Genomic DNA, 121336 nt, shown 5'->3' with positions numbered 1-121336 from the left:
ACGATGGAATCAGCAATGTTACTGCACCCAGGCAACACATTCTTCCTTATACTAATCACTTTATTAATGAAATAATTATTAAACTAGCTTGCAATATCAAATGGTTTTGTGATATTACCGTCAATTTCCAGAAATCCACATTTTATTCATTCATACCAATAACCTTTTAAGTGTTTCCATAACCTTTTCCCAATGTTTTTGCAATATATAATTTTGTTTTGTCTGTTCATTTTGGCGATTTTGTTCCAATGATCTGTAAATTCCCTGCATTTTTTTGATACATTACCATACTTTTTCAGAAAAACTGTTTCATGCAGCATCGGATTCATTATCAATCCAGGGGGCATTAACTGATCGAACGGACAACATTTTAATTGGAACATGTTTATCACAGATATCAGTAAATTACTTCATAAAAATGAATAATGCAACATGTGTGTGAGGAGTCCAGAACATTTTGCCAGTTTACTTGACATTTATGAAATCTTTCACAGAGAATGTTTTATAAAAAATTTTAAATGTGATTTTAGGTCCAGATTTGGGAAGATGTACCTAATGTGGTGGCCAGTGCTACAACAATTGCACACGTTGTTGTCTACTTGGCCTTCTTGGATATTTGCGCTGAAATAAAACATGAAATGTTCATTTTGTTAGTATTCATATTAGCTTGTATACATACGAAAAAAAAAATTCTCCCAGACATGTTTTTCACGTTTTCTTAAAAAGCCACCGATTTTTTTTCTACACAAAGCAAAGAAATCTCTGTACATGAACAAGCAACAACATAATTCCTCACCATGAGCTGCAAAATCAACACTCGGCTGCTCAAATTTGTATTATCTCTGGAGCAGGAAAAAAAAAAATCAATTTAAAAAAATAAAATAAAACAAGACCAGCTGCCTGCTGTTTTACCTAGAGGACAACTACACTACACAAACAGCATTTGATATTCAAAACACAAGATATGTAAGAAATTTACTTTCCAAAAACTGTGAAAAAGTGCAATACAGGTTTCAACTGTTAACAACTCAACAGATAATTTCCCAAATGGAGTCCGGCCCTTATTTATTTATTTTAACTTCCCTCTTTGTTTTGTTTTTGATCAAACATCCCCCCATCTTTGTTTTGTTTTTGATCAAACATCCCCCCCCCACCCCCAAATAAAAAAAAGAAAAGGTTTGTATCCATTATTAAAATCTCCCACACTAATAATGACATTCATGATAATGGATATATGTGAGAAACATCCCGAAAGTTGAGTTTGCAAATGATGACCATAAATTTCTTTGGGTAACAGGATGATAGGAAAGTAGACTTGACATCAGGCTTGTGACTAGCCTTTTTTTCTTCTTACAAAAATGATGAGTCCCGTTCTAAAGGCCAACATGTCTTTCACGTATAATGGAACCATAATGTTGCACTCAAGGCCCACCAGGAATGAGTGTAAACGCCATGACACACTCACTTTGTATAAAAGACAACTGGTCTATTGTAGGTGATTGTTTGACTGCAGTATAAGTGTGAGTGTGCCAGGAAGGGGAGGGGCTTGTGGGGACAGCACCCTGAGTCCGAGTCAACTTAACCTTCCAACCTGCAGACACGGCAGTAAGGCTTTTAGAAAGGAGACCCTGCTGGAAAGAAAACTTGCAAAATGTTAGAACTCCTTTGTGACACTTTCCTTTCAAATCAAAGAATGACGCAATTTAAAAAATAAAAACAACATATGTACATGTTTATAAGGATACGTATGTAAAAAATAAAGAATACAATAAGGTAGAAAACAATACAATCGTGGTACAAGGGGATACAAACATACATGACTAAATGTCGGATAATGTTGGGTTGTAAAGAAGGCGGATGTCCAATGTTCACTTCACTGAAACTGCCCAATAGATATACAAAACGCACAAAAGAAACACAGAGACCGCATGGACCAACATCAATACTAGCATGTCGTTGGACTTTCGACAGACGTGCATCGTCATGTGGCACCGAACAAACAAACAAAACATGTTTGTATTTTTGCTGAGGAAGTAAGATCACAATCATTTGACCGAGTTCATTGTCTCCGAGAATGGTTCTTCATAAAAACATGAAGCGCCATGGCCATCCATCTCCTTCCTGAGATTGAGAAAGGTGAGCCAAAAAAGTTCCTAGGAGTTTTTTTTTTTTTTCTTTGCAGGACGAAAGGTGTTGGGGGGGGGTGGGGGTCTCACAGAAGTCATTTTGTGTGTCCATGGGCCACTTGCTCCCAAATGTTTTTTTTTTTTTTTTTTTTTTTTTAAAACTTTCCTGTGCCAATGGTTTATCTGTATGGAGTGTAGTGTGTGTGCGTGCGTGCATGTGTGTGTGTGCGCGTGTGTAAGCTCATGGTGCTGTGGTGATGGCATTGAGGTCCTTCATGAGGCCCTCCAAGTGGGCCATCTCCTCGGTCAGCTCATCTGGTTCGTAACTCTGAGGGAGAGGAACAGGGTTACTGCGAGGGGCGGGGGAGGGGCAGGGGGGTAGGGAGGCAAGCACCTGGAGGAGGGGAGGAGAGGAGGGAGGAGAAAAGGAGAGGAGGAGAGGGTCAGTCAGGGACCTTTCACAGAGGAAATGGAGGGGGGGAGTCAAATGGGTGGGGTGAGGCGAGCGAGGGGATAATGGATCAATAGGACTGAAGCGTGGGAAGTTACATGACCAGAAAGCGACAGCAGATGAAAGCAAAATAAACCAGCAGAAGCAAAGAAGCAAAACAATAAACCCAACATTCCAATTGTGGGTTTTGTATTAATCAGCCATAAAAAAAGTAAATGGATTCATAAATTACAGCCAACAGAGGGTGAGAATGAAGTTAAAGAAGAATGAAGAGAGAAAGAGGAAACAGAAACCGTGGTTAAAATCAAAGTACATCTGCAGCTAGCTATATAATCCAGTGCGCCAAGAAAACCTGATATGGATTTGGAAGGACAGTGTGGAATTTACATTTCCGGCACATTAAAACAATTCAGTATTGAACAGCATGAGACGTCTGCAGGCCGCAATACTCACGCTGTCTACATCCTCCAGCATCTTGCTAGTCTCTGGGACGTCGGGGGCGTTGGGCACGTTGACTATCATTGGCGTTCGAGTCCTTCCAAGAGTACCGATGCAGGCTGTTTTAACGACATGGGGGTGTGTGGGAGGCCCTGAATCAGGTGAACATACCAAGCGGAAATTTCATGAGCACCATGTTGTTCAGTAACTTGGTGTCAAACATTCAGTGGCGGTTCTATGTGGCAACCAAAAATCCGGGGGAAAATTTGCATACTTGTGATTTTGCAGCCATTTTCACATCAATGCATTATCCCTAGATTCCTTAATACACTCACACAATTTATAACTACCCATTTAAAGAATACATCTTCAATTGAACTAAAAACAAACAGGCACAAACTTAATTAAAAAGCACAATTTAGAATTGTGATGAGTCTGGAGATATTTATGTCATCGTGCTTTTTAGATATGACAAACTGCAGCATGCAAATCTATGCCAGCCGTCAGTGACGATCACTGATTTGTTGTTAGCTAGAAAATCCAAATTAGTGAATGAGATAGAAGAAGACCAACATTCTGGGATTCTGGGTTTGAATCTCATTCTGACCTACTAGCGTGGCGTTTACGTGACACAAGACACTATGAAATGCCAGAAGGTTCTGCTCACCAGTCTGAGCGAGCAGGGGAGTGCTGGGCAGCGCCGGGGACTCGAAGCTAGGGTGACCCGAAGCTGGGATGGCAGGCACAGCAAAGCTCTTCAGAGGGTGAGCGTGGGCGTGCGGGTGGGCCGAGCGCAGGGGCGGCAGGTTGCCGGTGTAGCAGCACTCTTCCTCCGTGGTGCTGGAGCCGTGGTAGCTGCCCTCGGGCTCTGCCAGTATCTCTGAGGGGCAGGAGGCCTGCGAGGATGAGGCAGCTGGAGGAAGAGGCTCCGAACAAGGTGTATTCCTCACCGACTCTGGAGGACAGAAGAGGAGGGGGAGGAGACCGATGAGGAAGCGATTTTTCTTAAGCTTAAAGTGTCATCAGCAAGTAACAACAGAGATACGAGGAGACTGCATGAGTCACACAAAGATATAGCGATATCCACCTCCTTGGAAATTTAGTGGTTGATTCATATGTAGCTCAAAAGCCATGTGAATTTTGCCGTTCATCTTAAGCATGTTGTGCAAAATGTGACATGTGCATCCAAATGCCAAGTGAAGCTTACCTGTAGGTTATATTGCATTTTAGGTTCATCCTGAAATTTGGCCTGGGAGTCAAACATGTCCCTAACACTTTTTGAGTAGTGCAGTAGTCACCACAAACAGGATACCAGACAATAACAATTTTCCCCTCAACCCATTAGAGCACTTTGTAGCCACCCAGTCTTGGACAATGCCTTTTACAAATCACATAATTTCATAGGATGCGGCCTTGCAGTTAGTAAATGAGATGTTACTTAATAAGCAAATCAGCATTTCAAGATGGCAGTTTCCGCTAAAAGAAGCAGCCCTGCACAGAACGACTGATGACACGAATTACACGTAGTCTGCATATTCAATTATTGTATTTTTTTAAACTTTTATAAAAGAATACTAAACCTAAGAAACAGCGGCAACAAAAACGCACATCTGGCTGCTCAAATTTGGCCATATGTTGTTCCTCACTACTGTCACTTCTCTCGGTCCAAATCCTCTCCACTCTAAAAACTGCCGTGTCGTGCAACAACAGCTGCTGCTACAACACTAAGCACATTTAATTGCAACTTTGATGGCAGACTTCACTGAATAACATCTGAGGTAGAAGACAGTAAAACGGGTGAGGCAGAGAACAATGGAATTGAAGAAATATATAAAAGGTGGAAACATGCTTTTTGGAATAAAATGACTCGAGTCAACGTGAGCGTCCTTTGTTGTAATTCCTCCAGCGACCAGCACGGGGCAGTGTCTCACCTGTGTCTAAATGGGAGACAGGGCTGCAGGAATGCACACGGGGGTGCCCGCTGCCCTGATGGTAGAGGTAGCTGCGCGTGGGCGACGCCAGGCTGCCCATGTGATAATGGTGCTGATGGTTATCGAGGGAATGGATGGGATGAGCGCTAATTACAGCTGTGGATTCAAATGGACATGGAGGTTTATCATGAGAGAAGGCTGAAGATGAAGGATGTGGATGCACTTCCGCTCACATACACATTCACACGCTTTCATCCTTTGTCAAGAACAAAACCATCAGCAATAAATTAATCCGGGTACAAGATGTCAGATATCCGTGGTGCTCCCATTTTTGCATTTTTCAAAGAAACAGCTTACTAAGTGTAAACAATGACACGCTCACTTATCAAACACATTCAGACACACCTCTGGTCACACAAACTTACGCTGAGGTGGCTGTGCATCAAAAGGCATCATCATTTTAGGCCTCATCCCCCGCCGGCCTGCAAGGGTCGACATGCTGTCCTCTGATTCATGGCCTAAAAAGTATGGTGGAAACCAGCCAATCAGAAAGAGCTGCTACTCTGCACTTTTTGGAGATTAATCCATTTTGAACCATGGTTCATTTCAGATGCTTTAAAAAGTCCTACATTTTGACCCAATTGTAAATAGATATTGTAAAATTTGATAAACACTTTTGATGCAAGAAGGTGGAGCAGTCATTCTGTGAACATGGCGTGTATGAAAAGCATGCATATGACTGGCAAGACAAGAAAATGGTCAAACTGATTTAAATTGGAACACTGAGTGCAGACCTCCAGAAACTTACTGAGAATCTGTGTAAAGCAGGCGCTAATTGAACACAAGTTGGATCGAGACACACAAACAACAATGGGGGAGGAGGGGCTGCTGCATTTGGCAACATTAATGAGACATATTTATGGAAGTGCGGAGCTGCCAATATAAACTAAAAATATTTTGACTGGCAAATCCGTTCGAACGTACTCGCAAATACATCCAAACTGGCTCGCAAATACGTTCAAATTTATTTGGAGCCAAATGCTAAAAACTTAGCATTTTTTCCACAACGCCACGAGGTATGCGCAAGTAAAAAAGTTTTAACCATTTGGCTTACATCATACTAATATGTTTGAAAAGTATTCTTAATCTTATGGTTTTATTGTGGCTACATTGCATGATTTTCGTTCTGCCTTTTTTCCCCCATAATGCCGCGAGGTATATTTATGCGAAAGTAAAGAACCCGTTATATTATGGGGGGTAAAATGCCAAATGTAAATGATGCAGTGCAGCCATAATAAAATCATAAAATTACAAATAAACAATTTGACTTTCTTAATTTCTCAACGTGATTGTATAATGTAGGCCAAATAATTAAAAACAAAATATTTCTTTTCTCATAGATGCACAACTCAATACCGTATGGGAAAATCTTTGGGAAAAAAAGCTCCATTGCAATGCTTAACAATAGTGGAGCACAATACCAAGCTAAAACCTAGCAACGACTGTCTGACTCAAAAGCCTGAGTCACATCATATGACCATAACATTCATTGAACTAGTTATTCTTCCCACAGACTGACCACGGTAGGAATTTCGCCTCTGCTGCAGATGGGGGTTGCTGTCCATGCCGCTGTCTGCTGGAGTTATGTCTTGGGAGGTGCGCGGGATGGGTGTTTCGGTCATGACTGGGTTTGGCTCCGGTGACTTGTCCATTGGTTTGAGCTCCAGCCGCTCATGGTGGATCCAAAGATCAGGCGGTTTCAAATCTTTGGAGTTGCTCTTGTATTTGTGCGAGCCATTGGATGACTTGGAGGCCGCCCGCTTCCTGTGTGACGTAAAGGCGAGGTTAATGGAGGAAACAACCTTACGTTAAAGGAGGCCATCTGACCATAAAGCTGTCTGTGGTTCGTGTAATCTGATCTCCTGGATGTTACAACAGGAGAGAACAGTCTGCGTGTGCTGATATGATCATAAACAAGCACAACATTCGACATCTTTTTTTTTACAATGATTGCTTGAAATTTATGACAGACTGGAAACCTTGATGGAAGAAGCAGACCTTCTGTAAATCCAATTCTTGTTGCCTCATGGGGACTACAATTGGTAAGAGCCAGACAGCCGAGAGAAGTAGTGAACTCAGTTCAAAGATTTAAGTGTTTATAGACCAAAAAAAATATAAAAAAAATTGATGTGTGATGGTTTTGGCTTACTTTTTCTGGTGTGACGTGGTGCGCCGTGTGCACAGGAAGGCCCCCACAACTACCAGGATGATGATGAACGCTCCCACTGAGATGATGATGACGATGACCAGGATGTGATTTTCATTGCTTCCCATACCGGATTTGCCTTGAAAAAGACCACTTATCACTTAGCATGGTATATGTGAATGCAGAACGATCAAATAAGCAAACAACCTGTTCTGCTGCACGAAAGTCAACAGAAGCGAAGACCTCCCCACTCCAAACTAATTTTAAGGTCTTTGAAGCATTAAAGTAGATTTCACTGTCAGTAATTTTAGAAAACTAGTTTTAAATGCCTTCAAATCTTTGCTTGTACATTCTTTTAATAATTCTTAGTAAGCTACATTAGTTCTCTTTGCTTGGCCTTTGAATGTCTTTAGCTGTTTTTAAATGCTTTTAGGGTGTTTTTGGTTTAGTAAAGCACATTGAGTTGTCTTGTGTATGAAATGTGGAAAATAAATAAAACTGCCTTGCTTTGCCCATACACGGCAATGGATGGGTATTTGACTAAATGTTCTGGATGGAAATTAATCGGTTATGGTAATCAAATGTTATTTTTTAAAAGTATTTGTGGTGAACTCCTGTTTCAATAATATTGCTCATAGGGGTTTATAATAGCATGCAAGCTAAGATGGCAAAACAAATTATAGTGACCCTAGAAAATGGTACAATTGGTGGCTTTGAAGTGGTATGACCGGCTCAAAGCGATATTTTCTTTTCTTTTTTTACAGACCCCCAAATCAATCAAGAGTCAGTTCTGCGTAATTAACCCAATTCTGAGTAATCAACAATACTGGCCATCCCTAAATATGTCCATTACAAAATTATAATCAATTTGACACTATAAGCATGTACTGTACTTATTTTGATTTGGCGCTTAAAAATGTTGAAAATTCTTACCAACTGCTGATCCAGGATCAAGGGGAAGTTGATTGCCTGGAGGCCCAGGCTTCGATGGAAGATTTGAGGCTGTCAGTGGACACAAAGAGTGGCTTCATGAGGGAAAAGATGCACTACAGAAAATCTTTAAATTGATGAATGGATTCTGGTCTTGGCATATCAGGTCAATGGGCTCGACTCCAATTTAAAACTTGCTATAAGCCAAAGCTGGAAAGTTGGAAATCTTAGCAAGAGGAGCAGACTCACAAGTGTGCACACAAAGATGAAGTGTGAGGGGTGTTTACCTTGGTCATTAGCCATTTTGTCAGAGGACTCAGCTTAAGAAGCACAGAAAAGAAGCAGAAGAAAAAAAAAATCATAAAAAAAAAAAAACACAGGTTAGCAGGGTGGCAAGTGAGAAGAAAACAGAACAAGAGATCAAGTCTGTGAGAAGGCAGTTGCAGAACAATTTGAAACTGATTTAAATGAAAACAAAACAAAAAAACAAAATACACTACTATTAAAGAAAGCTGACAAATACCGCAACTAAATAACTAAAATGTGAGATGTGCACCTTATCTGTCATTACTCTGGTGAAGAGTAACCAATAGAAGTAAAGGCTTGGGGGACAAAAATCAACAGAAATGATTATTCTCAAATGGGGGGGAGGCAATAAAAATTAAATAAGCCTTCAAAAATGGATGTAAATCCAAAATTAAACTTACTGGTTGGTAACAAGATATATTATACTGAGATCCATCTGGATTTTAATGGTCACTGTGAGAGTGGTATAAATTTAAGAATATGTTTATTTTTGTATATTTTGGAGAACATTCAAGTTTGATTAGGCAGGAATCCCAATTGTACTTACAGGGGAGTATTTATTCAATATTCAATATCAATGCTGCCAATTGTTATATTACAAATTATATAAAGTGAAAATGGAGTTACGAGACGAAATAAAAAGTGCAAAGTTGCAAGAACCGAGACGGACTTGGCAGTTAACGACATCATCCACGACGTAAGATCTTAAAAAGTGCAAAGTCGGAATGTAACACGAGGCGTTAAAACTCGACACTTTTTTTTGAGTCCCTCAACCACTGTTGGACCTCTAGGAACGGACTATATGGGGGAACATAGTATTTACTCAAACGTGACCCAAATGAAGTGGCCAATGAGTGTGATTATGCAAGAATATAGCAATTTGTGACCTCCATTTAAGTACAAAATAACACTCCTCAACAATTTATTCGGCAGCCTCACGCTTCTAATTGCATCTCATATTTAGTTGCCATGTCATTTTAGAGAAACTCACTCTTTGGGGTCCTAAAGTGTACAGCCTCAGACGTGGGGCCCATGCCCTTTGAGTTTCGAGCCTCAATCTTGAAATAGTATGTGGTGTCTAGAGTAAGGTCCTGGATCTGGTGAGTCAGGCGGTTGCCCAACACGGGTTCAACGACCCAGTCGTGGTCCTCCGCATTGACATCTGTGCTGTAGTAGATGATGTAACCTATAAAAAGGGGTGCAAAGAGGTAGATTATGTGCTTTGATGGCTTTAATGCCAGCTCTGGTTTTCACGTGGAAAAGTGGACTAATTCAGGCCAGATGTGTGGGGGAAAACCGAATGAGACCACCACGTGACGATTTTGAGACTTACCTGTGATCTTCCCATTGGCCTCAGAGGGAGGCTGCCAGTTGATGATGATGGTGCGAGGCTTGTTCTCTTTGCTCACCACTGTCACATCTTTGGGGGACGAGCTAGGAACTAAAGGTGGGGATTGACAAGAGGGTATTCACCACAGCAAAAAAAATAAACCTCATTCATGCTACATTGTTATCCTGAATGTTGGCAAATGTATACTAACTATTCATCCTGTCTAACTAATCTTAAAGTATTGCTTTGCTACCGTCTGTTTGTACCCTGCAGGCCTGTTCCAAATATAGCTCACCATGATGAATTTTGGAAAACAGTTGTAGAAGTTTTAAAATGTAATCAACGGAAGATCTTTCAAAGTGTTGCATATTGGTATTTATCAGTTTTCTAACTATTGTGCGAAATCATTAACATGATCAATTTTGTCACATAACGGATTCGCAGATTTCTTTATCATCAGGCCAAATAATAACATGACCAAATGTATTATTTCAGAAGTAAGCCTCTGTAAGGCAGACACCAATTATTGACAGATTTTTGCTACTCGCTGCAGGGCTCTGTCTGTATTTTCCCAAGCAAACAGTGGGAGATGTAAAGAAAAAAAAAATCAGTTTATCATTGTAGCATCTTAAACTCGCATGTGGCTGTGATCTAATTAATGATTAGCTGCTACAATCAGTGAGAGGTTTATGCATTTTGTCACATTTCGATGCATGTTTGTGGCGCTCCTACTGGTTTCAAAGGTGGTTCCCTGGGCTGTCATGCTCCATGTGCTCGTGCGTCGACCTTTGGTCACCATAACGGAGAACTCGTATAAGGTGTTGGGCTTCAGTCCTGACACCATGTGGTTTAGGCTGGTGGTGTTGGCAACCTGTGAACAGGAGAACAGGACATCATTCTTGGACCTCAATGTAAAATAGTAATAATAAAATAATAAAAATAATTATTTATAATGTTATACATGCAAAATGGTTCAGTGTCTGCCAATGTTATTTCATGTTATTACTTCTTTCAAAACTAAAGGCTTTCACTTGCATTTGCTAGTATCAGCAATAGTAATAGCAACATGAATATTCCATTTTTTAAGAAATCCAAGGTAGGGTTATATACTACATACCGTATTTTACGCACTATAAGGCGCACCTAAAAACCTCCAATTTTCTCAAAAGCCGACAGTGCGCCTTATAATCAGCTGCGCCTTATATATGGACCAATATTGAGCCACTACAGCAGGCGTGTCCAAAGTCCGGCCCGTGGGCCAAATGTATATATCTTCTATATGGACAAAGTTTTAAAATGGGCCATTCATTGAAGGTGCGCCTTATAATCCGGTGGGCCTTACATATGGACAAAGTTTTAAAATGGGCCATTCATTGAAGGTGCGTTTTATAATCCGGTGCGCCTTATAGTGCGGAAAATACGGTAGTCGTAATTTTCAATTGTGGAAAACATGGATCTTCAAAAGGACACAGGTGATGTCATTACTGCTTAAGTTAATATTGGAGTTTCTGATGTTATTGTCCACAAGATATAAATCAGTGTTGTGTTGTTGTTTTTTTTCTCCCCCTTGTCTCTAGTCAGGTCTCTGGCAATGACCTGAACTTGAAGAAAATGTTTCAGCCTGCTTCGCCGAACCGAGAAGTTGGCTGCCGCCCTCTGCATGTACTGTGTCAAACAAAGACAACTAAAGTCCCTGAGGAAGGACTGCGTGGACTTTCAGGAGATTCCAAACTCAAGAAACACTCTTGTGACTATGCAAGTATGTGCTTCAACACGAAGAGCACCTACTGACTGTGGTTTCTTTCATGGCCACAGTTTTACCGTACAACTGGTTTGAAACATTTAGCACACATCTATTACAAAGAGACAGCTGCTCCAGTTTGACCTTTATTGAATTTAAAGGTCATTTCTTTATTTATTTTTTTGTTTTACTATCAAATTTAATTCATATTACAAGGGATGTCTACTCAGTTTTTTAAGAGTATAATCTAGAATGGCATTTTTAAGATTAATGTTCTGTTCTCAAGTGGGGCAGTACAACAGCAGATGGTGAAACAGGGAAAGGCAGAAGGCAGAGAATCTATAAGCAGCATGAGAGTTCCTCACACGAAGTATTAGACCAATATAAAAAAGACCTTGTTAATAGACGTGTAAATATATTGGATTTAGTTAATTGAATAGAAACATAATGAGCCTGTAAAGCTCTTTAATCACTCTTGCAGTGTGCAAATCACTCAAATTCAACCAGCAATTCATGTCAGCGGGGTGTGCTGTACTAGAAAATAGAGCGGTTGAGGCTAACAATTTGTAGCGAGCTTAAAACGCACAATGTTTTCAGAGGAAAAAGAAAACAGAAGTTGTCAGTAACAGTGGCAATGTAAGATGGCTGAGAGAGGCCCATTGATAGCCCATTCATATACAGTTTAAGAAAGCAAATAAGCACGAGTTAATCCGCCAACCTTCCACACCAGGCATGGGAAAGCGCAATGTGCCAGGAAACTGTGAATGCAATTGTACCACGATGTGCTGTGTATATTACTACAAGTAGACATTTGGCAAATGCAGAAATCAGATGGCGTGGCTATGCCAAATATTTTCAAACCTCTTGCATAATTCTTGCTGAAATCTGGTCCAAGATTTCAAATGGTAGTGAATAAAACCATTTCAATACTGTAGGCATTTTTTTGTTTCCAAACCCATTTTCACAATAATGTGAACAACAGTTGAACAAGCTATTATCCTTGACTTTAGATTTCAGAAGTTATGTAGCCTTAAACATACCGTATTTTCCTCACTATAAGGTGCACTATATGGCGCACCGGACAGAAAAGCCAAATGGCTGGATTTTCTCGTGTTAAAACATGTTTAACAATATTCCTTGATAGTATATATTGTGTCGTACTCCACAAGAGTCTTACCTTCATTTTGGTGTTGGCAGGGATGTTGGTCTTCCAGCGCACTGTGTAGTAGCGGTTATCTGTGATCTTTTGGTTCTTCGGCAGCGAGTTGTCCGCCCAGGTGACTTTAATGGTGTCATGGCTCAAAACGGAGGCCTGAACACCCACAGGTGGCATCATGGGGGTGGGATCTGGAACTGGGGTGTATGGAGCATGGAAGAGTTCGTACAGGTCAACATCAGGGTCTATGGGGTCTGCCCAACAGGCAGTAAACCCGCAGCCAAGCGTCCAAATTAAAATGAGCAAATTAAAACACAAAGAAATGCATGACATGGTCATGACACAATCAGGCAGGAGTCCAGATGGGATGCAGGGTAAAAAAAGAGCCAGAAAAACAAGGTTATTGAGTTACAAAGAAGAATGGCGGGTGAAAGGTGAAACCAAACATAAGCACAACAAAGATGGGATTGGGAAGGGTGAAGAAAAAGAGAAAAGATTCTATTAGAAAAATATCCACTAACCTCTAAAATCAGACAAATCTACAGACTTTTAAAGGTTGCTGTGTGATATCACTACTAGTGCTACTGTGAGAAAAAGGAAGAGATGCTCGATTATAGACTACAGAGAATTGTTTTTCATACTTCCATTCAATTGTTTTGGGGGGAACATGGTAGGAAATGTTGAATATAAAGCAAAAATGCCCACAAATATGTACGTAAATTATGTTTGACTTAAGGGTGCGCCCCTCCCTTGCACATTTGCTTGACTTCTTCATGGTCTTCACTTCATTAAGTGATAAAAGAGTAAGCTTTGGTCAGTCATCCGCGATGACTCTCTTCAACCACTTGTTGGTCCTCACCCTGCATGACTCCATTCTCTGTTCCAAGCACTTTGATGAAAACCAAAGCGTTCATGCGGTTAAGGAGAGTATTGTGGTTTTTGAGTGAAATGCAGAAGCTGTTTTTCTCTCTTTTTTACCAAACTCAAAAGTGGGCCCCTGTTATTTGTAAAGGGGTTAATAAATTCATTTTCTTCAAACTTTGCTCGCTCCTCACTCAAGTTATGCCCGCCCCACACTTTTGCAACCCAAGTTCACCAAGTTTTTTTTTTAAGAGTTTTATGTTTCCTAAGTATAAATCCTATGTAGGTCAGCTTGTCTTTTTAATCCTGACTTGAACAAACTGGCAGGAAAAAAACGCGCCCCCGAGGAGGCAGCAACAGACGACGGTGGAAGGATTTTTGGTTCTGCTTTGAGAAGAAACGTTTGGATCTGACGAAGGGTTGCCAAAGTCACCACAGGGGGTCCGGGTGTGTGCAGCACTGTGTGTGTCTACGAGGATGTGAGGCGGAGCAATGAATCTTATAGAGAAGCTTGTGCATGTGTGCACTTAGACTGCCACCCGCCCTCAAAGCACGCTGACGTGATTCATGTCATTCAGAATCCCGCCCTCAGTATTGCAACAGAGCTGTGGAGGAGACAAAGTGGCGCCATCAAGGCTGAGCGGGGAGCTGCGAGTCTAGATTTGAACGTGTGAAGGGTGCAGACCCCCTCTTTTGGGACGCCCCAGGGATCCCATGCAACTTATCGTCATACGCTGACGCAGAGAGTGTATGAAGTCTGCTTTTATGGAACAACACTAGAAGTGCTTTACACTTGAAGATCATTTGTGGCTTGCGTTTTGGTCTGTAATTGAGATGTGCGTATGTTATAATTAGTTTGTCTTTGGTCATGGCTGAGGGCAGCAGAGCTCTTAAACACAAAGGGACAGGAATCATGCCTAAATAACCGTTAAATGAAGCAAGTGGAGCACTGTGTGGATTGGCTGTTATTTTTAATCAACACACCTACCTCCACATAGTTTAGCGTCTTTGTGCTGCGCTATGGTTTATTTCTTTACTTTGCTTTTAAATGTCTTAAACTCAAATCGATTATTCTATCGAGTAATCGGCTAAAATCTTATTTTGCATCAAAGTGGATTTCAAAACCACCAGCCCATTTAATGTTATTTATTATACACTGTTTAGTGAATAAAAACAACTAAATAACCATTAAATATATAATTCAAGAGTAATTATGTCGTTCTCTCCAAATTGATTCAGTTACTGGTGTAATTGTTTTTGAAGTAAAAGCAGACGTTTGCAAATGTCGAGTTTTGATTAAACTCAAAAGATATTCTGAATAATTACTGTTGAGAGGCTGACAGAAGATTTGGACAATTCTAAGGTTAAAATGGCTGTAACGGATTACGCAATTATTAAAATAGTTGTCGATTAATTTTATGATCAATTACTAGTCAATTAATCAATTAAAATTGATGACTCTAAAATAAAGCTGCCTTGTCTTGCCTTTTTAAGGCAAACAGTTGATTGAAGAGAGGTCCTCCTTGGGGATTTGGCGCGCTGACTTATCCTGTCTCATTATGATTTACAGTTACACAGGATACTCACTATCTACAACATTAGGTGCACTTTTACACTCTAATGAGATCCAATTCAAGCTATTATTTCATAAGTAGACCCAATGTTACTATAAAACAACAAAGCTGTGAAGATAAAGGTGTCAACCAGTCTTGCGGGTCCTTTGGTGATAGTTTTGCACTTCCTACCTGACTGTGGCCTTGTGATGGCGCTCTCATATACAGGAATCCCCTCACCCACGTTGTTGAAGGCCTTGAGTGTGATCACATAGTGGGAGCTGGGGTCTGAACAAGAGAGATGCAAACATGGAGTGTGGCAATATAAATTGATGCAGCCATCTAATTAAGCTGAAACTCTAGAGATACTCAACTCATAATGGCGATATTAGAGAAAGCATTTGAATAAAAAAAAAAAATCGTCTTGCTGTGACTGTAATGAAGGCTTCAAATATGGCAATATGCTACCATAAATATTTCAGAAACATGACAGACTAGCGATTGATACTAGCACTATCTAAAACAAGTCAAACATTGGTTTTAAGATCAAAATAATATCAGAATTGATCACATTTTAAGTCCTCAAAGAGCAGCAAAAAAAAAAAAGATATGGCATACTCGAGAAGAACATTTTAAATGGGAAGTCAACCCTCAAATTTTCTTTGCAACGATATGTTCTGTGCAGCCCAAATAATGAAAACACAGAGTTCTAATCAATGTTTTGTTTGTGGAATATTAATTCAACAAGCAAAATCCACCCATTTTTATCCATCTCAAGGGGCGGCTATTTTGCCACTTGCTGTGGACCGAAATTGACGTCACAGTTGCTCAGGGCTAGGTCACAACCAATCACGGGTGCATGGGAAAAACGTTGAGCCGTTTGCTTGTTTTCGGGATGTGGGAGGAAACCGGAGTGCCCGAAGAAAACCCACACGGGCACGGGGAGAACATGCAAGCTCCACACAGGGAGGATCGGCGGTGGAATTGAACCGGCACCTTCCTAACAATGAGGCAGACATGCTAACCAGCGTGCCACCGAGCCGCCTGTTGGTTAACTCGTTTTCCACAAATGCAATAGAATCTTTGGGGTGACTTCCCTTTAACAACTTTACAAGTACTAAAATGACCAAAAAGTCTTTAAATCCGTTTCTGTCGCCGGATGGTGTGATGAGCAACTTGCGGAATAAGTTCAGTGCTCATTAATCCTCTAAATTGCCACTATGAATAAAACCAGTGGTGCAATTTAATTATCTTTATGTAACAAAATCCAACCAATTTGCATCTTTTTAAAAAGAGCAGCAGGTTTGGCTTCTTCCCAAGGCCTTTTTAGTGTCTGACTAGTACTGTCAGACACAAACACGCATCAGTGTAATTAAGTGACAGGCGATGGACGAGTCAACAAGTCAGTACGTCTTTGAAAAACGCAACACATACCTTACCTCCAAAATGGCTTTTTCTTACCGAGATTTTCAATGGTGTAGTAGCGCTGCTTGTAATCTACTTTGATGGTCTGAGCATGAGGGCTGCCAATGCCGTAACCAATGCTGTAGCCACGTACAACAATGTCCTGGTTTTCTGGCGGCGTCCAGCTCACCACGATGCTGCTGACCAGTGGACGGACGTGAAGCGAACTGGGCTGGTCTGGGACCCGTGATTCTGGTAAGGGAAATTCCAAATAAAACATTTACCAAAAGACAACTATATGGATAAGCCGGTATTAAATAAGAATATTACCATCCAAATCACTCTCAAATGTCTCTGCAGTAGTCCAGTCGGTGGCTGGGCCCGTGCCATTCACTGTGATGGCAGACACTCGGAAGGAATACTCTGTCCCACGCTCAAGACCTGCACCAGGAATAAAAAGTTAACTTCTACTGACTTGCATTTGAGTGAAAATATTCTTCAACAGATGCACAAAACCACTCTGCATGATATGACGATAAATTTTTTAAGCCTCCCCCCCACCATGGTACTATTCCCTTCTCAAAAACATCAAGACATTGAAATTTGACATCTCCACATGGGTTTAGACTGTTTTGATAGATGCAAATATGCAGCACGTCTTAAAAGAAACAGCTTGATGGAAGTGAGAAAAAAAATTAAAAGGATTAGGAAAAATCTAGATCCAGTTTCACGACTGGGTGCCGGGAATGGCATTCATGAGGAGACTGAACTGCTGCTATATTCGTCTGGGGGAGAAAAGAAGACAAAAGAAGCATCATTGTAAAATAGTCCAATTTGTTTTCAGCATGCTCGTCTTGTAGTTGATACCTACGCCATGTACCGACTATTCTGGGCCACCCTTGGGGTAGCTTCTAAAGTCTGCCAAACCCAGTGCCTCCGAGGCTACATCTCCCTCTTAATGCATTTAAACCAACAAACAAGTCTCTGATTCTTGCCTCCGGAATGTTTGAGAAAAGATTCAACTTTTAAGTGCATATTCTCTTTGATGCAGCACACAGTGGGAGGTCATACCACTTGAAAGTTGCTGAGCCAACATCTAATTTTAATCACTGATTGATTTGGGTGATAGCCGTGGGGGACGCAACAGGCACGTGCAAACCCAATGAGACAACTTACGGTCATATGCATGCCCCAATAAATTAAATAGGCTCTGGGTCATTCAGTCCCCATTCGAAAGAAAAATAACCTCCAAGCAACATTTTGGGCATACAAGTACACATATACAAAAATAGCTAATTGAATGATAAGAGCTGACAGCAAGGGTAAAGTGCAGCCAACATAGAGCCTGCTATGTTTTTCTTTGCCCAAAAGTAATCGAGAATTGAACCTCATTGCGACTGGTTAGTAAATAATTGTATGTATTAGTTCTATACAGTATATAAGTGCATGACTTGATTGCTTTCCAAGAAAAGATCTTAATCTGAATAGTGTAAAACTTAAAAAAATAAATAAATAAATTAAAAAAACCACAAAATCCATAACTAGTAAAAGGTCAAAGCATCTCAGATTGGATTGTGTTCAACTGCAGACATTTTAATGTATATAGCATTTCCTAGATCTAAATATGTTAATACAGCAGGGTGAGTTCATTACTAAAATGATTCTAGCAGTGCCAGTCAGTCAGTATTTGTTACCATCAATGAGCTTGGACAGCTGGGTCCCTCCGGTGGTCTCCGCTGTCTCACTTCTCCGTGATCCTTTACGGTATCGGATCTTGTATCCGGTGATTTCGCCATTCTGGGAATTTGAGGGCGGCGGCTGCCACCGAAGCATGATGCTCTGTTAAGGGCAAATGAGAGTCAATGCTAGCAAAAACTTTATGAAAAAAGCTCCATGTGGAGTGAAATACTACAGGAAGTGAATGTTTATTTTTTTTGTTACGTCTAGCTGGGTATCTGCAAATGTTAAAATAACGCAGACATGACAAATCTGCTTGACCAATGAGTGACCATCAGCGGTCAATGCTATCTCAACTCATTCGACCCAATGGTCCCATGGGCCGTGGACACACCACACATAAAACCCAGATATCAACAACACCCAGAAAGGGCTGGCTTCTCTCAGCCGAGCTCAACTGAGATGGACTGACGCCAAGTAGAAAGGTTCTGATCTGACGAGTCCACGTTTCAAATTGTTTTCTGAAATTACATACACTCCAAGGCCGTACCCAGATTGATATAAGCGTCAAATTCAAAAGCATCTGTTATGGTGGGGGTGTGTGTTAGCCCACATGGCAGGGCAAATTTTTTAGATCTGTGAAGGCAACATTGATTATGAAAAGTACATACAGGATTCGGACCAAATAAAACTTTCCATCCAAGCAATGTGTTTGAAGGGGAAAAACATGCCACTGTCCCAGCTTTGTTGGGATGTCTCGCAGGCATCAAATTTAAAATAAGTGAATATTTGCAAAAAACAATCAGGTTTGAACAATAAATATAAACAATATGTTGCCTTTGTAGTGTATTCAATTGAATAGACCATGAAGATAATTTTCAAATGACTGTATTCTGTTTTTAATTGACATATGACACAATGTCCCAACTTCATTGGAATTGTGATCTGTAATAGAACACCTGTGAGTGTGATGCTGGAGCAAGTCAGTGCACGCCTCGCGAGCACTGATGCTTGTGTGGTAGGTTCCAAAAAAAAAACCTGTGACCAGCTAAGGTGCTGCCATAATGTGGAAATGAGACACACGGTGAGCTCATTTGTATTATCTTGACAGTGGTGTGAATGCCTGACAAAAAAATACACACAGGCATGAGAGCTCAATGTGGGAAATTCGTTTGCCGGCCGCACACGTCACGCTGAGATTCATGCAACCGGAATTCTGAATGTGTTTAAAGAGATACGTTGGGGGTAGCTCAGCAGGAGCTCGGAGTTAATTAATGCTTCCCCTACTGTCACACCAGTTTACAAAAGGCCCAATGCATGAACAAGTCACACTCACTTTCCGATACGGCCCCGTTGGGTAAAAGGTACAAATCCAATTGTGTGACGTGTGTTTTCCATTTGACATAATCAGCCGCTACTCTTGCATTTGTCTATTCTTCTTACTTGAAACAAAGTTGATGTGAGTCACATGGAAGAACGTGAAGAGGAAATGCGAGTGAACAGCAAATATGAAAGATATGACAGCAATTTTTTCAATATTACAGTTAGCAAATGAAATGAGGCATAATCTATATAATTTTTGACTGCTTCTGATGAAAATTAAACTATCGGAATGCAAAAAAAAAAAAAAGAATAGGAGGAAGGAAGAATTCAAAGGATTTGTGGGAAGCCTTATTTGTTTCACAGTTAAATTTTGTTTCTGCCTTGAGACCAAAACAAAACAAGTGCGTGTCAATTCTCATCCTATCAAACGAATTACTCCTTTTAACATTTGCAGCAGCACCCGTTGTTTTCTAGCACTCAAATCTCAGCTGACTCTCCCTCAACATGGGTGGCCAGTTCCCGCTCAAGCTGCTTGTGTGTGATAGGATTATTGAACAGCTTCTTCTTCCGCATTGCTTTGACAGTTCTCTCTCACTGTGGGCAACACTGACCAGCAAAGAGTCCTCCAACATTTGCAGTTAGTTCACGCACTTTTTTTTTTTTTTTTCTTCGCCTCTCCTTCCAGGTTCTTGGTCTACATGTTATGTTTCACTTATCATTAGTAAGAAACATCTTTACAAAACGTATGCACCAGTTGGTGGAAGCATACCATAAAAAAGCCTGCAGCCCTCCGATTGAAGATGGACCTTAATGGATAAAAAGAGGCCGTCTTCCTGTTTTCATCAGGAGCCTGTTGTGAAGCCTGCAGCCACTTCAGCTGCCTATCGAATCGGCAGTGTCACACAAGAGCTACAATGTGCTCGACTGTAATAAATTGGATTCAACAATTATAGTTAAAAAAAACCTCTGTCACCCAAAGACTTGCTATAAGGCTTGGGAGGTGGAGAATCAATGGTAGAAAAGACAAAACACTATGCTGCTCAAACAAAAGATGGAGTATGCAATCAGAGCAACTATTTATTGGATGATATTTGGGGAAAATGTTTCTACACTTTATGGTAAAATATCTGTTATGGTTAAACAGTAACATCACCAGATGTAGAATCCATCTCAAATCAATATTGTGACCATCCCATTGCAGATTTTGAGGGAATTTATGTTCCCGCTTTTTATAGTATATAATGTAGCCAAGTCTAAATTTAGACCCCCGTGGGGACAAGCGGAGAAGAAAATGGAAAATGAATTTCGGTCAAAATTTTCTTGCGACAACAACAATCACTAAAACTGATGGCAAACATTTTGCGAACATTTACGACTTTGAAACGAACCCCGACAAACTCCGTTGAGAACGTAACATTCACTGCCTACGAAAACTCTCACAATTTTTCGCGGCTCAGACTTTAGATACAAAATCACAACAAATTACAAGTGAAATAATACCAGTTAACAGTATTTCATTGCAGTACTTAATATGTAAGACTTGCACATCGATTTAGCAGTACGTCTTTAGCTGAAAGTATACTGATGGAGCATGGTACAGAGGAAAAGTACTTGTGACAGCCCAGTCTGCTACTGATGAGACGATCAATAAGGGTTCACACACCCTCGCACGCACACTACTGGTGCGTTTTTTGAGTGTTGGCAGAGAATCTATTTTTTCACAAAACAAGGAGCTCACACTCAGAGAACCCCCTCCACCCCCCCCCCCCCCCCCACCCGTCCCAAAACCTTTCATACTGTGGCTTACCTTTGAGTTTTGCACTTCAAGAGTAAAATTTTGAGGAGGCGCACTTGGCACTGCAAGGAAAAAAAAACATTAATCATAGAAGAAAAGTCACACTCACTCACAAAATCAATACAACTGGCTGCCTTTACAAAGATGATCATTCTTACTTTTGATTGACTGTGTCAATCAAGAAATTTCACACTATATTTATTATTGTGGATTACAATGGTGCAGCACACCTATGCATCATATTGAGAGCTGTCTCTAACAAGCTAGTTGTTTTATCAAATAGGTTCCCAGGACAAATTTATTATTACTGACCGTCAGACAATGTGCGGACTATAATATCGTCAGTGGAGACACCTGGACCGTGCTTATTGTTGGCAACAACACGGAAACTGTACTGCGTGTTCTTCTTCAGACCGGTCATGGTGAATGACAGACCATCGACATCAACATCCTACAAGATAGACAGAAACATGTGAGTAGTCTCTTAAAAAAAGATCTGTATTGCAAGGATGAGACATATATTCCTAATATCGATTCACATACACTGAACAAGCTTAGCAATTTTTTTGGGGCATTTCCGTTTTTCTTCACTGTGCCCTCTTTTATGTTATTATAACATTAAACTGTCACGGCTGTTACATGAAGGTCTCCCAAAAGTGAGAGTAATGAAGCATTATCTTAAACATCTTATCCAAATTCAGACCATAAAACATTGCTTCCTCGCAAATTTCGCTTCACTAACTAGGCCAATCAGCGTGTCCTAAATTTCTTAAAGCTCATTTGCATTCAGTTCTTAGTTTGTCAAACCTAACAATGTTTTCATACAAGTCTAATAATAACTTCTTGACGTGATTATTATCTACAGCAACTTTATACCGAAAGAGGCATTCGAGAGTCATCGTTCCCTTTTACAGATATAGTGTTAGAGGTCATCTCTTTGCGGCTTTTCCAGCTCATCTCGAGCACTCTCCTCCAGGGTACTGAGGGATCATTACTCAATGCATTGGATGACGTTTCATTCATTATCATATTAAAAGCTTTTTAATGCCTCACTGGCTTGCATGCGGCAGCTGCTGGGGCTGACTAAATTCTCTAACCCTCTAAATTGTACTCCTGTGAAACAGCCCTACCTGCAGAACAAAAAGATTTTTACTGTAACAGGTTTTGACAGTATGACAATAATGCTGGGCTTGAAAGTTATTATGAAAGTTAGTAATCCAATCAGTACAATTAGCATAAACATTATAGTCATAGTAATGAATATAAACAAGTGTCTGGACATTTCCCATAATATGGATTCATTTGCATGTTTTGTTGTACTTTTTCATGGAATGTCCTTTTCTTGTCACATTTTAATGAATTGAATGGTTTCTAAATGATTCTTCAGGAACTCAATTCAATGCTTTAAGGGGGTCCTCAGCGTATGAACATGAGATTTTGAGGTGACTAACAGCGGAAATTCGTTTTGTTTGCTTAGCAGCATAAGAATAAGTCAACATGTGGAATGGAACATGACACACTCCGTTACCAACATACATTTTCATTAGATTGTTTTATATCCACGGCCAAGGAGTGTTTTTCATACATTTGTTTTCGTTATTATGACTTTAATACGACGGGAGTTTACGTTAGTCATAAATTACAGTGCGTTCTGACATATTCAGGTTATGAGCCCCCCCCCAGTATTTTGTATTCAAATGACATTGTCATTTTTGACAGAAAAAAATCATCCCAGCCTGTGTAACTAACCTGTTCATTTCCTATGCTTTTGTCTGTGTAGTACAACTTGTAGGTGAGGATCTCTCCATTGCCGGTGACAGGTTTGTCCCAACTTAGAGTGACAGAGGTCGGTGAATTCGATGCCGCCTGAAGATTCGGAGCTGGGCCGGGAACTTGAACTGAGAAGCATGACAGATGACAGCAGGATTCTGAATACTTGAATTTCTTTTGCATGAGTTGGTGTCAATATTTTCAGTTTAACTGCCAACTGGCATGAGCTTTTGAGTCTGAGACTCCTACTGGACCAAAGGTTTAGCAAATGTTTATATTCCCATAACAACTTACTGTAGTTATCAGAGTGCTCTATTCAACTTTGACTGCAAAGGAAATTAACATAACCACCATCCATCCATTTTCTATAGCTTTAATCCTGTTCAGGGTCACAGTTTATCCCCTCTGCTTTAAGCCCCTATCCCAATGAGCGGCAAGCAATTGCGAGTGTTTTCGAAGGAAGCAAATGTTGCGTTTCGGCCACGGTTCGTCAGGGTTCTTTCAAGGTCACAAAGACATTTGGCAGATGTTCGCCTGTAGGTTTCTATGCCCCAAGACAAATCTCCAAAAATGTTGGGGATGCTATGGGAATGCCAGCCAGCGGGTGCCATTCAAGACGACTGACTGCATGCGGCAGGGCTGTGCAAATACAGTAAAGTAGCTATCGGATCATCTGAGTTCTGGCGACGGGTCTGGTAGATGGCATTTGTGCTGAGAAGTCCCTCGGCTAGGAACTGCAACTAGGCTTGTAAGCTTTGCATGTCAACACACGTCTCCATACTATATACCGTAAGCTCGACTGCAGATATTGTTGACAGGAAAGACAGGGTGCCATTTTGAAAGCCTGAATCATCTTAAGACAGGCTATGAAGAGCAAAAGTACAATGAAAGCAACCAGATCAAAAGTTTAAGCTCCAATTTGAACCTAAGAGCTCACAAGACACATAAAAAGGTGTCCAGGTAAAGCTGGTAAACCTGGACACTATGCTACCCCAAATGTTTGCGATCCCCAATGACAGCTTGGCTTTCACTGGTCTTAAAAGTCTGTTGATTCATCTGCCTGCCCTCCAAACAAGGACAAGGACAGTGACTAAATGTGAAAGTGACAGTCAATGAATGTTGCCAAAAGCTAAAGGACATCAGAAGCGGCAGTGTGTTGGAAAATTCCATTCACAGTTCTTTTTATACATGACGATAAGAGTGGGTGCAGTAGTGGGTGAAGGTGAGGGGCCGATATCTTGGCACACAGAGAGAAAAAAAAAAGCGCACCTCTCTCCCGTCTTTCTTCTATGATTTACAAGTCTCCTCCAGTCAAAATATTTTAATGAGGGACTTGAAAGCGGAAAATGTTTCCTTTGTCGTACTTCCGAACGTAAAATGTTATGGAGGTAAGCTTGGTTTAGAGCACTTGACGCGCACACACAAAAAGACTTAAGAAATGCTTCAGGGTAAATAAGGGGCAGCTCACAAGGAGATAATTCGGCAATTCTCTGGTGTGTTGTTGGGTGGTCGAGCTTAAAAAGACTTTGCTATGTGTAACTGTGTTCAGTGGTGGGAGCCTGTTTGAAGCGAGTATTTGTGTATGGCAGTGAATATTTGCATGGGTGAGGGTTTATTTGTACATTTGTGTGCGTCTTTTGAGGGCATCCTGTTTTCCTCTGTGAACTAATATGAGCAGCTTTCCAACAAACTAGCTGCAGCCCGTCTTTTTGTTTACGCATCCTGTTTACCGAGCACACAGAAAAACCACATTCACGTGTGGTGTGTGCACACGGTTGTTTGCCTCACCTTCAGCCTGGGTGGCCACCTTTAGAGCGGTAGAGCTTTCTCCTTGGCCGTTGATGTTGTGGGCCAAAACCCTAAAGCGATATTTGGTGTCTGGCATCAGATTCTGGATGGTGACCTGCAACTCCCCTGGTCGGCTTGTATTTACAACTCGCTCCCTGATGTGGAAACAAGTAAATACACATACACATCAGCCTTACACTGTATTTGTAAATGTGATGGTTTCTATTTGCAATTATTTAGTTTTTAATATTCCAAAGTTGCAGAAAGATCAGTGGACGTATTAAGATGAACGCAAATCATTCATTTACTCTGGCATTGTCATTGATTTTACCCAGTCGGGATTCTAATTAAAGAGCAACTTTATGGTCGTTTGGTAGTCATATAACAAACTCATAAAGTGCTTTGTTTTGGAAAACTGTTAAAACTTCAGAATTTTTGACCATTTGGACATTTTTTTTTCATTCTGGGTTTCTGACACAAGGTTTATCCAAGAGGTTTGGAAGCAACAGTTGCCAAAAATGTTTTAAGCTTTACATTAAGATTCAGGTTGTTTTACAGGCTTTAGCCCAAATCCTTATTCAGTAGCAAATGAATTATTTTGGTACAGACAGTGCATTTTATGTATGGGAAAATGAACAATTAGGGAAGGGCATGGTTGGGGTTTTTTCAGGATAATTCATTCAGAACAGATAGTATTAACAAAAATCCATGAGAATATACAAAACTGCTTTTAGCTACCTAAATTACCTTTTAATTTTTTCAAACTAATATGCACGAGAAAATATGTAGGTTTGGAAGGAAATGGGGTTTAAGGAGCAAGTGTTTGTTCATTTCAGTACAAAGCCTTGGGAGGAAATAATTATCTTTAATTAATAAACACATACTGCTTTAAATAGTGCTTTAACTACTTTAATGAGATCTTTGCAGAATGCCCGGAAGCTCAGGAATGCACTCAGAGTGTTCCCTCACAGAGGAGCAATGCCATGGTACAATTACAATGTAGACTGTGTATTACCTGCTTGTGCCCTCTTGGCTGTAGAAAACAGAGTAGGTTAGCTCGTCTCCGTGCGGTTCAGCCGGCGGGCGCCAGGTAAGCTTGATGAAGCGGGTGGAAACCAGCGAAGCCACAACATCGCGGGGGGCGGTGGGAGTGGGTCCTGCTGGACCAGCTACACCCCCAGAGCCTGGCGTTACATGGTCAGTAGTGTTAGGAGTCAGTGAGGGGGGAGGGAGAGGGGGAAGGGCTACATCTTGGGGTTGGGAAGAGGGGTGGGAGGGTGGAGGGAAAAGGGTGGGGTGGGGATACCAGGGAAACAGAGACAGCATTGGGGGTGGAAATGGGAGAAATATTTCCAGGAAAAAGAGAACAGTTTTGAGGAGAGTGGAAAAGGGGGTGAAATGGAAATGAGGGTGAAACGAAAGAAAGAAAGAACAAAAACAGAAGAAAAAACAAAATAACAACAACATAACAAAAAAGACGTCTGGTGTCACGACAAAACACAGAAATAAAACAGTTCTACTACACTTACAAAGCACAATACAGGGGGATACTATACGTGCAGATTTACACTGCTTGCTATGACACAACAGTACATGACATTTACACAACTCCTATGAGTCAGGTTTTTTGAAATGTTTGTCATTTATAACCGATCTTTATTGGCTTTTTTGGCCAAGGGCGAGGTAAACCTGCATTTGCATCCTGAGACAGAAGTCCATCCTGAACAGTAGGTGCTCTCGCTCAAGGAATGCTGGCTGAAGAAATGCTTGAGATTTATTTAATTTGATCAGCTTTTTGTTGGGAAAAGGGAGGGTGGAGAGAATAATTTGTGGCACAACGCAGTGAGATCTACTTTCCATTTGCTTGACGAGTGGGCAAGACGGAACCTTTTCAAAGGTAATGTCAGTGCACGGGACATTTCCATTTGCGTGCAGGTCAGGGAAAGTGATGGGGTGAAACACAAATACAAGCAAAGTAACATGGCAAGTGTATCTTGTGTTCTTGATGGACAGAATAAGTAGCAATTCAAGTGACTGCTGTAGTATTTATATCTGTCACTCCATCGGGACACTAATTTGTCTTTTGGAGGTTTGGTTACAATTCAAATGTGTCAAACGTGTGAAAAGATGGCCAGCTATCATTTCAAAAGATCAAATGCTAAGGTATACATGTGAGCACACAGTGACTAATCTTTATTATCAGTGCATATACAGCGGACGCCCAGATTTTATAGCAGCAGGTGCTTGAACTGTTCCTATTTGTAATGCCTGACCCATTGGACCCCGGCCGGCACTTATTTTTTGGGGTATTCTGAATTTCCAAACAGTATATTTGAACAATGCAGTTGTAGTATGGCAGCTCGTGCTCAGAACGTGTTTCCGAACAAACAGGGAATGGGGATTTTTGCGGAGTCTGAGCTCAAACGTCTCAAAAACATGCAACTTAAATTTGTGAACAATTTTTAGATATGATTTTCTATTTCTATTATGAAAGTAATTATATTTGGCAAAAGGTAAGATTTTTTTAAATACCTTGGGGCATTAAAGAGAAAAATGAAACACTTTAAGGACTTCCCAATAAAAAAAAAAAATCAATCACAAAATCAAAAATTAATCACAAAATCAAAAATTAATCACAAAATCAATCTGCTGATCACTTGTCACTTAGGCAGACACTGGACCACTTAACCCAAAGTCTAAGGACTTTGACAGTGAACTAATTTTCTCAGATATGGCGTGTACAGACAACCCTAACCCTATGTCATGATTGTAAATATGAACAAAACCATGGTTAAATGACTAAGCTCAAGAGGCTGAACAGTGCAGCGTAGAATAGACCAGGACACTAATTATGCTTCCATCTTAACATCATCTGCAAATAATTGACATGCAGGAGAGTAACCAGCGCTTGTCTGTCCAATCAGTCTTGAACATGCAGGCTCGAGGTTGTTACAGGAAGGAGATGTCAGACTCCTACCACCATTTGCCAAGCTCCATTCATAGCTCATTAAGTGTATCATTAGTCTTTGTGCTGAAGGTAATGAATAGCTGGCATTAAGGCTTTAATGAGGAAGGTTACTTCAGATCTGCATAATATATCTGGGCCACCAACACATAATACAACTGGGACAAAGACATGCACGGTGAAGCATTTGTCTTAATATTAATCTGAGGAAAAAATATGAATGTGGAACTGTAGACGCGTCAGTGGCGAAGTGGCAGTTCAAAAAGCACTATTCCAATTAGTTGGTGGCATTCTTAGCCACTCGTCCACAGCTGTCCCCGTAAGTTGTTTCTTAAAAGTTAGTGTTAAATATATTGTAACAAATTTGAGAGCTGCAAGGGACACCTGACTATAGACCATAGTAAAAATACTGGGCTAAAATAAAAAAAAAGTAAAAGACAACATCAATTCAAACACTTTACAACTTCAACTTTTCACTCTCTTTCTAACTCGTCAACTTCTGTTATTTTCCAGTGGTGCGCCAGGGGCGCCGTTGAAAGAGTGAAAAGTGATGAAGCTTCCAAGGGTCCGTGACTGATAGTGGCCATAGAAAATCGTTTTTTGAATTTGCGGCAATACAATGTTGGGGCCCAAAGTGATTTTTTTTTCTCAGGGCCCAAATAACTGGCAGCATCCTTGGTTGTGACTCAACATAAGCAGAGTACTTCATCAAATGGTCTGAGCGCACAGATAAGAGAGTCAGTCAGGCTCATACTAAAAGAAGGAATTCATATCTGCCAGAAGCACACAGGACCGGGACCACTGATAGACCAATGAAGGTAGAAATAGCAGACCTGACTGGGTTCTTGCAAAAGAAAAGAAATTTTTTCTCAGGGGAAGCTGCCATTTGTAATTGTTTTGATAATGGTTATTATGTCGGAACCAGCTCCAGCATGAAACTAATGGTCCAATCCACAGTCACGTACTTTCATCTGACATATGAAGAATGAATGAGTAAGTCAAAAACATTGCAGGTTTAACAGAAGCAGCACAAACGTCTACAGTGCCTTGCAAACGCATTCACCCCATTGGCTTTTTACCGTAATTTCTGGACTATAAGCCGCACCGGACTATAAGCCGCACCAGCTAAAATTCAGGGATATTTTAGTTTTTTTCTTACATAAGCCGCACCGGACTATAAGCCGCACGTGCACATGAGTTTTTTACAAAGAAAGACAGTACACAGAAAGCCGTAAAAATCCATAAATACGCCGCGCCGCCATTTAAGCCTCAGGGTTCAAAGTAACCTTCTGAATGAAATGCATTAAAAGTTCACATTCATTACAACTTGTTTTTGGCGAGCAAAATTTCAGAAGAATTGAATTTAAATGCTGATTGATTGGGTTTTAATACAATGCAGATGGTCCAAACAGCGCCACTCTGAGTCACATGGCAGAGTAAGAGAAAGGGTTTAGAGCCCTTTGACGCAGGTAACCTAGTGTGCATTCCTACTAAAGCTAATAATAGTCACAAACAACACAGCCAGAATAAGCAGCAGCCATAGTAGTGTTTTAAAATAGTATTTTTGTTTTTTTTTTCTTCAAGATACCGCACAACAGTGGTCCACAGCCTCTATAAAAGTGATCAAGTCATCACAAAAATCACGAAAAAAATCTTATATAAGCCGCACCTGACTATAAGCCGCAGGGTTCAAAATTTTGGAAAAAAGCCGCGGCTTATAGTCCGGAAATTACGGTACCCATTATGTTACACTGTAACCTTGAATTAAAACAATTTCTTCACCTGAACTTTATTTGATGGATCTACAAAATGTGAAAGGAGGAATATATATATATCTAAAATTCCTAAACATAAATCTCAAAATCAGCACGTCCATTAATTATTTACCCTTCAAGTGTGTATGTTGTAGACCCAATTGCAGCAATATTGGCTGCAAGTCATTTTTGATAAATCTCTATGAGCTCGTCAAATCTCATTCATTGATTTTTTGCCAACACTCATTTAACACTCTCGTACGGGTGTTGCACGGGAATGTCACCATTCGGTAATAACCATCTCTCCCCTGACGTCAACCAGTATCCCAGTGACTGCTGTTGAAAAATATTCCTCCATCCTGACCTGCTTATCCCACAGCATGAAGCTGCCACCACCAAGTTTGACAGTCAGGATACTGTTCTTGGAGTGATGAGATGAGCTGGGTATGCATCAGACAGAGCTGATGGCTGAAGTTGGAGTCTCATCTAAGCAGAGCGCTGTCCTTCATACCATTTGGGAGTCTCCCACATGCCTTCTTTTTCCAAACTCAAAATGTGCTCTGAAAATATTGCCTTTCTTCTGGCCACTCTTCCATAAATCCCAGCTCCATGCAGTCCGTGGTCTATTGTAGTCTTGTGAGCAGATACTCCAGCCACTCTTGTAGAACTCTGCAGCCCCTTCAGTGTTACCTTTGCTGCCTCACTGATATATTGCCTCCTTGCATGGTCTGTGAGTTTTGGTGGTCAGCCCTCTGTCTTTGCAAGTTTGTTGTGGTGTGATTATTATGGATTTCATGTTGCTCCCTGGGATCATCTAAGTTTAGATGAGTTTTTAAACCTAACCCTGACTTGTACTTCTCAACATCTTTGTCCCAAACCTTTTGGGAGAGTTCCTTGGTCTTTATGGCTATGTTCGATTAGAAGTGCCTCTTACTTTAGTGTTGCAGCCACTGCGGCCTTCCAGAAAAGGTGTGTATGAATTGAAACATTATGGAACAATAGTGGATATCATTTCACAAATTGTGTGATTGAAGGTAAAGGATTTCATCTGAGCTTTTTAGGAGCATCATAAGAAATGGGGTGACTACATATGCACATGCCAATTTTAAGTTATCTGCTTTCAAATAATTCTTTTTTTAATGGATTCATTTCTCACTTCACTTAACAAATGTTTTAGATGGTGTAACGAAAGAAAGGGGGACAAAAAAAAGGGATGACTGCTTTACATAGCACTGACTATATAAATCACACCAAATAGTTGTATGCTCGTGCTGCAATCAGGTACAAGAATGGTTCCTCCTGTGCCGAGTGTTAAATTCAATTTAAGGGTACAATAAAGCGGGCAGGCAAAAACAATACCCTCTAATTGTTTTAATGTTCTGAGGTAAACGTTGTGGAAAATTATTGGTGGCCGGGAGCAACTTCTGACGACTGTGGCTATTTTCCGCAACGGCTCATTTTCACACTGGCTGAATCAGATTTGGCTATTCGTGAAAAACTGATCTGCAGAAAAAGAAAATCAGCAAAGGAAAATTAACCACAAAGAGAAGGCAAAGCAAGAAATGGTTGACTGCAGGAAAAGTGGCAAGCATGTTTTTTTTTTTTTTGTCCCACTCAATGAATAGAAGTAAAGATTCTTAATAAAATGTTACGGGTTTTCAAACATAGTTTGAGACTGGGGTTGGATGTCAAAATAACCAACAAACTGAAATAAAGAAATTCTAAACAAGAGGTCTCGCTATAAAGTTTAGTTTTTTTAAGTGTTCCCTGCACATTTATGATTTATTACTTGTGGGTTCACCTTTTCACATATTTTCTTTAAGGAAAAAACGCTTCATTATTCACTTTAAAAAATTCGCCTGTTTGTTGTGTTTGTGCTCAGCCCAAAGCCCTGTGTAAAATATAAGTATCGCTTTGGTGCCATTTAATGGCTTGCTGGTCCCAAGGAATTATGTCGAAGTGATGGGAAAAGCATAATTTAAACAGGCTATTCTTCTAATGGAAAGGCAGTGATCCTGTGGCAGCACAGGAAATTAAAACATTTTTGTGCGAGGGGAGGTGTCAATTATTTCCAGTTTTGCAATTTGCTGAAAAGTTGAGATCTGACAGGATCTGCATTTCTTTCCAAATATATTTTTCAGTGCAACAATTAGAAGCGCTGTCTCTCTTAGCTAAACCCAGCGGGCATTTTTTCCAATGGAACTACAGAGAGGATTCAAAGGAAAGCAGGACGTTAAATCTGTTTACACTAGACCTCCTGGAATTTACTCAAGGGTAATGTGGTTTCTATAAAAAGTGACAACCAATATTCCACAAAGCTAAACAGGGGGGATGTGTAGAATTCCATGTACACAGTGATGGGCCGTGGACTACTGGGAAGTCAGTATTTTTATCTTGGTTGACTGCCTCACTTCAACAAAAGCTGTCACATATCACCTCCAGAAACACGCAATATCACGCTGGTTCTCTTTGGGCATGTAAATGAGCATGTACAGATACAGTAAACAATGTACATGCCACAGGCTGACTGCGGGAGAAAAGCAAGGGCCCCTTGGGCTTGGCTTTCAAGCACATCAAAACATGCAATGATGCTGCACATCTCCAGAGCCTCTCACTCCAGCTGCTAGAAAACACACATCTTCTCTGCTTGCAATGATCTTACAACCTTGGAGCTACACCAGCATACGATGAATGAATGAGCCATACTACCAAGGACGGTACTGTATGTTTTTATCTTTGTGGATTGGTTGTTTGTTGCTTTCTGTGCAACTCAGAATATGAGCTAAGAATCTGTTCTATTCAGAGGTTGATACCAAAATGACTTAATTACACTGGCTCATGTTTAGGCTGCCTAACCAACAACTTTTTTGTAGTAAATAGACTGCTATTTTTCTCGAATGTTTTTTGGCCAGATAAAGAAAATATAAATGCACTCCACCAGACAGCAGGATGTCCACTGCCCACTGTGATGTTTCTCCCTATTCTACTTTTAGCTTATGGCAACAGGGAGGTACAATGAAGACAGAAAGGGTGAGTGCTAACAGGAAACATAAAAGCTTTAGAGGTGAGGTTTGCAGGGGTCAGCCGCCTGCCGCTAAGGGAAGGGTGTGAAGGAAAAAGTGGTGAGCTACCTTAATTAGCTTGCCCAGAGGACTAGGCACATCCAAAAACATCCGCTTGGCATCCTGGATGAGTGCATGTTGGAGGACAGTGTTATATAGTAATAAAGGAAAGTGTTGAAAGAAGTACAAAACACAAACATAAGTCCTGGCAGGCATAAACCGATGTTTATAACAAGCATGACCTTCAAAAAAACAGCACTGACGAGTATCCAAGGCTATTTGAGTCTTTTTTTTCCTCATTCCAGGGCAAAACAACAGCAAAATTGGCACCCGTAACATTTCAGTTAGCACTTAGCTGACAGGCCGTTTATGAATAAAGCAAAGCTATTCGCCACGCTTGAATTAATACAAAAGTTCACCAGGAAAACAGCCCCTTTAAATGCTCAAATATACACTCAGCATAAGCGGCATCTGAAAGACAGCCACTGCAGAGTGAGTGTTGAGCGTCTGCACAAACAACAATTTGGTAGCAGATGATTTCTCCTCTTCCCAATCATTTTAGACTAGGAGGTGTATGATTAAAACACACGCAAGTGCACATGCACGTACACACACACTCTAAGACATACATGATGGGCATGCAGCCTTGGCTTGACAGGGATGGAAGGTTTACTATGACTGTAAATATATTGCAAAATGCCTCTTAATAACTAAGAATTCATTACCGGTAATGTGACCTATGACAAAAACTGTACTATAGTAAAAATGTAATCACGTTGAAGCAATAAAGTGTAGAATAGAGATTGTAGCAACAAAAGCATGGCATTGGATTTTCATAGTAAGTGTTATGGCCGAATATACAGTATGTCAATCATAGTGTGAAGGCCTTGACATTCCCAGCTGTAACAGCTGTGACTGGATTTGAGCATACTGTTGTGTCCCAGCAGAGCCTGACATGGTTCTAACAGTCGCATATTGCCGCGAGAGTCTACTGTTGAAGTTACACGTTTGATGGCATCTGACCCGCGTGTGCTGCGCTGGCATGTTCACACGTTCGCAGCACCACGCATTTGCCTCCTGCTGGCCCGGCAGTGACCCTGCTGGCAGATGATGGAGTGCACAGTATTCCTGAAGGAGGCCCGAGCTTTTATTCAGTGCTCGTCAAGCTGGAGGAAAGGATCTGTGAGCAGCCTATTATCACGTCTTGATTTGAACAGGGAATAAAGGTGGTGAGAAAAGGCAGCGGAGTGCTCGCCCATCTGCTTCATGTCCCAGTGCCTTTGAAGACAACTTTTACTGCTGCGTTTATGAAATTTGTACAGCTTTGCTTATCATAAAATAAAAAAAAGTTTATAAGCTAACGATATATCTCTCCTCCCGCACCTTTTGCAGTCAATCATAATGACAAAACCTCAAAACCATCTCTTTAAACTGCTGCTATTCACTTTATCTCTGAGAACTCCCATTGGGAAAAAACTGTGTGCGACATCCGATAACAGATGATGATTCACTAAGTGCCACAAGAACATCAGGTATTGTTTTTATGTGTGTCGAAGACACCACACTTTAGTATTTGTCAACCTCTGAAATAATCAGAATGATCGCTGCGATACTTTGAATTTGATGGCCACTACGTATTTTTTGTCAGTAAGCTGCATGAGCACCTATGGAAAGGAAGACATTGTGCTCATAAAATTCAAAATGTTGGGTGCTCATAAAATTGTAACTATTGGGGAAAATCGTTTATATATTTAATATTTGCAGTGTGCGATTTACCAGTTTTATGAGACTGAGCGACAAGAAGCTTGTTTACACAAAGCGTGCTGGGTCATGTGGTTACCAGAATTTATAGTTTTGGATGTCTCCTACATCTACTTTTAACAAAACAGGACCAATGTTGTAACTGTGTGGGTACTGATATTGCTTTTTGCTTCACGTCTGAGGTGACAAAGTTCAGAAAGGAGTTAAACGTGACAGTACCTTATCGTTGGCCTCTTTTAAATGTCATCCTCCTGGCGCGCTAAATGAGCAGGAAGAGACATTGAAATGTTTTCTCTTATACTAAGGTGGAACAACTGGTGTTACCACATTGTTTAAGTCTGTCACTGGCATAGAAACCGTACTTGCGCAAAGACACAAAGACTATTTAGGAATTCGGTGAACACCGCAGATTTTTGATTATGTAGGATTGGATGTGATGTTTGTATGTGTTGCTGCTCTGTGGTTATATTATATAGCTTATATTACAATGCATCCAATATCTATACTAATTTCCATTTACCTATCTATGGTGTTTTGCATTATATGTTAGCATTAAGACAACTGACTTTTCTAATCATTAGGGTTTTGCTAATGTTAAATTTCCCATTTTTAATTGCCTGAAGTTCTTTTGGCTCTTATTTGCAAATGTGAGGGCAATAATCTTCTTTTAAATTCTTCAAAATGATGTTGATATTTAGTTAATAATTCATCAATCTAGGATGTAGTATTTTCAAACATGTCTTTTTCCATGCTATGTCCGCCACATGTTTCTAATATACTTTCTGAACAGAGTAATGCGGGGACTGACAAGGAGTGGCAGTAATGGGACATTTTCATTTCACTGTGGGAGTTGTACATATGATGGGATGGGAGGAGAGGGTCTCTGTTCTGTTGTCATGTCTAACAGTGGGAGAAATAAATAATGCTATCAAACATGGTGGGCCGCCTTTATTTATTAAACATCTCAAACAGAAACTAGCCTGCTGTTGTTCAGAATCAGCAATTTTTTTTAATGTATCATGTATCATGGATGGTTACTTATTTAGTTCCATTCATCTCAATGTGATATGATTGTAACAGAGGCGGCTCAAAGAGCTTGAGTGCTCAGAATTTAAATATCCAAATCCAATTTCAGGTTGGCCAGTGTCATAGTTGCCTTGATCACAAGTAGGCAAAATGTCAGACTATAATTTATGGAAGATGTGGAATTAAGGGACAACAACTTAGCCGGGCCTTTTTTCATTTCCATAAAAAAGGCCATTTTCAAAATGGCAAATAAAGGCAAAGGTCCTATGAGGTCCTTCTCCTTTTTTGTTCATATTGTATTGGCAAATGCAGACATCTGTATCATTCACCAACCTTGGCTTTTATGATCCTATTAAAATGCATTACAGCCAAATACAGTATGTTTCAAACAAAATATGTAGCTCATCACTATTATCTATTCATAGCTTAGCGTGCACAAATGCCGACTGTGTGTCTGTGCTTTAGATTTCCAAGAACTAAGCAAAAAAAAGCAATCGCGCTGCAAGACACAAACTGTAATGCTGTGTCATTTGATCAGACTAAGATTTTGTACCATCTGTGGAAATCATTTAAATGACTGCTTTGTCTAACCTCAAAGTTGAAAAACATGACCAGTTTCCTCGCCAAGCTGTAATTGACAACTGCCAGAATATCATGCCCAAACACTTCAGAAAATTATGTGGTCGGAAAAGTTTGCAAACGGCTGCAGGACACTGTCGAAATAAGATGTAACAAGAAGCCCTTAAATAGCAGCATCTGATGTAACTTCCTTCCCATCATTTTGAGGACGATAGTGCTTATACAATGCAATAGCTGATGAAAGGTTTGTTTAATCAACAGAAAATTCAACTTAAGTCACTTTCAACGGCTCTAGACGAAGGCTGGCCTTGGACAAATTGAACTACGAATTAGCTTCTAATAATTTTTATCCTACGTCCTCTTCCTTTCCCACAGCCGTGCCCTAACATGAATTTCCACATTAAGTCTACGATGAATTTACCGTAATGCAGTACTGGTCATAATTACAGGACATTATAGCATGAAAAACAATTCTAGGCCATAAATACCACACAATCAAGTGAAAAACAACAACAGTGTTCACAACTTTTAAATCAGAGGATCACAGTCCACTGTTTTAAAACAGGTCAGTGATGAATGTTACTGGGAGAAACCATCTAAATGTTTGCTTCTTTTGTATCCAGCTTTAACAAACACACATCATATGACAAGCTCTTCCACCAGATGACCAATCTAAAAATATGACTACAAGAAATATTACAGAGCATCTCCTTGGCCTCTGTGAAACAACATCATTAATTAGGTCTTCTTAATATCCATTTTCGGCATTTGGTTTCTAATTGACTCACATTTGTTTGCAACTAGTTGACCCATAATGCACATGTGGAATGTTCAGGATCATTTAGATTACCAATATTTCTATTTCAGATAACCTGGCCCAAAAAATATGTCTGAATGTTCCATAGTTGCAGGAGTAAAAAAAGTGATTTGCTTTTTAATTTCTTAACATTTTATGCATTTTTCTGAACTTTCAAGTTTAAGGGCACAAACATTGTTTCTATAAATAACTAGTAACACGCTGAACCGACAGCTAACAAGTGACCTCTATCTATTCCAAACACCCACTTGGGAGAATAATCAGTAGAACTACAAAGAACTGGAGCTGGAAGAGTGAAGACACAAAGATAATGATCGCTAATGAGTATTAGCCAAGTTTCTGCCGCTGGCTGCGTTTGATTTCCCTGCTAAGCCACAATTCCACGAAACAGTTCAACTCAGTTTGCTTCCTATATAATAATAAATAGCAATAAAATAACCTCTGATGAGGTTTGTGCTTCTACCGCTGGCTGTGTAGGCTGGAAAGTAATTGCTGCGTGAGCTATGTGGGCTACATCGAATTATAACAGCAACAGTGTGCACCTCACCAGAAAATTCAAGAGCAGCAATGCCAGAGCAGAGCGGTGTGCTGAGATGATCTGTAAATAAGAGTACCGTACTTTCCGCACTATAAGGCCCACCTAAAAATCTCAAATTTTCTTAAAAGCCGACAGTGCACCTTATAATCAGCTGCGCCTTATATATGCACCGATATTGACCCACTACAGCAGGCGTGTCCAAAGTCCAGCCCACGGACCAAATGTATATATCTTATATATGGACAACGTTTTAAAATGGGCCATTCACTGAAGGTGCGCCTTATAATCCGGTGCGCCTTATATGTGGACAAAGTTTTAAAATGGGCCTTTCATTGAAGGTGTGCCTTATAATCGGGTGTGACTTATAGTGCGGAAAATACGGTAGAAGCATTTTAAAATGGCGACTGTTGTTTTCTTGCCGTTTCCTACTGAGACTCCTTGTACAATGGACTCTGTTGAGGTGACCAATCAATAGCAACAGGGCGTCTACCTTCAACAACCAGGCTTTTACAAAATGAATGATCTTTTGCGACAAAGTTGTTTGGAAACACCAAATTGCAAACAAAAATAAGTCAAGAACCTATTGCTTGGTGTAATTAGGGCGGACTCCCGACTGCTTCTTGTAATAAGCATTCAAATGCCATGCAACACAATATTTTCTCCCATTCCTCCTCTTTGCTCACAATTGCTTTACTTTGCTTTTTGCAGTTTCCGCACTGATGGAATTCCCTATTCTGTTTGAGTTTCTTCTTGAAGGGAGATCGTATCTAGCCCTGCGGCTTAAAATGGGAACGTCATCAACTTGCAAATGAGGTTGAATTTATGTTCTACTACATTTCCGCTAATGTTCAAAGGTAATGACACGAGAACTAACATATTCAAACATTTTGCATGAGTCTGTCTTCCAGTACATCTGATGTTATGAGCCACTAGGTCTGGTTACCCACTATGACAATTAGAACTAAAGCATAATTTGGCCGCATAGGCTGTAGCCCTCCAAAACACCTTTCCAGAGTTTATGTTTAAGCAAATGGCAGCATCCAGAAGCTTGCACGAGTTTCTACATCTCTGCAACGCTCCTTCATACCTTTACTTTTTGTATTCATGTACCATCTGTCAAATTAGGTTAAACCAAAATTCAATGGTTTCGTTTACCTTTCAAGACACAAGATTTGCACAAGAAGTGCCAACCGTATATACACTATGAGACCCCCAAAATGGCAGATGAGCTCCGTGATGAGACTTTTGGGATTTCGGCTTCACTAATGGTGTGGAAAAAAAACCACAAACTTGCCAGAAATCATTACTCTTCTCTGTCATCCGAGCAAAACAATCAGATGCAGCCCTACCAAGCACAATAATGTAGTTAACTGACGTACTTAATCAATTTTTGATTATCACCCATCTAAAATAATTTAATCTGCCTTGAACATGAGTGAGTGTTTGTGATGCGTACCGTGATCCAAGATGATGAGTTGAGCGCTGGATTGAATGTTTCCGGCATCATTTTCTGCAAGACATTGGTAGAAACCCTCATCGGATTTGACCAGGCCCAGCACCTGTAGATTGTGTTCCTTCTACACAATACAGCAAAATGGAGAGAAGAAGGGAGAAAGTTGCAAAATAGATGGTAGAGGTACTGTTAAAAAAGATAAAAAAATCCCTACAACTGCCCTGAATCAACCACATTGGTATAATTGCCAAAATAATGTATATTTCTGTATGCAAAGGTCTTTCACTAAAATGATGGCTTTAATGGTAAAATATTATTATTGAATTCCGTTTCTGAACAGAAACATCTAGAAAAATCAGAGCAGGGTTAAAACTTGTGTATTAAAAGATACATTTAGTTTGAAAAGAATGAATGAATTATGCTTTACAGCTCAAAATGGTGAAAGCTGAATCTGCATTAAGCCAGTACACCGGTATGGATGATCTTGACTTTATGACTTTATAAAATTGTTATATACTGTATAAACTGTACATAAAAAATGTGACTGCAGAGAAAATGTAGAAAGTTACTACCAAAGAGGAAAAATGATCTTACAATAATTTTGAAGTAGTCGCTTGGAATAACAGCGTCGCCATTCTTGACCCACTTTACAGTGGGGGCTGGTGAACCTGTGACTTCGCACTCAAACACGATGTCCATGGACTCATGGGCGTAAATGTTGGCCGGCCTCTTTGCAAACTGGGGAGGAACTGTGGAAGAGAGACAGGACTAAGTGAAATAAGCAAAAACAATACTCTTCTATTTTTAACTATATGCAATTGTCCATTTCCGCACAAAACGAACAAAACCAAATGATGCCATTCTGTTTCCTCATGTGCCAAATTATCCATGAAAGGCTAGCAGAAGAAAGACGAGCGTTTAATCTGTAATAGCGCACATTACGCACCCAGAGCAGATGTTACCGCTACAAATTCCGATTTAAATGATCAATACCCGTTCCTTTGTCTTTATTACACAAGGGGAGACAACAGCAAGCTCGATATCGGTTCCATGTGTCAGCATGTAACTCAAGCTGAGGTGAACTCTTGCATATGTCTCCTGCTTTTGGTAATGAGGAACAGACAGGAGTTATTTGATCTTCTGCAGCCAAGCAGCACCTCATCAATCAGTCGTGGAACAAGGTCAGAGGGAGCACGTCCTCTGCATATAATTGGACCGCACTGTACATGCACGTGAGAAGAGACAGTGAGACCCACTGTGCAAGGATGGCCTCTGCGTTTGATTGCATTGACTCGACTGTGTACTGACCGATAAGGCGGCAGCCTCACTGGGCAGTTTCCGAGTGTGGACTGCTGATGCTTCCTCATCAGCCTTTTTAAGCTCTGTGATTGCTATTGGCATCTAATTTGTTTTTATCCAGGTGGTTTGATATTAGTGGTTGTGGGTGGATAAAGATTGATTCTGGCTTTACAGGAGCAGGTTGTGAGATCAAGCTGCCCTCATCCTGTTGACCCAGCGTTTTCACATTCTGCCATCTTACAACCACAAACGTCACTGTTTTTTGTTGTTAGTTTTTATATAATTTTATATCGTTTTTATATAATTGTTTTCAAATTTTCAGGCAAATAATCTGAAAAATATGGTGTGCATATGCATTCCGTCTCCCTGTGTTTATACTTTGTGGAGCCACTTGTTTGTATTTTTTTGTATCTGGTTCATTTTTCTGTTCAGTTATTGTTAGGGTCATTTATGGCTATACTCATTATGCAGATTTGCAAGCGTGTGTGCACCTATGAGAGAGGTACAGAGAGAGAGCAATTACGTCTAGTGATTGGATGACAATGAGAACAAGTGAGGTTAGTTACTGTAGGCTAGAAAAGGTGTGTAGGTTTGCAATGTTGACACTAAACTGGTCGATCTCGGGAGCTGGGCTACTTGAAAAATAGCTCTCAGGTCAAATTAGGTTGGGCACCCGTGATTTAAAGCATTCCATTGTAGCTCTGGCTTTAGGTTTAGGGTCACTGTCTTGCCAGAAGATGAATCTCCTTCCCAATTGCAAGTCTTTTGCGGCCTCCAGGATTGCCCTGTATTTAGCGCCATCCATCTTCCCATCAACTCTGAGCAGCTTCCCTGTCCCTTCTGAAGAAAAGCAACCCCACGGCATCATGTTGTCACCACACAGTGGAGGTGGTGTGTTCAGGGTTGTGAGAAAAGCTAGTTTCCTGCCACACCTAATACTTTGCATTTAGGCTGTACATCCCAACAAGTGCAAACAGTGCTTTGATTTCGTTTGTGGAATATGTATTATGACTGAGAAAGTGTGTGTGGCAGGAGTTGAGTTTGCTCGTGGCAGTGAAGCCATCTGTGAAAGTGAATAATATTAAATTGCATCTGGATACAGATACCACAGTTTGTGTCTGCAAACCTGTTTGGGTGCCGGGGATTTTCAGTTCCGTATTTGCATAACACATTTGTGTGTGGGGTTTGTAAAGCGACTTGTTTAAGCAAGGAAACAAATTTCCTGCAACCATGCTGTCACAATCTGTATAACCACCAAATTTGCATGTTTTGAGTCTGTTTGTGTAAATGTGAACCCCTCAGCGAGACTTACCCATGTCAGGTTTTAATGGAGACTGGTACCCTGTAGCTTTCTTTATCTTTCTCCATCTTTGTTTTTCCACTCTGTCTCCCATTTTCCTGCCACTTAATCTTACTATACCTCCTTGACTATCGCTTCATCTCCAGCCTCCACTTCCTTCTTCCATGTGAGCAGACATGCACCATTTTCTTTTAGGGAGTTGAAACGTTTGGAACCTATTGGAGCGAGCAAAAGTGATGTGCTCATGCATGTCCGTTAAATGGTAGTCGAAGAATTTGCTTACCGTTAATTTGGCTTGTTTCGGATGAGAAATGGGATGAGAAACATTCGGATGTACAGTTTAAAAAAAGTCTCCCAAAATGTCTGGTTAAGATCGATTATTTGCATCTCAGTTAAAAAAGAAATTATTTTTCAAAGAGGAAGTGAAAATAAACAATGTAAGTTAATGTGGTTGCACAAAGGGACACACCCGCTGATAATTTGGGATGTGGCTGTTTTCAGAATTAACTAGTCACAATTGAAATAGGCTGCGCAGTGTCCGAGATGTTTGTCTACGTATATGTGCCCTGCGATTTGCAGGCAACCAGTTCAGGGTCTAACCCGCCTTTTACCCATAGATAAGGAGAAGATGGGAGATTGTTGTCACGTGGTGAATGATCAACCACTACCTGCCATAGATTCTTGTAGCGCCTTTAATGCTGCTGTTGGCCTCCTGGCAGCCAGCCTGACCAGTTCTCTTGTTTAATTTGATCAACTACTATGTAGGGACATCCACATTTTTTGGTAATGTCACTGGCTACATTTGCATGCAATCAATAAAACTTTTAAACCCAAATAGTGGCAGCATTTCAAAGTCGATGTGAGCTTGCGGAGAAACGTAAATATGCCCTAAATCAGGTTTTTAAGTTTCCAAATAAGACCCCTGGATCATCTCTCTTCTAAGCCGAATATCTCGGCTTGTAAATGTTACCTGCTTCTAACTGAGCATGCTTTTGCAAATCTTGGTCTTTGTAGTACTTGAATACAGTGGTTTGTCTACGGCGTTTTCACATAAATTTCTGTTTCTACCACAAAAATGAAGCAGTGCGTGTACATACTATATGTGTTTATGTCCACAGTTTTGACATCCAATATCCCAAGTGTGACTTGCTGAGAGAATTTAAGGGCGCTATAAATCTGTTAAGAAATATTTTCAATTAAAAAATGCTTTACACAGTCTTTGCAGGCACATCAACAGCTTCCACAAGACCACAAAGAAAGCACTCAAGTACCCTTACAAGCTTTTCCTCAAATGGCTCCTCCATGCGAGTAGTACCCAAGCTCAAATTGACAAGAAAATCATTCGACCGTGCGATGGAAAAATAAACGACTGCCTTGAAAAAATGAAAATGTAGCTTTGTGTTTTGTTTTCTGACTGAGGATCAAAGCAATGTTTGGATTACCAGGCCCCAGCAGTCTTTGTAGGTTGTGGTGCTGGTAATGAAGACATGCAGCATATACATTCTGGCTACTGTAAACCAGATATAAGTCAGTTGTTCCTGCTGAAACAAGATTCTTAAATGACTCTTTATAAATATTTGATTGTGTTTATTGTTCAGTTTCTTGTGTGCTGTCTGCTTATTATTCTATTATTGGTGAATTTTGACTTCTGGCTCATGGATCATAAAGAAGGCTTTTACATGAAAATCAAATGGTGTCAATGAAGCTATTTCAAAAAGCAATGGTATAAACACAAACAAAAACTTTAAGTCGAAGGCGTAACTAGTAAGAAGAGGCAAAAAATTCAGATGGAGCGATGTATTGTTTTCAGTACAGTAGTTCACAGATGCTTCCTAAAAAGTGACTGAATAGAAAAGTTACCACTTTAATGAAGGCAAAATCACATAAGCACAAGCAAATTGAACGGTTCTAAATGAGAACAGATGGAAGAAAGACTCTAGTGAACCATTTAAAGGTCACAAAAAGTTCACATATGAACTGCTTAACACTGAAAAATGCATTGAAGGATTTTGGGAGGTTTTCTGAAGATCCTCTCTGTTCTCTCTAGTGACCTGAAATGTATTTAACAATTTAAAAGATTCCGCGAATGAAAATGTGAGCAAAAGTACTATACAATATTTAGTTGCAATTTCATTTCTTGATATAACTGCATTTTTCTTCTTCACTTTTTACACCTAATCTAAAACTTTAGCAGTGTGGTACTAATTTGATTCGTAATGATCAGTTCACGGGCCGACCGAGTCGCAATCCCCCACCAATAGCAAAGATCGACTCTAAAGCAAATAAGCAAGTTATCACATGGATTTCTGATTGTATAATTTAGAACATTTGAGAACTAGTCCGAACATTGGTGCTTTGGATATTGAGTAACAGAGGAGACAAAAGACAGACAACTTGTCAGTTGTGAGTGGGGCTAATGTTTCACGAGGCATCGAAAAGAAATTGTTCTCTACAACTCCGTGACAGTGACAAATGCCACTTACATGGCTCCGGTGAGTTGGCGATATTGCTTTATCTGAAAAGAATGGCGGACAAGGCTCTAAACAAGCCAGCCAGCGGATGACAATCAGACACCTCCTTGCTTGTGGTGATAACACCCAGTGAGGATATGGAAAAGGCGTGTCCGCAGCAGTAGTTCGTCAACTGATTTGTTTGCTTCTGAAAGTTCCATGGAAAGTTTTTCTGTGTTTAATTTCTCTTGGGGTAGATCCCTTTTTCCAACATACTAAATTTAAAGTAAAGGCCTTTAGGAAAATCATGATGCACGACATAGATTTTTCCACTAAACTGGAGGAACAACAATAAAAAGTCTTTATTATTGTACATGTTAAATTTGAAGGCTTTTTGAAAAAATTTTTGGGCTAATCACTTTTCACCAAGCAGCAGCAAAAAAAAAAAAAATCATTGGTCCGATTAGCAGATGAAGAAATAAATCCATTAAAAATACTTCATTATTTACTACACAGTCACCCATTGTTATTTGCGGCAAACAAATGGCATAAATTAGGGATTTCAAACTCCGGCCCGCGGGCCAAATTTGGCCCGTAATGTAGTTATATTTGGCCCGTGAAGACAAATTGTGCATCGACTTTGTGTCAATACTAAAATTGCAAATTGTCTTCACTTTTAAAAAAACGTATCTAGCAATTTTTGTTACCATTCATCTTTTTAAAATTGTGAACAGTTCTTTCAAGTATAGTTACAAGTTAAACTAGTCATTCATCAGTTTGTTAAGTAGCCTATACTGTATATCATACATTTATTTGGGTTGACAGTCATAATGGCCCACCGAAGGACTACGATGTGGCCCGCGACAAAAATGGGTTTGACACCCCCAGCATTTATCCATTCAGAATTGACACCAACTGAAATCCATTGGGTGGGGGGGAAACCCTGATCATTCAAGAAATGTTGATAGATATTTAACATATGAAAAATGGGGGAAAACCCCGACCTCCCCCAAACTATTTAAAGATTTTGTTTTTCCCTATGAAAAAATCTGCAGGAGCTGAGCCTATGCTGGGGTCGACTGAAAATGGTGTGAAACTTAGGTTCTAAAAATCTCATTCGGGTGTTTCCAGAAAACAATATGGCACTGCTGTCATGATAACAGTAGGACATGATAAATGAGGGACACTAACCTTTCGCACCAGAAAACAGGAAACCTACATACAGGTATTAGTGTAGGAGCTATTTCTGTTCGACACATATGCACGCACTCACATGCACACTGACCAAAATCAAAAAACGCTGTCTCCTCTGGCCTCATTAATCATGGCAGCTCTAATAGAGGGTGAGATGTAGCAAAGTCACAGTGTAAGTTAGGCTGATAGATGTGATGTAAGAAGGCAAGTGATGCAAACATTGACATGAACACTGCTCGAGTTGTATGGACACTGTGATCCAGATCAGCTTCACAACCACTCAAAGAAAAATTCAAATATTGTATGTGAAATATCAATGGCATATAAAAGTGAATGAAAGGAAAAAGCAGCTGACGCGTGTTGGATTCTAAAATTACTGTTACCGATACCAATAGATTGCAGAAATAAAATTGTACACACTAGAATGTGAATATATTAAGCGGTCAGTTTTGAGAAATTCAATCAAATACTAAAGCAAGGATATGTCTCTCACAGTATAATTTGGACGGTTATGAAAGAGTAGAAGGGTGATGTTCTTAGCTTTTCGCCAACTTTGAGCTGTTTCATTGTCAAGACTACTCTTTGAAAGTGTTTTTTTAAGAAACCAAAAGATTCTCACAATGACTCCATATCATCCATGGTAACTTCAATTTATCATGAAGCCACAGATTCCAATTGTTGGTGTAAACCCTAAATGGGTTTTCTTGAGCAGTCTATAGTGAACATTATGTATCCAATTTCAGATATATCAAATAAAAAAATGCCAGCAAGTCAACATTGGAAAAATAATTTGTATGAATTTCATTTACAAGTGCAGTTATTTCTTGGGGGAAATCGATTGATGTTTCAGGGAGCAAATCAATGCCACAATCTTGTTTCGCCATTAATTTGGTCTGGGGGAAAAACACAATTTACTCTGTGTGTGTGTACTGCAGTAAAATGTGACTCTTTTAACTTAACATAACGACTTGATGTCTTTTAAATATATTGGAGATCCAATTTCTACATGCCAGTAACATTGAAGTTGGGGCACGGGTCAGGTATTAAACATGAGGGATTGCTAGGAATTGAAGTGGCAGATCTGAAGGCTCAAAGGCACCAAAGTCAGATGTCCTCCCACCACCTGATCCAATTTTCCATTACTGTCTCCTTTAATCGCAGTGTCTGACAGGAAATGATGAAAGGGTGTTGAAGAGGAGAGGAAAGGGATTTGTGAGCAAAGGGATGAAGTCCTAGTGTGATGTCGCTTTGTGTGAAATGGTGTGACATTGCGGGACAGCCTCAGGGTGTTTCCCAATTCAATTGTTGCTTCACATCAAACTGTTGACTTGCTTCACATAGGAAAGAGTAGAAAATATCTGCACTGATGGTAAAAATAAAAAAATCAGCTGTTTCTTAGCTGACCTGCATGCAAATTTGAAATCATTGTCCCAAATAAACACCAACAAGCATCTTAATGGGTTATTTGGTTGATGTGTTCAACAAAACCATGAACACTGGGGAGAAATGCAATTCGAAAAGAGGAACAACTGGTTTCTCGTTAGGTGATAGAAAATCTTCAAGCCTCTACATCAGGAGTGTCAAACTCATTTTTTTCGCGGGCCGCATTGTAGCCATAGCTTCTTTCGGAGGGCCATTATGACTGTCAACCCAAATAAATGTATGAGCACCTCATATTATATACAGTAAAAGCTACAAAACAAACTGACAAATAACTCGTTTTCAAATCAGAACGAGTAAAAACTGGTTAAATATATAAAAAAATATATATATTATTAAAAGTGAAGACAATTTGCAATTCTAGTAATGACACACGAATTCGATGCACAATTTGTCTTCGCGGGCCACATAAAATTATGTGGCGGGCCGTATCTGGCCCCCGGGCCATGAGTTTGACACTCGTGCTCTACATTATTGTGGAGTTTGTGTGCAGAAATGTGCTATAACCTACAAGAAGTTGCTTCTAATAGTTTGTTAATGGCTTCTTTATCATCTAGTACTTCTGAATAACAGTGAGGCCTGGCATTTGGAAAGTCAAGTGACAGTTGGCTTGTTGAGAGTACCTTGAACAGTGAGTTGAGCCGGGGCTTCAATTGTTGCATTGGTGTTGTCAGCCACACAGGTGTAAATGCCAGCGTCCTCCTCTGTGAGATTGGAAATCTGAAGACTGCCACCTCCAAGCAATTCCCTGCGGCCCTCGCTGGTGAAAAGAAAAAGAGGTTTGAGGAATATAACAAAGTTAAGACTTGGCCTCAAGTTCTTTAACCTTATAGTATTGATGGGTAAAGGTCTCATGGGCTGCCCACGGTACAATCACATATTTTTTTCCCACGTCTACGGATTTAGGAGAAACTAATTTCAACCTTTATTCCCTGAAGCATATTCTTAGAGAAGGTTTCTTTAGCTAGTGTTCTACGTTGGGCCTGGTACACTACCTTTCACCATCAGGCGGAACAAATGTCTTAGTTACTTCTCAATCCACTAATGGAAATTCTCTTTTAAACATTTTGTATCAAATGTTTGGATATTGAAATCTGACAGACACCACCAGGTGTGGAATTTATAGATAAAATGTAGAAATTCTATTCTTTTTGGCATGTCCTAATGTACGTATTTGAGTGTGACACTGTAGACAACAGTGAGTGGGATGAGTGAATTATTGATACATTGCCTCAAGAAACATTTTATTTCAATTAATTAGTTAATTTAATTAACCTAAATAGTACATGTCTACTGAGTCATAGTGGGAATTCATTTTTTATTGACTATTGAGATGAAGAAAAATACTAACCTAAGGATGCTTTTCACTCAATCACACTTTATCTTTCTGATTCGGTATATGAAAACACTCAAAGTAATTTCTGCAAAGGCTCCCTGAAAACTGCATAACGAGACATTCTTTTCACCAGCAAAATTCCACTGAGTAGTCAAAAATAGTCTAAAAATATTTACACCAGATTTACAAGCAGCTTTCCAGAGAACCATGTGACCCTCCGTATTAAATGGCGTGCACTTTTATTCTCCCAATTAGGCCAAAAGGCTGTGGCCGAGCTCAGGCTTGATTCAACAGTCACTGGGGCATAGGCAAGGGGGATAGGAGGAGGGTGAGTGTAGGAAAATACAAAATAATAGCTGACATCCAGATTCAGTGAGAAAGAATCAGAACAAAGGAAAAGGTAGGTAGTATCTAGCTAGGGAGTGCAGGTCTCTGAATGAGAGATACATGGAATGCAGTCAAGTGTTGCAGGTAGATTTTTTTTTTTTGTTGCTTCCAGCAGCTAAAAACAGGGCTTCTGCTGCAACTCATTTTTATCTCCCTGAGTGGGCAACAGTCTGCACTGACACTTGACATTCTGTGACCATCACTGCTTGGCATCTTCTTGACTGTTCGCTTCATGACTAGCCACGATAGTTTCAAAGTGCAACACTTAACATGTACTTCCAACACGATAGATGAAACCAATTGTCATTCGAGCAAAGTCTCAACCGCATACACTAACAAGCCACAATATTATAACAACTTGCCCAGTATGATGTATAAAATATAATGTCTTTACAAAGGTAGTGAGGTAGAGAATTTATTGTTACCAGAAAGAGTCTGGAACAAAGGTAACAATGTTCAGACAATATCAATTTGATGTTTTTTACCAGTATTAAGTTTACTAGGGCTGCTTGATTATGAAAAAAATGTTAATCACAATTATTTTGTGAACTGAAATTATGATTATTCAAACAATCTTTTTTTTTTTTAAACAAAACAAGAATATTGAGACAAATTTCTGGGAAACGCAATAATTGTTTATTATTATTGTTAATTTATTAAATAAGCTATTTTAAAAAGGGGGGGGAGGTGCAAGTGTATAATTACAAGTATGGTTGCCTTGTATAAACAAAGAGTGCGGTGTTGGACATCAATGCTATTTATTGTTTTTTTATGATTAAGCGTAATCATTACTTTGGTACAATTTTATTTTCCGACATTCAAGCAGTGTTGAGGTTGAGCAGTGCTTAATGTTGCAGTGGCCTACAATAATGTGATTATACTGTAATCAATCATTTGTGTCACCAGCCACATGGAGGATTGTGGCATTACTGTATGCGATTTGCATATTATTATATTATTGCATATGGACATTATTGCTTGCTAGCCAGTTTCATGAGCATTGTGGACATAAATTGGCCGCGATATCTGGTTTCGGTCTCTCAGACATTCACATATTACTACACTTGTTGATTGGGCATCCTGCTTTTTATAGACTAACGGCAACCACCTAATCAATACATGGTCCCAAGTCAAAATATAAGATCAACTGAACGCCAGAGAAAAAATCTATATATATATTTTTTAAAGCATGCCATAGAACTTAAATGTCAAGCGAATGCTTTTCAGTGCTCTGATTACTCCATTGTGTGCACAGTGGAAGAGAAAGCAAAGCATGCTGGGAGGCTGTGAATATCCAAGCCGCATTGTATGAATCATTCGCTGCTCACAGTGCTGAGCAGTCTGCATTTGATTCACCGGGACAACTATTGAGACGCTCAAGCATTTCTGCATTGACCGTTTCCTTTTGAAATGAAGGGAACGTACAAGACCCCCAAGACATTTAGAGGAAACACTAACAGCAGTATTTAGGAGCAGAGTAAGAGCTCTTCAGACTGAATTATGTCATCTTTAGACCATTGAAGAGACAATAATTGGCCTGGAATTATTGCAATCAAGTAATTTGGCTCGCTCTTAGTGTACAAGTTACTTAACATTCCCACAATTAAAAATAATTAATTCATAATAAATATTAGGATTTACAAAAATTCTAACATAATTGCTCTGTTCATCCCTCCGGAACAGCCACCCCCAAAAGCCATGCAAATCCTTGTCAACAAGTAGATTCATTTAACACAAATCCTTCTCTCTCTCTCCAAAAAAAAAAAAAAAAAAAAGGTAGTGGCAGTTACACAGAACTGTGGAGGGAGGTGACTTTACGTGTGACTCAGTCTTCCGTAACACAAACTGGTGACAAGGCCAGGACATGTGGGCCTAGGAAAACTGCCAATCAGCTAGACAGCATACTGCTGTCTTTAGGATGGGATTCTGGTTAGAGGTCATGTTTATTGGAGCTCTAGAGGAACGATGTTGAAGAAAAACAAATGTCATAATAGACTATTTGGTAAAAACAAGAGTTTTTATATTTTAGCTTTTTTTGCAAACTTTGTAGGAAATAGAAAAACACAACAATACTAACAAAACGCCCACATCATGTTTTGCAGCTTGGCTGGCTAAGTCATAACCGAAAGGTAAGCAAAGCTACACAGTGAGCACAGACTATTAGCTGACCCTGTAACCAGCAACAGTTTCTGATAATCTTCATGAACGTAAGGAGTATTTGTGTTTGGCTATGTCGAGCATCATACCTCCACACCAGGTGTTCTTTCATGACTGTCATCATACTTTGGTTTAGGAAAACCTCCACTTATTGTGGAGATAAGTGGTTGCAAGAAATATTAGCCATTTTTATCTAGAATTGTCTGGTATGTTTGGAGTGTGCTTCTGCCTGCTCTGCTTGACCGCGATCACCCTGCCATCTGCCTTCTTCCAACTCCTTTTATTTAGGATAGTGGAATAGGAATTTCTTCTGTTCTGGGGTACTTTCTTTGACGACCACAGACAGCAGGGATTGGAACGATTTGAACAGTGGTCACTTTCCTCTGCTCTATAATCCAATCAAGGTCCTAAAGAAGAACCCACTTATCTCTCTTACGTCTATGGTTGCATTTTTAAAAAAAATCAGTTGGTGGTGTAGTCCTGTGTCCAATGATATGTAAAACTTGTGATTATCTCTAGGAGGGCTATGTACAAAATATCAACGTCAATATAATTATAGAGTAGAAAACCACAAGCTAAAATACGCCGAAGATTCTCTTTTCAGACCCCACAAATCTGAACTTCTACTGGAAACTCAATATAGACTTGCTTTCGATGCATAAATAAAATGTTGATGGAACCTTGGTGAGAGAGGTTAAAAGAAGTAGAGGAAGTAACCAGCCGTGATGACCCCTGGCCGCAGGAATAGATGTGCTACTAAGATGCATGTGTGCACTGAGAGGCTGATTAGTACAGGACCAGCGACGCCCACTGAGCTCCTAAACTTAACATAACTGAGTCTGCCTGGGTTATTTTGTGTGTTACTGCAACTTACATTCTAGTGATGCAAAGACACGGGACAGCCTGTTAACACATTTTGTACTGATCATCTGAATTTTATTTTTTATTCAATTTTGCTTCATTTGATCGAAAGAAGATGTTTTTGGTACATGGAATGTTGTTACTTTGAACATCTTCTGAGGATATGGTGTCAAAAAATGTAGGAGAGAAACATTTAGATTTTGTTTTTGTGATGCACTAAAGTACATCCTAAAATTAGTTGAAGTTCCAGTGACCACTCCAATTATCTTCACACATATCCATGTTGCATCCATCATTATGTGAAGTGTTTCAGAGAAAACATTCACACTTCATGTTGAGGTTTACTCTGTCATTAAACCATAATTACGTTATTATAGCAGTCTGGTGTTGTGTGTTTGTGTGTGTGTGTGTGTGTGTGCGCACGCAAATCTGAACAAGTCAAAAGATTTGCACCCAGTGCAAGGACAAATCTTTCTTTGAGAGTGTAAGAAAGCCACGATTAAAGGATGTTTTTTTTTCTTTAAGGATTAAAATCAGGGGCTTAAGAGTTACATGACTTCAGAAAACAAGTGCGACGTGGATGAGAAATTTTGGCACAAGTAGCTTTCTGGTCTAAAGATGGAATTATTAAACAACCAAAGGATTATTTTGTTGATTTTACAGCCTGAGTTTAAATCCAATACTATATGGGTTTGTAAGAGATTCTAAAATGTTTTCCAGGCCCTTACTATCCATATATAAATATTTGTAAAGTCCGTTGTGTATAAACATTATTAAATTCAGTCAGTTGGTTTTATTAAAGTATGGACAAGAAGGTAAAAGGCTATTGCCTTTGCTCAAAGCAGCAGGAAGAGACATATATAGTTAAATGTGCATGTCTGTTTGTGTTTTATCTAAATCGCAGTAGAATACATTTGAGGCTTTGAGTGCAAGACATTTACATGATCATTTTATTCTGCAGTTTAATTTTAGACACATTTCCATCCCACTCCTGTCTTCCCACACGACATCCATAGTCGCATTCAAATAAATTCCAGGGGACAAGAAGGATGACAGACGTGTCAAGATTTGGGAAGAAAGTTGATTTACAAGCACAGTTTGTTGTTTGCAGGGTGCCATGCATAATTCATCCATTTCATTGAGTACGAGACGATTATATTAGACAACCGAGTGATACTCCAAATAACAAAAGATGACTTTTCATGAGTGTCATCAGATGTGTATACAAAGAGAGCAGACACAGTGTTCGCTGTGGCCCCTAAGCAAGTGGAAAGGTTGTCAATCAGGCGTCATATTGACAAACTACAATACAGTCAGCATTGGGGAACCAAGTTTAGTCAGAATGCGGAGCATAACATCAAGAGGATTGCTTTGTAAATGAGCTCATGCGTCTTAGGCTAAATTCACACTGCAGATCTTTTTTTTTGGTCCTAATTCAGATACGTATTGGAATTTCTTGTGATGCGACCACAGTCTGAACAGGTCGGACGTCATCATGCGATCTGCGCAGGCGGGGAGACGCACTGCTTAAAAGTGAGAGTGACAGTTTAGATTGAATCTACAAAGTTGTTTTGAGTAACAGTATTGACCTGATATTAGATTTTAATTTATTCCTGCTTGAACCATGAAGCATAAATTGGACATTTGTGCTATTTCAGTAACCTTCATTTATTATCCGAAAAGCCTCACCTTATTTCCACCAAAATATTGCAGTTCCATCTCTAATTGAATTGTTTCTCTTTGGACGTGAGATAAAAGGATAAGCCCGTGGCGCCTGCTCGATGGCCTATATTTACTTCCACAAACATTACTATATTGTGAGTGACGTGCATGTCCTCTGAAATCCAACTGACTCACTTTCTTTTACAGGCACAGTAAAGGGAAAAACCAATTATTTGTTAAACTATCAATGTAAACTATTCATCTACTATACCGTTTTTCACCACATGGGTCGCGAGCATGCTGGAGCCTATCCTAGCAGTCATCAGCAGTAGGCGAGGGAGGGATACCCTGAGACGGGCACACAAAAACGAACAACCATCCACACTCGCACTCACACCTCGGGCAATTTGGAGTGCTCAATCAGCCTACCATGTTTTTGCGGATGTGGGGGGGAACCTGGAGTGTCTGGAGAAAACCCACGCAGGCACGGGGAGAACATGCAAACTACACACAGGGAACCTGCACCCTCCTCACCGTGCCGCCCAATGTAAACTATATTATTTTAATTTTTCTAACTTTGTTATTGAGGGTGTTTAGGTGTTACTATTTTTAATGTATTCCGCTCCTCTTCTGCTGCTTTGTGAATGTCCGTCACCTCATGACTTTTTAATGTGTCCAGCCTGTAGTTGGTTGATGGCTCTCTCACTAGGGAGGCAGAAATTGTCTGCTGTGTTGGGCCACATTGCTTTTGACATAAATAACAGTGATGCCTTCTTTAGTAGCCAGGTAAATTGATTTAGCCACTGTTTGTCAAAGCCACTGGCTCTGTGTTTTTGAGATCTGGAAAGAGGAATAAAAAATGATGTACCAGTCACGTCCACATTGGCTTTGCGTTGTTATGCTGTTGTTGTGATTTAAGTACCCTTGACTCGCCAACTCGTCTTGTCCTGCATTCTGACCTTCGCTATCACCAGTCCCTTGTGAACTACTATCAGACCTGACATAAATTCCCACATGTCACCACCATGAATTACTACATTTTAACTGCCAGTTATGTTAATTTGAATGTCTCTGCTCTTTTCTTTTATTTCATTCCCAGCGAGGTTGTTTTTTTAAAGTGATTTTGTCAGCTAGATATGCAATGCTAAAAACGACAAACATTACTCAGACAAAAAATATTGCAATGCCGTTAGTAGCATCCCACAGGGAAAATCGGCACGCCGATAGCACCAACTTTCCATCCGTCCATCCATTATCTGAACCTCTTCTCCTCTCGAAGGTTGTGAGTGTGCTGTAGCCCATGCCAGCTGACTTCGAGCAGTAGGTGGGGGACTCCCTGAATTGCCAGCAATCGCAGGGCACATAGAGACAAATAACTGATCGCACTTACACCTACGAGCAATTTGGAGTGCTCAATTGCCTGACAATGCATGTTTTTGGAATGTCGGAGGAAACCCATGCAGGCAAGGGGAGAACATGCAAACTCCACACAGGAAGACTGAAGCCGGAATTGAACCCTGCACCTCTGAACTGTGAGGCAACGTGCTTACCAATGTACTACCATGCCGCCCCTATGATGCATGCAGAGAAAATGCTGTTCACATCACATTTCAGCAGCACATTTGTTTTTTAGGAAATATACAACTAAGCACGTGGAAATCGCAGTCTAAAGTCTAAAAGACGGCCACCTGCTCTTTATTTGCATTTCGGGTGTTCTCCTTATGAGAATTCTAAATCAGCCATATTCCCACATGCGCCAAATCAAAATAAAGATACGACATGGTGCCATTTAAAAAGGAAAAAAAAAGTTTGGGGGGCACAGTGACAATGTTTTAGAATCAGTAGCTTCGAAAACTACCACTCATTGTTTTGTTTTCCAAATCAGTCAATTTTCTAGGAATGTGATGGAAAAAAACACAACTAATTGTTGTCAGACTCACCCAGAATTCAGTTGACTGCTTTGAAGAACCCCCGCAATTTTTTTTTTCCACATCTCAAGCATTGATGTTGTCACTTTCAAGGCCCCGTTTGTGCTGCGCTTCCAAGACCAATTAAGCTGCTCTTTGCTGCTTCCTTTCTTTCGCTCCCACAACGAGTGCAATAATTAAGAACTGACAGCAGCGTCTAGCTCTCAGCTATCACACAACAGGAGACTCAAGGATACCAAGGTTATGCTTTCATTTATCAATGTCATAGGAAAATCAAAATGTGGTAACAGAATCACTCTGTATACCGCTTCAGTTATGAAGGTGGCAAGGCGGAGTTTACGATAACCCCCTAAAAGACTCTCCCTGTTGTTGGGAGTGCACTTGCTAATTACCAGTATGGGTAACACGGAGGGGGCGGGTCTTTACACTGAATGGAATTTGGTAATTAAAAGCTAGATTAATAGGTACCATTTAAGCCATTCCCATTGGAGGTGAAGGTTAGTTATTACAAGATGGTGAATTGTGGTGCAATGCATTAAATCCTCAGCTTGGCAAGTCAGATGTGTACAGAAACCACCTATTTAAGGATGTCAAATTCTTCAACAAAAGTTTAACAAGCAGAAATCCAATTTTGTTTTGAATCAACATAGATGAAGCACTATTTTCTGTCAAGTTTAAAATTCTATTAAACAGTGGCTATGGTATGTCTACTTGAGTTGCGCTTAATTTACTTGGGTGGTGACAGTCCAACTTGCCATATCTAAGAAAACTTTCAGTTATGGATTCCAGCTACTTTTCCTGAGATAATGGGCGCCATAGGAGTGAGGGCCCAAGTGCTAGGTTGCTGATGTGTGAACTTCCTCTCTGCAGGAAAGCTGGCAAGCTCATCTCCAGACTGGCTTTTGTGCCACATCCAGGTACCCCCTGGGGTGATTTCTGGAAGAACAGATTTACCAACTTGGGGAGCAGTACAAAGGAGCCTCAATATTCTGCTGCATTCCAAAAGTAAGGACTGACACAGAGCTTGAGGAACCCGTCCGTCTGCCGTCCGTCCGTCGATCCATTAATTCCTGCTTCTATCTACCAGGGCTGGGCAGTAATTAAATAACAATATGATTCACGATTGACACGTGTGAATCAATATGAGTAGAAAATGCCTTTAACAAAATGTTTGCTAAAAAGTAAACACAATCACAACACAAACCCTGGAATTACGCATATTGTCGCCCTTTGCATTGAGATTAGAAGCATTGAAGGAATTATTTTGTTTGTTTTGTAATACTGTGGGATCTAAATTAAATATCATCATTCTGACCATTTTAATAAAATGTGTGGTAGTGCTACAAGGGCCAAGGAGGGAAAAACTTTACATTTAAAAAACAAAGGATAAAGTTTAAAATGCATACCTTTCCTCTAGCGGTTTATCTTTAAACATCCATCGCACATGTGGTGTTGGAAAACCTGCAGCCACGCAGGCCAGCAGGACACTGGCACCCAGCACCTTGGTCACAGGCACAGGCTGTACAAGGAACTCCGGCTTCCTCTCGTCTCCAGTTTCTGGAATGAGACAAAAAAAATCAAGTCTAGGTTATGGCTGGGGTTAATCTTGGAGTGAGTTAGTGAGCCACAGCGCCATCGTTCAAATTAAGAGGGCCATCCGTCTTAAAAAACTTCAAAAGTACTCAGGTCCAAGGCGCAGTTGTTCTTGACACCAGAACCAAGAATGGTTGGATGAAAAATGTCCATGTCGACCACTTGAAAGCAGTCAGCTCTCTGGAGTGCAAAAAAAAAAAAAAAAGAACCACTCTCCCGTTGCTCCCTATTGTAGCAAACGGCAATAACCCAGAATGTCATGATTGGGCTCTATTTTTGACCCCACCGTGAGTTTACAGTAGTTTTAAATTTAAGACCTGCAAATGTTTAAGTCATTCACAAGCTAAGAAAAATAAATCCTCAAGCTAATACGTTCTTTTTTTTTAATTTTAATTTTCCTGTCACAAACATCTGGGGAAAAAATGTCCAATTTTCCTCCTGCAGTATATGATTAAGCTACTATCTGTTTGGAGCCAAGCTTTTGACACCACATACCTTCGAGGAGACAAAAAGAGATAAATCCCCTTCTGAGGTTGTTGAAGACTAATTTATTGCTTTTAATATCTTCGCTTTGCCGGCAGGAGCCTGGTGCCTAACAACTTAGTAAACAAAATGTGTAGAGCGATGAGACACGACAGCGCCACAGAGGAATTCCTGACTTCTAAGGCTTTCTCTGATAAGTCCACCGAAAGCAACAACACTCTCTACATCCAGCTGGGCACAGTTTTCATTAAAGGTAATTCAGAGCCAACGTCATTTACCTCTAAAATTAGAAACAGCAGTAGTCACATGGGCGCCCACAACAAAAAATGTTGCTGCACGTTCTGGACATTCCAAAATAAAATTCTGTTTCAGGAACGACTTTTAATGATTCATGAATGATTTGACGATTACAGTCTGTCGTTTCACTAACTGCTCATTGCACTTGCGGTGCTTTCCCAAATGTTTGATAGTGAAAACGACCACAGCTACCTAATCTGCAAATCTCCTTTTTAAATGCGGCATTCTCCACCACTATTGCTTCACAGTCTTGGAAAATTATGTGCAACAAGCCCACTAGCAATGTGGGCAATCTGTTTAGCGCCCACAATTTGACAACTCAGTAAATCAGGCTTAGTCTTCATAATGTGGTTGCCGTAGAAGTGTGTAGCCAAAATAAAAGTTTATATCGGTTTATAATTACAAAGAGACAACGCAAAACAACCATCTATGCCGTTCAAGCGTCTGCTTACTGACTCAGCATACCTGGCAGGATTTGGAGCTGCGCCTCTTCACTGGACTTTGATGACCCCACATTCTCCACCAAGCAACGGTAAAGACCAGAATCATTTTCTGTGGCGTTGCTGATCACCAAGGCACCAGTAGGTAGTTGGACCAGTCTCAAGTTGAGCTCCAGGGGCTGACGGTCTTTCTCCCAGCGGGTGAAGGTCACCAGGTCTGAATTGACTTCACAGGCCATGACTTGGCTGTCACCTTGACGCACAGATGTAGGTGCTGGCTGGCTGCCGAACCTGGGCATTCCTTCAAAAGGGGGACAGAGACAAGTTTTAATACGAAACAATATTTCCTAATATAAACAAATGTCACAAACAATTTCAAACCGTCTATTTATAATTTGTGATTACAGTTACCTCAAGACTATGCATTTTCAAAGCATTTAAGATAATCAGGTGTGTTGAGCAAGGAATACATCGAAATCATTGTGGGACTGGAGTTGGTAACCCCAGCTTCATTACATTTTTAAAGCATGTCTGGAAAAAAAAAATATACGGGTCGTGCGCAAAGTCATAAGCCAGATATTCACCAACAGTTTCAATAGTCGCACTGTTTTTCTTGTTGCCAATAAATTTTGATCATGTTCAAAATTTCTTTACAACATAAAAAATAATTGCAACCTTTTAGGAATCGGACAGAAAAACAACATTCGCTACAGACTTTAAGGAGAGCAAAATCACAAACATTACATGCAGGGTACTTTCAAAACGTTGGGAAATTGCAAACACACAATACCATTCAGCACATGAATTGTTTTTCTTCCATTATGCGAGAAATCATGATTGAATTTCGATGAATTGCCCAGCCCTGCTGCAAATCCCAAGACAAACAGGTGCATTTGTGATTTTGCCAAAATGGTTAGTATGTTTTGCAGCAAATGAGACAGGCAAAAGTAATTCAAAATAACAATTTTACTGTTGGTGCTTATCTCCGATTTCATTGCAGCGTAAAATAATCATTTTTAGCGTTTGGAGCCAGTGATTTGATAACAATACTCACAGGATGACTTTGAAACAATTGCATATAATTACTTTAATTACGGAGAATCTACAATATGTAAACTGTAAAGGCTAATTAGGGAAGATAAGTAAGAAGGCTACTCTATCAACCATAAAAAGCTGAACTCGAGGGGCCTCTTTGGGGATAACTGTGGTGTGTGTGTGTGTGTGTGTGCGTGTGTTTGTGTGTGTGTGCGTGTGTGTGTGTGTCTGCATGCATTTGTGTTTTAGCATACCAAAGTGAACAAAAACTACATGTTTTGATCACAATATTTTTGTTTGTTAGTAAAGCTGTCATCGATTTTTTTTACAACTAATTATTCTTTTGATTATTCCATCAATTAATCTAGCAATTCTATACAAATTTATTTTGAATTAAAATGTATTGCAAAATATATAGTGTTATTATTTGATCATGGTCACGGGGGCGGCATTGGGTCAAAAGCAGATTACACCCTGAATTAGTCACCAGCCAGTCGCAGGGCCCATATAGAGACAAACAACTAGTCACACCCACATGCACATCGCCACTGAGCAATAATTGATCCTTATGTTTACTAATCAATTCTTAATTGATCCTCATGTTTACTAATCAATTCTTAATTTTTAGTATTAGTATTTAGTATTAGTAAACTGTTAAACAATATCAAACAAACAACTCACAACAAAGTTACTCATATTATGACTGTAAATAACTTAGAAATAACGATAATTATCGATTAATCAATTATTTTTCACAGCTCAATTTTTTTTCAAAATTATCCAAAACCACAAACACAAAACCTTGTTGAGGAATAGCACATGTAGACAATTATATATTTATATTTAGCCCCAGCTAAGAACACATGAACCACAGAGTAGCCAAATAATGAACACAGACAAACAAGTGCTATACTACTGTGTCTACTGAAGTTTACACCATGTTACAAAATGAACATTTGTAACTTTGTTAAAAACAGACAAATACCAAATCAACTGTGAGTAAAGCTATTCACAAGCTGAGTAGGTTGCGCACTCAAGAGAAGGGGGATTAATGTTTCGTAAAAATGCTGTTGGAAAAGGCGAAAGACTTGCTGTAGGATGATACAGCCTCCTTCCACCAAAACAGTACCTTAAATTCCCTGCCAAAACTGAGTCAGGGGGTAATCTCACATGGAGAAGGAGTCAAACAGCTAAAAAGTCCCAGAGGCGGATCGAAGATTTAAGGAGCAAGCAAACGCCTACTATAACATGAAGGACAGCACACATTAGCGCAAACAGAACCATATTCTCCAACAGATTAAATATTAGCTATATTTTTCATCATAACAAGATGAGAAGATGGGTGAATAATACATGAGAGATGGGGGAATTCTAGGGTACAGATCTGGCTTATAATGACGATTTAATTTGATTTAAATTTTTTATAGCAAGGATCCTAAGAATCTTAGCACTAGCAGTTTTAGAGACTTTGATTTAACCAGGGTGAATCATGCTTTATAGCCGTGTCATTTAAATGTGGCAGTCCGATTTACACAATTGGGAAAGATGTCAAAGTTTTGAGACGCAGGAATAGAGAAATTGAAATAGTTTGGCCCAAAGAGGCCTGACATTTTAAGGGATGAGCTTGAAAACAAAGGTCTCAGGTCTAATAACCAGAGATACAAGCTTGGCTTTGTGTTGCACGGGAGGGATGACATTTGGCCTAAAGCGCACACAGGGGAGATGGCCCTGAAAGTCATTAGCAGACATGACAAGATATTTCATTCTTTACAAAGAATCCGCTACCATCTTCTACTAGCAGTGTGGACACAAAATGATTCTGTTCCAGCCCACATTGATGTACTGCCTACTTCAATGAGTGTGACCAGAAATTTTAATGCAGCCAACATCTTGGATGACCGCATTTACAATGAATACTAATTTGATGTTGTAGTCATTTTTTCTAAACGTTTTAATTCTAGCAGAGTAGACTTACTTGTCAAAACATGCGTGTATTGTTGCACACACAGAGCGTGAAAATTAGACCAAGATCACAAGCGGTAACTGGAAGCTCGTGTGGGGATGCATTTTAATGTCAGGCATAAACTGACACACTTAGGAGGCGCTATTGAAAATCCCTAAGATGCATACTAATACCAACAACGAGAGACCTCATCTTTGTTCTTCTGGACATATTTCTTCTGAATCAGTACGTGTCCATCCTATTATGTAATAACCAGCGATTATTAAGTAAACGGATTAGAATAAATCTTACCGTGTGAGTGTGTGTGCGTGTGCGCGTGTGCCCGTGTGTGTGCCCGTGTGTGTGTGTGTGTACTATGTCTACATAGACACAGTGGTGTGTGTCAGGGGAGGATCGGAAGTGGAGAGTTTGTTCCAACACTATTGATTCCAATTAAGTTCCGTTTAAATTAACTAGGTGGGAGCTTCGTATCCACCTAGTCAAGCTCTAGTGAAGTCCTTCAAAGAAAGCAAAAATACAAAAGATATGTTATGTCGTTTGGGTTATTCACTAGAATTATGTAATATAAACACTGATGATTTTGATTGAAAGATTTTCTCAAACATAGAGCATTAACCAAATTGGGGACAAGGGGTATAGAAAATGGATGGATGGAAACCAGACGCTTTGAGGTGTTGTTCCTCTGATCTTGTTTTAAGTCATATAACATGCATGGCAATATTTGGAGTTATTTATCAGCTTGTAACATTATGATTGTGAAATGCACATCTTAGTATCGAATAAGTGACAAGTGTAACCACACATGCACATCAAGAGGCATACACTTAAATTGCACAGTTCGGCCCCCGCTGCTGTGAAATAACATCCAGCACAGAATAACAATGAGCAGCTTAATGGAATATGCAGAGAGACTCACAGATCTCCCTCTAGATTCAGTGTATTAGTAAACGCCTTGCAGAAATGTCGCCTTTCTACTCGGAAACTCAATGTTGCAGATGTGTAATTTTGAGGCACAGGAGAAGCAGAGAATCCTAGCACTTCAAATGTGAAGTTTGGTCTGACAAACTGGTTGTTTGGTATGGTTTCAGTATGAACAATGTTAATTTTATAAGACGACTTGACTTACTAGAAACTTGAAGGCTAACACTTATCTATGACTTGCGCAGTAGCACACACAACTTAATAACCTCATCAAATGTAAAGCGTTTGGCGCTAAAGATAGAAAAATGTGTCTCATTTAACCGAGAAACATTTGCTCCAAAAGCCATTTTGCAATCATGGCGATGAAAAGGTAGAAATGTCAAGATTCACTTTGATGATAGCAGAAACCGTGGACCACAATTTATCAGTGCCTCAAAGGGACTCTATTACCACCACCCTATTATTCCCCCCGCCCATTAAATTCAACAAGTTCACAGGCATCCCAAGTCATTGGCGAAAGTCATTCGAGGAAGGTGGGTAAAAACAATAGCTGAAATTGAGCAGCTGAAATTGAGGCCCTTCATGTTGGAAAAATCTTTAAGAATGAAATTACTCGCGATAATAAACCCTCCTTGTCTTGTCTTTTGACTTCTTTTATTGCAGAGTCACAGCAGTGTGAACACAATCTCTCTCCTATTTATAGAGCAATGTAACACTGCCACATTATATTTATTTGTGTGAGTGGGTTAATTCATGTTCAGCGAAGCAAAAAGTTTCACCCAGTAAATGAGATGTAGTGGCTATAATAATGATGTGGGGGGGGGAAAAAAAGCCTAGTCCAAACGCATTGCATAATTCCTTTGTACAATATGTTCTTAGCCTTACATCAGCTCAGCTTCTTTTTGTTCCAGGCCCCTTTTGTACATGCTGTAGCATAAATGATAATTAATTCCATAATTGAAAGTTTTCTCAAAGCTTCAGGGGAGATAATTTCTTAGGGTCTTATTTAATACAGCAAACGATGCTATTCAGGCAAATTACTTGCTACTTTTTCAGGGTAGGACGGTTAAAGTATTTACGCCTTATTAATATTTAACAGATTTTCACATGTTTAATTTCAATGGTTCTTAAATGCAATGAGAAATGCTATACAATGATGCAGTGAGCTACTGGCTCTTTTGTACACCACATATGTTTGGCTCAGTGGGGGAAATACATTCATGCATGATGAACTTGGAAGAAGATATCATCTAAATGTATCAGTTAACAGGGCATGGAGGACAAAATCTAAACTAATGGGGTCATTTTAATTAGCACCTTTCCAGTAAGCATTGCTCAAATAGTCAAGACTTCTTCACACTGCAATGGAGGCCATGAAGCAACTCACCATCCTTCAATTAAAAGGCAGCCAAAACCCCAAAACTATAACCATAAAAGCAAGAAAGTGGTATACTTTTTAGTTTCCTACTAATGAGAAAGCCTTTTCTTTTAATCTTTTAATATTGTGTTCCTTGCTGTGTTTAGTCCTAATTTTGTCTGAGAAATGCATGTTTAATCAAATAAGTGCATAACTTCTTCGCCCAACTGAAAAGAAACAAAGGCATACCCCACAAAAATTACACCATCCCACTTTTGCACTTATAACGCTTCATTAAAATAAAAAAAAATCAGGCTTTTTGGTAACCAGTACAGAGATCACCCTGTCTCTCTATTGCACTAAGATTATTATGAAACATTTTCAAGGGGAATTCTTAGTAGCTATGCTTGATAATACCACAGCCTTGTTTGTCTTTCCAGGAGGGACTTTGATTTGAATAAGTTTGTAATGTGGCCAGAGTATTTGACAAGGAAATGCTCAAAGGATTCAATTTGTATATGTTAGTGCATCAAATTAATATTGAGTCATCCCACTTGTATCATTCTTGAATTGTATCACACCAAGATATGCGTCAAATCGTCTTTCATTGAAGTGATGCACACCCATAACAGTTATGGTGTAATAAAAAAAGTTACATTATAAAAATCATAGTTCAACTTTTTTTCAACAATGGTATAAACAACAACTAAGGTGTTTTTTTTAAATGATTTTTTTGGCCATTCGCTTACAGCCTCTTTGAATTCAACATATTGTGTACAGCACAGAATGCTACCATTACAGAAAATTAATTCCTTATTGCCGGTTCCCCTAATATAAGACAATAGAGAGCGATTATTGTTGCAATGCATCTATTTATCACTGAGGTACTTCATTATGCATGAAGCCAAACATTAACGCTTACTATACTGTCATGATTACAAAATGCAGTCTGGCTGTGTTTGTCATCACAGCGTATTTATCTTTATCAGCAAAAGGGGCAGATGACGCAAAGTGCATGCACAGATGCACAGTTAGTGGTAAGTGGCAAGAACAGCAGTTTATTAGAGTTAAGAAGCAATAACCCTTCTCTCAACTGAAATATGGAATAAAGATAGATCGATGGCCTTCCGCAAGAATTGGCCCCAGACGAGTTCTTATTTCCACACTCAATGAAAAACATCTTCTGGCTTCAGAAAGAGCTGAAAAAAACACCTTGCCCTTATAGGTGACTCAAGCCATTTGAGAATACAGTAAAACTTGTAGTAGACAGTTGGGAGCTTTGGAGAAACATATGAATTGTCGTGTACGGCTTCAGACGTGACGACTTGAAATGCACTGTATGATTGTAGAAGACCATCAGCAAAAGCAGACCTTCACTGCCGATAATGGTGCAAATAGAAACCTAGTGGTGCCACGCATTGCATGATATTTCGCAATATGCCTCATCTACCCACTGAGCAGCAACTTCATCGATTTGACATTTACAGTACATGGCATTTGATTACTTTTATGTGGTCAAGGAAGAAGTTTGTTGTTTTGTTGCTACAAAGACAGGAAATAGGTGCTGCCTCGCCAGTATGCTATACATCCCTATGTACATTTTGGCAACTCCAAGCTTGTAGTTAAGTATTGTTAAAATAATATATATACATGTAGTATACATACACATGTACTATGCAAGTGTTTCAATTGTATTTGTATGACTTTGCAGTGTAGCAGCTGAGTTTCACTAACATACACTTGTATGCATGGCTCTGATTTATTACACTTCCAAGACTTTCTAAATAACGCGCTTTCGGGGTTGATGCAATTCCCAAATTGTATACACACACACACACGTGCGCACCCACGCACACCACAAAGGTTCTTGGTTATCCGTTTGGAGAAGCAGGATGGTAACTGTAACTGTTTTTGGTATCATAGGGGGGAAAAAAACATATTTATTGCATGTGTGAGAAAACTGGTGCGCATGGACATTGTGAAACCTTCCAACGACGATTCAAATCATCCCAAAACAAGTCACTAACCGTGACCATTCATGAAATCTTGTTAGGACAGTTCAGGTGAATATTCTATGACCATTTTGTGAGGCCTTTCTAGGGGATACACAAGAAAATGGGCCATGTTTAACTGAACCGAACCAAAATGCTGCGTAGAAATGAAGCTACAAATCTGTTTATGGTGCTGGAATGAAAACAAGCCTTGGGGATACACGATGATTCAACTAAACACACCTGCTCTAGTGTAGATCGACACAGATATAAGCTAATTAGATAACCTCTACATACCCTACCTAATACATCATTCACCTTTCGTTCTAAATGTTGGCCCATTTCACATGCTATGCTTTAATTAATCTCAAACTGCTTGAAGTCTGTCTCCACCCTTCCTATTCCTTCTTCATCATCCCGCCACATATTTCAATGCGCCCTGTTGTTTGCTCGAGAAGGGCATGCTGCTTCTTGGTTCTTATCTCTTTGGCAGCGCATCTGTAGATGCTATCGCCTGCCCTGTTGCTGTGCTTAGGTTCTAGCTGTGCAAGAGCAAGTAGTTGAAAACGGAGATAGATGGTAGCTTGGGTAGAAGGAAAATGGATAGTGATGCAGAAGAAGAGAACATAGTAAGCATTGTATGAAAGGCACAAGTTTTGGAATTAACAAAATATCATTTTGTTCTTGTGATGAGAACATTCACGTTTTGTGCCACAGCGTTTGAGACAAAGCGGCAATTTGAGGAGCTACCCTTTGAGTTAGGAATATGAGCGTGTTCAATTTAGGCTATTCGAATTGTGGTTGAGCTCACTTGACACATAAAATTCAATACTTTTGATTAGTGTTACTGCTTTGACGGGTTCTCTTGGTCGGTAAACTTGCCCTCCTCTGCCATGCTGTGAGGTGATGAGCCATGGCCCATTAAAATTCCTCATTTGTATAAATATGCACACACAACATATACTTGTCATACAATTACTGTGATGGGATTGTTCCTTCCCAGATATTGCTAACAGCCACCACTTTTCACAATCCAATCAAACAACTGGAGCAATTCACTCAAAAAGTCCATAGAGCGCTTGTTCGGTGCAGGTACAATGTAGTCATGTCACCTAATCCTGTATCGAGATCATATAAAGATTTATTTATTATAACTGGCACTTCTGAGAATAAAAATACTCCACAGACCACCCACTCAAGCCAAGGCACATGTGCGCCCACAATGTATGTATCGTGTACAGTAATGGAATCGCTGTTCTTGACTACTACCACATTGCACAATAGAATTTTTTTTTTAAATCTGTCAGAGTACATCAGTCAGAGAAGCAAAAGTAATACCACATGTTGTACGATGAAGTGATTGAGCAGTGTGAGCGCAGGTGAATGGGGGGGGGGGGGGGGGGAGACAGGGAATTATGCTTAAGTCCAAAATGAGCACTACGCTTTTATCCCCAAAAATAAATATTAAATCAAAAGAATATGTGATATGGAATTCCTTACGGTAAATACACTGATGAAAAAGCAATATTCACATTACTAAATTAATGAGTAGTATTTAAATGACCTCATCACTCTGGCTGTTCAGTGAATAGATTATTTCAGATCATAAATACAGAAGGTCATCTGTCATCTGTCCTGACATATGACATTCCAAGGTTGTAAATGATGTGCAATGAATTATTTTCCATGAAGGTGTAAGAATATATATTAATATACCACAAAAATGCATGCTGTGTTACCACCAAGTTTACTTTTATTTAATTTGTTTTATATTCATGGCCTACAAATGTTTTCAATATATTTACTGTAATTATGACTGAGTTGCGTCGGTGTAGTGATCAATAGGATATTCCAACTTAAAAATTTGCTGACATTGAAATTGAACTCCGTCGTAACCAAGGTAACTCCTGGATTCATCTTTATGCGAATGTCACTGAGGTGCTGACAAAGGTTGTATGCATTAAGGTGTATGCAAAATTGAATTGCAGGTGCTTCGTATGGTAACCTGATTTATACATCATATTAGATCATTGCTGGGGGCCGCATTGTATTATATTGTATTGTGTTATAAAATGCTGCACCAGATGCATTACAGTACATTAATTTGCTTTTGCCATTCTGACAGAAGTTGTCAAATCATGCCCGCAAGCTAATATCAGTGCGGACTGCGACAATCCATTGATGACGTATCTCCTGATATGCGAGAAAAATAAAATAACTGACAAAGGCGCACACCAATTCTCAGCAGTATTGCCTTTGTTGGCTGAAGTGTGAACTTCTTCATTTTCCTTCTGGAGCTTAGAGTTGACTCGCAAATAGCATTTAAAAAATCTGACACAAAGTTGAAAGAGACGATGGCAACCTGAAATACTTAGGCTGGCTTCGACTTTCAACGAAATCTCTGCAGTCGAGCGTTGGCATATAGGGAATTGCTTTCAACACAGAAAACAGGAGGTCTCAGGTAGTAAAGTTGAGGCTTAGGTTATAGCCTGTGACATGTCTCTGTCTTCCCTCTGATTTTATACTGGAGGCCGTAAACCTGTAAATTCCCAGGGTGACTTTAATCCACCCATCCTGCATCGATACACATGGGACAGCAAGCAGATAAAAACCCATGACAACGCTGGGTTTCAATGGCCAGTGTGAAAAAAGCGACTGTAACACCCAGCTTAACAACATGTGGTCAGATTTCCATATAAATTCCACTATTATTAACCCCACTGGGCAAATAAGACTTTTGAACTTTGGGAGATTGGCAGAGAAACCAGTACCGTAACCAGACACATTGTACTACCACTGGATCAAAGTTCAAATGGTCCATACCCAATCAGTTGTTTTCACTGACTGAAAAAGGATGACATTTTTTTACACAATGGCTAATCAAGTAAAAAATATTCTTCCCAAGGGCTGCACTCTCACAATATGGGAAGCAAGACGGACATTTATTAGATGGCTAAATAGCTAGCAAACTCAATAGATAGTTTTTATTATATCTAATACTTTCATTTAAAATCCTCCACTGGCCTATATTCTCTTGGCTTGCTAAAAATAAGAATTTGATGTTCGATGTTAGGTTATCAATGATTCAGCAGCTTTTGTTGATGTTTTAGTATTCCGCCACCATGTTTTCATTTCTGTGTTAGTGTGAAGGTACTTTACAAATAAATGGTATGAAAGTCACAATTTTGGCATCTTGCTAAGACTGTGAGCGTATATCTGTGTAAACACTGCAGGAGATGGTTATCATTGACCTTGGAGCAAAGGATATTCAGCAGCCTCGGAGTAACACATACGCACTTACAGAGATGGAGCAGAATAGATGTTAACGATGCAGTGAGTTGTACAAAAGGCAATTCTGCGCTCCCGTGCACATACAAAAATGAGCTTGGCATGTCCACAGCTTGTCTCCACCAATCAAAAGGCCATGAAGACGGTGCTTGGCGTGGAGAGGAGTCTTAACATCCTCCCCAGGGTCGTTCCACACAGAGTTCACTCGGGCTGGGTTGAGTCAAAGCATGCATTACTTGACTGTACTGAAGTGACATATCACTCTCTTGCTTTCAACCTTCCCCATACATACTATCAACACACACTTACGTGAACACTAATATGGATTTCTAGTTTTAGTCTGCATGAACGCTTATAGAGAGCATTTATATATAGGCTATATTTTGTCTCTTTCCGTCTGCAGCCTCCATAGGGCAATCATCATCCATTCATTCAGTACTCTTTTCACCATTGCAGCTTTTAGAGCTACAGTGTGTCTTGCTGTGTAGGTTTCAACAACAAAGTAAATGCAAATGAACCCTCCATAAATGATTATCTCGCAAGATACTGATCTTTCTATACTTATTTTTGTCACTTGTGAGTTATAACAACAAATCTACAATCGACCAAGGAAAACACTTTTTACTCGACATTAAATTTTGCTGACCAAAATACCAGTATTGGTAGAGAAAAGAAATGTTTTGGATGGGGTTAGCTCTCATACTATGAGCATGTATGCAACTCTGCACCACCATCTTAAAATCACAAGGGCATATAAAGAATTATGTGGATCTCTGAAGCATGAGAAACCGACTGAGAACTTAGCACCTTGGTTTCTTCCCTCCATCTGTGCACAATATAATGTGTTCCATCAGCGCAGAATATGAAATGAAATACTATACACAATATTCCTGCCTCCTCAGCAAGAGCTAGGCAACGTTAAATATGTAGCTTAAACATGTTTTATTTAGATGAAGAGAAGCAAAACCAAAACCTACTTTCAGTTACCACACGTTCAATCCTTGGGCCAATTTTATTTATTAAAAAAAAAAAAAAGGTCCTGCTGGGCCTCACTACAGCCAGGAAAAAGCCAAAACAAGAAGATATCAGTACTCATGGGAACATCAGTATGTGAATGGTATTTTTGGAAGCTATTCTCTGTATAATTCTTCCAGAACAGGTGGTAAAAAGTCCTTGAAACTCTTAACAAGCCCAAAATCCCCACTACCGAACTGAACACCCTTTTCCATCCAACAGTTTGAGGAACAAAAGGACTTTGAAAAACAATAGGTAATCTGCAAAAATGTGCGAGTCAAGTCTCTTACAGGGTTCAAATACTCTATGAAGGCCAATTTAGCTTTGAAACGGGATCGTTTTAATGTGAATACTCCCAAAACTACCTCTCGCGTGCTTGGGCGAGCAGGAGCAGATGAAAGGATGGCGGCACACATAAAGTCTGTAACAGGCTAGATACACACAATTGACCTATTAAAGTCCAAACCTGAATAAATCAGTTTTTTGATGGTAAGAAAATTATTCATACACAGTGACCTTCACGCTCACCTGATCTCAGCTGAACAGCTATGGGAGATCTTGAACCTGCGTGTTACACAGGTCGCTCAGCTGTCATTTTCCAAAGACCAAATGAGGGAATATTGCTCCAATTTCAATTTAATTTAACTTAATTCACTATGCTGATTATGATCCCTCGAAAATATTCAACAAGCAGAGTTGCGGGGAATTTATCATTCAAGCCAAGGTGCAGTGACCTTACAACCACTGAGACAGTAACAAGGAAGGACACTTAGTGAATTATACAGAGGGAACGGAGGATAAATAGAATCCACTTCTCTGGCCCTTTTAAATGCAGATTAGGAGCTGTGTGTAAATGTTCTTTCCAAGTAACACAAATCATGGCTCAGACATTATTTTCATGTTGGTAAGCACTACACCTGACACTTTATGAACAGCAACGCCCACGGGAATGACTGAGCAAAACACTGTCTTATGGAAATATAAAGTAGTTGAGTATTTGGAGAAAAAAAACTTTGAATACTAGGTTATTTCTATGGAATAGATAAGTGATAAGTGGAAGAGGATGGAGGTTAGGGCAAACTTAAGTCCGAAGCAGGTAGATGGCCCAATCTCATAAAATTACATTTTCACATCATCAGACAAGTATTTCAGAACTCATCGAGTTAATGAACCACTGCTGTCTGTTGACAGGCAAAAATAATGCAAAGCTACCCATTCAAAGAAAATAATAATCATTCTCTACTATGCAGCACAGAGATGAATTTCAAAAATTTAATGAGAGCTGGTCAATTAAAGATGATGGACATGATTGCACTTTTTATCTTTCAGTTATCTGACTGACGCATAGAGCCAGCACCATCAGTACGACTGAATATTACTTTATATTATCCAACAGGACTAAAGTTGATGTTTTGATGGGCTATTCAACAACATTATACCCGTTGAAAATGTTGTGAAAGTGAACTCTGTCGACGGGTGTCAGATTTAAGGGGATTTGAGAAATGCTTGGACTAAATCCCCAGATATAAATGGCTGTGTGCGCTAATTCAAAACTGAATGAGAATCGAACACACAATATTTTGAAGGTGATGGACGCAAATGCATCCATAAAAGATGTTGGCTAATTACTATAATCCCCACTTGTGACTCGTGTCAATGTCAGCAAACAAATTCGTTTGATGGAGAGTAGGATAGAAAGGAATCCGTATTGTCCGCACAAAAATAACAATTACCGTATTTTCTGCACTATAAGGCACACCTAAAAGCCTCCAATTTTCTCAAAAGACGACAGTGCGCCTTATAATCAAGTGCACCTTATATATGGACCAATATTGAGCCACTACAGCAGGCGTGTCCAAAGTCCGGCCCGCGGGCCAATTGTATATATCTTATATATGGACAAAGTTTTAAAATGGGCCATTCATTGAAGGTACGCCTAATAGTGCGGAAAATACGGCACCCATACAGTTACTGATGCCCTTATTCCATCCTAAACGTCGTGTGTAGAAATGAAAGCGTTTCGAGGAAATATTCAAGGTTGTGTAGACAATATTGAAAAGTGAGATTACCAATGACCACGCACACAACATTCCATTTGGTCATATCCAAAATGTAAGGTAAAATTTCAACGCAACACAATCTAGAATCAAATGAGTAATTAATTAGATTGAGAACTCCTCCAACATTTGTCGATCTCTTTTTATGTAGATCCTCAGCTTTGATGGCCTATTTGCACACACAAAAATCTGTTAGATGGTCAGTGTAAAAGGGGCTGTTGGCTGCATTAAAGAGCCTCATTAAGTTCAACCGTACTAATACTGTTTGTATGTTCAGCCACTCAATCAGGTGTAAATTTCCTCATAACACACATATGCACATACTAGCACGAAGGTGTCTGGAGAGAAGAGATAGGTCCATCCTAATCAGCCTCCTCGCCTACACAGAGGGCCGAATCAATCAGTGGCTGCACCTAAAATGGAGCCTGTCTTTTTTCCTACGATCTAAAAGACTTCCTGTCAACACTGTAAAAACACACGGTAAAAAGATGGATTTGTCTCCTGCTCCATCTTGGACTTCACGCCATATTTTGCCAACCTTTGTGTAAGGGTACAACTACTGTTTGTGTGTACTGTGCATCCACATCAAGCAGAACAGTCTGACTGCAGTTTCTCTCGTCTTAACTGCATTTTGTTTTTCATTACTTGGTCTCCAAAGGTAGATGAATGTTTTCATTTTTCAGCTCAATCGGTGACTAATGCTCCTTAGTGTTGAAACTGTCCTTCTATTGCTTTTCTACCCTTTCCTGTGCCACAGAAAGATAGAAATCAGGATAATGGAACAACACAACAACCCTGACCCCGATTCCAGATCTGAGCCATTTGTTACGGCAATGATCCAGCACTCAAAAGAAAGACAGTCCGTAATTGTTCAAAAGAGGCCTTTACACTACAAATTAATTTGATCAATACAATGTAAAATTGAGTTCATGCATGTCATCCAAACAGCCAGACTATATTGGTTATAAACATGCTGTAAACCAGTAGAAGTATTGCATGAATTGGTGAATTACACTTGTCAAGTATAACGATACCAGAGGATAAATACCCCTCTCCCATTATGACAGCCTATCGCAATTATAAAAAAATAAAATTACATGTAGGGGATGAAACAAATAAACAATAACATTGATAAAAAATAAATAAATCAATGATTAAAAGCCTTGGTAAAAAAATCACAAGTATAACATGTATGCAAGTATCAAAGTGAACTACATGAAGAAAAAAAGCTAAACTAAGACAAAATATGTTATATCCTCTTTCTGGTGGCTGCTGGGAGAGTGAATGACATTTTTGTGCTGTTGTTTTATGACGACTGGTTAGCAATTTCTTCTCTTTATGAGTAAGCATGGTGGTCACAGTGGAACTGCAATGCAAGGGAGTGAGTGTCTGCAGGCCATCGGGTGTGTTGGAGCTGTGCAGAGGAATGAGAGGATAATAAAGAAATAGAGGCTAGGAGAGGTAGTAAAGTGAAAAGATGGGGGGATGTTGAGTCATTGAGGGGAAAAAATAGCAGTAAGCCAATGAAAGTAGTTTGACGAGAGAAAACTGCAGTGGGATAAATGTGGACCGTCCAGTCTCGTCTTCCAGGTCCAAATAAAATATCCCTTTGTGGCCTGTGCATACCACATTGATGAATGCAGAAGAAAACCAGATTGCAATGTTAAAAAATGGAATCACATTTATTTAGTTAGTTTATAGGGAGCAATTAATAAACTAATTAGTGCCTGCCAGCAAGACTGCCCCGAGACTTTTTCCAATCTAAAGTGAAAGATAAAAGTAAAGTTTACTCTAAAATGGAAAATTCTGTGCAAATTTAATTAACCAATAAATACATATTTCACCAATATTGATTTAACCATTCAATGCGGAGGTGAAAACAAAGTTGAAATAATAACCTCTTATTTCACTGTGATGCTTGTTGGTTAAGATTTTGTTTGATTTACATAGAATAACATTTAATTGTAATTAGAAAACTTTTGATTGTTTTTTTTTTACATGATTTCTGACTTCTCTAAATCTAGTAGCAACCGATTTTACTACTAACAATTTTTGAAAATAAAGAATGAAATGGAAGGAGATCATTTTGGGACAGCTCCCTTGCCAAAATAAATACAACTGAAAATAGAAGTGTCTACAGTGGGTTTGATGGGGTTGAGCTTGAGGCTCTTAAGTTCTTCCAAACCAAACTAACCCGAGCTTTATAAACTCAAACAAGAAAGGGACTTTCCCCAAACTGTGTAAAAATTTTCGGTAAGGTGAACAATTCAAATTCAGAAAGACGTAAGCTCTAGCCACCAAATAATAAAAAAGTGACTGATTAGAAGGTGCGCCTCAATACTTTTGTTGTGAAAGATAAGAATCATGCATGAAGCAGTAATGATAATCCCTTGTAGCCGTCAGCAGCGTTAGCACAAGGGAATCCTTGTGTTTGAGAAGGCAGTAGTTACAAGTAGGAGTATTTTAATTTAATGACAGTAATTAATTAGTGGTTGAGAAACGACGAGCCTGTGTTATCGAGGGCACGAAACCCATGGGTACTGCTATCTAGCGCGAGTTAGAGTGTCTGTTGGTATTGGGGGAGTGAGCGGTTACTAAATGTAAATCTCTCAATGCATTAGCTTGTCTCCATGTCCACACAGAAACAAAAATGACCTAAAGAGGGGCCCGACCAATTAATCAGTCGCCCAATGAAGTTATTTTGGCCTAAGTTGAAGGACCATAATCGGCCAATTTAATTGGCCGACCGATGTTTAGATTTTTTTTGCTATTATTTTAAATATTTAAACAACCATTTGCAGCAGTTGTAAACAAATAATATTGATTTCTTTATTAATTATGCATAAATTTATACAATAACCTTTTATTCTTAAATATGTGTTATGAAATTTGTTGATGACATCATTCTATGGACCTGTCATCCAACACAAAGTGAATCTTAATTTTTATAAGCAATGCTTAGGTGAGCAATACAAGTTGTGCAAGGAACTGACATTGGATGTCAACTATTTTACACACAACCTCAAGACATGATGGGTGCAATAAAGGCAGATAAAAAAACAAATTTGTTAAAAAAAATAAATTAAAAAAAAGCTGAAACACCGCCATGGCAGGCTTATGTGGGGGACTGGAACACTATTATTGGATGCTACCAAAAACACAGTAAAGATGCGATGTAAACAAACTCACAGGACTCAAGGTGATTTTTGTGTGGAGAAGATTAGCGTGGAGATTATGCTGAAAAAGTCATATCAAGATCAAGAGTTTTGGCAGCACAAATGCAACACAATGATACACCGGTGTTGTAAGCAGAGAATTTTCAGATTGGAGCTTTAGTTCACTTTGGTCTTTAGATTTTAGATATAAATAATACATATGTCGAATATATTGAGTGTGAGTGTGAGTGTGTGTGTGTGCGTGGGGGGGGGGGAATTCATTTTGTTGCATCTGTACATGTTTACCCATGTTATGGTGACACTTTTATTATTTCTAAAACAAAAGATGTTTTAGCCATCTCGTCCAAGTGTGTCCCTTATCTGTCGTGAATAACAACAATGGGTACCCAAGTAATGATGACACTAGACTCATTGGACCATCTTACCTGATTTGAAGAAATTGTGGAAGGTGTAACAATTAAAAAAGGATTACAGACTTAAAGTAGTGATAGAACAAGAGGAATATTGCAAGAAACCCCAGACATATAAAGACTGAAATATTAAACGTGCATGCAGGTGTTTAGGATTTAGACTTTAAAAAAGCATGCGAGAGCATAGACAGAATGAAATCTTCTCAATTGGGGGTTTCCTTTTTAATAGCAGTGAGGCGTGACTCAATATGAGCAATTCAGGAGTTCAAAGCCGGACAAGGGAGGGGGGCGCCTGTGTGGGAGAACAGTAGCCAGTTAAGATGGGAGTTCTCATTAGCTGTGTAGCGCTTTGTGTCCTGGCTATCACTGCTGCACACTGCTCATTCACTTTCTGCCCTATAATTCCTCTCCCCTTCTCCTTTTTCCCCACTAAGACTCAAACTGAACACATAATATTGCCCCCCTCCTGAGTCCCCAAACCTCCCCCTTGAAGGAAGTCTGTGTGCAGGTCCATGATATCTGACTGTAGTCACACAAGGTAAACCAAACAATAGAAGCCACATAACAAAGCACAAAGACAATGGCTATTTCATCACAACCTTTTCCCAAGTCACATCACTATTACAATTTGGTTCTTGATTCCACTAAGAAATACAAATGTATTATTCGCTGCTATGAAGCACAATAAAAACACACATTCAAAATAAGAAGTCCCTCAGAATATACATATGAAGACGATGAGATAATGCCAGATTCACAAAGAAAGCAACTGTAAAATGATCACAGCATATAATTCCAAGATGCGCATAACCTGCCCTATTTTAAAACAAAATAACATTGACAAAATGATTAAATGCACGACTATGCATTATATGATGCTGTATAATTTTTGTGCTGATACAACAGTATCTATAGTCCACCTTACAAGTCAATTAGGTGCGACGATACACCTCAATGCTGAGTTACAATTCATACAATACCTGCTTTTATGGAAAAAGAAAACGGACTGGAGAATGCTATATATAGTTTTGCTCTTAAATCAGATTAATTAGATGAGCGTTGATTGGGCAGAAGGGAAAACAGTGAAGCGCAATTAGTATTAATTTAGTCAGTGTAAATGAGCATTGACTGCAGAACCCTGTGGAGGTGTGGCAATGATGGTGCTAACACGCAAGTAAGTCCCACGTCTCCTGGCAATCCATCCCAGATATTACCCTGATATTTGTCAGATAAGCTCTGTGCCACGCCAGCCATCCGTGACTTGTTCGGTCATTACATCCAAGAGGTCACGCCCACGCCACCCTCTGCCTGCACCATCATTCCTGGATCTGATGTGACCTAATGGCCCGCACTCACGACTCTGCAATTAACGTTTTTTACAGGCCACTTGCCCGCCAGCAGCAGGTCTATCACCAACAGCCACGTTTGTGCAAAATATTTAAAGTCAAACCATAAATGTAGTACGTGTGTGAACGTTGCTGAATCAAGCTGACGGATGCTCCACTCTTGAAGTAGAAAGTGATTGCATCTAACGCCCAGTTATGGTTGACCCCTTGGCTATGAGGCTGTCTGACAGCAGTGCTCATCTCAAGTTCCCCATTTGCATTATATTTCCACAGACCTGAGAGCTAATGGGAGCGCTGAAACAATTTGTTTAGTGGCTGTGAAGACCCCACATGATTTTAGAGATATATGTTGTTCTGAGTCAATTGGATGATTATTTTGTCTTGCACAAGGTGAGTAGGAAAAACAACGTTGAGACCAAATCATTGTTAGTGTTTATCCAATGAAGAACAATGTTGTTGTTTTTTTAATAATAGCCTGCAGCCTGATGGACCGCTCTGATACCGGGTTACCTCTTTATCCTTCAGTGACAAAAGTGCTGTCGGTTTAAATAAAAATCTTTAGGATGATTATCGCAACTAATAGTAAAATATCCAAATTGAATACACACCTTGAATACAACCAAGATTCTACTACAGTATAGGCCCTGCAACTGGCATCTCTTGAGTATCTTTAAACCTGCCAGCATTGTGGCAAGAGGAAAGCACAGTAAATGCATTGCTGGGCTGCAAATTGAATTTCAGGGCACGACTTGACTCGAGAAACCTAAAAATCCCATGTCACTCACTGTTCTCACACTGAGAAAGGTGACATTGGAATAGAAGAAATAGAAAAGACAAATCAGAATCTTTTTCAAGCATGTAGCATCCATAAAAGCAATGCATTCAGGTTTTTGTTGTGTGGCCTGACAACACACTTCAAGGACAAGAAATCAATTACTACAACCAAAGAAAGCAATTAGAAAGCATTTTCCCATCAACAAAGGAGCACACATTAGAAGCATAGTAGCAGATGATACTTAAATGAAGAGCGAATTGCCGACATTCAGAGGAAAGAAAAACTACCTTTTTTTCAAAGAGAAGGAATTCAATTTCTATTTGGGTTGAACAATTATTGAATTCAAATCGATTGCATGCAGTAGAATGCCATTTCCAGAACTTAGAAAAGGAACAAAAATGCTTCAGTTCAGTGGGTGGGTAGGTTTGATCGCATTTATCTATATTTTGAAATAGTGTCAAAATGAGTTCAGTGTTAAGGTGCAATTTACGTGTTTACATACAATTTTTTCATGAAACATGAAAAGTTGAAGTGATAACGCCACCGATATTGTGAAAGTCTGCTACTTCTGGGTTCTGACTTTTATTTACTCCATACTTGTTTGGTAGAGTTCTGTGAAGTTGTCATAATGAAGGCTTAAAAGACTGCTAGTCAAAGTGTTTGGTAAAGTAAGAACAAATTGAAGTAGATAAAATCTTTCATACCTGGTTCATATGCCTTTATTTTAGCGTAAGTCTAACCAAGTATATGACATAAACATTCAAAACATCCATGTATTGTATAATGAATCTGTTGTTGTTGTTTTGTTGTATAGATTAATTTATTGCTTGTGTTTGTTAAAAATTACTGGTACACGTAAAGAGGACCTTGAACAAATTCATATTGAATTGCAATGACACACCCACAATGCAATTAGATTATTTTTCAAAATGATTCAGTCAAATTTCTATTCACAAATTTTGAAAATGTAATCCTAATTTATTGCAGTGAGTTGTACTTTTGGCTAGTGCATTGAAATCCAATGTGATTATTCTATTATTTGCAGATTTTGGTCATGATGTCCACTTTCTTTTTTCTTTTTACATTAAGTCCACGATAATTGTGGGGCTGTAGATGCAGAAAAGATTATTTATTTAGCAGTTTCGGACTAATATATATATATTTTTTTTAAATCAGTCAATCAATTGTTAGGTTTTCTTTTCATGTAGTCATCAAAATAATTTAAAAAGTACTTTAATAATAGTGTTTCAAGTGGAGCACAAGAAGTACTCAGTTTGCCAAGAGGAGTTTAAGGGGAAAAAAACACCAGCTAATTAAAAACATTTAGCTTTATAATTACTAAATGCCAATACAAAACCTGCTCACAAGCAACAAGCAGAATCTGCTCTTAAAATCAATGTTCAAGTGCCAGGTTAAACAAATCTCAATTTTAACGAGTCAGAAGATCTATTCACACATGTAATGGTTATTGGTGCAACGAGGTTACCAGTACTGAAATTGAAAAAAAAAAAAAAAAGTATAACTTCCTACATATTAGTGCTAACCCCCCAACCCCCCCCTCACCTGCAACATAGAGGTGCGCTGTGCCACTAGAAATGGATCCTAGGTTTTCAATGGTGGCCACACATTGGTAAGTGCCCTCATCAGGTTTGTTGTGCTTTGAGTGAACCACATGGGTGAAGAGGAGGGAGCCGTCAGGGAGTATGCGCCGTCTCTCATCCGAAACCAGGCTCATGAAGGTGCCATCTTTCTTCCACTCTATGCGTGCTGGTACGGCTGCATCACTGTGTACGGAACAGTTGAGCTGTGCAGAGTTACCCCGAATAGCCACTGTGTCTCGGGGCTCCACCGTGAACCGGAATGGGTTGAAAGGCTGTGCTGCTGATGCTGGAGGGGGAAAAAAAAAAACAAGGGAGAAGATTGTAAGTTGGATTCCAACCACCACATCGCATACTTTGTCATATGATACAATATCTGCTGTGAATACAACATAGTCACAAAATTATTCATAATACACACAAACACTGTATCTAAATGTCTTTGGTATTATTGTACAATTTGGATTTATACTGTTTTTGGTGGGTCTTGGGAAATAAACTGTGCAAGTCATGAGAAAATTACTGCTTGCTAAAAAAAATGTAAAAAAGAAACCTTGGAAGTACATGACTGGTAAAACACTAAACGTTACATTCTCAGAGAAAAGCATACGGACACTTTTCATTATGAAACCACAAACCCCATTGAAATTGAATAGAAGAGCCTGATAAATATAACCCAGACTCGCCTCCCTGGCAAGTTAATATCGCGCCTATGAGCGGAGAGTGCAGTGAAGTTGTAGAGACGGTGGGGCGCAATTGCAATTTCCTTTTCTCGCCTATAGACGTTAACATCGTATTGAAATAGATAGTGCAAAGCCAGACTAAGTGCAATTGTTTTGCATTTGTACTCATCCATTATTCAGGCCCCAGCACCTAAGAGTCATACGGTGGTATTGGTTAGACAAATAACAGCAATTGCCATTTCTGCAGGGATGGGGAGCGGTGGAAAATAATTAAGGGGGTGGAGGTATTTTAATAATGCAGTGAATGGAGTGAAATAGGAGGCGGAATGTTAAACACAGTTTAAACTATGCCTGCTCTCTTCCAAAGAAATGGCTTGTCTCCAAGAGCAAGTAAGGGAGAGAGAGGAAGGATAGAGCTACTAGCGATGTCAGCGGTTGAGCAATATAACTTCTCGGAGGTAAGTCCTCTACCTTGCGGCGTCAACTCCCTTGTGAGCACCAAAGAGAGAAGGCTTGTAATGTGGGCGCCATTACCAAGCAATATCAATACGTAATGCGCTTATCTTGAACGCTCAACTAGAGAAAAATTGCGACAGAAAATGACTGAGTTGATTTATATTTTTTCAATTGCCAGGCAACTCAGTTTAAACACTAAGCTGTGCAATCATTTCGATGCTCATTCAGCATGAGGGTGTTAAAGTGCCCCCATTCTATCTAAAGGAGTGATTTTATTTCCAACAGTGGTGCCATAGCATACTAAATAGCGTGTGGAGGAATTTTTTCAAACTCACTTAATTTTTCCAAAAATGTATGCATACGTATTAACTAGAAGAACATTTTTGTTCATCTATCAATGCCAGCGACGACATGACAGGCAGAATAATGAAATGCTCTATTAGATGGCGGAAGTGAGAAAAACCTGCATTATCCATCTGTTGCCATTCATACAACAGAATAACTCACAGCTTCCTGAAAGGTGAGTTTAATCAAACCGGCTCAGATTTCACACAAATCAATTTGTGACAAGATCAGTTAATTAACAGTTAACAGTTGAAATTATATCTGCACTTCAATTTATTTTCAATTCCAACCAAGCCTAAATCTCAAGTGGGTCTTAGTTGTATTTTGCAGTTTTTTTAAAAAATGTATTACAAACTAATGCTAATTCAGTGATTTTTGGAGGTCTTATATTAAACATAAAATCTAAATAGCAGCATGACTGTTCTGCCTTTTGTCAGAAATAAACAAGCGATCACTCTAAAATGATGTGTCATCGCTTTAATGAAAATTTTTGTGTATGTAAAATGATGGTGGTATTGGGCATCCTTACCTTATCCCTTAAACATATTTGTCAAAGCAGATATTCTTCAGCAACCGCAAGTTAGAGTAATTTTAAAGGGGACACTTTGAGGAATAGACTTTTTAATCGCTTCCATACAAATTGAGAGCCATCAAGGGAAAAATTAATCAACTAATGTAAATATTTTATTAAGTTCTGAAAATGTGTCTGAAGTGTCTAATTTACATGTGCATCTAAAAGTATATTAGATGCAGTATCATTTTTTCCGTACATCCATTATCTAAACCACTTTATCCTCAGATAATGCACCTCACAACTAAATAAAATGTGAGTAAGACCTTCTAACACACATACAACGCATGTTAGTAGCCAAAGGAGTAAGACAACGTCGAGGCCACCGAATTAGTACCGTATTTTCCGCACTATAAAGTGCACCTAAAAACCTCCAATTTTCTCAAAAGCCGACAGTGCGCCTTATAATCCGGTGCGCTTTATATATGGACCAATAATGAGCCACTACGGCAGGTGTGTCCAAATATATGGACTTATATATGGACAAAGTTTTAAAATGGGCCATTCATTGACGGTGCGCCTTATATATGGACAAAGTTTTAAAATGGGCCATTCATTGAAGGTGCGCCTTATAATCCAGTGCGCCTTATAGTGCGGAATATATGGTACACAAATTTCCCTTTTTTTCAGACTATAGGATTTACCAACATATTATTATGACCTCTTTGTTTTAGCCTCAAGCATTTCTGACTTTCAAACTTCTATAAAGAGAGCTATCTCTGGGTGAGTTTACTGAGGCTATGTTGGAATTACCATGATACAGTGGCCACTTATAGAAAGTGCATATGGAGAATTACTGTATGTCCAGTCTAATACGTGAGGTGTTTTGAATAGTCTCAAATGGTTTGAGGGAACAGAGCATCGGCTTGCCTCTGAAAGTGAGGAAACACCACAACAGGCAACCAGTGAGAACGAGGGAGCAGAGAGCATGAGGCTAGAAAATGAGGTTGTCTACTTGATAAGTATGGGCTGTTACTTCTGTCCCAAATCCACTTTGCTCTGTCATTAAAGGTTTTCAGGAGCTCAGCTTAAGGTGATGCCATGATATTCTATACTGTGCTCTCAAGCTGAGGCAATATTATTAAGCATAAACCCATGTTGGAAAATAACAGAGCAAAAGTACATTGGTGCATAACTCATCCAAGCATCTCCATGAAACAGGCAAGAGCCATCCTTGTGGAAAAACACTGAAAAGGATAGCGATAAAGAGTCTGCTCGAACAAAGACCTTGTTTTGTTCCATCAGTGGCTCAGCAGGAAACCTCTTCCCTTACTGAGACACTGTCTGAGAGCAACCATATTGACTACCCTTCTTATTGAGCCACTCTTTAGACAGAACGTTCAAAACCAGTTGGTTTTACTGCAAAGGAGCCCCCTGTGTGACTGGGAGGGAGGGACAAAGGCAAGGGCAATCTTGGTAAAACACTTCTCAAACACACAAAGCCAGTGAAGAATTGGAATTGCAATTTAAAAGTCTGAGCAGCAATACAGTACAGGTCTGGTTGCTTTGAAATACACTGCGGGCACTTTTTTTTTTTTTGGAGTGTGGCCGAAGACATGAACAAACTGTGACTTGCTTGAATGTCGCCACACGACTCACATTAGTCTTCACAGAGTCAAAAATAACTGTGCAAGTGAGGACAGACTGATCTAACAACTGAAGAGGAAGCTTGACTTTTCTTCCACTTGTCTCACTTACCATTCTATTTTTTTGCTATGGGAGAGATGTTTTAAGTTGCAAAACAGAACGCCAATAAAGTCAATACAACCAAGTTACTTCAGAGAGATGCATGGTTGGGAGGTGTGTCAAGTTTGGCTGTCTATCTGATTTAAATATTTAAATCATATTTGTTAGATAACCTGTTAATGTGATAATCAGCACGGTTTTCTCTCCTCTCACTCCCTGCTGCCCCCTCCACCGCGTAGGCTGGATCACACCAAAGAACGAGACGCGTCAAGAGGCATCGCCGCGGTCGAGCTCATGTCAAGGGACTGGTTTTGTTCTCCCACTTACAGGATTGATAAACAAACGCTTCCGAGATATTACTGGAAATCGGTTCCCGAAAAGAACCGCTTTTTAATTCCCACCCCTGCCAGGTAACCACACACAAAAATGACAATTATGTGGTTAAGCCTTATCTGTGTCACACAACATGACCCATTTAATAAATATTTGGAGCAAAACTGAACAGATACCTCCACAAATGGAAGAATGCACAGAAAGATGGATTTCCTAGTAGTTGATCGAGATCCGGGAGGTATTACACAGTGGGGAAAGCTCTAACCTGCTGTGGATGTGATAATTAACCGGCAGCGACTGAGGCTCGGATTCGCCCTCTTATTAGACTTCCCCCCATGGGCCCACAGTGAAGGAGCAACCCACTGAGACAGCAATGCAGACCAACACAGATGCTGAGGACACTTTTCTTTGCTAATTTAAGAAAAACAGTTTTACATTACGACTGAATTTCAGTCAACCACTGATAACTGAATATTCCACACCGATTTCATAATAGACACATTGCGTATAGGCCCAAAGCACCGCAGCAGCATTCTAAAGAGACAGAATTTGTTTCTGAATAATTCAGGAAACTAGAAAAAAATCTCCAGTTTTCCCCCAGTCCTGTGATTATCCAAGTCTGTAATGATTTCATCCATCTGGGGACAAGCTACCGGATCTACGTATGGACATGACCAGGAAGTAGTCGGCAGACTGGGCAGATTGAGCAGAGTTCCTCCTCTCTGTGAACACCACCAAATGAGATAGTCATCTGAGACAGGAACTCACATTCATCTTTCGCCCTACCAGTTGCACCACCCTCAGTCCTCCACCGCCACCACGAGACTAAAGAAACGTCTATGGATTTGGAAAATATACCCAATAGTGTTCTCTAGCCCACTGGTTCTTGCAACCATTTTCACTCATCAAATCACAAAAGAAATCAATAAACTTCAGAATTCCCTTCACATTTAAACGTAGCAAATTATAAGCATTGGATTCTTAAATCAATATTTCCCCCCAGTTTGGCCTTGTCCGGAAAAGGAATAGTCAGACTCCAGTCGCCTTAAACCACAATTTCATTTTGGTTGAATAATCCTATTAATCTGCATTTAGCCTGGAATTCATGTTGCCCTCTCTCGAGGACACAGACACAAAACACTTTTTATAAAATCATGAGCTGGAAAGGCATTGTGGAATTTTATGCCTGTTGCCCCAATTGTGCGTTGAGGTTTATGTAAACAGCTGAGAGAAAAAACAGAAGAAACTGTTGTCCCTGTCTGCACGTGGAAGGCCGTAGACGTAAAGATGAGTTGATTCACTCTTTCTGAAAGCAATGTGAAGGAACTCTGTTCTTTTGGGATATTTTGCCGTGCATAAACAGCTTCAAAGTGCTTGATGGGGAGGTGCTGATAAAAGAGGAGCAAGTATCTGCATGCTCGCAGCCTTTGGGAGAAAATCATTTAACACTGTCATACAAGAGATCAAAGTCAGCTAGATTATTCTGGGAGGGAGACTTAATGACTGTTTTACCTGAAATCGAACATGACTCTGAAGAGGGAGCAACAGCAATGTCTATACTCTTATTAATTTATACAAACATAGTTGCTCCATCAGAGCACAGACACAGCTTGGTAACTTTTCCATTACACATAAGGCACAGCTCATTAATGTCATGACACATAGATACAAAACATCCAGTAGATAAGACATTCAGGTGATAACAGAACAAATGTCTGCTTTTTTTCCTGGTTCACACAACTTGCTGCAGACGAAAAGCTAACAAGTCGTTAACATTTTTTATCCCCCCCCCCCCCCCCCCCCATTTTCTCTATGATCGGAAAACTGAAAATCAGAAAATGGGTTATTATCTGTTTATTTTAGTTTTTGAAACAAATATGAACAAATATTTTTCATGCTGTTTTGTATTTGAAAATGAATGAACAAGTGATACAAGGACTCGGGTACCGTACAGAATATGCATGTTGTTTTTAATGAGTTATTTGAACTGCCATCAACTAGTTGTGCTCATGTTGCTGGTAAAGTTAAGATTATTTTAGAAGCAAACTACTATGGTGGAATGCATTACAAACAGAATTAACTGCCCAGGTCTATAGCCAACCACAAAACAGACAAACTGCCCAAAAGGGCTCAATGCAGACGGTGGTGGAGCTCAAGTCTCAACTGTTTTATATATTCAGATCTGCCTTGCTGAATGGTTATCAGTGAGTTTACAGTGTGTGACAATCCTCTCAGAATGACACCCTCCTTCCTCTGGGCATGCTTTTCCATTCAGGAGATCTGCAAGCTTGCCCACATCTGTTCAATCATTACACTGCTTTGTTTGCACTTTTGTGCCACCACATGGATTTCTTTTTCTCGTCTTCACGCTCCAACAGCGAGTGTGAGGCCGGCGCCAGTCTCTGCTTGTGTAACTACACAAACAAAGGATACTGGGGGATGTAGTAAAGTGGGTGGCAAATATGGAGGGTAAAGTGCTGCAAAAAGATCACCTTTGAAAGGAGCTGCATCATTTCGTATCCTCATAAAACAGCGATGGGCACACACATTTTGTCATACATGCCCAAAAAACTTTCAGCTCAGAGGCAGGCCAATCATCATTAGGTTTGCAACTAAGTTCAGCATTTTGCAAGAAACGATTTATAGTCTACAATCCTCTTTTGAAAACCAGACCTGGAAAGCTCTTTGACAGTAGAAGTCACACCATTTGGCTCAGAAACTCTGACAAGCTTTCAAAAGATGCTGCAAATGAATACCGTATAACTAAGAATAAAGCTGTTTAATCAATATCTCTGTGGCAGTGTGGGTCAAAACTGCTCATTTGTATCGTTCAACAGTGGCATTTGCAAGACTGCACTCATTTGCTTGTGCAAGTGTTATTAATGTGACAATTAATTGCATAACAATGTAATACAAACTATTTTTGCCGATACAGACTGTTTACATTTTCAATGTCTATGTTTCAACTAACTTTTCTTAACAGGTTACAAAAACCTCTTGCAGTACTGCTTGAAGATTTCCGAATGAAAGAAAAATGGAGCGATTACGCCATATTATTGTATCATATCAATTTGGCAGTGCCCTAACCACAAAACATTCCTATCTCAGCAATTACTGGAACGCTTCAGTCACTTAGTTAGATAACCCTATTTCCTGAACACCGACGGCTTGATCGTGTGATGATATCGTGAGCATGTGATTTTGTGTGCGCGGAGAGATCGAGGGCATCACGAGGAATCCCCTCTCTCTCTCTCTTTCATCATTCTATCTGCATGTGTTCCTCTCACAATGGAAACACACATCGGGCGGCGCATGAGCACTTGACACAAACATGTCCTGTGGCAGATTTGATCAGAGTGCAGCTGGCGTGCCGTCTTATCATTCGGCCAAGGTGTGTAAACAGTCTGTTGCTGAACATAACAGCCTGTAAATGTTTACTGTATTTCAAGAGCGGACGTAACCTCCGCAGAGCAATACAGTCCGACAGCCAATTCTCCTGTAAACAGCAGCAAGTATTTGGAGGTGGCTTTTATTTTCAATTGGCTCAAATGAGGCATTCAAACATGGCTTACCAGCCGCTAAATACAAAGCTCTCCTGTCAGTCTTAACTGTAAAGTTTCCATTAAAAGGGCATCAATAAAAGATTATGTATTTAATATACTGCGTACAACCTTACTTATTATAGTTGCCATAAATAATGCACCGGAGGGGTGTCAGATGGGGCTGCGTAATGCTGAGGTCACATTTTTCTGGCATGTTGAAATTCTTTCACAAATAGATGAGTGACACATTTTTGGGACAATGGGCTTGGAAATGATGACGAATTGGTTGCACATTTTTCGTTATTTGACCATCCCTCTCTCCGATGCAACTGTGTTTTCCCCTTCTTTGTTTCTCCCTACAAGCCTGATGTATAATGAGGAGCGCTGCCTTAAATGCGTGTCGGCGAGACGAGCCAAGCTGCCAAGCAAATAAGTGGCTGAGCGGCGGAGGCTGATGAGCAGTAATGATTTGTGTGCAGTTCAGTCTTTCCCCTTGAGGGTTTCATGCACATCCCACCCGTCCACCCTGAACACCACACCGACTTAAGAGGGCAAGATGGCCCCAAATGTGCCTAATCCTGAACACAGAAAACTAACGATCCGGCGTTTGTGTGTGTGTTTTCAAAATAGTGTTCAGCAGAACACAAAACGAGCATCAATATGCAAGAATCTGTATTTGTGTCTGTGGTGCGGGATATGTGTTTTACTAAGGCAGAAATAAGCATATGTTAAAAGGATATCAATTTGAGCAGAACATGTTAACATTATTGCCACAATATTGCATTTCCAGCTATCATTAGACCTTTGATTTCAGCCAAACCAAAACCCTTTATATTGAATAGTAAGGTATGGTAGCCCATCCGCTTGATGGAACCATATGCAAGTGCAAACAAAGAAAACCCATTTACATCCCTACGGCAGTCACTAGTGTAATTTTTTTTCTTGATCAAACAATTAACCTTATTGGCTGGGAGGAGTGATCCCTCGGTATGGTAGGTGTTAAGCTCTTAGAAAACAAACCATACATGATTAGTCACCAGAAATAGTTTCCATACTTAATCGTCTCTCTTAAGCAGAGTGGTTCTTGCAGGTCACTCGTCCTCCTGAGTGTTTGCTTCAATTATTAATGCTGCCCTTGAAGGTTGTTTAGCCAAAAGGCGAGGCGGTAGTACCAAGTACGCACAGGCAACTTCAGTCCTTGTTTACATGCTTGTGAGGATTATGACCGAGTGCTCGCCAACTAATCAACCACAGTGCTGTCAATCAGACATTGTTGCTATGGTTATACTCGGTCAGATTTAATAAACAGTACATAGGTGTCCTGAATATAAAGACATAACGGCCAGGAATCCACAGCAGCAATCTAATACAAGTAGTAGATTGTAAATTCCTGGTTGTGTAAAGGCTCTTTAAAAGTGCTCAGGGTGAGACTAGCTGTGGTGCAGCGATATGGAATTAGCATAGAGAATAATTATCTTCAAAAGCAGCGACAAATACACACTGCCAGCCAAAAGTAAACACATTTTTAAAAAGCACATCCAAAAGAGGAAGGTATTCCCTTCCAAGGTGTCATGGTACATCGAGAAATCTTTGGATGGCAAAAAGAAATGGCAGCTTGCCTAAATCCACAATTGGAGTGGACCCTGATTTTCAAATATGGGAAAAAAATGGCCCAAATCCACAATTGGAGTGGATCCTGATTTTCAAATGTTATGAATGAATATGCCTTCATCAGTTATGAGTTGCAATTATATGTGTGACACTACTGGCACTAATTCTCTATTTGAAAAAGATACACGCTGCTTAAAAATGGGATCGGTCCAGAAAATTGGGTAAATGTGACCCAAGTTTGGGTTATTCTGCAAAAAAACAACCCCAAACAAAAAATTAATACAAAAAAATGGCTTATTTTGTGCAAACTGACATAACTTCCTGGGTTGGTCCATTTTTAACCCAAATTGGGGTGTTTTTGACTCCACAGTTTTTCAAGTGTACTTAACAGGAAGTGCACTTCATTACTCTTCGGTAAAGCACCGTGTAAAGTTTGCCTTTGCCATCGCTACAATTACAAATGCTTTTACTGTATTGCACACAAGTTTCATGTTTCCACTTAAAACACAAATTTAACCCATCAGTTAAGACATACGTACATTTAACGAACTACAGGTAACAAACAAACTCAAATTGTTTTGGAAAAGAATGCTGCACAGCCGAAGAGTCAGTTTGACATTACAATTATCAAAGTATAGTACACTTTATGATCTTTGTGTTGCTACTTAACTTTTATGGATTTGTGGTAAGCTGTGATTTTAATGCACCGATTATTTATTTATTTTACTAAAACGTTGAAACTGGAACAGCAAAGTAGCTTTATTTTGAAATTATTCGACTTATTTCCGAGCTGACAGTATAGGTTGAAGTCTGCAGGTAGAGGATTGAGATGTAAGCAAGGGGGAGTGACAGGTGAGATCAGCAACTAAGACTCTTTCCTGTGAGTTTAGTGTGGAAGAATTTGACACTAATCTGTGTTCACGCAGTGGTACTTGTCAAAAACAAGTTGGGTAGTTGGAATTATATTTTGGGTATTCTCATTTAATGTAGCGACACGGTCTCTGTTATTGGCGCTCTATTATTGTAACAATACTATATTAAAGTATCTTGGTGGGTTGGTCGTTACTCCACTCACGAGTAAACTAAAGGAATAGTCAGTTGAGTTAACGGTGCGCAAACAAAAATGATCAAGCACTCAAAGAAGTTGGCGTATTGGCTCCAGAAAGTTTGTTTATACGGCTTCATTCGACCGATGACATGATACTGAGTTAACTCCAACTCTTTCACTAAAATCCCCCTTACAAGCACTTCGTCTTGCAGAAGAAAAGTGAAACAATGAGAGTAATCTGTCAAAATGATGTGTGTTTGTTGTAATGCTGTGCATTAGGGGATATAGCAAGTGAATGTTTTACTGATAGCTTCATCCATCCTGAGCACAGGCAACACAAAGGTAATGGAAGAGCCATTCTGAGGTGGATTATGGGAATGGGAGTCAAAGCAAACATTGCTACCGTTCAGGCCTCTTTGTACTTGTCGGGGCGGAGTAGATTTGGGAGTTTTTACTTTAGCTTTTGAACAAGTGAAAAGGCGACTAATAAAAACTGTGCCTGCGAGAGCAAAGGGACACAGAATGGATGATGCATTTAATTGTATTGCCTATCAAGAAGGCGGCATCGTAGGTGGTATATGCACATCGCACACCGCCGCCTCCAAGCTAGCTTGCTTTGCAGTGGCAGCAACAAGCTGCATGATGCATATTCGTGGTGGCAAATTACAATGGAACGGTGCCGGAGAAGGCCCCATTATGTCATCACAGCATGTGACTAAACGGACCAATCACGAAAGATGATCCGTATAGCATTTGAACCGCAGCAACAATTTTGCAGAGGTGCTGCACGACCCAATGCTTGGGTCATGAGATGCAACGCGAGATGCGGCTATTGTTACCCGTGCAAATATAAATAGGCCTTTACTCTGCATGAAAACTGTATTACAACACAAGACCTTGAAACTCTGTAAAAGAATACCAAGGCAAATATCTGCGAAAATCACCTTGAGGCTTAGAGTTGTCATCTTCAGTTTCCACTCTTTTGACTATGCCACATTTCCTGTCACATGAACCTGTTTGTACATGCCATTGGGGATGGGATAATTAGATCAATTTTTGTAGTGATCTGTGAAAGCAATGGCAATTGTGCATCACTGCCACTAAATTTTTAACACAAAGCCAGAAAAAATGAAAACACAACTTTAATGAAGGGTTGCTGTGAGTTCGAATACTGTTTTTTTTTTTTCCACTTTCTACAGGAGGAGCATCTGTCGTGTTGAAAGGCAGAGGTGATAATTGGCCTTGGCTCTTTTGATGTGCAAACAATACCATCGTCTGTTTAAAGGCTGGCCTGCCCTGACCAGCAACGGCGGTCCTAACATTGCCAAAATACTGCTATTATCGAATTTCATCCACTAATGAGAAGCTACAAAAATCCCAAATAAAAGGTGCAAAGGTGCTCCTATATTTAGGATCTTTACAAGTTCAAAGATACCTCAATAGGAGGTCCATAGATGTTTGACATCTCAGCAAGAATGGTATATACGTATACTCCCAATACGGATAAGAAAAGCTGGTCCAGAGGAGGTCATCGAGTCCATATTAAAGGCTTGATGAAAGACTCAGTTGATGTTCTGAAGTGTACAGCTTGTCAAGACAGCAGGGGGACAAAGAAATAGGGCTGTCTGGGTCCATGTGCTCACACCCTAGAGGCCCAGCCAATGTTCTTGCTCTCATACACAGCCAACATGGTATTTCCTGCAAAATGTAGGGGGCAGGGCACTGGGCACACCACATGATGTATTTTGGTCATATGGCTTTAGTCTTCTCAGCTTACCCACTTTGGAATATTTTTTCTTTCAACTTTCACCCAAGATAATCTTTCTGGGTTGTAATGTGTTATGGTGTTTACAGTTTTTATGTTAAGAGTTAAGTAGTCGGTCTGGGTGCTTATGGAAAGACAAATCATCACCACTATACACACATAGTAACTGATATTGAAACTACAATTCATAAGCACGATTTTTCATTGATTTCAAAACTTAGTATTTATTCAACTACTAAAACTCAACTTTGAAATTAACTTTAAAGAATGGCAAGACGATAAATAAGAAGCAAGTCAAATAAGAATATTTTAAAAATAATGACAAAAAATAATTATTAAATATTAATATCAATGAATATTATATGTTAATATTAATCAGTAAAGCTATCTTACAACTCCGGGTACCTTAGTGCCATGTGGACACATTTGTGGTTGTGATGTTTTGTTGATAGCAAGCACCTTCATGGTCAAAGAAGGTACCAATCACAGCTTAAATAAATATTTTTATGTCAAGTATTTTATGTCAATACAACACTGACATTCAAATTTTGTCTTCTTGCCCCCGTTCTTTCCGTGAAACAAGAAGCAGAAACATTCTGGCACACTTTGTAAAATAAGACTTCTTGTCTTGACAAAACACGCATTCCCTCACCCTCTCTGATCCCATGCAGGCTAGCAAGTTACAACTAGAACCTGATAACAACTTGATGTGTGATTGCCTTCAGCAACAAAACAAAGCTGCTAAAAATATCCAATGTCTTATCTGAAGACAAAAAAACTAAGGCTTTGTACACAAATAAGGATTTTTCAAATGTCAAAAGATTTGTTTTTACCTGTATCACAAACATTAAGATAAAAATATCATCAATCAAATTCAAAATTAATATTCAAGGTCGTTGGCCGCAAACAGTTTTGGACACTTATCAGGAATAATCCAATCTTAACACACCTTAGACCAAAAGAAAATCTTATATAAAAATCTTGCAAGACATTAGATGGTCAGGTGTTTGACCTTCCTGGTCGGAAAATAGCAAAAACAGCCTGATTTTTAATTGAGTTCTACTCAAGGATATCCAGTGTAAAATTTGCTCACGAGTCACAATTGTTCATTGCATGACCCAACACTGCCAAAGAAACGAATCAAATATTAACAGAGATTAATAGTCAGGCAGAAATCCAATGTTCTATTTTATTCTATTGTATTCAATTAGCCTTGAATGCACCCTGGGTGCAGAAACAGCAAAATCGACCACTTGATGGTTATCGCCAGTATGATGGGCCAATCACACAGGTCCAGATTGCAAATGTGGCACTTCTAAGGGGGTAGGGGAGTGGCGCTCTTGTATTGTTGTAGGAATCAAATAGCGTTGCTATAGCGACCCTCGGTCAGTGGCTGCCTCTATGCAGTAACCAGAGAATGGAGACCCCCTTGGGTTCACCTTCCTCCCCCTCTTGCCGCCAGTGTGTTTATTGGAGGTCACAGGTATCCAATTGCTGTAAGGCAATGGTCAAAAAGTCACCGTCGGAAAAAAAAAATCTGATCCCCTTTAAGTTCTAAGCCCTTGTCGTAGATAAAGTGCAGTCCAGATTTCAAACATGCATTCAAATACAAAAAGCCAAAACCGGAGCTGAAGCTTGTTGATAGACATTTAGGGGACAGAGGCACGACAGAAAGGGGAGAAGGAAGGACAAGTCCCAAACCTCCAGTCAACACAAAATAAGCAGTTGGCTGTTTTCAAATGTCTATGTGCGCGTGCACTCCCACACTCTCACAGCACACAGGTAGTATTGTCTACAGCATGGGGCGCTGCTGGAAACGAGCCAGCTCAGCCAGTCACTGGGCGAGTCCTGCTCCAGTCCACTGGCTTTACCACGCTAGACTCAACAGATCGCTCCAGCTCTTTAATTCTTTCCTATTCATCAGTACTGCCATCACAATTCATGTTTAATGCTGTGACAGGGGTCCCACATGTTGATATAACACAGCAAATAGTGCACTTCTTATTTTTACAAACATCACAGATGACTGCATGATTTGTGTTGATGTCCCCCATGGTGATTTGAAAAAAAAAAAAGAAAAGAAAGACGCTTGATTTTAGGGACCCCAGCTAAGACTGCTGGCTAACCACGGAGACCATCCCAAAGGAGTTGCACTGCATCCTTTGATTCCAGGGACTGTAGAAACGTCTCTTCTTTAAGGTGTACCTTCAAAGGCCTTTTGTTCCTTTGTGGCAATGTTAGGTCGGTTAAAAAAAAAAAAAAAAAAAAGACCGTCCTTACACTGGGGAAATATAACGATGGTGCAGAGACAAAAACACACTCGAGGAAACGGAGTGGTTAAGCTCTTTGGACAGAACAATGTCCTGATAGTCTAAAAATATACTTTTGTTTTTACCTATATGAAACTCTTACGGTAATTAAATGAATGTCAGTTCACCAGGGCAAATAAGATTATATAGGGCAACATTGATTAGCTATGAAATTATAATGCCAGAAAACCATAAATAATTAGGTCAATCATCAGGGCTCAGTGTCGGTTTAAAATTTTCAGCGGGACATAAATTGCCACATGAATGCTCAAGATGTTTGCTAATGTGCTCCATTAGAGGAAGACAAACAATTCTCTCTTTGACTAAAGAGGCCAGACTGAGACGGCTTGGATGTGTGCGGAGGAGGGACAGTGGCTATATTCGTAAAAGGATGCTGGAAATGGAGCTGCCAGCTAGAAGGAAGGATGAAGACCCAAGAAGAGATTTCTGGAAGACTTGAAAATATAGTAGCTGGAGTTACAGCAGAAGAAATATGGTGTGATGCAGAAGGATGGTACAAAAAGATAATACGCTTTAAATAATTTATAATATTGAAACAAACATTTGACACAAAGATACATCATTTCACTGGGGAAAAAAGTCATTTGAAGTGAGATTCTTTCCTTTGTTTTAATTACATATTTCTTGGCATGAATCTTTCTCCAAGAGCAAGAAAAATAGAAGGTGCTTGAAAGAAAGTTCACCATTTTATCTCACCAATGTATAACAAGCAAAAGCATGTTGACTCCCCCAAAACGGACTTTTGCATTTCTCACATTAACTGTATAGCCCAGGTGCAACATAAACAGTGGAGTACAAGTTTTACAACTATTTTTAAAGGTTTCATGCTATTTCCTCCCATTGCTGAATCATCAAACCAACCATGAATTTGTTGAACACATCTCATAAATCTAGCCACAAAAACACATTCGTCTGTCGCCATATACAGTGTAAAAATACATAAAGCATCTTTACAGGGCTAATTCCATGTTGACTAAGTGAAAGACCGTGACAAATGTGTGAATCGCAACATTTGCCAACGGGACCATATGTGCTCTTCTTTTCTGTCACAATAAGGATGCAGAATGAAGAAGACAGCAAGCATGGATCGGATTTACATAGCGCCACAGCCGAGTCACAGTGAGTGTTCAACTTTCAATTACAACAGCCCAGTGTGGGTTGTTGGGCCTCGTACATCAATTGACTTCTTTCACCGCGTAACTGTGATAGATTGGTAGGTCAATGTGTAGTGGCAGCGTGCATCTCACAAGGGCAGTTCTTTGAGCAAGCAGTAAACAAAAAAAGAATATAAAATTTGGAGTCAAGAGTGAAAATTGATCATGAAAAACTTGGATGGCTGCAACTCTCTAGTCTAGATTAATCGACAACTGATTGTTTTATCAAATTAATCGATCATCATTGATTTAATCAATTAACTGTGCAGAGACATTGTTTTATTTGAAACTGCCCATATACTTTGAATTTCAGTCCCTGAACGCTCTATTTTTGTAGTCCACAATGAAAGCAGATAATGTTATTTTGTGTTGAATCAAAATAAAACATTTGCAACATCTGGTTTTATTTGGAAAACAATGATCAGAGTTTTTGTATATATATATATTTTTTTTTTACACATAATCCCAACTAGTAACATAATCTGAATTAAATGTATGTATGCTTTTTGTTTTGTTTTTACAGCCCTGGTTGATTGTTTTGCTTGATGCTCACTTCGAATGGCAAAATTTACCTGTGGCAATAATTTATTTCCTCAAATTCAGTCAATGTAAATGGCTTTCTATTCAGTTTGGCATTAAGAAAGAAACTTTATCCCTCTCTCCTCTACTTGGCGGGGTCTTCTCTGTTCTCTACCTCTGTTGGTCTTTTTTTTTTTGGACAGATCTTAACTGTCACATTAGTTTTGTTACCCTGCTTGCGTGCAATTAAATTCCATTACATTTTCATTATTAGGTTTGACAAAAAGCAGTACATATAAAGTGGTGACAAAAACAGATCTGAATTTAAAGGAACTAAAATAATGGCGAGTGAAACGCCAACGTTTGAAAACAGCTCTCAAAATGGTTGTCATTGTAAACACTCAACAAGTAAGTTACAATGGATTTAAAATGTCTGCACAGCCCAGTTCTAAAGCAAGAACGTATGAAATACATATTTACAGACTGTCACATTGATTTATGAATGGTGGAACACAGATCTTTTGTTGCCTGTGTGCACTTTAAGATTATGATCTAAAAAACCCTTCTCGGGCTACATGCACATTTACTGTGACCAGGGACGTGCATTATTCACATAACTCAAATTCTCGACCCAAATATACGCCGTGTAACCTCCTAAAAATACACTTCTGCATCGACTCCCAGTAAAAAGTTTGAACATGTTTTCAATAACATGACAAAGTGTGTACAGACTTTTGACTGGTAGTGCAAAGCCCTATAGACATATTTAAGTAGCATGCTTGTGGTACAGGCCCAGCATGCAACAACAGAGTTTTCATTCATTTTCATAGCCTGGATTTCTGAAGATTTAAAGAGAGCCTATTTTGCACATTCACGGTCATACAAAATAAGAAAAAAAAATGCTCTACAATACAATTAAGTCCTCGACAAAAAAATGCATACTCAGTTTTCTCTACTTAGCACCGTCCAAGGCTTTTGTAGTGTTTACCTCTTTTGTAAGGCAGTCTATATTCACTACTGGGAAAGGAGAGGCTCAGCTATCCCATTCTATCTTGCAATAGCAGAGTGTGGAAAGCACCCAATGCAACCATGAATGCCCCTAACCCCCATTACACCAGTAAAGGATGTGTTACCCTGCTTGGCAATGACACCTCAGACACCCCATGTAGCTCCCTGCCATGAAATCTGCTTGTCTGCTAGGTTTGCAGACCAAGAATATCCCACCATGCAGACACACTTATCATTTCCCTTCCCCCTCCTGTTGCTGAGAATTTCCAATTCCCCATGCATGATCATTTGCATCTCATTATCTAGGGAAAACTAACACTTTATGTGGCTGTGTGTCTGGTTTACAGAGACTCATTTATGTGCTAATAAGCAAATTGCTCATGGATGCTCAGTGTACAGGCATGCCTGTCTGTGTCAATGGGGGTTAAAGAACCCGCTGGACCTATAATCACAATACAGATGCCTTATCCTGGCTAAAAAAGATCAATCATTCACCTGGGGATACTCTTTGTATTTTCATAAGAGCTATTGTGCAACTGTGACACAGTACTGCAAGTATAAATTAGACATAGAGCCAAAACACCATACTTGAATTAACGACACAGACATGCATGCAATTACAGAAGGTGCTACAGGTATACAATAAGCGCCAAGAATAACAGGAAAACATGGATGTCTGTGTTAAAATATTGTGTCATATACACTTCTACCAATGCGGGTTGGTAAAGCACGTTAAGCAATGCATTTTGCGGTTGCCGCAAGCAAACTAGCACACCAGGTTTTACTCTCGACAATAGAGAAAAAAATGAATTCGAATGGCGTGTCGGAGAGATAATCTATCCTATGCACAAATTATGACACCCGACCAGCTTCCCGGAACCGTCCTTTTGTTGACAGAGGTCATCGTGTCATTCGGGATTCGACCTGACAAGCACAGCAAATCACCGCGACGGTGGTAAGTGTCAAGAGGAAGTGGGTTTGTTTGCTTATTATAGAGCTAGAGCGAGCTAGGTGGGAGGGAGATTCCGAGGATTGACTGATGGGGAAATATTGAGCAGTAGTGACTGGGAGTAACAAGTCCAAATAGCATCCAACCAAAAGCATCAACCAAGATGATTCCAAAACTTCCTGATAGTTTCAGAAGTGTTGAAAGGGAAATGGCATCTCTACCGTGAGGTAGTGAAGTGGCACAGTGAGGTCACCTTGCTAATACCTTAAGATGTGCCGCAGACTGTTTGCACAAGCCTTCTTGGCGGCAGTCAGTAGCTATGTGCTTAAGCACGGGGGCCATAGATTTCATTGTCACCATGCAGTCGGGAGCTCTATGTTCCATTTGCTGTGATGTATTAACTACAAATCTCCTCAAATACTCTTCCAACCTTACTTTAAAGCAGCAGATACCAAGACAAAACAGGACTGCTCATTTGCTTCTGCCAAGGTGTCTTTGTCTCCAGTGATACACTGATAGCACAGACCCCAGTGCAAGTCACTGGGGGCAAGCCGAGTGGTAAAAAAAACCCGATGGGACTATTCTGCAATCTCAGCGGAGAGGCTAATTACTCTACAAGAGTGTCAAGTCATTTGAATGCTTCTGATGGAGCAGTAAGAGTGTTAAGTCATTCAAATGGTCCTGATAGAGCAGTAATGGCCATCATCATGGCCTTTTGCGCACAAAAAATTATGGCGGTGTTATAGTTTGAAGAGTAGTCTAAAATCAATGGTGACGCAAGCACAGATGAGCAGACTGGTTTCTGGAGATCGCTACTGCTCTTAAGTGTTATGGTACCCCTTTGCACAGTCAATTAACCGGATTCATTAAGCAGTTGATAAGTTTCACTCAGAATCAATTTGGTTCGTATCTCTCGTTCTGTTTGAAGCCAAATAAAACCCACGCATGAAAACCTGACACTAATCACATGTATATAAATGTTACGCTTTAGTTGGACATTTCATGGTTGAAGGCAAACCATTCAGTCTCATATTTCCTTGAACAATTCCTAGTAGTCAAATGCTTTTCGTCCAAAGTCTGGTCAATAATTTACTGTTGCCGTTATTTAATACATTTGAAATTGTGTTTTGAAATTGAGTATAAGAAAACAGTTTAATATAAGTAACATTATGTACAATACAATGTCTGAGAAATTACAAGGTAATGCAATATCACCAAGATTTGAAGTGTCACATTACAGCAAATGCGGATTGAATACTAGCGCAATCTCTTTAGGCCATATTACTTTGTCATGGCTTAGAACAATCCTTTTTGAGGATTAAGTCAAGGCCAAATACCATGGCCTTTGAGAGCTGAGCTTCTCACTACTAAGGATGAACTGACTCCACTGAGGTCACATATAAACAGCAGCAGATGAAAGCCAATGCAATTTTTCTGAATCTTTCTTCCCACACTGACCTAATAGCATATGAACATCTCTGCAAGCAACAGGACAGACGACCAGCCTGATTGATTGTAAACTACGTAAGCCACTTTCACTTTCTGCCGTGCCAAATCCTGTTTTCCTTGAATAAAGAAGTAACAGAGTCACCTCAATAGCCCTTCCCCAGTAGCGTCCTCTATTTTAACTTTACATTACTGACGTGAGTAGGTAACACATTATAAGTAACACATTGTAATAAACTCTAGTTAAAGATGGGTTGTTTGATTGTTCAACCGGATTTTCTGTGACGAATTTAAAGGCGTTAGTTAATAAGAAGCCGTTTGCTGATTCGGAAACGAGGAAGTTCGCAGAAGTACCTCATCCACACAGTCACTCATTAGTCAAAGAGCGTGGTCGGACACAGTAGTAGAATAAGCGACTGCTTTATTCTCTCTTTCATCCAATTCATATAGCATCAAAATGATTTAATCAATCCGCCAGATATTATCATCTTCTCTTTTTTTTTTTTAAATATCAACAAACTTCATTGTGTGGATCCTTTGGCTGCCTAAAAACATGCCTTTCTAAAAAACAATACATTCTATACCACACGCTTTCAGGATTAACACAATACCCAAATTCTAGACCCCAACATTGCGTAAAATTGAAATGTAGGTGTACTATGTTCTATTTGCAGACATTACATGACCAAACCAAGAAAACGTGCGCTGCAACGGTCATTACTTGAGCCCGTAGGCGTTGTAATGTCAAAACAATCAAAACAATATAAATTAATTAGTTGCTTAATATTTAATGGCACAGCCTCACAACACAGACAGTCATCAAGTATTTAAGAATTTGGTTAAAAAAAAGTCCTTTCCTTCTTTCTTATCAACATCATCTTACATTCTTTTATGAATAGCAAACACCACATCCCTTATACTCTTTGTGACAAAGGCAATAGAGGACGAAGCAATGGGCATCCTATTTTCTGGCAACATATGACAGCAGACTTTGGAGCTTCAAGATGAATACATCATTTCAATATGTATTTGTTGGAAGGGGCAATTAGGTTTTGCAGCTTGAGGCTAATCAAATCCAAGACTATCTCTTCTTCTCCTCTAACCCTAACCCTCCTCTCTATTGGAAAGCACAGAGCAGGCAGGCGGTGACAACATGCTAAACATTAGTGGTTGCATTAGTTGCCACGTTAATTTTGAGCAGGTCCATGTCGAGAGTAGAGCAATATCTTTGTACGTGCAATATTAATTTTTGTGCTATGGGATTTGTAGCAGGTGCTGTGTGCAACCAGTAAAGTTCATGATTCTTTTTTTTTTTTTAAGGAGGATCTGCCCCTAAAATAGAATAAAATAAAAACATTTGTACTTCCTAAAAACAAAATGTCAAACGTGGAGACTGGACTTGTGTTGACTTGAAAATGGTGTTTCAATAAATTTGTTTGAGGACTTCTGTCAAAACTGTTGCAATATCTGTATTGCACCTCGTGTTTTTGTATTCGTCAGTAGAATTGAATGAAATCTAAATTCCCATAAATTCTGGGTGACTTGCTTGAATTTGGCTTTCAACTCGTGTAGCTGGGGCTTGTTTCTGAATTAAATAAGATATTGATCAGGAATTTGCACAAATAATCCCATCAATAAATCAAACAGTCATTACTTTCTGAATGATGTTATCAGGTAGACTGTGATCACATTTCCAGATAAACCCAATTCTGCTTGCTGGGAGCAACAGAGATAAAGACACAAAAGTGAGAGTGGGAAGAGTTTTGATATAAACTCATGTGAGAAAAGACATGTTGATTTTCTCCACCATTGCCCAGTGTGAGGAAGCATCTTCTACAGTGTCAATACTTTATATCCATTTGATTATCTGTCCCGTAGTGTACGGTACGTGTTGCCAACCCACATCTATGTGTATTGCCGTCACTAGTCAAAATCCCACCAATAACCCCCTCCCCACCATTACATACACTCACTCATGTTGAATTCCTAAGCGGGAGAGTCTGTCTGCCCTGCACCAAGGGAGTGAATTATTTATCATGGACTCTTTGCAGCGTGTCAGCAGCTCCGCAGGATGAAATGATATTAATGGAGCCCCATGGGCAAAGATGGGTAAGACGGAGGGAACGATAAAATTAGGGGGTAAAGATGGTGGAAGGAGGGGTGAAAGCTGTAAAACCCACATGTATGTTTTTCTAGCACATCAATCGTGTCTTATTGTGAAGGAGAATGGTTGAGACTGAGCGAGAAGTGAAAGCAAAGCACAGCTTGAGCCAAAATGCCCGCAAGGAAGTATTACACATCACAGAGCACGGGGCAACAGAAGAGTAAAAGGGGTGGTGCGATGGGATACCTGAGAGCTAGCACCTGGGCTACTAGCTAAGGATTTGAAAAGGCTGTTGTGTTGCTTACGCCTACCCATTCTTTTCCTCCAGCTCTGGGTGAATATTTAACCCCATCCATCCAGTTTCTATTTCCTATCTTGGTGATAGTGCCTATCCCGGCGGACTTTGGGCAGAAAGCGGTCTACATCTAGGATGCTTGCCAGCAAATACAATTTGGCTTACTAGATCAAAGCGGGAAGCAAAATTAATTACATTTTCATTCTACAAGTGGCATTTTTATATTAATTTCAATGTGGGTGCGTTGCCATTTTTGAAGAAGAGCAAAGAGAGATGGGGTGCAGAAAAAGCCCAAGGGAGAAACAATACAAATGTGTTTGTGCTATCAGTAAGTACACAACTTAAGTAACAAATTAAAAATATATATTAAACAAGAAATTTGCATCAACCAACAAGCAGCACTTCCTATGCCTCTTGGATTCGGCTGGGGGGGGGGGGGGGGGGGGGGTATTTTAAATAAACAATGGATTATGGCTAATTGATTCTAAAAGATTTGTTTGTGAAGGCCCTAATTTTAAATGAAATCCATCCATCCACCAATCCATGCTTTCAAACCTCCAGTTTTAGATGTATTAGTCTAATCGCAACTACTTTGTTTTACTTGTGTGTCTATTTCAAGACTGATTTCCAGCCAAAAGGACCATCATTAATTACAATGACGTGCCGGACAAACCTGAAAAGCTCGACTGAGCATTTTGAACTGCTTATGAACTGTGAATAAACTGCTGCTAAAACTTTCCGCTCAGGGTTTTATGGCTGTGCCCCACGTTGGGCGCCAGATGCGACATCTTGCATGTTGTCAGTGGGTTCAGTTCAGCAGTCACACCCACTGAGACCAGAAAGTCTCTACCTCTCTGTCTTGAGTGCAGATCTCATTGATGACATAAAATAAATATGTCTTTTGACTAGGGCTACACAATCTGGTTGTGCCTAAAAAAAAAAAAAAAAAAAATCCTTTTTCATGGAGCAAATTAAGCATGCTCAACATGTCTTAACTAATTAATCGTAACTAACTTAGATAATGCCGATATGCATATTGCATGGACCGATATCGCAATATTGATTTTTTTTATACATATATTTTGCAACACTAATATTAACGCACTTGGCGATAGGCCTGGGTGATTATGTGTGCATGAAACACGCTACATAAATACTAAAGCTGCCCGTCTTGTCTTGCCTGCATTTCCTCACCATACCTCGTCTCCATCCATCGCCTCCTCCACCCTTTCCAGCAGCAGATCAATCAGCACAACCCTGCACGCACTCAACCCCACAGAGTGAAGCGCAAGGAATGGTGAATGGAGATTTGTCTCCATCATTAGATGGAAGCGAGTGGGTAGAGACTACACCTGTGTGTGGTGCGGTCTGAGCATGAAAAGATGGCAATGAAACATCTGTGGGAGTAATGGGATTTGGTTGATGACAAAAGTAATTGATGGTATGGCGCCGGCAGGCTCTCCTAAGGCTGCTTCCTGCATGTGCACGTACGTTTCGGTGTTTTAAAAGCGAGATAGTTTAAGTGGGTTTTACACAGAATATACATGGATACTTGTGAGGAGTTGGGTCACGATTACACCTTTGGGATACGTCAGTCCCCATGAATATTCTGAAGCCCACTGCCAAACTTAACCATCAAGTTTTCTGTGTCTTGTTATTTTCTTGACCCCAACAAGGGCATCTGTGTGCCATGCGTTTGCATTTTCATTTGCCCTTAGTATTGCTTTTTATATCCGAGTATGTGTGCACATTTAAGGCATGCAAGATGGAGAGGAGTTATCTGCTTGAGAAGGGAGAGGGGGAGAGATGGGTCTGCCGGCACTTCAAAGTGGCTGTGGCTGCATGAATGGTTGGCAGACTGAAAATCCCCAATGGGTGAGCAGACCTCAGATTTGATTATAAAGCCAATAAACTGAGGTGCGTTTTCGCAAGGTGAACAGCGTTTAAAACTTGATTAGACACGTGATTATTTAAGCATGGACAAAAAAGACAGCAATCAGAGAGGTTGTCCTCTAGCGAAAGACTATAAAAAGAAGCCCTTGCAATCAAAATAATCTGTCAGTGTCGTATTTATGCGACTTAGATAGCGCTATTCTAAAGGAAAACCATTTAACCATCTATCCCTTTTGTACCATTCAGCATTCATCTGTGTTCCATTACCTATGTTTGGCTTTGCAGCAACGAGGACATATATCTTGCCACAGTGACATCTACTCTCAGAGAATGTGTGTCTATTTCAGGACTCTGATTTCCAGCCAAAAGGACCACCATTAATTACAATAGAATGGTCCTCTAATGGTCCCCTGTACTGCTATCCAACCCCTAACCCCCGCCGCCGCACACTCCCTGTCCTGGGTCTCCATGGCAACCTGTTGGCTGAGTGTCGAGGGGCCTTTTACAGGGATGACGTATGATAATTGGAAGGCGGGTCTGACCTCTGTGCTTCCTGCATCACTTGACTAGGCGCTGTGCTGATTAATGGACACTATTTCTGACATTACTGACAATTTCAAGGAGGGATGAATGGCCGTGTCCTGACGGACTACTGTATGTGGAAGGAAAGCTTGAGAGCGGTGGGCCGGCTTGTGTAAACATGCTCCAAATTATTGCACAAATGTCTTTCAACGGTCCGAGTGGTGACACAACGCAAGGTCAGGTAGGACACTACAGTCCGTGTAATCATAGTAAAGAAACTATTCAAACACTGTTCTTTGTAGAATAACTTATGTGTTGACATAGTTCTTGTTGCAATAATGCATGAGACCATCTCACAATCATCTGATAAAGAGAGACGCTTAAAAAAGGCCTTATTGTAGCTTCAGATTCTCCCTTTAAATAATGCCAATGAGTAAATATGACAAATTGTGTTGTTTCACTTGTCAAAAAGAACAAGGGACAATGTTAACATAGTATCAGTTTCATCAAACATTTATGCATGCTCCTCCTTATCTCATCACTTAGAACAAATACAGTTGAATGGGCACAGCTGCCTCTATAAAAAAGGATAAGTCTTGCCCGTATCCCCTGACAACATCTGTGAGCATATGACATGTAACGAATTCAATATGAATGTAAATTAAGCTCAAAGGGCGTGTGGACTAGAAGACAAACAAAGGCAAGGCACAAGCAATCCTCCTGTGTATGTTTACTTGAAGCCAATTCATCATAACAAAATTCTACAGTGCCATTTTTCAAGTTAAACGCAGGCTGACCGTCTGTAACATAACACATAAGCTAACATTTACCCAGAACGAGATGATGCTAGGAGACGTAAATATCTCATTCCTATTTGAAAAGACGTTTTGCCCGCAAGGTCAAACATCTCGAACTCACCTCCTGAATACAAGTATATAATACTGCAGGTATAAATGTTATCAGATCGCACGCTCAAACCTTTCAGCTCGACATTTTTGAGAGGTACAGAAGGTATATGCCAGCACTAAGACTATAGTGTCTTCGGGTTTGATGAATCTTTCCCCCGTTTCCATTCTCACACCACCTCAATAGTCACCACTTTTTTTTCCTTTTTAAACCCTGTGCCCTTTTCTCCATATTAATTAGCATTGCTAGAATCAATAGGATGACACAAAGACAGATAGCCTCGGGTCGGGTGGGAGGACATTTCCGTGAGGAATAGCAAACAAATTCCATTGGATGTTTCTCCCAACTTTTAAAAGCTGAAACCTACCACTTCTATGTCCGCTTATAATTTCATTTTTTGTCTGAAATTGGCATAATTAAGCAGACAGGTGTTGCTCCCACTGCATGACTGTGAATCTCCATTATTAATCACGTTAGATATTTGCATTTTCTGCATAAAGATATGCTCGTGTTCAATCAAATGTGAGCCCTGTGAACATTGAGTCATATCCTTTGCGCCGTGGCGGCCATCACTTCTGTTGAGGCGACTGAGCAGTAGCTTTAAACCCTTGTAGATTAATGAGCTCATAGATATACCGTAGCAGATGACATCGACAGTTTAAGGGTAGATAAACATAATCCTGCAGGAGAGGACAGCAAATATTTCTCCTCTAGGAGTGTGGAAAATCTGCCCTTGATTTGTCAACTGATATTTTTTCACTGAATGCTTTTCTCGCTTTACTCTTTGTTTGACTGTGAAAAGCTATGAGTGAGACATCCAAACCAAACTGAGTTGTAAACCGGATGAGAATGTGTTTGAGGGCAACTAAAATACCTGGCAGTATTATACTTAATCCGCTGTGTTAATTCCACTGTTTGGATTCGGTCAACAACAGGGCTGACAATCCTTTGCCGCCCCATATTTCGATTATGATTCAAACGCTCTCAATTTGGTTCAATTACGGGTTAACCGTCAAAAAATGTACTACCGTGTGACTATAGTTACTACTTTTCAAACAGTAGGTGGAATTCCCTTAATGGCTTCAATATCATCAACAGAAAGCATAAACATCAATTTGCATCATTGTTTGTAACATCAGACTATATTGACCCAAATACAAAACAGTAAGAAGTGTGCTTTCGGATAGGTCTACAACAAATCGATAATATTGATCAAATTTGACATTTAAAGGTCTTGGCAATTAATTTCATTATCGATTCATTCTGTCGCAGCATTGCATGACTCACGTGCTGCGCCGCGCTCTTATTACGTCACATCACTAATATTACGTCACGCGGCACGAAGCAAATGAGTGGATCGGTCAATAACACAGAAGCCTAGCAACGGTAAGTTACGATCTCGACTGCACTTGTTACTTTTCTTTCTTTTTCTTTCCATGAGTGGATGTCTTAAGCTTTGCGAACATGTCGGCAAAAATTATGTGAATTTTATTTGTAAATGTAAAACTATTGATTCAACAACAAACGTCCGCTACTTAAATGCTATCTTACGTAAAACCCAGACATGTTGATTAAAATTAGAACCGATTTTATGGTAAATTAACCTTCAAACAAGTCACACATAGATCATCTGTAATGTCAATTTACCAGTCAATCAATGATGTCATAGATCGGATCAATCACACAATTTTGTTCACGCTTGGGACATTCCGTACTGCCATCGCGTATGTGTGAGCTGAAAAGCTAATCCATCCCACTTAAACACGACGTGGTGAAAACATAAGGATTTATACTTCCTTGTCAAACCATGACGCGCTGAAGTGAATCCAACTGCTTGGTAGAAATGCGGCTCAAGTAAGTGCCCTCGCAGGCAAGTTCATCCATCATGCTCATCCATTAAGTTATTTTTTTTTTCCATCTTTCACTTATGGTGGGAGGATTACTACTGCATTAGTGCATTTCAAACGCAAAATGTACAGGTTCATGACTTTAGCCACAAGCAACTCATACACGTGTTCATAAATGTCACATGTCAACTTTCTCACCACATTACATAACTACAAATCACGAATTAATTAATAAATGTGTTGGGTCGCACATGTTTCTCTTACACTTCTCACTGGAATGAGGCCAGAACTTAAACTTGTGTGTTGACAGGATCCTTACGAACGATAAATCATAATGATAATGATGATTAAACAGCTCGTAAATATTGCTACTCTCTATAAAAGTGACTGATGTTACGCATTTAAGGACTGTGCACAATACTTAAAATACTTTGTTTTTCTTACGTTGGTAGATTTCTGGGTGTTAGTTATGAAGGACACATCAAGTGTAATATGTAAACACTGTCTTAATATTGATTGAGTTGTTTTATCAGAAAAAAAATTCCTTAATAGGCCTATCACATTTCTACACATTTATGGAGTCATGGCACTATTTTACCATGATTACGCTCATATCATGGACAAAATATCAAGTTAGTCTGATTCCCCAACTGAGACTGCAGTGTAAGACATTAAAGAGGCTTGTCTCTGATCAAATGAGGGGGGCAAAGTTAAAGTGACAATCAAACTGAGAATGACATGAATAAAACACGACTTTTCCCACTTTGTACGCAGAAGACAATCAACAATAGCTTGTAGACATCTTTTAATTCTCACAACCTCCTTTGAACTTGTCATTCATTTGTTACTGTTCGCAGGTTTGTGTCAGGGGAAACAAAACAAGCTCAAGTCCTCATTGAAACACAGATAATAACGGCAACAAAACATTGACACCAACACTTAACTATTCAACAACGCTTCTTTTGACGACCGGCGATGGTGACTATTTGGGAGGGTGTGGACAAAACTATAATGATATATGCACGCCTGACATGGCTCCTGGCGAGCAGTCTCACAGCTGAAACTGTACGTTCGTGTGTATGTGTCTGGGGGGAGGGACGAACAGGGTTTGGCACAACAGGATGAAGGTAGGTGGGTGTGTAGGACGCCTACAGGGGCAATGCTGGGGGGAGGGCAAAATAGGGAGCAAACGCGCCAGAGCGCTGTATACATTATTAATGGGAATTTGGTGTGCGGAGAAAGAGATCTAATGTGGCCGCCAAGGTTGTAGTGCGTGTGTAATCGACAAAGACAGATCCTCTGGCCGTGTCTTTTAAATCTTTCCCATTCTTGGTTGTGCTATTCTCACAAAAACATACTGCCATTGTATCTCAACAACAAGATTATCCACACATGCACAACAGGTTATACAAAAGTTGTTAACACGAAGCAATTCTCATTAGTTGATGAGGGGATTAGTAAAAGGTATCATATTGTAAGTGGTGCTCTGCTGTTTAAAAAAAAAAAACAGTCAATTTTAGATAATTGCATCAAGGAAATTGAATGTTTTCCTTGTTCTAAAGATGAATAAATACAATTGTCCACAATACACACACCAAAAACACACCCTTGTAACGAGCCAATAATCACTGCATTTGAAAATCTTTAGGTCATTTTGAATAGCAGCTAAGAACAAGGTGTGGAAATTTTTCTTTTATATTCTATCGCCAAGCGTGACTTTACATCTTCTCTCCCTGAGAGCATGTGCAGGATTATTCTTTTCTGTTCCACTAAAACATGACTGCTCTGGGATTTGTTTTTAAGAAGAAATGAACTGATCAGTCCCATCGCAATTGGGTTTGCCATTAATAAAGGACTATTGAAACCTATGGGGGGGGAATGATACATTACATACTTGAAACTAATATCTGGGGAAGTAGATATAATAAAATGAAACCTCTGGCCCAATAGCGGTGAAGGTGCTCCAAATAACCACGCCACCATGACTAATCTAATACAATTACACACAGAGGTGTTGGCGGGGTTGACAGAGAATGATGAAGCCAACATCGAACACGGTGTTGATATATGGAAAGCAGGGAGCAGCTGACCAGGGTAGCGGCGAGGAGAGGGAGCTTGTTATTGATTGCTCGACCAATGTTCTCATTGTACGGAGAGATGGAACGGCAGGGTTCGACCCTCAGGCAGAAGCTTTAAGTCTCATGCCCCGTGAGAAAACTCCAACTAGCCTCCAATGAGCTACGCATTGGTCACGCTGTATTTTTGATTGACACCCTCAAGTAGCTACTACAACCAAGATCCCATCCCCCTTCAATAAACACAACAATGCATCTCGGGCTGATTGATATTCAAAAGCCAGCCCCAGTGCCACAGGCAGGAAAGGCAATGGGCAAGGGTGTGTGTGTGTGTGTGTAGGGGTGGGGGGTTCTGCTGTGGTTCGCTAGGGTCCTATAAAAACAGACGCTAAATCACTTAACAAGCACTAAATTAGCTGTCTGTGAATCTGCTGGGACACCGGCGAGGAAAGCTCACACTGTCTACACAGTGTGAATCGGTGCTGCCTAGTTGGTTGCAACTATAAATATATCACTAGAGGCTAAATGGAGTGCAACAAAAGGGAAGACATCCAATATTGGATTTCATCCCCCCCATACAACAATGCAAATAAGTAACGACAAGGATGCATCAGACACCATTAGAGACAAGAATGCTAGAATGGAAAATTTATGGCCAACCTGACAGAACAAACCACAATTCTGTAGGACTGTTCCCCCTCTCACCAGTAAAACAACTAAAACCAATTTATCGGGAACGAGGGCATGAGCATTTGAGGATTGAGACGATGCTGTGTGTGCATCTCATTTTGCCTACGGATTCTTCCCATCAGGATTTATCACCACCTCTGATCTCATCATTTCATCTTCATATGCTAGTAAATCCCAGGTAACGCAGACGCTCTGTCTGTTACAGGGAAGAAAGTAAACCCGGTTAGATTGGACTCCTGGAATTAATCTGAGAAAATCTGCAGCGCTAACCTGATTAGTTGCGGCTTAATCTGGGAGCCAACCAAAGAGCAATTACAATAAGTACCGAATTTGGGCATAACAATCTGACCCAACAATTAAACACCACTATTCTGAAAGCAGTTCAAGTGAAGCTTATGTCAAGAAAATCTTGTAAAGAAGTGAAAAGTCGAGTCAAACACTACTGTAAAACGCAAATTGAATTTTACCCGCGAAGGAAAGGATTGGCAGTAGACATGGCCTAAATCCCAACTACATTCCAAATCATCATAGAATGCGGACCAGCTCAAAAACGCTTATGGTCTCTTCTCAAGGACAAAACTATTTTATCCCGGAGGGCTTCTCGGGTGACAATTTAAGTAACACCGTCTGGCTGCAAGTCACGCATGCATTCCACACAGAAAAATGAGGATGTCGCTGCCAAGAAGGGTTAGCTAGAAGAAAACAAGACAGCACAATGCACTCTGTAGTTTGCTCCCCGTCGCTGACTTCACTCTTTTCAAAAGCCGACTTATGAAACTGAGGGACTGCAATGCGTGCTAACACAGTGATCGCCAAAAGCATAAAAACATACATGGGCAGTTCTTCATTTGCTGTTCCTCAAACCAATTTCAGAGGTACCTTGGAAACTTTTGAAACCAAAAGACAGCCCAATTCAATCGACTCAATTAGAAGAACAAGGAAGCTTCTGGATGCTTCTGTGCAAGTACAGTTCATATCCTGATGTTATTTTAACAAGTGCAACTAGGCTCATTCACAAGTGGAAGAAATGAATGGAGGCCTCAGCACTATTTACTCAGCAGGAAGAGACACGAGTCCCAGGCTTCCTAATGGTTTCCCGCATTTCACTCAATTGCTTCCCCACAGGAAATTATATTGTTAGAGACTGACAAAAATAAACAAAAAACAAAGTACAAGTACTGTCTGTTTTATTACATGTGAATCCATATACTGTATTTTTTTACTTAGGGAGGTGTATGATTTTAATAATAATTGTAATAAAATAAATAATAATAGAAATAATAAATTTTATTTGTAATGCGCTTTACTTTCATATTTCCTTTCATATTTTGGTTGACATAAAATTTGCCAGTCAACAAAATGATCACTGCATAATTCATTTTGACCCCATTCTTCATGCAACTCAATGAAAGGAAAAGTATCATTTTGATGTGCAATTTCAGATGTGCTTAAAACTTCCACTGTGTTTTTTAAAGCCTCTTACTAAGCTATGGATGAAACAACGTCATTAATTAAACCTATGAAAACAAAGTGATAATCTCACCCAACTCTTAAATGCCATCTTCCCAAAAGTATTCATTAAAAAGGATTTAAATGGCTTTTTACAGCTTCCAAAGACACACTTCCTTCAAACCATCCATGCAAGTCAAAGTTTGGAGTTACTTTTGAGAAACACAGGTAATTAATACAGCTAAGCTTCTCTAGCCCACAATGAAACCCAATGTATACACGAGACTAGTAGGACCACTAGTCTGTCTATGTGCATTCCCAAAATTCACACCAAAGCTCTATTTTAAACGAAGTTTTGTTTTCTGCGCATGCCACCATTGGTTTTGAGCCAAAAGGGTCCATCATCACCTCTGCTTCGAAATTTACAAGGCAACATAGTCACAGGATGAAGATGGAGAGCTCAATTTAGAGCCAAGTGGCTGTCTACTTGTGGGGGCAACGAAATAATCTCAGCAAAAACTTGAGAACAAAAAAACATTTGTCATAATCAGAGTTGTGGACAAGCTGTGCCATTTCTTGCATCCCCTACATTTACATACTTGAATCCATTACCCCACTACCACCATGGTAGTTTGCGGCCAGAACAGACGGGTGCGTGACAAAGCGCTGGCCCCGAAACACTGCCCCGCAAGGCCAGGAATGCGCTGGCATTGGGGGGGTGCAAGAGGGGTCCACTGATTCAGACATCATTGGATTAGAGCTTCATTATTGAGTCCCTTGTCAGTCTGCAACAAAAAGCACCCCACCGGCCAACAATGGCTAATAAAAACTGCACCCTTTATAACTCCCAACCACTCCTGACATCTTCTTTTGAAGGCAGATGAAAGTATTTACTTGTCAAGTGAATTAACTGCTGTCCAGGAATTAACAGCAGTGTCAAAACCAACTAAGACTATCATGCGTTCACACCTGCTTAATTAATGCTAAGCTTGTTTTTATTTAGATGAGCACTTCACGACTGTATTGCACAGCATATGGCATAAGCAGATTGCAGTGCATACTATATTTCAGTCTGTTATGATGTCCGAATATAGTGCAGGTGTTCATTTTAGAGTACTCTGGGTGCTTAAGGTGTAAACATAAAGGAAATTTAACAAAGTTAAGTTAAAGTCAAGTATAAGTTGCAGTCGTCAAAAAATGCATAATAAAGAAGAAAATAATAAGTTGTTTGGGGGAAATAAACTTCTGTATGAAATAGCACCACAACAGCTGGGCTAATAAAGCAGAGAACATTCAGAACAAATCTAAACCTTGAAAGTGATTGTGATTTAAAAATGTAAATTCTATTTCCCATTGCAATAATGTGAGCAATGAACAGTATAAAAAGGTTGACCGGCCGTTCCGAGTTTTCTTTGTGGTTTATTTAGGTATCCAGTTTTGTGCTTTCACTCAAATCTAGTCTGATTTGTATTGAACCTATCAAAATATTTGTTCAAAGAGGTCAATGACGCAGCAAATCAGCACCCATCACAATCTGATTATGAAAGTATTCCTCCACACTTAATTCTGCACGACACCGTACGGTCCTGATTCTAAAAGTGAGTTAGTACAAATATAGTCCTTTAGTTGGCAGTAATCCTTGAATTAAAGAGCAGGATAAAAAGCATACTAAATTGAAGGTGCCCACTGCCCAGTTCATCTCTGGGAAATAATATATATCTATTATATCTATATATATGTAATCAATGTCAGCCGTGGAGGTCGCAAAATAAAAGAGTAGTTCCGGTCACAGGAGACAAGTTAAACTGCTGTCATCAATGTTCATCTCCCGGTGTTCTAGATGAGGCACTTCATTAAATATCAGTTGGTAGCAGGTGGCTCGATCCGACTCCATTACTGGGCCACCACAGCAGAACCTCTGCCATTGGCCCCTCCGCCCCACCCCCACTCTAAACACATCCCTCGAGTCTCATATGACATCTGTGTCTCAGGGTCCTGTGATGGAATGCCGCTCGCCTGCTATTCCTCCGCAGGTGCTCCCTGCTAGCTGCCATCCATTTTGCAGCCATGCTGGTGCTGTTCATGAGTGACCTGCCACAGGCTGGGAGCAAGCAGGGGTGACAAAAGCAGGCGCGATCAAGCCGTGAATGCCAGTGGTTCACTGCCTATCACAAAAACATCAAGCCAAGTAAAAATCCCCACCTGCAGCAGGTTCTGGCTCTGTTTTCATCTGCTTATCATTTCACCAAGCTCACCCTGCTCTTCCTCCTTCATATCAGTCACAGGAAGGTCATATCTGCATTGCAACAACTCAAGTGACTGTTTCATCAAAGAGGTTGCCTCTCCTAAGATCTGTCTAACAAAGAAACCCAGCTGCATAGTATGAGTATACGTAGTGGTAAGAGAGTGCTAGCGCCACTGGAACAACAGAAATTGTTCTGAGCAAGTACTGAGCCATTTGAATTCTGCATGTGGTATAATTCTCACAGCACTGTAATGTCTTTATTCAGACTACTAAAACTGTCACATAGATGATATTCTTACCCAAAGGTCGAGGTTTCTAATCCACATTAGGAAATGAGCCCCCGAGTGAAGGGAAGGCATGTAATCTTATCTGGCCATTATCAGCATTGTGCAAGAAAAAAAAAACACATGCAACCACCAAAGCCACTTCAGTTTATTCTGACTGCAAAAAAAGCACAAGCAAAATGACAAATCCACAAACTGCTCCTTCGTAATTCTGTAATCCGTACAGAAAGCCCACATACTATGTCCCTTGTGGCTTGATATTTCCCTTACAAGTGAAAAGTACTTGTACTGGATTTCACATTTCAAGGGGCAATTATAATTTTCTGGCCTGTCTCAACTTTTACTTCACATAAACATTTGAGCACAAAAGAAATGCCATCACGTTTCACTGTGCTGCTGTTCAACTGGGAAGAAAGACACAAAAGCAGACTCAAAAGAGAGGACCGATTGCATGACACCATGGCAGTGAAAGAAAGACGCTAATTTCACATTTTGAGCTAGCTCTCGACCTCTGTCAGCTTTAGATGAGCTCAGAGTGGAGATGAGACTGGCTCAGTGCAGTCAGTGGAGCCAGAGCCAAGGGGTGCTCCCAACAAGCACAAAGAAACCTCTATATACCACTCCACTACTCAAACAGTCGTTTCAGCTCCAATCTAGCCGCAGAAACAGGGGTTAATATTACTACAGCAGCAGGGGGAGTATAAATTAACACAGGAAATTTAGGAAACAAGTTACTGTAGGCATCAGGAATTGCTGATGGCTCTGAATCGGGCATGTCCAGGTCTGGTCTTCAAGGGTCACCGTCCTGCCTGTTTTCCATGTTTCCCTTCGGCAACACAGCCAGTTCAAATGATCGGATCGTCAGCAAGCTCTAAGATCTTGATTAAATAAGCTATGGAGGAAAGACCCCAACCTCAAAGAGAATGAATTAAATGAGGAATCATGATTGGAGTTCAGGAAACTTGTATTATAAGGGGTATACTTGAAAAGTTTAAAAATCTTAGTCACAATGTGGAAATATGGTCACATGATTCAGTAAAGGGTAAACTAGGCTATAATTTATGAGTCCTATAAAAAAAAAAAAAAAAAAAAAAAAAAAAAAAAAACATTCTATGCTCTGATCTAGAAATCAAAATTCTTAACAGACCAACCAAAACCGCATGACCAGCAAATTACTCCCGTGTCGTAATCTGTCATTTGGCCTGATTCTAAATAAAGACGTTTATAGGCAAATTCAAAAACACATAGGTTTGTGAAGACCGTTCAACCCGCTTTTTCCAAATAAAATGAGCACAAAAACTTTTGAATCTAATCTTTGCTACATGTTAACTGACACACACTGTAGCAAAAATAATCATTTCAAGTCATGGAGGGAACATCTGTTCATGCCCAGATGTGGAACATCGGTTTGTATAAAAAGTCCCAAACAGCCATCCATGTCTAGAGTTGCCAAGAGCCACAGGCCGGGCACAAGACGATGGCAGCCGGCTAGATTAAGCGGCGCCCACAATCGACTCTCTGTGACTGGGAGCCTCCACACCCTTCCAGCGCATGAAGAGCTCCTTTGACCGACCGAGCCTGAGACTCACCCTGTGTAACATAGTTGATGCTGTACTGAATGTGTTGAGCTTTTGATGGATAGGGGATCAATTAGTTCATAAAATCACTATCGGGAATGTTGTCTGATTCTTGCACTGCTTTTAGAAGCACAAGTTAATTAACAGCTGCACTTCATCACAAAACCACCCCGTTGAGAAGACCTTCGAGAGAATTCATCACATCCTGGACGTCCTCCAAAACGACAGCAAAGAATAAATTTATATCTGAGAGCTGCAGGATGCTGGCACTCCAGCAGGTAGGCTGCAATCAAATGAGGGTTATTAATCAGTTAAGATGCCATAATTTGTGACCTCGGCGGCTGCCAAGACGAAGCCTCGCCACCTCACTATTGCATTAACCTTAACTGCATTTTTAGCTCCCAATGAAATGATGATCAGGGCAAGCGTTGCCAAACTACTGAGACATAAATGATGCATGTGATCTATTTTAGATTGAACTGCTAGCATCACTGCTTACTGGAAGCACGTTGTGCTATATTAGCACTACCTCAACTTCTTCAAGAATGCAATCGAGTATAATATCAATGCCGACACACTATGTGGAGAGAAAGTTTAACAAACACGAAAGAATGTCCAAATCAAACGGACTCCTTTCCAACACAAGCAACCCACTGGATACTGACTTACTACAGGCTTCAGGACAAAAGCATCACGTGGTGTTTATCACAGCAGCACAGAAGCTGAAGTACACGGCAAGGAAAAGACAGTAAAAAATCAAAGCCCGATTTCAAACTCCTCTTTGTGTATGCTTTGCTTGTTGGGCTACCACACGTGTCAGCCAGCTCCAAGGAAGCCTCTTCTCCCAGAAGTCATTAAGCCTCAATATTACTCAATCACAGCAGAACAAGAAAGCCTGGTACAAGCACAACAGGAGCCATAAGAATACAATTAAAAAGTAAAGCAATTTAAGAAAAGGCAAAAGAGGAAAAAAAAAGTGAGACTTCCAAATAAATATATATCACATGTGCAAGAATGTAAAAAATGTTGCACTCCTCGGGTTACAATAAAGTCTGGGAGAAGTCATACTGGGAACCTCCAACAGCTTTATGGCATCTTGGCAGTGTTTGGCTTTTTTCAAGCTCCCTTGTTATGTTTGTCTGGACTTAGAAGAGCAAACAAAGAAGCTCTTGAAATCATACAATACGTATATAGTCAAAGAATTACAATATAATTGGCAGGAAAAACAACCTATGTCCTGTGTCCCATGTGTACAGATACCCCTTTAGATTTTTTTAGACTTTTAAGATTTCGACAGAACTACTGGACCAAGACCTGCTACAAACAAGGCTCATTTGTCCAGCTGAGTCACAGCTTCTTCTGCAGGTTTTGAGACATCCATTACCTCCAATGTGCAAATAAGGTCTTGGCTGAAGTTGAACATGTACAAAAGTTTTTAACAAGATTAATTTACAAGCAAATGAGTCAACACAAGTGCATTATAGGATGAACTAAAAGTATTTTTACTGTGCCACAATAGGCAACTCAAAGTTTAATTTGTGAAATCCCATCTAACCCCCCAACAGAAGCACCAGCTGATGTGACGCCATCTATTCAGGAAATATTGATCTGTATTTCCCAACAATTACACACCATAGACTGTGACAGTCAGTGCAAATTATTTCAATAATTGCTGTTAATTTGACCACCCCACAAAACCTTTCAAGCGCAGACTTCATAGCTATAATAGTGGCAGTAGCGTCTATGTTTCACTATGATAGCGGGGACATTCTTACTCCACCTCTACATCAATAGCACGGAGCAGCATCGTATTCACTTTCTCTACTATGAAAGAGCCCCAAAACAAATGTCCAATGGGAAGGGGGATTCATTAGCGGGGCAAATAAATCAAACACTTGGCAAAGTACACAGTTATCCAAATCTCTAGATAGAGATCATTAGGACTTTCTGCAAACCCTAAGACTATAAATAAATAATCACTGAACAGTATACAGTGTTCCCTTGCTATCTCATGGTTCACCTTTCACAGCGTCGCTGTTTCACGGAATTTATTCGGGGGGGGGGGGGGGGGGGGGGTTAGGGTTAGGGTTAAATTCCAGATATAAAAGTTAAAAAAAAAAACACATCACAGATATGAACTTTACAATCACTAGAATATCTTAAAGCTTTTCACTTTGAAAACTACAAAACTACAAAACTGGAAATGAAGTTTTGGTAAAGCTGGGGAAGACCATCAGTGCCAATGAAAACAACAGTTGTTTGAGAAGTCTGCAGGCCATGTTACATCGAAGGTGGTCTGTGTTATAATAAAACCTTGTGCAGTGCTGTGTAAATGCAGAAAGGGTGGCCAAATGTTTACGTATTTCAGCAAGTTATTTGCATTGTCCGCTGGGAGACGATCAGCACACAAGTCAGTCCCAGTAGGATTACAGAGATAAGATAGGGCCTAAGTGGATTTTACACTGCCAGCAGCAATTTGTTTACAAAAGCCAAACTTTTCATGGAATGTTACATCTTGCAGGGAAGGGCAAAAGGAGAAGGCGAAAGAATAGTAGCCACATTTCAACGGACTAGGCAGAGCAATCCATTGAACCTGTACCAGACCCAAGGGGACAAACTTGACTACAACATGGCCAACTTGAAGGTAACATCTGGTGACGATGGTTGAAAACTTCCAAGGCTACGCGCTGTGAATAAACTGATATTTTGAAGAGGAGGTGGGGTACCCCATAATTAGTAATTTGATACTCCTTCGCTGCGTGTGGGTCCCAGTCCAATTCTCTGGAATCAATCAAACCTCCCAAAGGAACTCCCGGTCCCCCTAATCTCTTGGTTTTACTACTTTCCAGACAGTCAGCCTGTTTCACCCTACCCCCATCTACCTCTTTTGTATGTCTCCTACCAAACCAAGGAGGGGCTTTTTTTCCACACACACCCTCTCTCTTCCCTTTTTTCTCTCCCTTTCCACCACTGCAGAGCTTCTCATGGAGGAGAGGGTCTTTCATCAAGCTTCATACGCAAGCAGAGACCCGTCAATCCCTTGCTTTTCTTCCTTAGGAAGCAAAAAGCAAGCCTTTTGCAACACAAAACCTTGGTCAAGCCCTGTAGTTAAAATAAACGCTGACTAAACAGTCAAGATGAGGTATGTGATAGACTCCAAACGCGCATTTTCTATCATTACGCTTAAAATGGCAACAGATTGCCAACAGTGACTTGAGCTCAGGCTGCAATCAATAGCTGCTCTCTGATGTCTAACAATGAAAAGAGGGGGGTAGTGACATTTCCCACAACAGAACACCACCAGTTGGACTGATGGTGAAAAGCTAATGAATTGCGAATGTGTTTATCCATCAGCTAAACGTGTATTGACACCCAGGTAATGAGATGTCTACTGGACTGATGGTGGCGCTTCCCTCTCTTAAAAGCCCCCATTTGCATAGAGGCCAACACATTCATGTGCACCAAACACGTGTTTATCTTGCATTCACATTCAAAACATCAATTTTGGAGGAGGATTTGGAAGACATTGCATTCAAATATAGAATGGTGATGGGTCGAACCAGTCTACTTTTAAACTTGTCAAGATGGTGAAAGGCTCCACGACATGAACGCAATACAATCAGCTGCGATATGAGCTTTTGGGAAAACAAATTGAGAGAAGTCCGTTCCTCTCGGCATGTCACGATTAAACTTTTCACAGTCCGGGATGGCAAAACGCAAAAAGATACGAACGAGACGTGTACCTTTGTCAACATGCTTGGCCGCCGTGCTCCCCGTGCACAGAAAGGTAAGACAGAAGTGGAGAGAGAGGAGCAACAGAGCTCCCCGCTCGGCCATCACTTTTCACAAATAAATGTTGGTAGACTTTCAAAAATCCCGGCTTTTGAACGAAATCCTTTTCCCAAAACAAAAGAAAAAAAAGTTCAAATCGGCAAACCGCAAAGACGCATGCGGAGCCAGGTACTTGGAAAAGAGTCCGGGAAAAACATGAAGCTGGGAAACAGAGCGCCGCAGGTTATGCACACTCTTTTCGCAACTTGGTCGAGGCAGAGGTCGGAAGAAAAAACACTCATCAATCCATGACTAGGGAGGCGCAGAGCAATGAAGAGCAAAGCCGGCGAGGGCCGTCCAACGCGCTGACTTCTCCACTCCAGTGTCCACCGGGTGCACAAAACGAAAAAAAGCTAGTAAATGGGGAAATGATATCCAAGCAGAAAGGCAAATATTGGCCGGAGCCAGCTCGCCGCTTACGGTGGGGACGACAGCGTGAGGGAGCAGCGTGGTGGAGCCTGAAAGAGGAGGGGAGCGGAGCGGAGGGGGACTGGAACTCCATTGGCTCCCCGGAAAACGGGGCGTGGAGTCTCGTGGAAGTTTGGATCCTGGCGGCTTGTTCAGGAAACCACGAAAATGTGGCGAGGAGTTTTTCTTTGGAATTCAATTCAGGGAACCCTCAGTTAAAATTATTTTTTCCGTTTAAGTTCGTTTTGGCTATTGAAACTTAGTTGTTATGATAAGTTGGGGGTGGTTGTTGATCAGGTTTATTCGTTTTAATATATTTCTTAATCCTTTGTTTTAGTGGTGTCTGTTATAATTAGTAGGCATATTTGGGGGTTTTTAATAGTGAATTTGATGGCTTAAGATATATTTTCAAAATTGTACTACCAACTCCAAAAATGAGCAAAAATCCACAAATTGTTATATAACCTTTCACAAAACCTTAAGTGCAATAAGTCTCAACTCAAACATGCAATAAGCCTGATCACTTTGGACAACATATTCTTCTACGTGCAATATATTTATACTTCAACCACCACAAACTGTGCAGTTGTCACTTTTGCAGACTTTTTATACATTGTATATGTATAGTTTTACATCTATCATATATATTTTTTATACTTTATAGTTATATTTTGCACTGTTGGGCAGCTCTTATCCCATTATACTTTGTATAATGACAATAAAAGGCATTCTGATTCTGCAGTAAGTCCAAGGGTAGATGTAGATCGCGTGCCTGATCAAAATCACAGTAGCCTGGAGACACGTGTATATCACTTTAATATACAGTGGCATGTTTAGCTTACAAAACCTTCTGCCGAATGTTGTAAGAAAAACCAAATTGAAGCCATTGCATGCTGAATTAATTAGGTAGCTCAAATAAAAAGAGTGAATACTGATTCCAGCTTTCCTTTTACTTGTTACCTAGCTTGGATTTAGCCTAATCTTTGGAAGATTAATGCAGAGAAGTCGTAAACTTCTCAAGTGCATTATCAGATTTGTTGGTGTCATTTCACATTCATCATTTGCTCGAGGTTGAACCAATGAGTTTAATGTCGGCGTTTAATGTTTGACATTGACTATCCATTCATGTGTTTTTAGCATTTCTGCTTCTAATCGGTCCATTTACAGAGAACTATGTATGACTTCTCCGTCTACAGCCATCGCTGGACTAGTGCAGGAGCAATTTCCAGCCAACAAGGCAACACAGTTTTTATGTGTCTGTACACTGCCAAGGTTACAAAAATAAATTAATGGTGGGAGAGCATAGTGGTTAGCCTTGCTAGCTTTGGATATTGTTTCTTGTCTTAAAAGATTCATACCAGCGGTAGCAAGACCAAAGGATGGGCACTAAGTAATGAGGGCTGCAGCACAAAATGAAGAAGCTTCTTTTTCCAATAATGTGTGCTAAAAAGACCTCTATTCATTATGATGGTTATACAATACATCACACAGCAATTTTGCAACACGCATCATTTTACAGTATGAATATATGGGTTCACTGGAAGATTTTTACAAAAAAATGTTTGGTAGCTCATTCACTTGCAAAATATGGAACTCTATCCTCAAATGCAATAAAAGCACAGGTGAAGTACAAACAGTCAAATCAATGTCCTGTCCCCTAAGGTGTCCTTGAGAGCTCAGAGCTTCCTCCTCAGTCAGATTATCTAACGCCATGGTCTCCACTTTCAGTTATACTGATGAAATCCAAATCTACTTATCTACCAAATCCTTTGACATGCAAAGTAACTTTCTCAAACTTAACTGTACCAAATCTGACTTTATCATAATAGGTCCCAAATCTCTCAGCTCACCACCCCTAAACGTTTGCCTCTCTTTAGATAAATCCGCCTTCTCACCTACACCCCACTGCTGGAACCGCATCATGTTTAACAATCTCACCTTCTCCCAGCACATTAAAGAAGTAACAAAAACAGCTCATATCACCTTAAAAATATTACACAACACAATACAAGGCTCGATCCCCTCTGAGGCTCAGCTTCGCCCTCAGAACTTCCAGTAGTGTCTGGTCTGCGGACCTGAGGCGTAGGGGGAGAGAGTTAAACTGATGCGAGGCCATTTAGAGATTTGAAAACCAAATAGAACACAATACAATGAAAACAGCAAGGGCCTCCGAATATAACCCTGTGGAACACCATACACGACAGAGGGGCAGAGCGAGCCTAAAAGTGATTTAGGTTAGTCCAGCCAAATAGGATCTAAACAACTCTAGTATTGCCAGTAATGCTAATCTGGTGCTGTAAACAAGACAGCAGAATACTGTGGTCCACTGTATCGAACGCTGCAGTTAAATCCAACCAAAATATTGGCCGCATTTGCCCTTCCCTCTCTTTCTCTGCAGCTGAAACCCTTATCCAGGTCTTTATATCATCTCTCATTGATTACTGTAACAGCATCCTTTCAGCACACCCTCAAATCTACTCAGCAAAATTCAATACATTCAGAACTCTTTCCCCCAACTCCTCACCCATACCCGTCCCCGTGGCCATATCACACCTGTCCCTCGGAATCTTCATTGGCTTCTGATGCCTTACCGCATCAAATTAAAAATTTACATATTCATCCATAAAGCCTTCTATAACCAGGCTCACAACTAACTACCGTAATTTCCGGACTATAAGCCGCACCGGACTATAAGCCGCACCAGCTAAAATTCAGGGATATTTTAGTTTTTTTCTTACATAAGCCGCACCGGATTATAAGCCGCACGTGCACATGAGTTTTTTACAAAGAAAGACAGTACACAGAAAGCCGTAAAAATCCATAAATATGCCGCGCCGCCATTTAAGCCTCAGGGTTCAAAGTAACCTTCTGAATAAAATGCATTAAAAGTTCACATTCATTACAACTTGTTTTTGGTGAGCAAAATGTCAGAAGAATTGAATTTAAATGCTGATTGATTGGGTTTTAATACAATGCAGATGGTCCAAACAGCGCCACTGCTTTGTGTAATCTCTGAGTCACATGGCAGAGTATGAAAAAGGGTTTAGAGCCCTTTGACGCAGGTCACCTAGCGTGCATTCCTACTAAAGCTCATAATAGTCACAAGCAACACAGACAGAATAAGCAGCAGCCATAGTAGTGTTTCAAAATAGTATTTTTGTTGTTGTTTTGTTCTTCAAGATACCGCACAACAGTGGTCCACAGCCTTTTTGCGAGTGTATAAAATTGATCAAATCATCACAAAAATCACGAAAAAATCGTATAT

The 121336-nt window shown here is 40.0% G+C and overlaps 1 protein-coding gene and 1 long non-coding RNA gene across 13 annotated transcripts; one reads left to right on the top strand and one right to left on the bottom strand.

The window, feature by feature from the left end:
* Positions 1-351: 351 nt before the first annotated feature.
* neo1a (neogenin 1a) lies at positions 352-118140 on the bottom strand. 12 transcript variants are annotated; one of them, XM_049718375.2, is made up of 29 exons: positions 117576-118139; positions 78465-78788; positions 57594-57869; positions 56162-56312; positions 47048-47184; positions 39336-39490; positions 38745-38865; positions 25802-26036; positions 24787-24941; positions 22978-23126; positions 21541-21679; positions 21241-21290; positions 18128-18272; positions 16764-16874; positions 16491-16685; positions 15222-15317; positions 12637-12869; positions 10451-10589; positions 9722-9829; positions 9380-9574; positions 8370-8402; positions 8086-8154; positions 7156-7291; positions 6526-6770; positions 5372-5464; positions 4947-5102; positions 3683-3970; positions 3031-3167; positions 352-2520 (listed from the first exon to the last, which is right to left on the bottom strand). In XM_049718375.2, the coding sequence occupies exons 1-29, from the start codon at positions 117667-117669 to the stop codon at positions 2368-2370; spliced, it is 4518 nt and encodes a 1505-aa protein (XP_049574332.1). In that variant the 5' UTR covers positions 117670-118139; the 3' UTR covers positions 352-2367. The 12 variants fall into 12 exon arrangements, with proteins under 12 accessions (XP_049574332.1, XP_049574334.1, XP_049574335.1 ...); XM_049718377.2 differs by having other exon boundaries at positions 12637-12812; XM_049718378.2 differs by having other exon boundaries at positions 25802-25970.
* On the top strand, positions 26104-57748 carry LOC125967377 (uncharacterized). The gene is made up of 4 exons (XR_007480713.2): positions 26104-26683; positions 55626-55760; positions 56930-57084; positions 57601-57748. It is a non-coding gene; the product is annotated as an uncharacterized lncRNA (long non-coding RNA).
* Positions 118141-121336: the final 3196 nt, after the last annotated feature.

The sequence above is a fragment of the Syngnathus scovelli genome, chromosome 4, assembly GCF_024217435.2.
Source record: "Syngnathus scovelli strain Florida chromosome 4, RoL_Ssco_1.2, whole genome shotgun sequence".
Classification (NCBI taxonomy): Eukaryota; Metazoa; Chordata; class Actinopteri; order Syngnathiformes; family Syngnathidae; genus Syngnathus; species Syngnathus scovelli.
Note: the sequence above shows the minus strand (reverse complement) of the source record. Positions and strands in the feature narration are given on the sequence as shown.

Coding starts and splice junctions, on each gene's coding strand:
- neo1a (XM_049718375.2), bottom strand. CDS start 117,669: ATGGCCGAGCGGGGAGCTCTGTTGCTCCTCTCTCTCCACTTCTGTCTT. Junction 57,870..78,464: donor AGCGCACCTCTATGTTGCAG/GTGAGGGGGGGG, acceptor CCCCTTTTGAAG/GAATGCCCAGGTTCGGCAGC. Junction 5,103..5,371: donor TGATGCACAGCCACCTCAGC/GTAAGTTTGTGT, acceptor TTGAATCCACAG/CTGTAATTAGCGCTCATCCC.